This window comes from Neolamprologus multifasciatus, chromosome 5 (genome assembly GCF_963576455.1).
Source record: "Neolamprologus multifasciatus chromosome 5, fNeoMul1.2, whole genome shotgun sequence".
Classification (NCBI taxonomy): Eukaryota; Metazoa; Chordata; class Actinopteri; order Cichliformes; family Cichlidae; genus Neolamprologus; species Neolamprologus multifasciatus.
The window spans coordinates 4,019,390-4,138,046 of record NC_140443.1 but is presented as its reverse complement, the minus strand read 5'-3'; the positions used below and the strand labels follow the sequence as shown (position 1 = coordinate 4,138,046).

Below are 118,657 nucleotides of genomic sequence, written 5' to 3'. Positions count from 1 at the left end.
GTCTTTGGTTACCACGGCGGAGACGTGTGTGCTTGTGTGCGGTGTTTATGTGTACGTGCGCACACCGGGGACCGAGCCCTGTCACGGGAGCACGGGAGCTTCAGTCCCCACGATGAGGAACATTTATGGAGATGAATGTTCATGAATAAACTGCAAAATTATGAACAGAATTAATCTGTACGTGTGAAGGAATATTTTTCTGTGCATTAGACAGAAAAGCGGCCTTCCTTTCTTCCTTCCTTTCCTATTTTCATCACTTTTGTCCACAGAATAGCTACGTATCAGGTGGAAGATTTGCTCATTTTTATTTCATCATGCATCCCATTAAGCACCTACCCGCCTTGTAAGCTTCCTTTTCTATTTTTTTTATTCTTCCTTATACTCGTAAAGATTTAATGGAGATTTTTCTTTGCCTGTGTGGCAGAGTGGCTCCTCTCTCTTCACTCAGTTTTGAAATAAAAGGTTTACAACACACTATAATGCTGCTATAACGGGAGCTAGATGCTGTTTGAAATCACTGGTTTAGGATTTGGCTTGTTTTATGACAAATGTGATCAAAAGAACTTTTAAAAAAATAATCCATAATTCATGGTAGCAGGCAAAGTGCAGGTTGAGCAAACCAGGAGCTAATTTGCTTTTATTTGTATTCTGAAAGATTAATTAAATGTCTGCTAGTGATTCAAAATTCTATATTTGTGTTCGTAATCACACATAAAAACATGCTCTAAGAATGAGTGCTAATACCGTCGTGTCTTTTCTGCATAAGGAAACCTTGCATGCATATGAACTCTTCCCTTTGCACAGCCTATCCTGAGCCCCTGAGGACATGGTGGAAACTCTGGTCCTGATATGAACACTCTCTTGCTGATTGTATTGGTGACGCAAAGCCTCCCCAGCCGAGCGCTGAACACTAGGGGATTACACCCACATACTGTGCACACTGCAAAAATACTGCTTACATACACAGGAGACGTAACAAGGAGCAGCATAGGTAACATAAACTAGTTTGCATCATGACATAATTGCGCATGCTGTATTTACTTACAGAGGTGTAAGCCATTTCATATCTCACTTAAACCAACAAACGGTGCGATCCAGAGGTCATGACACCAACGTGTAAGATACGTGGAGCAGCTGATCGAGATCTCAGCCTTGTGACATCGAGGATAACACAGGGATGGTGAGGCATTTATTTATGTTCTTACCCTATGATCATAATTTCTGTAGATTCTGTGATTCTGTGATTGTGGAGTGCAACGCTGTTGATATGATGTATTTTTTTTAATTTTTATAGTCTATTAATTGACGTTAATTGTCCCAAATTGCCAACCCAAAAATGATTGATTTATTCTGTCAAGTGTATAATTATAGTATAAGTAAAGTATAATTCAGATAGAGTGGAAGCACAGGTCAGGGGAGTAAGCTGTCGTCAGTGTTGGGAAGGTTACTTTTAAAATGTATTCCATTACAGAATACATGCCCCAAAATGTATTCTGTAACGTATTCCGTTACGTTACTCAATGAGAGTAACGTATTCTGAATACTTTGGATTACTTAATATATTATCATGCTGTTTACAACTACATGAATGTACTATTGCTGTGATTTATTACTGTTACTGAAGGTCCGCGGCTCCGAACCGTAGTAAAGGGACCTCTGGCTAATACGGTGGGTTCTGTGTCGGGCTCGTAGCTGAAAACTAGCTTTACTTTGTTGTCTGGGTCAACTTTGCTAGCGAGAGACAGAGAGAGGCGTTGAAAGGCTGCTCCAACGGAACTTATTGTTTCAGAGGAAAACACGAACACAGTGTACAGTCGAGTCTTAATAGCTTACTTACAACTGGGCTCGTCAGGCACTCTTCTTGGCTGCAGTGGTTATTATTATATTTACATGCTTCCAGCTCCCGTTTTTGCTCGATGACAGCTCGTACTTTTCCTTTTTCTCCCTCCCTCGCTCACAGACACATAACGGGTATGGCAGTCCATTCTCCCTGCAGCACGGACTACACTGCCTATGATGCTACATTCTTTAGAGCTATACATGTTAGTGATGGGTCGTTCGCGAACGAAATGGCTCTTAGAGCCGACTCTTTGACGTGAACGACACGAGCCGGCTCCTTATCGCGAGCTGTCACGTGGGTTTTTTTTTTTCTTTCTCTCACCCTCTCTCTCGCACTTTTTTTTCCGCTTCACTCCGCACCCGAGCCTTGTGCTTTACGCTGGGCAGAGGGGGGAGGGGCGGTAGTTACACTCAGTAGCACAGGAACAGAGAGAGAGAAAGAGAGCCAGGGACAACAACGTCACATTAGAAAGGTATAGTAATCATCCACAACTATTTTCGGTTGCAGATGATAAAGGATTCAGAAAGTTTATTCATGCAGGCCCATATGACAGAGAATATGCATCTTTTTTTTGTTTTCATATTTTAATTTATATTTAATTGTGTTGTGGTTTGCAGTGTTTTGTGTTGTTTCACTTTAAATTTGTAAAAGGAAAAAGCTGAAAATTTAAATAGTTAAAATTTGAAATGTGAATAGTTGATTTTTGTATTATATGATTTATTTATTACATTTTATGTGGAGTGAATAAATAAAAGTATATTTACAGCCCCTAGAGACAAAGCACATACAAACTTCAAATCACGTACAAACTCCAAAACACGTAAAAACACATACAAACTCCGAAGCACGTACAAACTTCGAAGCACGTACAAACTCCGAAGCACGTACAAACTCCGAAGCACGTAAAAACGTAAAAACTCCGAAGCACGTAAAAACTCAAAACACATACAAAAGACAACAGAAGTGCTCCAGGATGCTGGGCGCAGTGTTGAGCTTTTATTACCTAGTGGCTACACAAGCCAGCAAGTACCAACGACCCGATTTGGTGTGTGGTAGTAACAGGTAAATGAACTTTTTAAAAAATTATTTGAATATATATGAGTGCAGTGTATAAATACACAAACAATACACACATGCTTTCAATTGTGTAATTTAAGTGATCTAGTAGCTCTGCTTTGGAAGTTCAGTTCATGCTAGAAATGTGTTTTGGAGTTTGTACATGCTTTGTCTCTAGGGGCCACGGCATATATTTATATATAAACATATATAAATAAAACCACTTTTTTTTTTACGTTAGTAATTCCTTTTGTGCAGAATTTTATATTATTGTTAATAATAAATTAATTAAAGCAACAAAACAACCTGAAGAGCCGGTTCGGAGCCGAAAGAGCCGGCTCTTTTTAGTGAGCCGAGCCGAAAGAGCCGGATCTCTAAAAAGAGCTGGAAATCCCATCACTAATACCTGTAGCATTCTGCCTATTAGCTTAGCACAACAACAAGAAAAAGGCCTCTCTCACCCAGGAAACACGCAGAGAGAGAGCGTCACCCTGTAACCATGGCAACCGTAACGCTGCCGCCTGGAACAACAGAACGTAGCTGTCAAACAAAACCCAAACAGTCCTGACCCGCCACAATATGAAACAGGGAAGTACCGCCGTGTAATCCATTTATTTCAACAAAGTAACTGTATTCTAAATACCACCTTTTTAAACGGTAACTGTAACGGCATACAGTTACTCATATTTTGTATTTTAAATATGTAACGGCGGTACATGTATTCCGTTACTCCCCAACACTGCATGTCGTGCACTGTGTTGATCACCTGATCATAAAAATGATTTGTCCCTGTGCCGTGTGGTCAGTCACGTGTCTCTAGTTTCATTTGTCCACGTTGGGCTGACAGTCTGCCTTCCACTGCAGTGGGAGTAATATCTTTATTTATAGTGCTCGCTATATTCATGACATTTATGGAAATCTTGCTAGTTATGCAGGATTTATTCCATGATGGATTTAAACTTCATGGGTGGATCAACATTTTTATAATTCAATTATTATGAATTATAAAACTGTAGTGGTGCAGTGATTAGCACAAGCATCATTCTCGCTTCACAGTAAGGAGATCCTGGGTTGGAATCCATCAACCGGCTCGGGCCGTTCTGTGTGAAGCATGTTCTGTGTGGATTTTCCTGTCTTCCACCCACAGTCCAAACACATGGGCCATAGGTGTGAGTGTGACCTTGAAAGGTTGTCTATGTTAGCTCTGTGATAGACTGGCGCCCCGTGAAAGCTAGAATAAGCTCCTGCAAGGCTGAATTGGATCAGCAGAAGAAAATGGGTGGATTTTGAATGCAATACAAACATGCAAAAAATATGGTTTCAAGATTTCCCTGATTGTGTGCGCAAAAAATTAAACTTAAGCTTTAAGTCTTGGGCTTTTAAGAAATCACATCACTGCTGAATCAAATGACTTGATGTCGAATCAAGACTGTAAAACAAAAAGTAATATGTATAAAACTAAAGATTATGAGGTATAATAAATAATAATAAAAAAAATGTTATTTTTGAGATAAAATATAATAATATTTAAATATATATTAGTGCAAAATGAACCAAAACTTTCTGCAGTGCCTATCACAACTGGAGGAAAGTGAAAAAATATAATAATTCTGTTGTTTGCTTGATTTTGCCCTTTAGTCTTACCCACATTGCCGACTAGGTTTCAGAACTGTATCAGAAACAAGTGAAGCTTGGCGCTAAACCAGATTTTGTGGGTTTGTGTATTCATTTATTCATTAACATTCTGTTGTAAAAACAGACAAAAACACCTCTACGTGATCTCCTGCACGGTCTGTTTCTGCAACATTTAGTTCCTGCAAGAAACGCAATATTTATTCTCCCTCTGAAGCGCAGGAGTCACTGGCTCAGGTCGGTCCACGGAGAGAGAGCAATCGGAAGGTGCGTGTTCGTCATCATCAGAGACAAACAGGAGTGATGAGAGATAAATGGAGGGGAAAACATTAAGATAAAGCAAGAGGCAAGCAACCACACAAAGGAAAATTCTCTTTTCAAAAGGTTATACATAAGAAATACTCCTCTGCAGCCATTAATTTACATAGAACAGCACGAATATGAGCCTCTGGTATTTCCACAAGTTGATTCTTTAATAATCTGAAATTCGATGCTGTTTTCGATGAGGGAATAAATAAATAAAAATGTGACACAGGAGATGGAGAATCATATGACATGATGTTACTTATCTTCATTTCTACAATATGCCATGTCATGTCAAAGAGCATGGGAGCATGAGAGTGAGTCTGACCCAGCAGCCAAAGCAGCACGGCCAAGGAGAGAGAAAAACCGGAGGCAGGGGTTTTCCCAAGCCGCGTTACTGCTCAACTCTCACAATACTCTACTATAAATAAAGGCTGGTAATAGATTTTGGGCCTAGAACTGCAAAAGTGTTTAGAGATGCGCTTTGCTGTCTCCTCTGGTCTTTTGCGCTCTGACCTTTTTAATGTCTCAAAAAACAAAGAATTCCCATTTTAGTGAAGATACAACGCAGTGGTGCATATTTTAGTTAATGTAAGTAAAGCGAAACCAAGAAATCTGTTGTTGAAATGAATTATTAGGATGATTTCACGTGTTTTTGAAGCTTACATTTTGTGCAACAATTGCAAAACAGTAATCAGTTTAATGACATCGCACATTTTTGTGCATAGCTGCACCAATAACAGCAGCGAACCTACTGCGCTTTTGCGGACGGCTTTCAAGGACACGTTTTGTTTATATGTTTTGCTTTGAGTGGCTCTGGTGGGCTTCACTGAAAGACTCTCTGTGCAGTTCTCTGATTTGCGGCCGGTGGAAAATTCTCATTTGGGATTTGAGTACACACTGCTTGAAAGCCTTGCAGTCAACACTTCATCAGCGAGTGAGGTCAACTCTCTCACACCTCACACAACGGGTGTACACATATACACAAACACTCATGGTCTGACAAAGACACTCACAGCGGCTCTCTCTCTCTCTCTCTCTCTTGCACACACGCACACACACATGTGCACACACTGACACGGTTTGGGCCCGCCTAACCAATCAGAGAGAAGTGGAGTAGGTTCCCCCAGAAGTGGGTGGGAGAGCTGTTGAAACAGAAGTCTGTCTCAGGACACATAAAGTTTGCGTTGGTAGTTTGCAGAACTTTTCTGCTTACTAGTTCCCTAAAATACATTTTATTTTTTTATTTTTTTATATTGGCATTGTTTTCTTTCTTTTTCTTTCCTTTTTTTTTTTTTTTTTACTGAACTCTGGGGTCCATCAGAGCACAGCTTGAGCTCGGAATGGCTGAACTGGTTCGAATCCGTAAGAAAAAGCTCCAGATACCCATCTCTAGGTAAGACAATTAACAGACTTTATGTTTAGTTCACTACACACTCCAGCTTCTATTTGATTACATGAACAGGGCAAGAGGACTTTATCAAACATGCTTGCTTTTGTTTGTTTTTCGTTACAATAACGTTCAGCAGCACAGCATTTCTATGCAGGAGATTTTCTGCTTTGCAAAAGTGGAAATATGTGACTCAAAAATACACTCGGAGTTAGAGGGTTATGGTTTGACATGTTTCAGACTTGCTCTAATTAAGTTCAACAAATATTTTGCGTTTAACCTTTTGGTCGTGCAAATATACACAGTGACATGAGAGAAGAAACGTGTTTTACTCCAAGTGTGAACACTTGTCTTGCCCACGCTTTTACTGAAGGAGGTAGCTGTTGCAGAAGCGGTGGGTCATGTGGTTTTGTTTTGGTGAACTTATCTGTTTTTTAGTTTGAGCAGGGTTCACAGCTCCAAACCTTGTGGGGGTTTGAGTGCGGACAGGGTGGGGGTTGGGGTGACGTTGCTTTATTAATTTGTGCTCGCAAATGAGATGCCATTAAGTCCATTCTCTTGTGCTCATCTATACTCGGAGAGGACGACATTCTGCAGTGTGTAGATGTGTAGATTCAACAATGCTTGAGCCAAAGGAGAATTTGTCATCTTTTTCTATAAACACACTTTCACGAGTGCACTTGACAAGTAATTTCCTGTAAACGTCCTGTCAAAGGTTCTTCTGCCGCAAACAGTTGAAACAAAAAAGGCTGCGTTATCATGAAAGATTACTTGAGATAGAAAGTGAGCGGTGGTATTCAGATGCATGCTATTTTTATGACTCGACAGCTTTCAAAAGCCTTTGCCAGCGTGATAAACACTTGAAAAGCTGTGAGCGTCTCATCCACAGGAGTTGGCTCCATTGGCCGGCCTTACGCTGTTTGAACACAGTCTTCTGGTCACCATATGGGCAACGCACTAAGATGTTTTGAAATTATCTGCGGCGCGGATACTGTATTATCACGTCGATATATTTCAGAAATCAAATGAAAACACAATCACAGCAGAAAGATTCCAGTCCTACAAACTAAGGATACAATTTTAATGACAACTGGATCAGACGTGGAGCTTTTGGACTCATTCCCGAGAGGAGGTTACAGTAACGCACGGCAGGTGGGCGACATCGAGCATTTGCTTTCTATTATACTTCAGGGGATGTGCTTCCAGCACGTAATTCGATTAAAAGTTTCGAAATCAAAAAGAGGCAGCGTGTTCTCAGAGAACATTTAGATAAAGCACAAAATTATGATTTCTTTCAGGGAGTATATTTTGATATAATTTGAGTTACATAAGGGCCTAACCATGGGAAGCTTTCCTCTCATGGAAAATTTGGCACTAATGACGCCCTTTTTGGACAGCTTGGCACTTAAATCACTTCCAAATGAGCTTTTTCCGTTCATCAGGATTTCTCAACTGATTGTTAAAACGCTTTGGACGTCATTTCACTGACTCGAGACAACAACAAGTGCAATCGGTCTGCAAAGACCTGTTCACGGAGCTGCAGGTTCAAGCTGTTCCTATTTGTATCCTAAAATAACACCGTAGGCAGAATAAGTTACGGAAAGCACTGATTTTTGTTCCTTAGCTATTGTTTCTGGACCCAAACAGCTCTTTACGTGGACGTGCACGTGGATGCTGAGACGTGCAACAATTTTCAAGCACCAAAAAGGATTCTAATATTTTGTTTCCTTTCAGGCTGAGGAGCATGCTGAAGCAGCTAGACGAGAAAGATGTTGATTTTGAAGAAATCAAAAAGAACCTGGAATACACAGCATCGTTACTAGAGGCAGTGTACCTCGATGGAACAAGGTAAAATAATATAAGAAGAAGAAGAAAAAGAAGATGAAATTGTAGATGAGTTTTGTAGATCAGTGCCGAGCTTTCACATCCTGGGTAAGCAGCGAGGGGAAAGCACTGACCACCACAGTCCTGCCAGAAAAACAATATAAGTGTAAAAGATGTTATCCAAGGAGTACATGGGACACCTACTGTGTGATTAGCTTTTATAACTGAAAAAAGATCAGTTCATGTCTGTTTGATCAGCTTCACTTACATCTTCCTCTGAGTTGTACTTTTAAAGTACTTTTTAATGAGATCATTGATAACACTGTCATGTTGCTACAATATGAAGTTGCAATCAGCAGCAGGTTAGCTTAGCTTAGCTTAGTGCAGAGACTGAAAATTGCAACTCACCTTTGTACATCCCTGAAGTCCCAAATGAGAGCTTAACACCTGTTTTGTTTAGTTATTCCTTTAAACAGTGACTCATCTGGGGCACATTTCACCATTGCGACTAAACTAAATGACCACAGTGTTCTCTAAGAAATATAGCTCGTTTTGAAACTGTTACAAACAGAAACTAAATTCAAATTCAAATTCAAATTTTATTTGTCACACACACACAACCATACACAGTACGACATGGGGGTGAAATGCTTGTAGCTGTACAATGCCCGACCATTAAATGACAGAAAAAAAGTTTTACAGTATTTACAATTTACAGGTTACTACAAAATTTACAAATTAACTTAGAAATTTACAGTAAAAAATGTGCAAATAGCAGAAAGAGATTATCAAGATTATAAATTATAGGAATTATAGGATTATAGGAGGTGTGTGGTGGTGCGTGTGAGAGTCCAGTCCTACACCTGGTTCAAGGCCCGAATAGCCCGGGGGAAGAAGCTCCTCCTCATTCTCTCTGTTTTGGCCTTAAGGAAACGCTTCCCAGACCTCAACAGTGAGAAGTGTCCATTGTTGGGATGGGAGAGGTCCATCATAATCATAACCAGCATGAAACCAGCATGTGTGAGAAAGTGGGATTTTGGGTTAGCTACAGATGGCTGATAGAAGTATTTTAACAATCACATGGTTTAGCAGTGAAAGTCATATGAAAAAGAAAGTTTTCGCCCGATTATATCTAATCCTGTGAAAAAATAAGTACACCCCGTTATGCGGCAGCTTATTGTCTATATGACCTTATCAGTTCTCAAATCATTGTGGAGAATTTTATCTCTTGAGTTGTTTGACAAATGTGTTTATGCAGAGTTCTCAGTTCAGTCAGGTTGAGGTCTGGACTTTGACTGAGCCATTTTATCACCTTCATTATTTTCTTTTTCAGCAATTCTGCTGTAGATTTGTTGGTGTGGTATCAAGGACGTGTTGCATGACCTAATTTCACCCAATTTAGCGGTTGAGCAGATGGCCCCACGTTTGAGTCTAGCATATTGTGGTATATAGAGGAGTTCATGTGTGACAATGAGTGTAAAGAGCCCAGGTTCTGCTAAACTAGTCTGAAAACTATTGTACTGTTTTCAGATTGTTCCAGAAGTCTTGCGGTTTGTTTCGATGCAACTTTACAAACCTAAGTCGTGCTGCCAATTTCTTTTTGGAGAGACAAGGCTTTTTCCTGGCAACCCTTCCAAACAAGCTGGACTTGTTCTGTCTTATTGTACTGTGATGAGCTTTAACATTTAATATGCTAGTTGAGGCCTGTAGAATCTGAGCTGTAGCTCTTGGGTTTTTTGTAATGTGTTCGACCTCATGGCGTGGTCTGACCTTGATGTGAATCTCCTGGAAAGATTGTTTCGTTGCACTCACCTGAATGCTTCACACCAGCAAAACGACAACGCCTGTGCCTTTATAGAAGCGCCCACACCTTCTGACGATCAATTAATCAAGGGGATCTGATTCACTCCTGATAGATACCTACTTTCTTATTTCCTATGGATTCACTAAGGGTGTACTTAGTTTTTCACAGGACTGCATAGAGTCCTATGAAAACTTTCTTTTTCTCCTGACTTCTCAGGACTTCCCCTGCATGTCAGATGAGGAAACTGATAAGAAAAGTTTGGTGTCATCAGCACAGCAGCCATGTATGTGTCTAACAGCAGAAAGTGGTCTTTCAGGACTGGTGGTCTGGTAGCCTGATGTACAAAGCCTGAGGTACACAATCCATGAAGTGTGGAACGGAGGGTTTTATGATCCAGTGTGTCATAGAGAAAACATGTTGCTTTGTGCAATTTTAGGTGCTGTTTCTCCGCTAATATTTGAGTGGAAGCAGTGCGATGGAGTCTCTTTTGGTTGCCTGGTTGAGTAAAAAGTGCCAAAAGTCTTTCTGGGAGTAGTAACTTCTTACTTAGCTTATTTAACAGACATACAACTGAAATTAAATTTTTTAATTAAACTTTTGACTGGACAGTTAATGGAAGTATTTCTAAATAAATCTAACTGTTTAATATAAAATTATCCTTACACCATTAAAAATCTCTGAACCACAGTGATATTGCAGAGGCACATTATTAGTGCTGCTCGTTCATTCTCAGTCTTCCTTTTTACCGTGTCTTAATATTGTCTAACAGTCACTGTTTCTCACAGGCAGTGTCTGGAGTCTGAAGATGACCTCCAGCAACTGCAGTCAGACGGGGTGCCGTCAGAGGTCACCGACTGGCTGGCTTCCACTTTCACCCAGAAGATCCGCCGTCCTACGCAACGCTCCGATGAGAAGCCCAAGTTTCGCAGCATTGTGTATGCAGTGCAAGCTGGGATATTTGTGGAGCGGTATTGCGTTTCATTCATTTCTATTTCAGAGCTGCAAGCATAATGAATGATGTTATGGAAAGGATCCAAATGCAGGACATGTACAGTAGGGACATTATAGAAATAAAAGAAAGACCCAGACATGATTAACTAAAAAAACAGAAAATCCAGACAAAAAAATCTAAAAGGCAAAAATGATGGAAAGACACAGAACATAACCATGGATTAAACAATGAGGCTAAACTATACAGAATATATACACAGAGGAGATTGAGTGGGAAACAGGACAGTTATGAGGGCAGAACACAGCAGGAGCAAGTAAAGGAAGGTAAAAAAGGCTGAAGAGGAGCAGATCATAAAGGAAAGAAAAGACAGAAAGTAAATGAGAAAAGCTGCCATGAAGCTAAAACTGGGACACTGCTACCCAGAAGACCAGGAGAGAGATGCACAGCAGGTAAAAGCAAACACAGGGAACCACAGGGGAACGAGAACTATACGAGAACAGAATAAAATAAAATAAAAACAGGGGCCAAAGACTCAAAACTATAACAGACAATAACAGACATCACTAGAATAACAATGAAATCTCAAGCTCAAAGTGTCATGACCAGAATCGTTATAAAATCAAAATTTCAATGCGAAACTCAAAATGATAAACAAGAACTCAAAACCCTGAAATCGTTTTTTAAAACAGCAATTCATAAAATACTGACTGGAAGACACAGAAGCTGTCATACAGCAGTAACTCTCTTTTATGAAACTTAAATAATAAGAAACAAGGAAACAAGCATCTCATATAATAAAAGTCACATTATAAATCACTGATTTCATTGTCTGTGCAATAAGTCCGATACAAGCTCACACTCTGTTGTTATTATTACGTCCACAGCAAACACATGACTGTGAAACATTATCTCCATTTTCTTGTTAAAACTTCCTTCCAAAGCAGACAGGGACTTTAGAAGATTTATATAAACAGCTCCTAAACCGAGGTCGCTGCACAGCGTCAACATCTGAACTTTAACTGAACTCGCCGTAAACATTCCCCTTATTCCAGGATGTTCAAGAGGGCCTACACAGCAGCCATGCCGGACCAACCTGCAGCGGTCGTAAATTGCCTCAGGGTAAGCCCCCTCTGATCATAACTCTCACAGCGGGTTGGATCTTAGCTAAAAATATGGACATCACATAATCTATCGTATACACACCAAAAGTATACACCGGTGCTTTCCTCTCTTGCTCTTTAGGACGTGGACCGTTGGAGCTTTGATGTGTTTGCTCTGAACTCAGCCAGCTCCGATCACGCACTCCGAACTCTGTTCTTTGAGCTGATCACCAGATATGAGCTCAACAGTCGCTTTAAGGTCTTTTACCTTTGCATTTCATTAGTTTGTATATAGTTCATCGTCTATACAATGACTCATTACAGTCATTGGAGAATTTCAGTGCTTTGGATGGAAGATCTCACTGTAATATAATCAGAGCCACTCTGAAGGAGTATTATTGTGAGAAACTGGTGTTGTCATTTGCAGATATTATCAGGCATATGGGTTTTATTATCCTTTGTGATGTTTGGAGGGCTAATGGGTTAGCAAATTATGTGTGTAAATCACATGCATCATGCCTTATTACAACATCCAGGTTGTTTTAGCTTTGACTGTTGACATAAACTTTGTGAACCTGTGGTATTTTAAACATAGCTTTACTTTTGATGATTATGTAACCATTTTTTGCAGATTCCCATCTCGTGCCTCACAGAATTTCTGTCCGCGCTGGAGAGAGGATACTGCAAATACAACAACCCCTACCACAACCACGTTCACGCTGCTGATGTAACTCAGACTCTGCACTGTCTGCTGCTGCGCTCCGGACTCGTGGTACAAAAGACTAACCTGGATTTTCTATTGAAGGATAAGGCCGGTGTGATCACTTTTCTTTTTAATTTTCTGATACTTCCAAGAAAAAATCAAAAGGAAGAATGTGTAGCGGCCCACCTTTTTAACACTTTCCAAGCTCGCTGGCCTTTCTGTGGCACTGTGTCCCATTTGCTTTGACTGAATAGACAAATAAGTAACAAATATATTTCTTTAGGAGTCACTTTCCTAATTTGCAGTGATTTGTTCTTTTTATAAATGTGGATTACACTGTGTAAAATGTTTTTTTTTTAAAAAAATATATCGGACTAAAATATCCTAACAACTCTTATGGATTGCATTTACATTTTTTTTAAAATACATGTGGCATTCATTATCACCCTGAAGATGAAGGCTAATGACCAGAGTCACTGCCTGACTTTAGCACCACAATAAGGATCTATAGTAGAGCACAAATAACAATCAAATTCCAAAATGACTTTTACTTTCAGAGCCTGCAGCCCTGTGACAATAGAAATGATACTTCCTGTTTTGGTGGCGATGGCGTTGCAGGGAAACAGGATCTGTTCCATTCGAACTTTTCTTTAAGCCACTAAGCACTGCTGTTTCAGAGTGAAAATTATGGAGACTAAATAAAGAGATGATGGCCTTGATGTTTTTCAAGGCCTCCCCCACGTTAGGGAGTTCCCATGTCAGGACTTTCAACTTGTTACATTGTATCTATGCGCTCTATGAGTTGCTGTCTTCATCATCTGACCTTTATGAAGGATGTCTCTGGAAATATTGCACATACAGACTTTTGGCTTGGCAAGTAAAGCATAATTTATGGTCTTGCGAATGTGTCTGTGTACATTTCCGTTGTACATGTTTCCATTTAGACAATGAGCGGAAAGGGGTCTTTACCCACCACCCCGATGTGCTCCAACATCCTAACTGCACATCACTGGATGCACATGACTTATACAAGCGAACCATAAAACATTCCAATATAAATAAAAATGCTGCATTAAAAGCACAGGCAGTGACTGCAGTGGACACTGAATATTTTTAACACTTGTAGGCTCTGTGTGGGCAAGCACCTACACCACTGGACATGAATGTGCAGCTATAAAAAGTGTCATGGGTGAAGCTGCTGCGGTGCGCAAATACAACCACCTTGGTGGGTGGTTGTATTCTGCTACTTCTAAGGCCAGATAAGGACCAGATGACTTTTATTATGTATATATTTAAAACTTTTAACTGAAAGATGGTGTACTTTTTTTTTTACCATTATAGTACTGTTTTTTAATGGTTTTATATTTGTGTCTATCAAGCACTGGCTGACAGAGCTCGAGGTGATGGCATCCCTGTTTGCTGCAGCCATCCATGACTATGAACACACGGGAACTACAAATAACTTTCACATCCACACAAAGTAAGCTCTTTTTCTGCAATATTTTCTCAGCTATATATGAGCCACCTCCTGTTATGAAACTGTAAAATAGTAAGAGATATCAGGAAAAACAGAAATAGTGAGGTACGCTTTCTTAAAGCCTGTATAGTTTTAGTAAGCGAGCGAGTGAGAACCCTCTAAGGCAAACACAACTTCATGGACAGAACATCGTATTTTTAGACTTTCCACTTAGGAGGACTAAAGAACGTAGTCTCTTGGCACCCATCATCATCATGCTTTATTTTGGGAATAAAGTACAAAGATGCCTGCCCACAGTAAAAGCACACATCTGAACAGCAGATCTATCCCAAAGTCAGTAACTCTACTTGGAACATCATCTGACTTTGAGATAGATGTGTAATATATACGATATGGGCTGAAAAATCAATGCAATAAGTTATTATGTAGAGCACCTTTAACAACAGACTTGCCTAACAAGCAAAAGGACACAAAGAGAATAAAACAACAAAAGTAACAGGTGCAATTTATTTAAAGTTGAGACAGATTCAAAAGAAAAAAAGAAAGATTAAAATGTGGGTGCAAAACAAATAATGAAAGGCTAAAAAAGATAATATGCAAGACAAGAGAGATGTTATTCAAACATTAAAAACCTATAAAGGACGACGTCACATGAAATGGCATCACATAAAAGCACGTCTATAAAAATGCATTTTACTTCCTCATTTCAGTCATTTCTCCTCATTTCATAGCTGACAGGCCCTGATGGGAAAGCCATGACTGCATTTGACATTAAGCCTCAACTTTCAGGCAGAAGTGCTGCCTGAATGTGGCACAGGGCCAGACACGAACATGTGTTAAATGTGATTGCACTTAAAATCGATTTTAAAACAGGCAGAGAGCTAGTAGGGGATCAGGATCGGGGTAATGTGTGTCTGCTAATATGAGTAGGAAGCCAAGAAATTAACTTTCCATGTAAACCAGAGGAGAACGTAGTAGCCTGGCGATTACCAAAGGAACAGTACTCTACTGTGCAGTACTGAGCAAAAGTCTTGAGCATCAAGTTCTTGTGCCTTGACCATTTTCAGAGGAATGTTTGGGGGTTTTTTGTTTGATGATCTGCTGCCCACTGAAGCCTCATCAAGAAAAGACACATTTTTTCTCATTTTCCAAGCAGAAATATAAAGAAATGAGACTTTTGCACTGTAATTTGTAAGATTAAGTAACATAATTTCTAATTTTCAGGTATTGAGTTGACGAAAATGTTCCACCCAGTATTTACAAAATATAACTATATAGACTAAATAGTTATAAAGTCATCAGCTAGACTTTTAGGGTCACTAGATTTTTTATTTTTTAAAGTATGTCTCTGTCATCTGCATAGCAATGAAAGGAAAAACATTATGAATAAACGAGCCTGGTTCTGCCGGAGGTTTCTTCCTGTTAAAAGGGAGTTTTTCCTTCCCACTGTCGCCAAAGTGTTTGCTCATAGGGGGTCATGATTGTTGGGTTTTTCTCTGTATGCATTATTGTAGGTTCTACCTTACAAGGTAAAGTGCCTTGAGTCACCTGTTGTTGTGATTTGGTGTATAAATAAAATTCACTTGAATTGAATCATGAATATTAGGAAATTACAGACCCACAGAAGTCTTACCAGTATTTTTCATTTTTTTCCACACACTTTTTACACTCCCCAACAGACCACTTTAACACACACCTTTGTGTTGTCTTGAAAACCATTTCCTTAAGTGTTTTATTCAATGTTTATTTTACTGGTGAAAAGTGGCAGAAGCTTAAAAATAAATACTAACTGGAAAACTGCCCACAGTGGGCTTTATTACCCATTTTAACAGCTGAATGACAATGAGTGGATGCTTGATTGATGAATCCGTTAATTATCTTACTTTAGTGAGTCATTAATACCCACACTGTCATTTTTCATTACATCCCACCTCCTCTTCAGCACTTTAAAATTCATCATTAAAGGCTTGCAGTCACAGTCATTAAATTGTTCCCAGAGGACTCTCCTTTTATCTCAGTCTCACCTCCTTCACTCAGAGCAACTGTCGTATTGAAGTTTTCACTTTAATGCACAGGAACACTTTACAACCTGCCCATCTGTCCGTCGACTGTCTGTAATAATCTCCACTCACCTTCTGTCTCCAAGGTCAGAGTTTGCATTGATCTACAATGACCGGTCTGTACAAGAGAGCCATCACCTGAGCGCAGCCTTTCGCCTACTGCTGGACGACCAAATGAACATCTTTATTAATTTGACACGGGAGGAATGGATGTAAGACCTCAAATAATTAATAATAATTAATTTCTGTGTGTTATAAATCATGACCCATTCTCCCTCCCAAGCAGACAGTCACAGGGAGACATAAATAGGTCATAGAAAAGTTTTCCCTCATCAGTTGCTCACCTGTTGATCTCTTGTTGGAGAAACGTTTTTGCTGTCTGTCTGTATGAACTTCACAAGCCTGTGTAAAAATGTCCCCGTCGATCTGTTGGTGTTAAAGGGCATTCTGAAAAGTCAAAAATCCCCTCCAGAAATAAATGTGTTAACAATGTTATAAATGAGATTTTAACCAACAGCAACATTTAGTTAGAGTCTGGGCAAAGACAGCTGATAAATGTAGATTTGGTTTGCAGTAAGTCCTCATATGCGTGTATATGCATAGGCGTGATACAACATTACAAGAAAAAAAATAAATAATGGAGAATTCATGCTGCAGGAGAATGTAGGAGAGCAAAGCTATAATGTGTTTATCTTAGTGTGTTTCCAATGTGACCTCTAGGAAAAACTAATTGGCCAAAAAGTAACATTTTATTAATTAATACTTTTGTTTTATTTTATTATGGATATATGGAATCAACTGAAACAATTGCAATACATTTATTCACTAGTTTTACATACCAGTTCTGTAGTGTGGAGCTAGTTTGTGGCTTTTGACAACATTTAGATTTTTATCTGTGACGACATTTATAATTATGTCATTATTCTATTTTATTAGCGTTATTTTACATATAAACTGACATCCTGATGCTTTAAGGAAACAGCCCCCAGACCTCAAGTTGGTTAGTGCACTTATGGGAAAGCATACAGTGTCTCTTATAGCCAGTGTTGGGGAGTAACGGAATACATGTACCTCCGTTAGGTATTTAAAATCCAAAATATGAGTGTTACGTTCCCCTGAGGGGTCTAGGCGGTGAGGGGGAAGTAACAAAAAGTGTCCGGGTCAGGAAAAGGAGACAAAAAGGCATGAGGGTTAAATTAAAGAGTTTTATTAAAGTTTCTATTAAAACTAACTAAAAGAGACGGACAAGCCGCTATCACCATTTAAAGAAATAAACAAAACTCAAATGCTAGTCAATAAAGCACAAAGTAAGTCAAAAAGAGTGCAGCTCACTAGCTGCAAACACAGCAACACACTCAGCTCACTAGCTGTAACGACACTAATGGCACTCTGGCCCCGAGCTCACCTTTCCCTGGGCTTAAATCTCCTTGATTACTGATGAGAGTCAGCTGCACAAAAGGGAAAGGTGGCACCTCAGGCAGAAGAGGTGGTGGGACACGCCCACACAGGCACCTTCAGGAGGAGGCCCTGCTAGGGCCGTAACAATGAGTAACTGTATTCCGTTACAGTTACCGTTTAAAAAGGTGGTATTTAGAATACATTTACTTTGTTGAAATAAATGGATTACACGGCGGTACTTCCCTGTTTCATATTGTGGCGGGTCAGGACTGTTCGGGTTTTGTTTGACAGCTACGTTCTGTTGTTCCAGGCGGCAGCGTTACGGTCGCCATGGTTACAGGGTGACGCTCTCTCTCTGCGTGTTTCCTGGGTGAGAGAGCGCCTGTTGTTGTTGTTGTGCTAAGCTAACAGGCAGAATACTACAGGTATAGCTCTAAAGAATGTAGCATCATAGGCAGTGTAGTCCGTGCTGCAGGGAGAATGGACTGCCATACACGTTATGTGTCTGTGAGCGAGGGAGGGAGAAAAAGGAAAAGTACGAGCTGTCATCGAGCAAAAACGGGAGCTGGAAGCATGTAAATATAATAATAACCACTGCAGCCAAGAAGAGAGCCTGACGAGCCCAGTTGTAAGTAAGCTGTTAAGACTCGACTGTACACTGTGTTCGTGTTTTCCTCCAAAAACAATAAGTTCCGTTGGAGCAGCCTTTCAACGCCTCTCTCTGTCTCTGCTAGCAAAGTTGACCCAGACAACAAAGTAAAGCTAGTTTTCGGCTACGAGCCCGACACAGAACCCACCGTATTAGCCAGAGGTCCCTTTACTACGGTTCGGAGTCGCGGACTGTTACTCAGTAACAGTAATAAATCACAGCAATAGTACATTCATGTAGTTGTAAACAGCATGATAATATATTAAGTAATCCAAAGTATTCAGAATACGTTACTCTCATTGAGTAACGTAACGGAATACGTTACAGAATACATTTCGGGGCATGTATTCTGTATTCTGTAATGGAATACATTTTAAAAGTAACCTTCCCAACACTGCGTGTAACTTCACCAAACAGCAGAGGAATAACAAACATAACAAACTCTGACTACAGCGTCTAAACTTGGAAATGTAATAAATAAGTTGCATTTGGTAGATGCTATAGGAATGTTGTGATACATACATTTAAAGTAAAAGTTAGCCGTAGTTGGTCTGCGGTGCAGTCTGCGATAACAACGTATCTATACTCTGCATAGTTTCTGTATTGGCTGCTGCTTCATATATTACTCACAGAATATGCGATTGGGGGAGCTGTGCAGATATCACACAAGATAAACCCCAGCTGCATACTTTAGTGGGCTTTTCTAGCAGTCAGTGTTGCCATGGGAACAAGGAAATCTATTAGGAAATCTAAACAGGTTACAACCCCATCGAGCCTTCCTGTCTGTCATTTTTACTCACTCCTCATCAGCCAAGGTCAACTTGTACACTGTGTGTTTTTGCGTGTGTGCGTTCTCACAGGGAGCTGCGGTCACTCGTTATAGAGATGGTGTTGTCCACGGACATGTCCTCCCACCTTCTCCAGGTCAAAGCGATGAAATCCTGTCTACAACAACAAGAACGGCACTGCTAATAGACTGTGCTGTTGTTTGCACTGTGCCGCATAATCAGCAGGCCATGTAATGGATGCTTGGAGTGCAGTGAGCTGATTAGAATAGCCTGCACATGATGCAGGCAGTTTAGTTTCAGGCCGGCTGCTGTTTAGTCTGCTTTTCAGTCTGGAGACACAACAAAACAACAGTTAAAACAGTGATTGCGTTATGCTCTCTACACCAGGATTGACAAGCCCAAAGCACTGTCTCTGTTACTGCACACGGCTGACATAAGTCATCCATCCAAGCCTTGGGCGCTGCACTCTCGCTGGACCAAAGCCTTGATGGAGGAGTTTTTCAGACAGGTAGGCACTATATATATATATATATATTCTGCTTAACAGGCCTGAGATATTTCCTATTTGTTGTTTGTCATCTCGCTATGCTCTTCTTTTTATTTCACACAAATTCAAGGGCAGAGCTCCTCTCTGAGCCTGTTTTTGCTGCAGATTCTTTCCTGTTATCAAGAATTTTTTTCTACTTTCTAAAAGTGCTTGCTCAGTGGGTCTGTACCCTCCACTTTTAAGCACCATATAACTACTATTTTGACTAGTGATGAGCATGGATTCATGTCAACAAGGATAACTAGAGATGTGAAGGAGAGAGTGCAGGGAGGGCAGAGTGCGTGGAGATGAGTGTCAGCTGTGATTTGATTGGCTATGACATGTGGCTTAGAGTGGCAAAGTCACCAAACGTAGTCCTCTCTGTGTTGGGAGTGACGAGGATGGACACAATTACAAATGAGTCCATCAGTTAGAGTTAGAGAGATGAGCCTGAGATGGTTTAAACATGTGCAGAGGAGGGATCGAGCATAAAGTGGACAAAGCATGTTGAATGGGGACCTTCATGGATATAGTGAGACAGAGGAGGACAGTGTGGCAACACCTAAAGAGAGAAGCTGAAAGAAGATTTGTTCTGGATAAAAGAATAAACTACTTGTTGCCCACAGTTAGATGAGAAGAGGAACAGTAAATAGTGTGTAGTCAATAAAGAGTTTAAGCCAGCAGCTCCCCAGCTCAGCTTAGTGCAAATACAGAAAACAAGGGGAACAACTAGCTTTAATCTCGCCAACCAACAAGAAAATCCGCCTGCTAACTTCCAAACTCACTAATTAAAACAGGACATCTTGTTACTGGATAAAAATAAAGTGTAGCCACTGTGATGCCACCGTTCTTACATCACCGATTCCACGTTGGAGTCCAGATTCAAATTTGTGAGCTTTCTTGTTCACCAAACTCTGCAGATGAATGATGATTGTAGACGATTGTAGAGGAAGTCCAAATCCTCCAATTTGATCCCTCAGTGGTGAAAAAATGTTACACTGGAGCCTGAAGCCATACCTCAGAGAGAGCTTAGTACATAGTATGTTAGGCCTGTCTCTTTATCCTACCATATTAGACATTTACTTCCTCTATAGATCTTATCAGGCTCTATGCCTTCACTTACTTCCCTTATTTGCCAGGCCTCTGTCGTTCGACCTTGCTGATGACTAACATGTTATGCTGTACACTATTGTTGTTTATCTGTTAGGATTGCCATTAGCTGTGCCCTAAACACAAAGCCAACAAAAGGGATGTATATACTTTGTTGCCTGTAGCGGTTAAATCCAGCATTTTATCATTCGGCTTCTTACATGCACTTACATGCACTTACATGCACTGGCTTCCCAGTATATGTGATTTGATTTTCAGGCTTGTTAGTAAGGATGGCGGTCATTTTCTAAAACAAAAGTGCATTAGAGTTTATGTAGCCTGTCTCAAAGGTTGTCCTTGATTGCATGTGGTTTAGATGCCAGCTCATTCGTAGTTCTCGGTGCTCGCAGGCTTTTGCCACACAATAAATGTAAATTCAAAATATAAAAGAACACATTATGTTATATTCTTAGACATCTCCATATCTGCCCTGGTGCTCCTGGTCTCCATCTGACTTATTAGCTCTGTTGTTAACTGCATGATCGATGAGTCAAAGGGCCGTATGCCTAATAAGAGGCAGCAGTTTTTGTAAACTGCTTGTATAGGGAGGGTGGATATTACGTCAGAGCTGAAGAAATCCATAAAAATAGCTCGTTGATATGACGCAGAGGCAGCAGAGAAGGAAAATCTCTACTAACAGGTTATTCTGCATTACTTTGGTACTGAAAAAATTAATCGATCTTAACAGCTCAAGTTTTAACCCTTTAAAGCCTGAACCATGAAATAATTGCTTTAATAATAATTGTTTATTAAAAATTCTGACAAAATAATAAAACATAAATTGAATATCAAAATAAATTTTGCTTTATTTTGTAATTCGTTGCTTAAAAATGTATTTTTTTGTTATAACTTTTTTCAGATCACACTGACTATGTAGTCGCATGTACATGTCATATATAATGTAATGCACTTGGCTTTAAAGGGTTACATATGGGAAATAGAGGACTGCAGAGAATCAGTGTTGTTGTCTTTAAAGCCTCACAAACCCCAATAGAAAGTCAAGCCGTCATGTTTTTGTTGACCTTTGGGGAAAAGTATATAATAAAACAATATAATGAGCCAAGAAGTGGCTTTTGGTCTTCACTTTAAAGCAACAGCTGACGCTATAGCTGCTCTTCAGCTCAGCAGGAGATGCAGTTATCCAATCAGGTGGAAGGACTCTTTCTGTTGATGTCTGAGTTACTATGAGAACATAATTACCCCACAGAGAAAAAGCTTGCTGTGCTGATTGTCTGGCTTTTTGACGATGTTAGCTGGCACGACTGTAGTGAGTGTATTTAAAGTGACTGCTGCACGAAGCTGCTCCCTCTGCTTTTTTTACTACCTGGATCTGAAGGAGATCAGAACAGAAGAGGTGTGGGAGAGCGCTGTTGTCTCAGAAACAAACGTGTGCGTACCTATGAAACACGTTTTTGTTCTGTTTGGCTGTTAATTAAAAAACGTTTGAACAGTCTCACAGTTTCAGGAGGCGACTGTTGGAACAAACTGACCTTTTAAAAGTTATTTTCAGGTGTTGTGTGGGATGCCCTTTAAGTATCTTCTTTCTCTCTTTCTATCTTTGTGAGGGTGATAGAGAGGCAGAGCTCGGCCTCCCCTTCTCTCCACTGTGTGATCGACAAACCACCCTAGTAGCTGAATCCCAGATCGGTACGTCTCATAAATCACACACTCTTTTTTTTAAAACCAGCTTCTTCATCGCTTTTGTCTGTTGCCTTTGTAAGATTTTTAATAAATATCCATCTTTGATACATAAAACAAGTAAAATGTATTCTCTAGTGAAGCTAATCACATTTTTTCTCTTTCCAAAAGTAACAAGCCAGTGGCAGGATTTATGTTAATTTTATTTTGAACAGTTCACAGTGATATTGCAGCATATGCCCTTTGAATTTTAGTGTTTGAATCACTGAAATGCACTCAAATTTCTTTACTGACATTAAAGACATAACGAGGTTTTAGTATTTTTGAGTCACTAACAGTTTACTTCACATGTTGATATGCTGGATTTTGTTCTCGCAGGTTTCATAGACTTCATTGTGTATCCTACATTTTCTCTGCTGACCGATATGGCTGAAAAGATTGTTATTCCTTTGGTGGAAGAGAACCCAGGTCCACCAGACCCCTGCAACAGACATAGGTAAACACAAGGCCTGTGAAACCTGCTGGGAAAATAAACTTTATTGCACTTTTGGTTTTAGATATTAATATGTTAACAAAGTGTTAACACCAAAGCATTTGACACACATTAGAAGTCTGTTTTTACTGTGATATTGAGTGGCACACAGAGTTTGACTAAAACTGATTTTAAAACTCTTGAAAGCCTACTTAGTTAGTTAGTTACTTAGTTTGCTTGTTTTAATCAATTTTAAATCATGCTTTTTTTTGTTTTTGTTTCTAATGTCTCTGTAAAGCACTTTGAATCACTTTGTTGTTGAATTGTGCTATACAAATAAACGTGCCTTGCATTGCCTTGCCTACTTCCTTCGTGTGGCTTAGTACAATTAGTCATTGAATGGCTCCATCTGTCACTCAGATGGACAGACACAGCACTGACACTGCATCATTTTTTAGCTTTAATAGAATTCTACGGAGCCCCGCAGGGGACATGGGAGAAAAAAAATTTAAGACGGACTTTTGCGAGATCTCGCAAAACTAACTCGGGATCTCGCAAAACAAACTCGGAAAGTTTTAGCCACATTCTTCCCGTTAGCTCGAAGCTAACGGGAGGTCGAGACCTACTACAGCCGGGAGGAACACCGCTTTCCCGTCACATCGTGCCTCGATCTCCCGGTCGGCTTCGAGCCAGCGTCCAAAGAATGCGGCTAAAACGTTTGCGAGATCTCGCGAAAGTCCGTCTTAATTTTTTTTCTCCCATGTCCCCTGCGGGGCTCCGTAGAATTCAAACTGGGGACTTATTAAAAAATATATCTATACAGTTGTCCCAAAAGGAGGAAATTAACTTCAAACTTTTTTCAGGCTTTAATTATGCTGTAAAACTGGTCAGTTTAACCTGAAGGTCTACTTGAAATGCTTTTGGAGTCAAGCTCTGGTTTTTCAGGAAACTTCAGTTTCTGGCTCTTTTGCAGTTTTACAGTTGGAGCAGTTTCACTAATTCTTTGCTTTGTACGTATATGTTGATCATGTACACCATGTTTTTTATGTTACTATCATTTGCTGAGTTGGTCAAAAACCTGTAATTATAACATAATAATTTTGAGTGACAAAACATGATCATTATTCAAAGGTGAATTAATCTCCAAATTCGTAGCAGTAACTGCTCATTTTAGACACACCAGAAGGATAACCAAAGTCAGTAGGGACCCAAAAGTGTCAGCGCAAAATCCTGTTTATGTGTTGCTTATTTTCTTTTTAATTTGTTTTCTTTTTATTGAAGATATATTTGAAGATAATTTCATGAAAAAAAAGTGCAATCCTTTACCTTGGTGTAGAAAATCTCAGGTTCAGCTGAGTCATTTGTTTTCATGACTGGAATATGATTTTGCGCACAAACAGCACTGTTTTCTTTCACCAGTAATCTTTGGAAGGAGAGCTCCAGAGGCCTGCAGTGGAGCCTCGCACACATCACAGCTGAGCTGGTGAGCTTCCGCTCCACTTGGACACGGCACACTGAGGACAACAAGCTCAAATGGAAGGAAAGTGGCTCAAATGGTGGGTTTATACGTGCAAAAAATCACAAATATGCATTAAAATATAAAAAATAAACACGATTGAGGCTTTATTTAAATGTCTATACTTAATTTTATATTCTACTTAGTCTCCTTTTCTGCTCGCACATATTTCAACAGCTCAAATTTTAAAAGATCACCTTTAAAAAGCTTGACAGCCTCTTTTAAAGTAGAATAAAAGACCTGTTGCTGATCTGGCTTAGAAAAAGCCTCTTTGTTCTCTAAATGCGCTCAGTACCCTTGATTTGATTTGTTATCTAAATTCATTTTAGAATGATCTCATGTTGAGATGAATTCATACAGATATTATTTTCTATCCAACCTAACTAGATTTTCTGATGTCTTTTCCCAATCTTCTATATCCTCCAGGATTTTCAGACCCCTGCGAGACAAAAGAGCAGCGATCGAGACAAGAAGTGCTGTCAGAAAAATCCCTGCAAGACCCCACTACAGATACAAAATAGCAGACAGCAGTTTATTTGTAATACGTGTTTGCAGAATAGAAAAAAGTAACACTTTTGTAACAAAACTCAGATACCTTTTACTTTAAAAACTGAGAGATCTTACCAAGGTAAGATGTAGCGTAATCACAGAAACTTCCTCATGTCTCATTTTAAATGTAGCATACTACAATAATTTAAACACAAAAGTACACATGCTGGTCATGTTATACAGTCTAGTCCATATCATTAATTTAATTTGTCATCTAAACAGCTGTAAGTTACATTTGAACTTTCAAAGCATAAAACAATCATTTAACCTTAAAATAAACTTTGTGTCATATATGAGTTTTTTGTAGTCTGTTTCTCTGTCTGGGACATATTTATACATGGGCCAGTAATCCAGACATGACAACTCAATATAGGAACTTAAGTTAAATCGGTTATGTTTTGCATTTTCCAAACATACAACAGTTAACTTTTTTTTTTTTTTTTACTTAAAAGCAATATTTTAAATTTCTTTTGAAGAGCCTTTATTGTAGAAGGTAAAATTTGATATTACTCTGTATTAATTATCTTGTATTTAGAAAGCAATCATACCATAGTTCCTTGGTTATTGCACCTCAAAAATAATGATAATGAATTAAAAAGTAATAATGTAACTGAACTAAAGAGGCTCTTAGACTTTAAAAGGGAGAAATACTTTTAGGAATAAGTAGTAATAATAAATAATAAAGAGGTAGAGGCCGATGTTTGGTCAGCCAAAATTATCAAAAAGATGGTTAAGCATGCATTCAAGTGTTCTCTGCTCTCCCAGCAAGAGGAGCTATAGAGCAAAGACTGCAATGGCCCAGGGGTAGTTCAGCTTCACACCCAGCTTCGTATTTTAATGCTCGTCAGTGAAGCAGTTTGGAATTGCACCATCGCTTTCCTTCTTACAACAGATGGGAAAAAATGTTTTTCTAATTTGAATCAGCTGATAGTCTTTAAATGAATAAATGCCACGACAACAACTGAAGACACAGCGCTGCTGCTTGTCAGTATGATTTGCATGATTTGAGCTTCCATCCCAACACCCACTTTGAATATAAAACGAATATAAATCCATCACACAGCAAGACAGTAATGACTGTTACACAAAGAGTCTTGTGTTAAAGAAAAAACTGTTCTGTAAGATATGGATATCCTTTCTATAATTCAGTAAATTTTAGGTGCAACAGCGTAAATGTACATTACAATTTTTTTTTTAAGTCTCTCTAACAGTTAAAGTGCAATTGGGCTTTTATTCTGAAAGGATCCTTCACTTTGTCCACCTCCAATCACAAAGCTGAAACGCTTCAACAGCAAAACCTGTTCACAGCAGTCTGTAAAGATACAGTATCCCACGCAGCTTAAACTGCTGCAATGTTACAAAATGCATTTGTGAAATCTTGTCCTTTTATGAAAAATATATGTGCTTTTAAGCTCCTGCTTCAGACTGCATTAAATTATTTAATAGCAGAGCATCTATTTTTAGAGTAAAGTTAAAATCAACTTTAGCTGAGCGCAGGACCAATGATGCAACGATACATGAAGGCTTTAAGAATTCCTGCTAAAATACATCTGGTTTTCTTTTTTTGACACTTGAATGGGAAAAGCTCTCCTGGTTCTTTGCATGTTCATGCTAACGCTGCTGATGAACTTCATATAATCTTTCCTACAAAAAAAAAGAAAGAAACCAATCACCAATTTAAACATTTTATTGTATCAAACAAATTTAGATTACAGATGTAATCATCAATCAAGTAAAACTAGAACAAAAAAATCCATGTTATTCAAGTAAAGTACACTACTACCATTCAAAAAACAAGTTTACCCATAAATACATTGCAGGAGAAAAACATAAAGCTTGCAGAGGAATGTTTTACTGTTCTTCTTGTTCATCGTGGATAAAGTGACCATCGTTGGCAACTGAGTAACAAACAGCTGTTGCTGTGGCTGATTAATCTCCTAAAGTGACACTGAAACCTCAGATTTAGTTTTGGTCATTTATTCCATTTACACATGTCAAGTATGATGTGAAGGTTATAGAAAGATTGTCACATGATGCCACTTCAGTGATACAAAGACAGATTACATGACAAATATTTAATGTGCTGATGACTTTAAGATGTCTTTGTTACGAACTAGAATACAAATAAAATGCAGCAGTTTAAAAAAAAGTGTTTAAATTTGTTGTTTTTTTGTACAAAATGAAGCACAGTAAGTACCTTGGGCGTAGACAACAAGTCACTGTACATTCAGTGCCATGCAAGAGGGTGTTTCATGACCAGAATTTAAATTCCCAAGAACCATTCATGTGTCAAAAATGAGGGTGCAATTTACTCACTGGGGATGGATTCCTCCTTGTTAATCCTAAATATGCAAATGGAGCTTTAGAGACGATCGCTTGTACCCTGTTTATCAACTAGACATTTACAAGAAGGGTAATAGTCTAGTTATCAGTACATGCATTACTGTAAGCTGACGTAGCTTTCTATTTCTTATTGAGTAACAATTGCTCACACAGGGTTTAAAGACTTAAAGACAGGCTTTCTCCCTCCCTTTATGCTAAAAAGAACTCAAATGACTTTGGGGAAAGGTCAGCAGTGCTTCAGCTGTCGGCATGTGTGTGACTGACTGACAGGAGTTTGAATCTTAGCCACACAAACAACAAACTAAGTAAACATATCTGCCCTGTAGCCTTTAAGCTACAGGCAATCGTTAGCAGTGGCCCTGAAGCGTAACCAGGGGAGTCAGAGTCAGACCAGCAGTTAGATGTGGTTTAATGTGCTGCACTTTAGCTTGCAGGTTGGTTTTTCTGTTTTCTCTCATTCAACAAGCAGTGCCTTCCTATTTGTATCGGGAGTAATTCTCTATTCTGAACAATGAAAACAAAAGCAGAATGACAGCTGTTACAGTTTAATTAGTCTACTTTTCTGATGTCTGGACTGGTTTCTGACTGGATTTCTTTTTACATCTGTTTACAGAGTCAATACCTGCAGGCTTGGGATGATGTTAAGGCTGCAGAAAAATATGTTTTCTGGGATTATTTGTGAATCATTTCATCTAGAAATTATCACATTAAAAATGACATTATACGTTTTGTCTGTTTAGAACTGCAGAGCATGAAACTGCATCTACACAGAGCTCTGTGTGTGTAAAAGTATTGATTTTGAGGTCATTTCGGAAGCTTTCAAAGCCTTGTTGGATGCAATCACTGCAACTGTGAGTGCAGAATGTATTAAAATAGACTTAAAGCATGAAAATAAACTTCTATAGATTGAATTTCATTGAATGCCCAGTGTGATTAACCTATGAGCGACTCTTCTGTCAGACATATGTGGGACAAACGTCTGAAGAAAAGGTCTGAAATGTGCTCTGTGTAGACACAGTTCAAGGCTGTGGTTACCAAACTTTTTCTGGCACGCCCGCCTTCAAAAGTCGAGCAAGGATGACAGCTCAACAAAATACAGATCAACGGTACACCATCATCAGCCTCTTTTTACATTTTAGTTTAGTTTCACCTTATTTTGTAACTTTGGTAATCACAGCCACCCACACACAGTGCTTGTCGGCCCCACCAGGCAGGCTCGACAGTTTGAGGCCCACCGGAGCCAAAGGAAATCATAATCATGATCAAAAATGGCTTTCTAGTTTCTTCCATGTGTTTAATCGACTAATTATTAACAATGTAAATAAAATTGCAGCCGAGTTGTTCAAAAAAATCCAAATATATGTTTACTATAAAATATCAATAAACCCACATTTATTTCTGTCTTTACCGATCGCTCACACGAGACGGCATTTGAATTTAAATTGAAGGTTTTGTCTCTGGTTACTTACAAGATTCTGATGCTATTTTATTGCTACGAGATGGAACAATAAATGTTGAATTCATGGCACGTATAAATTGATTGAAAATGTCTACATTGATTGCAAATAAAATATTTGTTGTCTTTGATAAATCAACGGGACATTAAACCTGTGACAGATTACGATAATATATGTGTGAGTAAGACACTATGAAAGCTTGTCCCATTAACCAGATGTGCCAAATCCCAGTTGGGGGATGCAATAGGCTAGTTTTAATATAGTGCGGGGGGAGCTTTAACAAAAACAAATATCATTATACAACTGTCTCTCTACACAAGATTTGTGACACAAAATAAATGTAAAAACTTTTTTTTTTTTTTTTCTCAAGGTGGTAACTAAGGCCTGGCCGTAGAGGAATATAGAAGCCCTGATGTTTTGGAAAAGTGAATCTGCAGACACAATCTTCTGTCATTGTGTAGGGCTGACTGAGCAGACTGAGCAGCATTGTGTTGCACAGAGGACTGCTCTATTTCTCTGTCTTCAGGCTGCATTTCTTTGTCTTCTCCTCTGCCGGCTGACTCGCTCCTGCTTTTGTTTCTGCAGAAATATAGACAGAGACATAAAAGAGTGAGAGAAGAGGCTGACGCTGGAGATTTTAATGGACTTGTGCAAATAAACAATAAATATTTACAGCTTATTTAGTGTTTCTCCAATTTTTTCTTTTTGCTGCTGTGCTTTTTTTTTGGGGGGGGGGGGGGGTGGTTGCATATGAACAGTAAGGTAAGCGTGTAATCAGCATATTGCTACTTAAACATTACATGCATTTAGCTTTTTATTGAGTACTATGGACACATGAGCACATGTCAGAAGTAGCAGATACCAGTTGAAGCCTGAATTTAAACCTCTGATGTGGGATCAATAAAATCAGGGGTTACCCTGATTCTGTCATATTCTCTATTTGCTGTCATCCCTCTGAACCTCCTGCCTGTTAAAACGAGATGATAAATGAAACAACAAACCCAAATGTTTTGGAAAGCACAGGTGTGTTGATGATGCTCGATTTCCACTTAGGTGAAGTATTCAGCTGAACCAGGATAAAGCCCAGACCTCCATCTCTCTCTCTCACTCTGGCTTTCTGCAGGTATCTGCACACTCATTGCTAATTTAGTATATGGTTGTCAACATTATTTTTTTTGTCATTCTAAAATAAATAGCTAAAAATAACAGTCTCTTTCTCTGAGCTGAGTTCTGCTTTTGTCTGATATTTGAAGACTGAGTAGTGAAAAACTGAAGTGCAGTGTTGGGGAGTAAATGGCCTGTATTTGTGTAGCGCTTTACTAGTCCCCAAGGACCCCAAAGCGCTTTACACATCCAGTCATCCACTCATTCACACACATTGGTGATGGCAGCTACATTGTAGCCACAGCCACCCTGGGGCGCACTGACAGAGGCGAGGCTGCTGGACACTGGCGCCACCGGGCCCTCTGACCACCACCAGTAGGCAATGGGTGTCTTGCCCAAGGACACAACGACCGAGACTGTCCAAGCCGGGGCTCGAACCGGCAAACTTCCGAACTCCCAACTCTTGAGCCACGATCGCCCCACTATATAGCCACTATATAGACTAAATAGTTATAAAGTCATCAGCTAGACTTTTAGGGTGACTAGATTTTTTTTTTTTTTAAAGTATGTCTCTGTCATCTGCATAGCAATGAAAGGAAAAACATTATGAATAAATGAGCTTGGTTCTGTCTGAGGTTTCTTCCTCCTTCCTTAAAAGGGAGTTTTTCCTTCCCACTGTCGCCAAAGTGCTTGCTCATAGGGGGTCATATGATTGTTGGGTTTTTCTCTGTATGCATTATTGTAGGGTCTACCTTACAACGTAAAGTGCCTTGAGTCACCTGTTGTTGTGATTTGGTGTATAAATAAAATTCAATTGAATTGAATCATGAATATTAGGAAATTACAGACCCACAGACCCTGTCCAAGCCAGGACTCGAACTGGCAACCTTCCGATTACAAGGCGAACTCCCAACTCTTGAGCCACGATCGCCCAGTAACAGAGTACACGTACTGGCAATACATATTTAAAATACAAAATATGAGTAACTGCATTTCGTTAAAGTTACCATTTAAATAGGTGATAAATAGAATACAGCTACTTTGTTGAAATAAATGGATTACACAACAGTCATTTCCAGTTTCATATGTTAGGCTATCCACTCTCTAATTTTAGTCATTCCACACATTGCCAGAAACCCAAACAAACGGTTATAATGTAACAACGTCCTGCTAATTTTGGTGGCGTCAGTTAAACAATGGACCCGGAGGCAGCACGACAGAGGCAGCAGCATTTCTTATTTGGCAATTCTGACACCACTTCACATTTAAAGAAGAAAGGGATGGGGGAATATGACTGTGCAATGCCAGCAACCAAGCTACCATACATTACAAATGACATTTTGGCGCATGTAGGAAGTGAGGCATCATTAATTTTACTTGTGCTTTCCTTACTGTGATAAGTCAAAATGTTTGCTGTGAAAGATTTACAAGATGGAAAGCAGAGTGAGGAGAGACTTGTTAACCAGCTGATAGTGGAGCTGGAGCAGGTGTGCTGAATCTCTCTGATGACCCAAGACTTCACACCAGGCATGGATAAATCAGATTGGGTTTTCACGACCCTAAACTGTGCTTCTCCAAACATAGCTCATTAAATGCAACTCTGTAGTTGAGCTAAGATTTGTATTATTCTGCATCCATGAGGCCAAAACAGTCGCTCAAAATCCAAATGTGCGAGAAATTAAGTCAAGTGAGTCACTGCTGTAAATTATCGTGATTTACACAACCAGCCAAGTGGTGTGTTACCTGCAATGGTGAACTTGTAGTCACAGGTTTCCCTTTGCTCACAGGAAACTTACTACAGTTGAAATCAATGAGCAGCATTTGTATCATCCTATCAAACGATCAGCAGCCAGGAGTGAGCTGTGTTTGTCTCAGCATGTGAAATATGATTAAAAGATTTTATATGAATTTTAAAGGCGCAAGACCGGAGAGATGTTGGGCTTATTTCAGCCGTGGGTTCACTAATAAGACCATCGATGCCTCATGAAAGATTTTAGGACTCACAACAAGTCAAAGAAAAGAAATGACACATTTCAGCGAGAAAGAAAGAATGAAATACAGAAAGGGAAAAAAAACAAGCTCTACATGCTCCATTTGCTCCATTTGCTCCATTTGCACCATATGCCAGTATTAGCTCTCCTCCTGCCCCCTTTTCCCAAACCTGATTTTTCCACTCATGTGTGTAGCTTCCTCTCAGAGTATTTCAGCCATGTCGGTGCTCTGTGAAATGGGGATCAAAGCCACTTCGCAGATGTTTGTTGACGAGCCATGATTATATGACAGCAAGCCAAAGCTGTTGCGCAGTTTAACAAATTTAAATAAATCCTGCCGGCTGCGTGGAGGACGAGGAGTCCCCTGAGGAAAAGACCACGTTGGAGACATTTTCTGCAAAAAGCAAGGCTCTGTTGACAGTTATGTACCTGCTTGTGCATTGTTTTGTTGCGATGAGGGATCTGCTACACTGGCAACACTGAAACAATCCTCTTTCTCCTTGGAGAGGGGACACTCGAGCCCACCGGCAGCCTCTAATAGACTCTCCCTCGAGAACTCTGCAGAGGGCAGAAAGACGGAAACAAGATGCAATGGAAGTTCAAACTGAGTTGAAAAGGATGAAGATGTTTTAGTTATTTCAACTAGTCTCATCAACAATTGCACCTGAAGTGTCCAGTTGGTGATCTTTGAGCAAAGCTGCCAACAACTGATGTTAATAATCATTCATTTATTCCCCCTGTCTTACTGTTAACTCCTTTCACCCGGACTGAGGACTGAATCTGCAGCTCATCTATAAGGTGAATAATTCAAAAAGATAAAAAAAAATGTCAGTGTAAAGCTTTTAAGCTTTTACACCACAAACACATCTGTGTTACAGCGAATTTTAAAAAAAAAATGTCCCTGTGCTATTACAGCTTCAGAAAAAAAGGGTCTTGTCCACTCATGATGCATTAGTCCCGGCCAATTACTAAAGTGTACACAGTGTGTGCCGTGACCTTGTATCCACCTTCCATTACACTGAACTGTTATCCCTGACCCGAAAAACTCACCTCTGCTTTTGTCATCAGACGAAAACAGAAGCAAAGCCAGGAGATAGTATCTGTTACAGTGCTGCTTTGATCTAGGAAGTGCTGGTTTTTTTTATTAAAGGAGAGTCAACATTAGTACTGAATATTATAACATCTATAATCTGACAAAATATCAAAACCAAACTACCTGGGTATGGCGAATGGTTTCTGCAGTGAAACCCTGTATTTGGTGAGGTTTCACTGGAGGCTGAAAAGGTTAATTCCTAATGGAGCCTTTGGGAGCGCCCTGACCTATTTAATTTTTTTGGTGCTGTTTGTTTTGGCTCTAAAAAAGGGCCTCAAGGACGGCCGAGCTGCTCTTTGGTGATGCAGAGAAAGTGTTTCCTTATCTGGACAGCAAAGTAACCTCGAGAACAGAGATGGTTATAACTCGTTTTCTTTTTATCAAATCATCTTAAATGATTTGTTGCATGATGTGTCAACATTACAGTATGTCATCAAAATAACATAAAAGTTAAAATATACTAATTATGTTAAGCTAACTATGTTATTTGTATGAGATATTTCCTGTTTTATTCCATCTAGTCTATCATGCTAAACTAAACAAGCAGCTAGCTAAATTTTTATTGATGATACTGAGACAAATATGGTTTCTTCACATCGTGACAAAGAATTCTTTTAAATTCTGACTTTTTTTAAACATATTCTCCCATTTTTATCTGATGCCTTTCTTTCACGTCGACCCTCCCCCTTTTCTCCTGATCCATCATCGATTTACATACATTCCTTCCCAACATCTTAATGTTTCTTGCCTCATTTTCTGCTTTACTTTCATCCCTTTCCCCCTTATCGAACACCCCGGGCTCATATTAATGTGCTGTGTTTGTTATTTCCAGTATTTTCAGCTTTCTGTTTATGATGCCACACATACCACTGGCCTCCTTATCTTCTCCTTCCACTTTAGGACCTTCATACTGCTTCATAACCATCTTTTCATTCGTTTCTATACCCCTTTCCCCCCCGCAGTCACCCCTCAGGCTTTATTCATAAATTAATTTATGTTTTGAAAGCAATATTTATTCCCTCTTATGCTACACTGACTGACTGAGATACAAAAATCAAAAGCAACCAAGCAGATTTACACAAGTATTATATTCATGTCCAAATAAGGGAGAGGAAGTAGAAGTTGAGTTGGCTACAAATAGAAGGTGAGTAGTTTGTTTCCCAGTTCTTCCAGTCTGCATGAAGAAATGTTCAGAACCCCAAATTGTCTCTGTTGCATCCGGCATTTTAACAACAAAACATTGTATGACTGTAAGTGTAAATGTAACATCACAGGGTTTTATAAAATCTTGTTAGATAATTAATTGAAATAATTGCTGAAATCCGAAGAGAACAAATATTTTACAAAAAACAGGAAAAGAGGAGATATTTATGCAAATCTTAGGGCCTCTCAGAAATATGCTCTTGTGCCCTTTGGAGGAGTTTAATTTGCAGGGTTGGGAAGCACAGGATTGAAAAACAGCGAAGGCACTGAGGCCGAGCAATATTCAGCTAACAATCCTCACAGGGTGCATAATTATAGCCGCTTTTCCACGCCTATAGCTGCCACTCGAAGCTGTTTTGCAGAACACGTTTTCATTCTGTCACTTTGTCAATGTCATGTCTGTTGGTATTGGTGCCTTCTTTGTTCTGCAGCTGAGGGATCTCTCTGCGGCTCAGGCTTTTCATGCAGACGGAGGGGGCGGATCATTCTGTCCGATGTAATGATGGAAATGATGATTGCTTGTCGCTAAGCATGACGGCATGTAATGTAGGTAGTATTAGAGGGTATTTTTTACCCGTTATTTGCAAATAACTCCTACCTACTGAAATCCACTATCACTCCAAAATATGATCTGGTAGGTTGTAGAGGTAGATAAATATCCACTCATGACCATATTCACTGAAGATTATCTTAAACACAGAAATACGGTAGGTCTCAGTGGACCAAGTGTTGAGTGTTAGTCTTTGTGTCTAAATTAGTACTGCAGCAGATTTTAAGGATGCATCTGTTGCTGAATAAGCAGCTGCAAGCACACAAATTAAATCCTGCTCGACAGCCTCGGCACATACCCTCCATTTGGCAACGCAGTTTCTCAAAGGCCTCTGCAGTGGCCTCATCGTCGTGGGGGAGCTCCTCTCCCGTGGGCACAGAGTCGGGGCTGGGCCGGTCTGACAGGCAGCTCTCCGAGGAGCATTCGTCCCCAGCTCCCTGCTGCTGCCTGTACAGGTGGTGCTCTACCAGGAACTGTAGCTCTGGGAGGTAACAGAAGAGGTAAAAGAAAAGCAGGGAAGAGAAGAAAATGACAAGAGGTTAGATAAGTGGAAGAGCTACCTTGCGAAGGAAGAGGAGGTGGGTTTGCAGGAATATTGAAGTTAAAGGGTAAATTTAAATGCAAAAAAAATCACTAGGGAGGTGAGAGTAAGGAAAGAAAGAGGAGTGAGATGAAGGCAGCCAATGGGAGAAAAGATGGGTCATGAATAGCACAAAGGTAACAGAGATGAAGGGAAGTGTAGGTGGAAAATATATTGTGGGTTAAGAATCGAATAAACTGGCAACATTTAATTAACCTCCTGCACAGTTTGGAGTGACAGCGCAGGTAAAGACACATCAGAGTTTGTGTATGAATTCGTTAATCGCCGTCTTCGGCCTCCTCCATCTGTGGTTTATTCGTTTTAATCCCCTTGTAGTAGGAAACTAAAGCACACTGATTATCTCCTCTGCAAGATGTGACTCATCACACTCAGAGCATGCAGTTTAGCTGTAAAACTAATTGAAAAGGAAATATCCTAGAGCTTCCTATTTCTTTTATCTCGTCTTTAATGTTCTCTTGATTCACTTTTCGTAAACGCTCCATGTTATTGCACGTGCTTTGCATAAAACCATTTACATGTTGTGTTTGTATGTAAGCTGAATTGGTGTCTTAAAAATGGATTTGCATTACATTGCTGGGTCCAAGTACCCCATAAAAGTAGAAATAAAGATAAATAAATAATTTGCCTGTTTCATGTGGTGCAGGACCTTAATCTCAAAATTAGAGACCCACTTTTTAAACTGAAAACATAAAAACTGGGACAAATTCTCATAAGACAACGGGAAAATGGATGAGTGTTGGATTGAGTGCCGACCGGCTCCAAATATAACACCCAACACCAATAAAAACATGTCATCAACTTAAATGAGAACACCTGGACTTCCACCGGATGTTTTTATTTGGTTAACGTTTGGATTTGATTCCTTTAACAAAAAATACTTCTATAACAATTTTAATGTTGAGAGGTTTAAATGTGGAGTGATCCGGCTGACACTGGCAAGCCACTTTCTTAGCAAATAGAAATCTTTCATTTTGTGCAAAAAATTTACTTTTTTGAACTAATGCACTTACTGTATGTATGAGGCGTCAGCTAGTTAGTTTATTTTATTTATCTTGGTGTTTCATCAGCTTTTTGCTGAGCAATATATAAAAAAAACCTTAATACTGACTGTTGGAGCTATTTGTTCTTATTTTTTCTTATTTTGAAATTAGTTAGTTTGTTGTTAGTTTACTTATATTTTGGGGATTATTTACAAGTTATTTGTCGGTTAATATTTTGTTTCAAAGTTTGTTTGATGTTACTTTGTTAAATTAGTCAGGAAGAGCTGTAGGGCCATTTTGTTTTCTATAAATAAAGCGACTGGTATAGGACCAGCATGCACTGGGGTGGGCCTATGGTTTTTTACCAGCGCAGGAGAAGCAGCAGGAAGTAACAAAAAAATGGATCTTGTTATTGCCAAACTGGATAAATAAACCATAAAAACGCAACTTTCAAGTTTGGACAGTGGACTTCTTTTGCCTGCGTACGAAATAGTATCTCAGTGCAGCAGTGGCTTGTGGACTTTTAATTGTGGGATGTTTGGTTTGTCAAACAAAAGGAATTGCCACTACACTGACTAATACGCTGCAATAGTTTTCGATTTCAATTCAATTCAGTGCTACTTATACAGCACCAAATCACAACAACAGTCACCTCAAGGTGCTTTATATGGTAAGGTAGACCCTACAATAATACATACAGAGAAAAACCCAACAGTCATATGACCCCCTATGAGCAAGCACTGTGGCAACAGTGGGAAGGAAAAACTCCCTTTTAACAGGAAGAAACCTCCGGCACAACCAGGCTGAGGGAGGGGCGGGGCCTGTTGCGACTGGTTGGTGAGAGAAGGAAGACAGGTTTTGGTTGCAACAATATTTTTCTGTGTGGTAATGAGTAGTGTTAGTCATAAAGACTTTATCTATGATCAGTTGGTGTTTTATCAAAAGAGCACACAACAACTTAACAGAGATTACATAGAGGACTGGTTTATGGTACTTATTATCATTTTGACTCGAGCAGCTTACTAACCTTCTTTGTCCCTTCAGTCATTACCACAGTCTTCACTGTCTTACAGTAAAGTAGTGACGGAGTATAAAGCATTGTCTTCCAAAGCCAAATGTGACTTTTGCATTTGTTTCTCAAGCACCAAAAGTGTGCTATAATACCTAAAGTACCAGCATCACACTTACTGTAGTATTGATGGCAATGCTTATAACATAGCTCACCTTTCATCGTAGGCGTTCCCTTTTGCCCTTTTCGCCGTTGCCGAGGGGAGTTCAACAAGGCTGCCTGTGAAATATCAGCGCTGCACGTCAGCTGGGCAGAGAGCTCTTAGATTGAAGATATTACTATAACACAGAACTAGCTTCAAATTGAAACCCAGAAGTCACATAATTTCATTTTCGTAATCTCGTTACAACAAAATCAGACTTTAATAGAGGAGAAACTAGATTACCTTGTACAGCTGATTTGGGAGACGATCTTCATCAATTTCTATGAGAAAGCAAACAGTAGAATAAGTACAGGATTAAATTATGAAAAGGCAGACACACACACACACACACACACACACACACACATGATAACTGCACAGAAAGTTTCCATGTATTTTACAGTGTGGTTTTAACAGCTTATTCTTCAGTGTGACTGCACTGTCGCTGGAGCACTTGTGTGTTTGAACAGTGTGGAGCACAGTGGATATAAGGTGACCTCCAGCCACATGGTTATCTGACACGCTGTAACCACAAGCACTGCAATATGGTTTGCTCCATTTTGATCCAGAATTGTTGGTCATAATGTTTTATTTTTCATCACACGTCTGAAGGATTCTTTTTATGATCCACTTACATCTTTCAAATAGACCCCTGTATATGCTCAACAGCTGTTCTCAGATACACACCTAAGCACGTGCAACACAAAAGGGAAATAAATATACATCATACTGTGGTGCACTCTTCAGCAGAACTTAGTTTGACTGCAATTATTCACATATTATATATATATATGCATAAAATTCTTAAGAATTTAAAAATGTTCATATAAAGTATAAAACTTTTACAGCGAGGGAAAGAATCTAAAGACTAGGCCACAGCTGCCTGAAACACTGAAATATTCTTTATTTGTCGTTAAGCTAATTTAGTTTGATAAAACTTGTGTGCTTGTACTGAAATTACATTTTAAAAGCAAGATTTTTACTTCTAATTAATCACTTACAGAGTTTTATAGCACTGTTTATTTGGATACAGTTTTTACTTAGCAGTAGACAGTGTTGGGAAGGTTACTTTTAAAATGTATTCCATTACAGAATACATGCCCCAAAATGTATTCTGTAACATATTCTGTTACGTTACTCAATGAGAGTAACGTATTCTGAATACTTTGGATTACTTAATATATTATCATGCTGTTTACAACTACATGAATGTACTATTGCTGTGATTTATTACTGTTACTGAAGGTCTGCGGCTCCGAACCGTAGTAAAGGGACCTCTGGCTAATACTAGCCAGAGGTCCCTTTACTACGGTTCGGGTTCGGTGTCGGGCTCGTAGCCAAAAACTAGCTTTACTTTGTTGTCTGGGTCAACCTTGCTAGCGAGAGACAGAGAGAGGCGTTGAAAGGCTGCTCCAACGGAGCTTATTGTTTTTGGAGGAAAACACGAACACGGTGTACAGTCGAGTCTTAATAGCTTACTTACAACTGGGCTCATCAGGCTCTCTTCTTGGCTGCAGTGGTTATTATTATATTTACATGCTTCCAGCTCCCGTTTTTGCTCGATGACAGCTCGTACTTTTCCTTTTTCTCCCTCCCTCGCTCACAGACACATAACGGGTATGGCAGTCCATTCTCCCTGCAGCACGGACTACACTGCCTATGATGCTACATTCTTTAGAGCTATACCTGTAGCATTCTGCCTATTAGCTTAGCACAACAACAACAACAACAGGCGCTCTCTCACCCAGGAAACACGCACACAGAGAGAGCGGCACCCTGTAACCATGGCAACCGTAACGCTGCCGCCTGGAACAACAGAACGTAGCTGTCAAACAAAACCCAAACAGTCCTGACCCGCCACAATATGAAACAGGGAAGTACCGCCGTGTAATCCATTTATTTCAACAAAGTAACTGTATTCTAAATACCACCGTTTTAAACGGTAACTGTAACGGAATACAGTTAGTCATATTTTGTATTTTAAATACGTAACGGCGGTACATGTATTCCGTTACTCCCCAACACTGGCAGTAGAGGACAGGTCCAGCACAATATGAAGTATGACTTCTGAAGCTCACGGGATGAAGAAAAACTCAATAAAAAAATCAATATATGAAACATGGCTCTGTTCGAAACAATGAAGGACCGAGAAGGAAAGAAAATACAGCTCACCAGAGTACAGTGAAACCATTAACCGGGATCAATAGGGAGCGTTTTGAACTTGGATCCAAATCAACGTTTTACAGCTTTAAACTTTTTTTTTCTAGGACACCACCTTGTTGCTTGGCAACCTATGCATCCCCAGGCACTGGGAAGGCACTGTGTGTGCACCAAAATATTCCCACTAAAAAGTACGTGCTAGACTGCTGAAAAATGCCACTGATGTGCTTGTTTCTTTTTTCATCGCTCTCTCTCTGTCTCTCTTCACCACACACATGCTTGGTGGTGTAGGAAAAAAAAAAAAGATTAATAAAAAAAAAAAAAAAAAAAAGATTCATCCCTGTGAAGCCGAATCCTATTAACACAGCATCCCAGGAGTTTTAGAAGGTTCATATGACATTATGGATGTTTTTCATATTAACTTGTGGGCTCTCCTTTACGTCTCCGGATCATGTTTGATAAAACGGTCTGAAATTATCAGTGAAAAAATACGTGTTTCTTGAGCAGCACTAAAACCTCTCACTGTGTTTGCTATGAGAGGCTGCAAATATTATCATTAGAGTAAATATGTCCTGCAATCCTCAATATGATAAACTGAAGAAAGTGGCTGGATGCACGGTTGTGAAAATATATGTTAAAAGGTGGTCTTGTAGAATTTTTCAAGTACTGAGTACAACAAAGTTGCCTCAGTAAGAGGCTATGGCCTTATTTCTAGGTAGAGTGTAAACCATTAACTATCATTAGCCAGAAAAACAACAAAACAATATCCACACTCGCTGTAACACCTGTGGCTCAGGTGGAGTTGGAAGGTGGGTGGATTGAGCCCACAGTGTTATGCAGTCTGAATGCTGAAGTATTCTTAAGATACTGAACCCCATATTGCATCGACTGGAGCATGTATGCGTGTGCAAAATGAAATAGATAAAAGTGCTGCATGAATGTGATTGTGGTTGGGTGAATAAGACTTGCCTGGGTATAAAGAAGGCTAGGGGGAAATGGTCCCCTGCGTCCTTGACCCTAATTAAAAACTTGCTTATGTTTATGTTCAAATTCCTATTACTTACAATATATTGTTTATTTTTTAAAATATGGTCCCCAGAAGGACAGTTAAGCTAATTTTGCTTTAGTGCAAGCCTTACCCGAACAGTGACGCAACCCTCGTCAGATTCATGTGCTCGTAACATCTATAACAATAATGGATTGGATTTATATAGCACTTTTCAAGCTACGGTTGTAGCCACAGCTGCCCTGGGGCAGACTGACAGAAGCGAGGCTGCCATATCGCGCCATTGGCCCCTCGGGCCAACACCTGTAGGCGATAGGTAAAGTGTCTTGCCCAAGGACACAACGACCAGGACAGAGAGCCCGGGGATCGAACCGGCGACCTTCCAGTTACAGATGCGCTTCCCCGATTGCATAACAGCTAAAATAATACATACCAGTCTTATTATCTTGTTGTTTACTCAAATAACAATCATATTTCAGTTTTATGATGTGAAATATAGACATGTTGCAAAATTATTGTGACGTTCAGTAGACGTAAAAAAAGAGATGGTCGCCTGGCAAAATACAACCGCGTCAGTGGACCAAAATTGTGCGTCCAAAAATGAAGTATAAAAGACGTCACTCTGACATCACCTCAAGCAGCAGGTAACTATTTCACATTTTAGACTGCAGCCTAAAATGTATTTGTGGTTATCTTAGTTTTTCTTAGGTTTTATGACGATTTAAGTTAGTATTTGGGATAAGCACAAGTTTTAAAATGTTTAATTAAATCAAACAGCACAACTGTTAAAATGTGTAGCAGTAGAAAAGTTAAAAAATAACTTGGGTAAAACAGAAAAATTGTTCACATGGCTGATATTCAGATTGTTTTGTCTCGTGTTGGGCCCATCTGTGATGCAGAATGAGAGAAAAGGCCAATAAAAAAAAGCCTTTTCAGCACTGATGAGTCTATCACTGCAGCTCCCAGCTGACTGTCTGACACGACGCCAGATGAGAACAGAGAGGGTCTTCTGCCTCCACTTTACTCTGCCAAGCCGCTCCAATTTAGCTATGCACTGCTGGTGTCTGTTTGAAGCTGCCCTGGTATATCTGATAAAGAAAAAGCAGCCTTGCAATAAATGAAAAGGAAACCCTGTTCTCACACTTTGCATCTGAAAGGCTTGTTTTTCTGTGTTCATGCTGCAGTTTGTTACTGTTGGTTACAGAGAAGACGGGAGGTGAAGTCTTTGGTTTGTGCACAAATAATAATTACCTGCTTTTAATTTTAAAGGCAACATTGTTCCTCCTCCTACACTCAATCCCCAACAAACCAGCAGCCACTTAATGCATAAGGCAGATATCAACTGTTTAAACTCAAACAACCGTATAATGTTGAAATGAAAAAAGGCTTAAGGGCTGGAAGTCTGATCAGAAAAGTGTCTTTCCTCTTGCATATAACAGAAAACCCACTTTATTATTAATAGTATGTGCATTTTAATCAGCGCACACACCCACGCGCCATTCTTTTTTGTTTGCTTTGTTTTGTTTTAATATGCTTATTTGTATTCTTGTCAGCAGTCACTTGGCTTAGGTACAAAGATTTTTCAGTCTTGCCTAAAGTTGTTGTTTTTAGTCCTGCACCTAGAAACAGCACAACACAAAGCTTCCTGACGCCTTTTGGATTTAACATAAACACAACGATCACGCTGTTTTTAACATCCTTGAGATTAAAATAGAGTGTAACATAAATACTTTCTTTTACTTTGTGCACAAAGAGAGATTACAAAGTGGTAGGTCTGTGAAGAGTGTGCTATTTAGTTTGTCTTATTCTTAGTGAAACATGGTCTGTATGTGTAATATTCAGAAGACTACACATATATATGATTATATCATATCGTATCATGTTGGAAATTCCTACTAGTTTTAAATGTGCCAAAGTGTGTCAGGTGCCAGGATCCACTCCTACAAAGACAAGCTGCTGCTGCTTGTGCTCATGTTATGTGGTTAAAGTATTTCATATATAAGAGTTCATATATAAGAGTTCCATAAGCAGTGTTGGGAAGGTTACTTTTAAAATGTATTCCATTACAGATTACAGAATACATGCCCCGAAATGTATTCTGTAACGTATTCCGTTACGTTACTCAATGAGAGTAACGTATTCTGAATACTTTGGATTACTTAATATATTATCATGCTGTTTACAACTACATGAATGTACTATTGCTGTGATTTATTACTGTTACTGAAGGTCCGCGACTCCGAACCGTATTAAAGGGACCTCTGGCTAATACGTCGGGTTCGTGTCGGCTGTAGCTGAAAACTAGCTTTACTTTGTTGTCTGGGTCAACTTTGCTAGCGAGAGACAGAGAGAGGCGTTGAAAGGCTGCTCCAACAGAACTTATTGTTTTTGGAGGAAAACACGAACACGGTGTACAGTCGAGTCTTAATAGCTTACTTACAACTGGGCTCGTCAGGCTCTCTTCTTGGCTGCAGTGGTTATTATTATATTTACATGCTTCCAGCTCCCGTTTCTGCTCCATGACAGCTCGTATTTTTCCTTTTTCTCCCTCCCTCGCTCACAGACACATAACGTGTATGGCAGTCCATTCTCCCTGCAGCACGGACTACACTGCCCATGATGCTACATTCTTTAGAGCTATACCTGTAGCATTCTGCCTATTAGCTTAGCACAACAACAACAACAGGCGCTCTCTCACCCAGGAAACACGCAGAGAGAGAGCGTCACCCTGTAACCATGGCAACCGTAACGCTGCCGCCTGGAACAACAGAACGTAGCTGTCAAACAAAACCCAAACAGTCCTGACCCGCCACAATATGAAACAGGGAAGTACCGCCGTGTAATCCATTTATTTCAACAAAGTAACTGTATTCTAAATACCACTTTTTAAAAGGTAACTGTAACGGAATACAGTTACTCATATTTTGTATTTTAAATACGTAACGGCGGTACATGTATTCCGTTACTCCCCAACACTGTCCATAAGTGACGCTGGTCTTTTGCATTTGGAGAAATGTGAACACATTTTTAAAAACTAGTGCAACAAGCAATTAAAACCTTGATTCCTTAATTAAAGAACACTAATATCAGAGCTGCCATAGTCAGTAGATATTTATGGAGCTGTGATGTACCATTTGTGCATACTGCAATATTCAATAAATAATATGTGATGAGATTTTTGGGCCACCACTGGGTTTATAATCAAATTTGAGATACGGTAGAAAAATCTCTCATAGACGTTCAATATGGTAATCAGCATGTAATTTCAGATGCAGCCATTATGGCAAAGTTTAATTTACTGTAACGAATCAAATATTTCTTTTTCATTTCACTCAGCTCTCCTCGTCTCACCCTAAGAGTAAGTAAAGCTCTTCTTCAGAGAAAGCTGTAGTGAAATTCACCACTCGCTTGTAATAAATTCAGTTTCCTCCTTATTTAGCCTGCAGTCTGCGTCCCGGTTTTGTATAGCTGTTCCTCTGATGTGCTTTTGGGGTTCACAGTGCACAGGACAGAGCAATCTGCAGCACATTAAATAATGCAGGAATCTGTGTGATGTGGGGCACAGCAATTCTGCACCAGCACAGCTCCTCTCCCTCGTCGTCATGTGTGCTCCCCATCCCCCTTTCCGTTGCACATCCGTGTTCTGTCTCAGGCTCTGATTACATTTCTGTCTCTGATTTGATGTCAGTCTTTGCCGCTGCTTGTGAGGATCACAGGTAGCATAAAAGACAAAAGTAGCTTGTGGGGCTGGAAAGTAAAGCCAATGGATAAATGCCTTAAGCCTGCCTGATTTTTAACGGCCAGCAGGGGGTGAATCCTTTGGTTACAAAAAAATAAAATAAAATAAAATAAAATTGGAGCGCTTAAAAGTTTATGGGAAAGCAGCCAGCAGCTATGTTATGTTTATAAAATAAAAGCATAAATAGGAGTTCAAAAAGAAGATTATCCAGGGTATTCTAATGCTTTTAAGCCAGTGAGCCTGCTGAGCTCTCAAAGTCACTTCTTGCTCTTTACATGCTGTTTTGAAACATCAAGAGGCCAACAGCTAAAAAAGCTCCAGTCGAGATGTCACGATTCAGTTTCACCAACCAATCGCCGATTTTACGGTGGCTGCTTTTTTACTGCCTGTGGTCAACACTGGTACCCAGTTTTTTCTGCTAAAAAATAATAAAATGTCACTATCTGATTTCTATATTTTTACATTCTAAATAAAGATAAATAGAATACACTTTAAAATTCCCCGAGGCGAAGTTTAAATCTCTCTGCTCAGTTCGATCTCAGTTAATGGTTTTTAAAGAGGTGTGAAAGGATCACTAGTGATCTACAAACCACAGCAAAGAGCCGTGACAATAATTTTCTATAAATTATTATTATAATAAAATCATAGTGTAGAAGTTAAAAGTGTGTACTTATAAATGGGCACCATTGTGACAATAACACTACCTGTATGAGGCATGTAGTGCAACAGTGTCTTAGCAGTGTGCCTCCCAAGATGTGTCTGAGTAAAAAACTGTCAACGTGTATCAGTCAGGAAATCACTCACTTCTCGCTGGTACAAAAACTATTCCTGCAGACCAGCTTAGCAAGCTAACTGTGCTTTACTAAGGGCTATTTGAGTCATTCCTCATTTTAAGTGACTCTAAGGCAAAACAAGGTAAATCCATATTATGGGATAAGTGGAAACTTTCTCCTCTGTAAGATTCTGTGGAACCTAAGAGTCCTTTTGGTCTCTAGTACGTTTAATAAGTTTAGAAAGAAAAAAAATGTTTAAAAGACATTTAAAATCAGAAGCCTGCAGTCAGCATCATCAGCGTCTCATCTGCCTCCAGCTCCACCTCCTGTCTTTTTGTTAGTGCCACCATCTCCAAACCATACATCATAGCACCTCTCTTGTAAACCTTCCCTTTCGCTCTTGCTCCTGTCTTTCTGTCACAAATCACCCCTGACACTCATTTCCACCCACTCCGCCCTTCCTGCACTCCTATCTTCACCTCCGCTGGGCACTGTTCATTGCTTTGGATGGCTGACCCCAGGTGTATCAGCTCACCTTCACTACCTCGAATACCTGCGACCTTTCCACCCGCCTCCCCCTCATTCACACATACATATTCTCTCTTTTTCCTTCGGTCCCTGGAATCGGTATAATAAATATAAATGTAAGTAAATTACACTTTTATGTTTTCCGGTTTTGTCCATACTTATTCATCCTCCTATTCCTTTATTTCTAAAATGACTTTGCCCGCTGCACTCCTCTGCACACCCTCTCGAGTTCCTTAGTTTTCTTTTCTCGTCTCTGATCTATGAAGCTGAGGGGATTGTTGAGGATTCGCTCCGCACTTTTATTCAGAGATCAAGGTTGACTTTGAGACGCTGCACATGCTCAGTGTCCAATTACTGACTCAAATAAATGCAGAGGCACATGCACTTGTGAGCACGCTTTCACAGTGGTTTGCAGACACCAGGCATATCACAGGAAACACTTAATCTGTCCAAATTAGACTGTTGTTCTTTGCAAGATAAAAAAGCAAAGACATGTCATCTTTCTGTGATAAACTGCTTTGATATGAAGAAAATAATAGTTGTGTCCTCAGCGACGCAAAACTTGTTTTTTTCTTACTCAGCAGGGAGTATAACCCTCAGTTTCCTCACCTAAAAACGCCGGTTTCTGCCCCATTCCCTGCTGATCATCTGTTAATTCTGCAGTAGGTCACATTACACACTCACAGAACAAAGTAAAGCAGAGGAAGCGGGGAAGCATGACTCATATAGCAGGATAACTCTCAAGAGGTCCAGTGTTGTGTTTGATCATTAGATCCCATGAGAGGACGCGCACGAGGCTGTTTCATCTCGCTTTGTTGCAGCAGGAAGATTCATTTGGTGCATGATGGAGTTTAGATGCAACGTCACAACAAGCAGGAGAAGATATCAGTGTGAAACATACAGTACTGTAATTGAGGTAATTTGATTGAGAGTGGGCCTGAATTAATTTTGCGTCCAGTGTTGGGAAGGTTACTTTTAAAATATATTCCATTACAGATTACAGAATACATGCCCCAAAATGTATTCTGTAACGTATTCCGTTACGTTACTCAATGAGAGTAACGTATTCTGAATACTTTGGATTACTTAATATATTATCATGCTGTTTACAACTACATGAATGTACTATTGCTGTGATTTATTACTGTTACTGAAGGTCCGCGGCTCCGAACCGTAGTAAAGGGACCTCTGGCTAATACGGTGGGTTCTGTGTCGGGCTCGTAGCTGAAAACTAGCTTTACTTTGTTGTCTGGGTCAACTTTGCTAGCAGAGACAGAGAGAGGCGTTGAAAGGCTGCTCCAACAGAACTTATTGTTTTTGGAGGAAAACACGAACACGGTGTACAGTCGAGTCTTAATAGCTTACTTACAACTGGGCTCATCAGGCTCTCTTCTTGGCTGCAGTGGTTATTATTATATTTACATGCTTCCAGCTCCCGTTTTTGCTCGATGACAGCTCGTACTTTTCCTTTTTCTCCCTCCCTCGCTCACAGACACATAACGTGTATGGCAGTCCATTCTCCCTGCAGCACGGACTACACTGCCCATGATGCTACATTCTTTAGAGCTATACCTGTAGCATTCTGCCTATTAGCTTAGCACAACAACAACAAAAAGGCCTCTCTCACCCAGGAAACACAGAGAGAGAGAGAGCGTCACCCTGTAACCATGGCAACCGTAACGCTGCCGCCTGCAACAACAGAACGTAGCTGTCAAACAAAACCCAAACAGTCCTGACCCGCCACAATATGAAACAGGGAAGTACCGCCGTGTAATCCATTTATTTCAACAAAGTAACTGTATTCTAAATATCACCTTTTTAAACGGTAACTGTAACGGAATACAGTTACTCATATTTTGTATTTTAAATACGTAACGGCGGTACATGTATTCCGTTACTCCCCAACACTGTTTGTGTCTCACAGTAAGATTTTCAGTGAAGAAGTGCTTTAAGGTAAGAATTACAGGTTTGGCTGTGAGCTGTGGGAGGTTAGGCATGTAGTTGTGATATCTGTGAAACTGCACAAACTCTATTTGTGCAGGTTTATTAACTCGTCACTTTTTTGAATAAGGGGACCCTTCATTACCATAACGTCAAAAAACAAAGAGACGAAAGCACCTAAACCACCTTTCTCAAGGTTTCACCCAAAATAATGGAAATGGTACCTGACTGACCTTGAAGCCTTTATGTGCACACACTCGAGCAAAGATGAATGAGTCTGCTTACAAATGACCGAGTGGATCAGCAGTGCTTTTTATTTTTTAATTCTAAAACTGAATTCAGCCTTGAGTAAAAAAATGCAGTTATCTCATAATTTTAAATGAGGTCACTCAAAAGGGTGCAAACAAAGACGACTCCGGCAGGTAAGCCGAGCCTTTCGGCAAAATGCTTAATTCCATTATGCGAATATAGTTGGGCTACTGTGCACACACCTGATAAGAGTCCTCTGTAATGTGAATGACAGCTGCTCACCTGTCATTTAGCACAATAAGGGATAAAATAGTTAGCAACACTTTGCAGGTGTAAAAGCAAAATATCGTCACTCAGCTGCTTAATGCTCAAACCACAGCTCTCAGAACTGTATGCACGTCTCCCCTGTGCTTAAAGAAAGACAAATTCTGCTTTCTTAACAACCTGTCATTATGTCAGCCCACAGATAATGAACACAGAGTAAGTTGATACACAAGTGACAAATATAGTGTGCGTGTTTGGGTTTCCTTACCTGGTGACGATTGATCACTGGATGCCACTAAAGTGGCGGGCGTGGGTCTTCGTCTTCTGATCTGAAAAAGGTTGAGAAATTTAAAGTGAGACTTTAATCTTTACTGGGCTGAAAAAGACCTTGAGATCTTTGATGTTCTCACAAATTTTAAAAATAATTAACTGGTACATAATAACTCAGGCATTTATGTTTCACAGCCATGCCCATCAATTTTTATGCTTTTTTTTCCCTACCTGATCAAAATGCTAAGCAGCACTACAGCAATTTCTCATATTTTTTCAACTAACCAATGAGGAAGAGTCTAGACTTGTTCGCCCGATGATCAATTCAGTATCTCTTTTTCTCTGCATGATGCTGTCAGACCAGCCTGGACCTTTGTGTTTGGTAGTTAAACACTCTGAAGATGCCTGAGCTGAACAACAGCAATCCTGCAGTGCTGAGCATTGAGAGCAGCAGGGCAGCATGCTACTCCACAGCTTCTACCACTGTGGACTGTGCTAGAGACCATTCTGTCTCTAGCACAAAATATTAAAGTACATGCATTTTGTATTTCTGTATGAAACACACTGACTTTACACTTTAAAGTCACCTTAAAAACAATGTGCCTGAAACATTCCTCAGAGATTTTGGTCCATATCGACATGACAGCATCAAACAGTTGCTGCAGATTTGTTGGCTGCACATCCATGATGCCCATCATGTTCCACCACATCCTAAAGGTTCTCTATTGGATTGAAATCTAGTGACTGTGGAGGCACATTGTTGTGGCCATTTTTGTTGAATGTTTATAAAATGCAATTTGTATTCATTTTTGTTTTTTCTTTAAAGTTGTAAGAATATGCTGACCTAGTTTTGTTACGTAAATATGTAATTCATTTTATTGGAAAAGTTTTTTGGAAAGTGATTGGTTTATTGGCTTATGGACCCTCCCATTAATCAGGGGATTAAGAGCACCCTGAAGGGGTGTGGTAAGGATGGTTTTTTGTTGCCAAATGTCTGATGGGAAGACGGGAGGGTTAGAAAATGATTTTTTGACCACTTTTGGAGTTGTTAAAGCAAATTGAGTTAACTTTCATTTAATTTTAAGTTGTAAGAAGTTATTTGGTTGATTTGTTTATAATTTTCCACGAAATAAACGACATGATTTTAAACAATGGAGTCAGAAGTGCGTTCTAAAACAAACCTCCCGTTGCCACCCATGACCTTTTCTTGGACTTTTTTGGTGTTTGGAACATAAAAGGCCGTGACACACATTATCCTAATGAAGGAACCATCAGAACAAGCGGTACTAAGGGCCACTAAATGTGCAAGTTAATATCCTCTATACCAGGGGTGTGCAACTCCAGGCCTTGAGTGCAGGTTTTAGATCTCACCCTGGGTCAGCACACCTGAATCAAATGATTAGTTTATTACCAGGCCTCTGGAGAACTTCACAACATGTTCAGGAGGTCATTTAGCCATTTGAATCAGCTGTATTGGATCAAGGACACATCTAAAACCTCCAGCACATGAGGCCTGGAGTTGCCTACCCCTGCTCTATACTGTCAAAGGAGCTTGCAAAGAAAAGCGTCTGGACTTCTTTAAGTTGCTTGAAGACGTTTCACCTTCATCCGAGAAGCTTCTTCAGTTCTAAGGTCAAAGGGTGGGGAGTCCCAGATTTAAACCTAGTGGGAGTTTCCCCCCACAGAGGGACAAAAGGACCCCCTGATGATCCTCTAATCGCCTGAGCCAAGGTGTGAAAATGGGCGTGGGTCCCAATCAGCCAGGATTTCGGGGGAACTCATTGTGAAACCTGGCCCCACCTTATCATGCGAATTCCTGAGCTCAGATGGCCCAGGATGTGAGTGGGCGTTAAGGCGTCTGGGGAGGGATCTCAAAACCTGCTCTATACTGTTACACCACTACCTGCCTAAACAGGTGATTCCAGCCAAGCTTTCATGTTGTAAATTTGAAACTCATCAGATCAGGAAACGCTTTTCCAGTATTTTATCCTCTAGTTTTGGTGAGCGGGTGAAAAATGTACCATCAGTTTCCTGTTCTTAGCAGGAGTGACAGCAGGTGAGGAACGGTGTTCTGCTGCCCATCTGCTCCACTGTCCAACATGTTGTGCATTCAGAGATGCTCTTCTGCATACTTGGGTTGCAATGAGTGGTTGTTTGAATTAGCGTTGCCTTCCTATCAGCTTAAAGCAGTCTGTTCATTGTCCTACGGCAGGGGTGTCGAACTCCAGGCCTCGAGGGCCGGTGTCCCGCAGGTTTTAGATCTCACCCTGTTTCAACACACCTGAATCAAATGATTAGTTCATTAACAGGCTTCTGGAAAACTTCAAGACATGTTGAAGTGATAATTTAGCCATTTAAATCAGCTGTGTTGGATCAAGGACATATCTAAAACATGCAGGACACCGGCCCTCGAGGCCTGGAGTTCGACACCTGTGTCCTACGGCCTCTGGCATCAACAAGGCTTTTTCTCCCAGGGAGCTGATGCTGTATTTTTTCTCTGACCATATTCTGTAAACCCTAAAAATGGTTGTGCAGGAAAATCCCAACAGATTAGCAGTTTCTGAACTTGCATCAGCCTGTCTGGTATCAAGAACCATGCCACATGTAAAGTCACGTTTCTGCCCCATTCTGATGCACGTTTTGAACTTCAGTAGGTCACCTCAACAGTGTCTACGTGCCTAAAACTTAGTTGCTGGCATGTTATTAGATATTTGAATTAAAATGTGTACCTAACAAACCTGCTATTGAATGCATGAACCACATCAAAAAATGTTAACGACAAAAACGTTACAAACATCAAGACCTTTGTTGGCCGATGATCACATTCAGATATGTTGTGCTTTGTAAAATGACTCAATATGTCTGACACTGAGTATAACGTTTGCGTTTCAATGGGAAAATGTTTCTTCTCAAAGATTTCTACATTTCTGAGCTCATAACACAGACCTGCTGGACTGGTGGCTTTAATCTACCCACAACCTAAACTGCATTTTTTTGCTGCTGATGGATCGTTTTAGACCCAACATGACAGCAAAGACGTGCAATTGTTGAATGAAATGAGTACAGCACCTTTCATAGCTTGCTAATTTCCCTTTGGCTTCAAAATCAAATGATGACATTTCAATTATATTTTGTTCATAAAGAGGCTGCGATATAGTAATTTAAACAGACAGTCAATTATTCACAAACACAGGTGCACACAGAAGCACAGACATAGCAAACGGGGTTGCTGACTAATGCTGCGTGTCATGTCTGCTTCTGTCCTCCGTGCATCTTTCCTAAATGCTGCTTGTGCACTGAAAACAGAGCAGTCTGCCTCAGGCTACACAGTGCAGCATCACGTGGTAATTCTTGTTACAATTTAAATGGGCTGGTAGCAAATGACTTCAGAAGATCCAAATTTGATCAGAAATTGGGAGTTTTAACAATATCTTAAGATGGATCAGAGAAAAACAAATATGTCAGATGAGAATCAGCGATTAAATCAGTGGCACAGGTTTGAGTTCAAGTCTTTGGTGAGGCTGAAAAGTGCACAAAGCTGTTTTAGACTTATTTCTTCTGGATCGTTGCTCTATCTGGTCTCTGCAGACGTTATTATTGCAAAAGTAATATTTCCCTTGAGGTGACTCACATGTAATAAATCAGCAATTGGAGCTGTGCACGGGTATAGACCTAAATTGATTAGCTTCACTCCGTAAAGACGGAATACAGATGTAACCGCGTAACTATGGAAATAATGTGCAGTAATGAAAAATGAGCAGAGTCAGTTGTATCGCTGCAGCAAAGTCTAATTGGGTATTCAGATTTGAAGAGGCTTCGTTGCCTTTGAAATCACTACCGTGGAGCACAAGAAAGCCCTGAATGAGAGGAGACGCCGAGTGTCTGTTCTTTCTGTTAACATACAGGCAGATATTTTACTGCTTTGAACGTTTCACTTTGGAGAAAATTGCTGACCTCATATCCTGAGACGCATGCCAGCTCCCTGTGACTGCAGCCTTCTCTTTAGGCTTGTGATTTTTTTCATCTGTCTTGTGTTGTATAAATGCTCATGGTAGTTTGCTTTCACAGTAATCGCTGTGTCAAAACACAAGCTGGCTCCTCTGCAAGTGATTGTGTGAAAATTGTGTCAATTGGATACAATTTTAGTTGTGTATAAACACTAATAAATCCAAGCAGCCAAATTGCTAATTTTGTGAGAGTCAGTTCATCCATCTGTTGTCACTGATGCTCATCCGAGCTGATATCAGGTGAAGTGCAGTCTGGACAGGTCAGCAGTCCATCACATCACTAATACAGAGAAGAACAACCACTGATCCACACCTTTACTTTAGCTGTTCTGCACAGAACGACCTGAGCTGGCAAACAGGCTCAAAACCAACAACAATGAGCCAACAATGCTCACCACTTTCCCATTGTGCTCTCTGCCACTATGCAGTACAAAATCACATACAAGCATATACAAAATTAACTGCCAAATAGCTAAGACCGAATGAAGCACTGAGCAGGCATCACTGCCCTCTTGTCTGACTGCAGGTTGCCGCTTTTCTTCGATTTCTGTTGAAATCTCACTGAGAAAGCAAAATGTGCACCGATGTGGCCTTACACAGAATGAATGGAAATAAAGCACTCTGGTATACCGTTGGTTTTTAAATGTGCTATATAAATAAAGTTGCATTGTATTGTATATTTCAGTACCGTTTGGTGGTTAGCAGATGAGTGCCAGCAGACTAGTCAGCATCTTCCATGCAAACTAGCAATCAAAGCAATCAAGAGGAGGTTTTGGTCACCTGGTGACCACAAGCAGCTTCCAGAAACGCCTCACCAATCGGTTGGAGAATTCACATTTGTCCTTAGTGATCAGAGGTTGCCAGGTGGTGTTGGGTGGCTGGTCTCTAACTCTGTGTGACTGAAGCCTCCCATATGGAAAAGATATATATAAATCTTATAAAGTTTGTATCTGTCTTGTTTGAAACTTGTATGAAAAGCACAGAAGAGTGAAAACAGATATAAGATCCCTTGAAAATTATATAAATGAACCTTGTATGTTTTGGATACTTACTAAAACATATGAAAGTAATGAGAAAGTGGCCACTTTCATGAGTAAATCATATAAGCCTATGATTCACTATATAAAGCAAGTTTTTCCTGTTTCTTTTGCATATGGCTGCTGATCCGATGTGTAAGGTTTCTGAGGAATAGCACGCAAAACTGCAGCTAATTTTGTGTAATGTCCCTTTAAATGATAATACATTTTACATTCTCAAAGTAATTTAAGTGATTTCTCCCCCTGAAGAATACACATTATCTTAATTGATTTATCTGGTATGTTTGCAGCTTACTTAACCTCATGAGAAGCAGGGCTCAGAATCGAGAAAGCTGCAGTAGAAAAACACTCGTGTATGCTATAAATCTTGCACTAATATTTAAGCCCTGTGTGTGTGTGTGTGTGTGTGTGTGTGTGTGTGTGTGTGTGTTTTGTTACCATTTCAGAAAATCCACCCCGCCAGCTCACATTAAAGCACAAACAGGCATGGCTGTGTAGAAATGATTATTCCCAGAGACATTATTCTTCTTCTCACCCGGCAGCAGAACAAACTCGCTGATCCTTCACTCGCATAAATAACTCAGCTTACTGGACTGCTCACCCCCCTCAAACCGCCGTGCCTGCCTTTCAGCCCACAGTCCATTTGAAATGCACTTTTGCGCTTTTCACAACAACGAACAAAAACAGCCTGTGAAAGTGACGGGTGGGCAGGAAAAGCTGTGCATGCCTGGTATTTCTGATGTGTGGGGAGCGGCCAACAAACCACCTCTGACTGGTAAATGTAGGTCAGGCCACAAGGCGGTAGGGTCAAAGTCTTCTTACAACAATGCCCGCGAGTTGTTTGGATGTACAAAATAAGATTAAAAATGAATAATTACATCCACCTTTAGAATTTTTCTTTTCCTCTTGACTTAATTTTACATGAAAAACAGTGAGACTAATTTTTGTAATGCTGGAACAGCAACAGCTATCGTTCAAGCAATGACTGGAAAATGTCTTTTAAAAAAACAAAACTCAGCTCTGAACGAGTACAATACTTACTTTAAGACTATGGTCCATGTCGTCCCTTTTAAATTACAAGATGAAAGTGATCAAACTAATAATGGAACAAAACACTTCTTTGGACAGTTTTACATGGAGCCTCCTCAAAGAGCGAGACACTTCTGTTCTCACACTTGACCTCTAAAAGCATCTGAGACAATCTATAACAAGATGGAGAACAAGCACTCAGTTATGAGCACGCTAATCTTTGCTACTAACTTGAAAGCTGCAAGTTAAGGAGCCATTTTTATAGAGAGCCTGCAGGCTCCCTACTAATCCCCACTAAGTGTTGTCATGCAGGCCATGTTTGGGTACACTTTGTCAGATGCCATCACCGTCTCTCCGTCACACACATGGTGTCTCTTGGCATTGATGCCTTGACAAATCACCTGCAGCAGCATTAGACAAAGTAATGTCGGCTTATGACCTCGGCTTACGACCTACCAAGTGCATGTTTCAAAGTTGAAGTGATGCTGGTTGCATAACTTGCAGGTTTCAGGCTTGTGAGTGATAGAATTAACTTCCTCTAGATCTGTTTCTTATTTGCTGATAACGTTCATGCACTAAAAATGACCTAAGGTCACTAAAAATATTACATTCGGTTACATTTAAACTTGTTTTTGGTTGAAATCTCTCTGCACACTGACAAATGTTGAGCTCAGAGTGACACCCCTGTCTTAACAATGTGATAATCAGATGCAACATGGCACCTTCTGGATAGATGAATCCCCCGAAAGGCTTTTTAAAAATGTCATTTATTAACACCCAGACAGTCAGTTACCAGTACACTGGTAAGCTAGCTGACTACATGGCATTGCCAGCTTATTCAGGCCAAATTGACAGATAGCATACAACAAATAAAGCTTAGTTTGGTTTAGAAAAGGCTAGAAACATGATTTCAGCTCCTGTGCTCTGTAAAGGAAAGTGTAAATGGGGACGTATCTGTGGCACTTTGTCTACATTTGTTTAGACAAAAATACTCGAAGTTTAAAGATCATCTCAAATCAAAATGTGCATTTATTTTTAAATTGTGCAAATCAGTGGCAAGTATGGCATTCATCTTCATTAAATAATGACCACTGATAATCTGCTGAGGTAATAAAGGAGAGGTGTTTAATAACTATGTTCTCAGTAAAGGACGAAGACCACCTGCATGGGGAACGCGAGGACGGACATTGTCTCAGCACTTAATTGTCCATAATAAAATTATTTCAATATGTCACAATTCATCATCTGAACAGGGAATATATTGCTTTCATTTATGAGCGAAGCTTCTTCAAGCGAGCGCTGCTCATGTAAATGAAAGATGGAGTTTAATATGAGCTCTCTGCAGGACAATGAATAAGATTTGATCCTTATACAACTGAAATAACTCTGTTAATCAGCTTCTAAATAGTCCAATTAATTCCTCGCTAATAATAGCGCTAAAGGAATATGTGAACTTTTTAGATATTTTATTTTCCTCCTGGGGAAAGCCACGAAGTTCATCATTTAAAATGTAGCTGGAAACACTGGGCTTGCTTTTCTTAGCATAAATACTGAAACAAAGTGAGACAGATAATGTTCTTTGCTCATCCACAATCGGCAAACCTACATATCTGAAGGTAATTTCCCTCAACAGTAATCCAACAGCAGAAATCCGTCTGGTGTGACTCGATCAGTGCAGCGGGGGAAGAGGTAAAATAATGAGTTGGACTGATGATGGATCAAGGCTTTTCTGTGAGTCAGGACTGTAGCGTTGTCAGGTTTCCGGTTATTGTCATGGCTGTGTGCAGGCAGACGGAGAGAAAGGACCCAAAATGCAGGACTTGGAGGCAGATAAACTCAAAAGACTCAGCTTTATTGCTGATAGCAACAGAACAGGAACCTCACTAAACTGGGAATACAAAAACCGAACTAGCTAGGCAGGCGAGCAGACAGAACACACAGTTAACATGAGAGCAGAAGCCGTCAACGCGACACTGACACAAAGACACGCTGGGCTTAAATACACTGAGGGAGTCATCAAGGAATTAAGGAACACAGCTGGGAGGAATAAGGCCCAACGAGACAGGGAGAGCAAAGCTGGAACACTGACATCAGACAGGAACAAGAACCTTCAAAGTAAAACAGGAAACAAAACACACTTTACTAAAACACGGACTAGACAGAGAGAGACAGACTTGACACTGACCAAAACCTACTAAATAATAATCATAATCAAAACAGTATCACCGATTAATCAAATCATAAATCATAATCTAGAAAAACACCAAAACACGAGAAACAGAAAGCCGGGTCAACATGACCCAGAACCGTGACAGTTATGTCTTTAGGATAATGAGGTGTTCACAAAGTAGCCCTGTGCTCACAGCTATGACTCACGTGTCCAGGTGCTCGTGTACAGGAGAGCTCCATGGTGGAACTGCCCAGTCTGAGGATGCCAATTATGCGCTCGACATAAAACTCCCGCATGACTTCCATAAAACCTCCAGGAGAGAACAGATGCTATCACCCAATTACCATATCCTGGATTCAATGTGACTGTTGAACTACTACTTTAAACAGCCAATCAGCTGTGAGTATTATTGTTACAATAAATAATAGAATATGTATCTATATAAATGATATGTTAAATAATATAAAAACATTGAAAGAACACCTGCACTGCGACTGAGACGACATTATGAGGTCTGCTTCTACACTTGGCTCAGGGCAGGCACGCTCCACAAAATAAGGAAACTGTGAGTTACTGCTTACATGCAAACGCACAAAAATCATTTTAACATTAGCTGTGTTAGCTAATATTAGAAGAAAGTAAAATGCTACTTTGATTTACTGCAAGAAAATCAAGGTACTACTTTCATCCACACTCACTGAAGCACCATAGAGAGAAAAATCACACAAAGCTGCACTGATTCAGCTCTGCTGCTCCGTCGGGGCCACAGATTTAGCGAGCGGATAGCACATTAAATTCAAACCCCTGTCCTCTCCCCTCGGGCAGGTCGCAGCTGCCGTGCTTAACAACTTTTTATGGTGGAAACCTTGCAACACACAAAAAGCACCAATCTCAAATCCCAGCCCACTCCATCTTCTTGTTGTGGTTGTAGTTGCTGCTGTGCAAGCCCCCAGCTGCCTATTATGTCACAGAAGCATTAGGTGTGCAAATGTCAGGGGAGTGGGATAGTTACCCTTCCCGAGGCCAACGGCTTTTGTTCATGTGACACCATCTGGTCTTGGCCTCTGTCAGGTCCAGTGTCAGATGTACGGCTATAATATGAGATGATTGTGCTGTATTATGGATAAGAGGAGTGCGCGAGCGTTTGGGGTTTTTTGTTTTGTTTTGTGTTTTGGTGATTAAGGGTCAGAGAGGTTCCTCTGTCTGGTGCACAGTTCTCCACGGAGGCTGATTCACTATGCTGGGAGGTGTCAGGTTGCTGGGATTACTGAACCCTGGGTGAAACCTCCCGGTGTGACATTCGTACGAGCTCGTGCAAACACAAACACACATTTCCTTTCTTTTTTTACTATATCTGGAGGTTCCCTTTGTTTATTTTCTTTCTCTTTATATCTGACTGTCTGATTTGTTCATCTGTCTCATATACACCCACACAAAGACAAACACACAAATAAATATATACACTGTATAAAACCACACACTTGGGAGCCAGCTTGCCACACAGGCTGAGGAGGCCACTCGCAGAGGTCTTAGAATAAATTGAAAATGTAAAGTCCCAGTGGCAATCAGGCACGCTTTTGGTCATGCTTATTGAGGCTGTGAGCTAAGAACTCTCTTGAGCCGTTGCAGAAAAAGTAAAGCAAGTTTTGCTCATATAAACCTAGAAGGAGATCTATCTGCTCGTGAAAGAAAGCAAGTAAACACACGGCTGTGAGCCGTTTAAGTCTTAAATTGAACGGCTGCAGCCTGGAATCAGACGTGTAACTGAATAAATACAGACGACACCAACTCCCCAACACTCAGACACAAACAAGACAGACACATGAAATTACGTCTGCATCCTACAGATACCCTTGCAAAGCCGGATGTTGAGAAAAAGAACATGCACTGCAGAAATATTGAGAGCGTGAAGTGTGACCAGACCCCAACAGACTCAGTTTGAGACAAAGATTGTTTGTTTGTTTGTTTACTAATGAAATGTATTCACATATGTTATAAAACTCTGTAATCTCCAATTATCTCTATATTTTATATAGATTACAAGAACCCTGACGTTTGAAGCCCTGTTGCAACCCTAATCTGTTTTCAGTGTTGGGAAGGTTACTTTTAAAATGTATTCCATTACAGATTACAGAATACATGCCCCAAAATGTATTCTGTAACGTATTCCGTTACGTTACTCAATGAGAGTAACGTATTCTGAATACTTTGGATTACTTAATATATTATCATGCTGTTTACAACTACATGAATGTACTATTGCTGTGATTTATTACTGTTACTGAAGGTCCGCGGCTCTGAACCGTAGTAAAGGGACCTCTGGCTAATACGGTGGGTTCTGTGTCGGCTCGTAGCCGAAAACTAGCTTTACTTTGTTGTCTGGGTCAACTTTGCTAGCGAGAGACAGAGAGAGGCCTTGAAAGGCTGCTCCAACGGAACTTATTGTTTCAGAGGAAAACACGAACTCGGTGTACAGTCGAGTCTTAATAGCTTACTTACAACTGGGCTCGTCAGGCTCTCTTCTTGGCTGCAGTGGTTATTATTATATTTACATGCTTCCAGCTCCCGTTTTTGCTCGATGACAGCTCGTACTTTTCCTTTTTCTCCCTCCCTCGCTCACAGACACATAACGTGTATGGCAGTCCATTCTCCCTGCAGCACGGACTACACTGCCTATGATGCTACATTCTTTAGAGCTATACCTGTAGCATTCTGCCTATTAGCTTAGCACAACAACAACAACAGGCGCTCTCTCACCCAGGAAACACGCAGAGAGAGAGCGTCACCCTGTAACCATGGCAACCGTAACGCTGCCGCCTGGAACAACAGAACGTAGCTGTCAAACAAAACCCAAACAGTCCTGACCCGCCACAATATGAAACGGGGAAGTACCGCCATGTAATTCATTTTTTTCCAACAAAGTAACTGTATTCTAAATACCACCTTTTTAAACGGTAACTGTAACAAAATACAGTTACTCATATTTTGTATTTTAAATACGTAACGGCGGTACATGTATTCCGTTACTCCCCAACACTGTCCACTGCAGTATACTGCTAAAGTCAGTTACTAAGAACATTTCTCATATTTTGAAGGTGCTACATTATTTAGCAAAATAACCATTTGAAACTAGTTGGCAGTGTTTGTTATTTGTAAATCGGTTGTCCAGCCTGGGTACAGAGTGAAAGACTAATCAAGCTACCATTTAGTAACTGGCTCCCTCCCAAGTTTCATGGGAAGTCTTCAGGCTGAAATGATCGCAATCTTTTCTCAAATTTGAAAGGGTAAGAGCCCGGCTCGCTGGCTGGGAGCGAACGCAGAACTGGTACTATGAGATGAGCCAAGTGTTTATAAAGAATTACAGAGGACTTCGTATTGATTTATGAGTAGCTGGTGCGACCCAAACTATGATTTAAACTGGAGTAAAATAGCATAACAATACATCCCCAATATGTGTGCATTTAGTGGAGAAATGTTTATCCAAAAGATAACATTAAACATTAACCTCCTGAACAAAAAGTACCACTGACTTTTTATCAAGACATCATGGGTGGTGCTAACTTTTGGTTAGCCTAAAAGTCAGGTTTGTCCTGCTTGACCCTGGTTTATCCAGGTTATTCCAGGTATCCTGTAATTTGTCACCTGCCTGTTGTATAGTTATTCTTAAACATAAGAACAAGAACATGAGGATATGTGGACAGCACTGCCCAGTATATCCAAAATCTCCCACAAAAAAGCTAGCTAAATCTAAGCTAGCTTTAGATTTAGCACATGTTTAATACGTATACATATGAAATCATTCAGCCACTACTGTTGCCCTTTAAATTGGGTATTTTAATCACAGAAGAGACCAACTCTGACAAGGATAATACAGTTTATTAGATAGATCAGTTGTTAAAGCCCAAAATTAAAGCAGTTGTTTGGTGAGTAAAGTCCCAGAGCTTTACCTTGTTCAACTTTACCCACTGAGTTTAATACAGTAAATAAGTAAATACACCACTTCTAAATTTGTGACCTTTTACGTGTTGTTAAGGAGGCGTTTACTCCAAAAGCTCAACATCAAGTCATCAAACACTTTGCAGAAGTGACACTGAGATCATGTGACCAGTGTAGCTTGATCTTTTATTTATGATGGTTTCAATTGCATGTCAAAGATCATAACAGTGGCTTTAATAAGTGAAGATTACCTTCCTGAACAAAAATGGCAATTTTTCTGCAATCATCCAGCAACAATTGATTTTGTTATCGAGGGATCCTGGGAGGAGCTAGGATCTTTTGGGATTGCCTACAGCATTATTACAGCAAATCACTGCAGGGGCCGTGGCTTCAGGTTTGTCCTGTAATTTGCCTTTATGTCAGAGAGTGCTCTTATTCTTAAACATTGCATTTAATTAGTTCTCCTTTATATAAGAAGCACAAATTGTTTTCATGCAGAAGTAGACACCAAACCAGACTGGAAACGGCTCCAGATTTTGTACCGTCTGTCTTATTTTGCTGTATACGACTCTGTGTGTGTGTATGTCAAACTGATGTTACGCTGACTGAAATGCATGTACACACCAGCAGATGCAGCCATATTCAGTTTCTCGTATCCGAGGCTTGTAATCATACATTCTCCACCTGCTACAGTAGCTCTATGTCTTAACTTAACTCTCAAACTGAAATCTCCACACAAGAGCAAACTCCCCCCCTCTCTCTCTCTCTCTCACACACACACACACACACACACACATCCATAACATCTACCTTCCCTTTGGGTCTCATAGTATCAGCTCGGGAAAAACTAGTGAGCTCGGGAAAAGCAGCGAGTGAGACAGAGTGTAGCCAGACTCCTAAATCCTTGCCAGCTTTACTTGAGCTTCATTCATTATGAACGACCTGTCCTGTTCATGTTATATTTATAAAAATGAGAAAACGGGACACCTCTTTTCACTCTATTCCCAACAGAAGGATGGATTGCACTCACTAAGCTCCTTCAGACACTAACAGGAGTGGTGTTTGTCACAAATCAAGTTGTGCAGTTAAATTACCTTAAAAGTCCATTAATGATGAATGAGTTAAATTCATTCACCCTGTCAGCATTTCATTGCTGTAGGATACAAGCAGTCAGTCACTAATGAAAAACAAAACACTGACCTCCTAGAGACATCAATATACTGCGGCACCCCCCTTAACCACCGCTGAGATACTATGCATCTCGGTAAAGCCGCTCACTGCGAGTGCAGATGGAAAAATCAGTTATGAATTCATCATCTTCACATTAGAGCTGTAGTCAAAACATACGTCAGGCTAATTACATGCACAGAAAACTCATCAGTGTAAACTACAGCATTTGGGATGTAGCATGCTCAGCTGCTCAGCTCTGACTACACCTGCTTGCTTTGACAGCTAGACTACATATGCTTTAAATATGTGTTCAGAGATTTTGCAAAGTGTTCCAAGTATAAAGCAATTTTTTTTCTTGCATCTTCACTAGTCATCTTGATTGTTTTTAAAAAAGTGGGAGTAGTACTCTAATCGTGTCTCACTGATGCAAAGAGGAATCCCTTAAAAGTCCCATATCACCCACACCTCCTGCTCCTTCCACCTTTCTTCCTGTCTCCTTTCCCTCCACCTTACCTGTTCAGCTGCCTCTGGGTCCAAGTGGGTGTCCAGTAGAGGGACGGTGAACTGTATCTTCCTCGGGCTTCCAGTTTCCATGGTGGCACTGTCTGTCAGAGAGGAAAACGGGAGGAAGAAGGGGATGATCGAGAAAGGAGAATCCGTACGAAACCAGGAGGATAAAGAGCTGAAAAATAAGTGAGCTCCAGCTTATTAAAAAAGAATCAGATTGTTTGAGTTTCTGTCTGACTCTTTTCTGTTCTTTACTTTTGCCTTTAAACACACTTTCCCCTAATTGCCTTGTTGTTTTGTGCCCCCCGGTCTCTAATGATTTTCCCTATCTTCAACACCTGCTACTGTCTCTATTCTATCTTCCCTCTCTGTCTCTCCAGGCTCTCAATGCTCAAGCAAGGGCATTCTCCGCAAGGAACACCTCTCCTTCACTCTCATTCGCTTTCACATCAAGTCCCACCCTCTTTTCACGTTTCTTTCCGTCTTCATTGGCTGTCTGAGCTCAGGGCTGTTCTGCAGCAGCCCCTGCACAGGCGAGAGAGCGAGGATGACAAAGGCATGCTCTCTCGAAGGGTAGAAACGGGTAGGATTTATCCAGCCTCTTCTTCATGAGTATTTTTAAAATCACCTGCTTACACATGCTTAAAAACAGCCTACGCTGTATTTTAGATACAAGTGGTCTCATTCAGAATGAGGTCAATACAAGCTGACATCTACACATATATAAATGTGTTTGTTGGTTTATTTAACACATGCACAGTTTGCATTACTGAGCAGCTCTGTGCGTAGTCCCTACACAGATGTTACCTGGGAATCATGCAGTGTAATGCAATTCTGAGCCAATATTGACCATGTGAGAGAATAATCTGAGCTTATAAAAATAAAAACATATCGTTGTGCACACTAAGCAGTTCTTTATTTGCTGTGATGTTTTACACAAAAAGGGTTTTTCTCAGACTTCTGCAGTTTTCTGCCTTTTGTTTGATACGTCCTGATGTAGGAACAGTTTGAGGCTGTGATGTGTGTGTGTGTGTGTGTGTTCTGTTTTTGATGATTTCTTTGTTCATCACTGGCCAGGCTTGTCCTGTCTGACGCCTGGCCAGCACAAGCTTTATTGATTGTCTCTTGGCCCCAGTGTCCCCACACCACATGTCCACTGGGCCCCGATACCTGACACCAGCCAAGGAGCATACGGTGTGTCAAATGTGCAGTGCTTTTGGGGAGTGAAATAAATATCAAGCGTGACGCCTAGGGATGGGTACCGGTATCCGGTGCCATGATGGCACCGGTTCTGACATAAACGGTAGTAACCAGACCGAAAAGCAGCGCACATTTCGGTGCTTTATTTCGGTGCTTTTTTTTCCTGAGATGTGATACACTTTAGATTCTAGCCAATCATTTTACGTTTCCGGGGATAGTAGGCGGGTCCAGGTACGTACGTTCTTTTAGAGCAGAGCTACAGATTAAAAATGCCCAAGGCGAAGCGGTCAAAAGTCTTGCTGTACTTCACAGCAAAAGATGCAAACTCAGCAGCCTGCAACAAGTGCTTTAAGGTGATACTGTGGAAAGGAGGTAACACCTGAAATCCGATGAAACACCTGGCGACGCATAGCGTTTTTTTTAAAAGCCGAAAAATGCGCCGTATTTGATAGCTTGCTGCGAGACCTCACACCGAGCGCATCTACTGCAGGTGTGGTGCCTGTTATCGGACGAAGAGTTAGCAACATCCCCCAAAAAGCTGAAGAGTAGAGTCCTGGCCCCTAGCCCTGCCAGTGTAGCAGAAATGATGAGGATGATGATGGCAGCAGCAGCCGTTCTTCTCTGCGTGAGTAGCTTAATGTTGTTCGTGTATAATTTACGTTGAGTAGGCTAACCACGTTATTACATTAATGTATGTAAGGTGAACTAGCAAACACCATCATAGCTACATGCGGCTGTCTTCTTGTTTGATGGCAGATACTCCCTTCACCCTGGCCAAAAAGGCAAAAATGACCAAATAAAAAGTGGGAAACAGTTAAACATGAAGTTTATGTTTGTTTTTTCCATTGTTAAAGCACTGCTTCCAGCCAAGAGTGATACCATATATGCCCTATAGCTGCAGAAAAGGCTACATTGTTATCTTTTTACTAAAAAAACAGCTGAACATGAGAGGTTTTTGGACCAATTTTGTGTTCTCCATTCTTTAAGCACCGGTTCGAGCACCGTTTAAGCACCGGCACCGTTTCAAAAGTACCGGTTTGGCACCGGTATCAGATAAAACCTAAACGATACCCATCCCTAGTGACGCCTTTAAACTCTGCTCTGTTTTAGGATAAATTTCAAGCAGGCGTGAAGAGCAAACTAAACTTTAACTCCACACTAAATATGAAAATTCTTAATATTTCTGAAGTACAGTCTAGTGGAAGAAAGCACTCTCGCTGTTTCAAAAGACCATGCAATATCTTTTTACGCATCTCTATTTCCATTTTAGCGTGAACAGTTCATCCAGAAACAGCAGACAACAAAGGAGCTCAGCAGGAATGAAGCAGCCACACAGGATGCACCATTTGCATCTTTTACATCAACATTTGTATTTTGCTATAATTCCTCATTTTAAATGCTTTAGATTGGATAATAGTCACTCAAAAAAGTCTAAACATTGAGAATATTTTGGTAAATAATCACATCTTTAAAAAAATCATGTAAAAATGAATAAAAACAACAGAATTCTCTGTTTTCTTGCTGTGGTGGGATTGCATATTTTTTGTCTTGTAGCTGGCAGTAAAGGAGTGAGAGCAATAATAAAAAGCTACCAATGTAATTTGAGCTTTTACTGAAAAATGTCTCTGTCATCAAAGCAGAAAACGGTGTTAATAAGGGGCGGCGTGCTCTATGTGAGTGTGTTTGTGAGAGACAACAGCTGGCTGCACGTTCTCCAGAGCAGCCTCTGATGTGAGCAGCGAACGAAGGACAAAAGCTTCGTCTCTGCTGCTCCTTCACATCAGCAGAGTTTTATCTCTCCAACTCTTTTATTGAACTTTCAAAGGGAAAAGGTATTAGCCAATCACATAGTCTAACAGAAACTGGGCAAGTCCTGTTTGGTGATAAACTGTTGGCACTAAACTATAATATACCACATTTATTAACATTTATTCTCTTAAGGTCCTGAAACAGCAAGTCTGGACTTTGGATCACTGCAACACTTTGAATCTTTTCTTTTTCTGTCATTCTGTTTGAGATTTGCTGCTGTGGTTGAGAATCTAAATTACTGAGTGCTTCTAATTGAATCCAAAGTAAGACAGAAAAACGATTCAATCTGCCTACAAACTGAAACCAATTTAAGTCTCAACTTCTTCTTTAAATAAAGTGTAGACCTCCTATAATTTTTTTTAAATGCATGCTGTCACTTTCTATTTTTTTGCTGCATGTAACAGCAATCTTTGGTTTTGTTCAGTAGTTAAAGCTTTGTGTACTTTAATACATATGCAAATTTAAATATGCTTAATTTGACTTAAGTTGACAGTTAGTGGGTAAAACAAGTAAAGAGGTGACAGGGAACACTAATAGTATAGTTCTTTAAGACAGGGCAGGGGCATGGAAAAGAAACTGTTGCCTATTTTTAGTGTTTCCAACATTATTTATTTTGTATATATGGTGAAATTTTAAAGGTGCAGTTCAAAAGTTTCCACTGCGTGCAGCAGAGGGCAGATTCCCGTTTAACCTTAAAGTTACCTTTGCTTTTCTCTCCAAACAAGATCATTTGATCACACTGTAGCCATTAAAGCCTTTTGTGTGTGTGACAAATTGTGCTGTGTCACGGTCATGACCACTAATGGCTGAGACCTCCCTCGTTGCTGTTCAATGTGGCTGCCATCCATGATGATGACCACGAGGGAAAGTGGAAGTGTGGAGGTCAAATAAAGGTCATCAAACAAAAAAAGAAAGGCTTCTCTATGTGTGTGTGTGTGTGTGTGCGTGTGTGTGAGTGAGTGAGTGAGTGAGTGAGAGAGAGAGAGAGAGAGTGTGTGTGTGAGTGTGTGTGTGTGTACCTGTTTAGACATCTTTGTGGGGACCAAAAATAGGCGGACAATTATGTCAATTAGTTGTCGTCACTAAGATATGAAAACAAGAATGTGTGTGTGTGTGTGTTTGTGTGTGTGTGAGAGAGAGAGAGAGAGAGAGAGAGTGTGTGTGTGTGTGTGTGTGTGTGCGCGTGTGTGTTTGTGTGTGTGTGAGAGAGAGAGAGAGTGTGTGTGTGTGTGTGCGTGTGTGTGTGTGTGTGTACCTGTTTAGACATCTTTGTGGGGACCAAAAATAGGCGGACAATTATGTCAATTAGTTGTAGTCACTGAGATATGAAAACAAGAATGTGTGTGTGTGAGAGAGAGAGAGTGTGTGTGTGTGTGTGTGTGTGTGTGTGTGTGTGTGTGTACCTGTTTAGACATCTTTGTGGGGACCAAAAATAGGCGGACAATTATGTCAATTAGTTGTCGTCACTAAGATATGAAAACAAGAATGCGTTTGTGTGTGTGTGTGTGTGTGTGTGTGTGTGTGTGTGTGTGTAAAACAGTGCTGCACACAGGAGCTGCCTAAAGCAGTCTTTATACCCAGTGTATCTGTCAGTCAGTCTGGGTTTTCGATCTCGCTCTCTTTGCAGCTTTCTGGTATAATCACCGCACACACAGATGTTTTGCCTGAACCCCCTGCAGACTCATGAAATTCAGATGAGCCGACTTTCTTCAAGTCAGTTAAGCTGATGAGAGGCTACAGCTGTGTGGACAACAGCACCTGCTCTGCCTCTGTTGTTTTCTTTTGTCTCAATATGCTTCTTGTTATCTCACATTTATGTCTCATTGTCAAAGCTGGTATGTAAGACAGATGTAAGTCAACGCCACACATATCTTCAAGCACAAGTGAAAGCAGCTGAGGGTGTGTGGGGGTGCTCCACGCGCTTAATGTGAACATTTAAGCAATCGCAATTTCCAGTCTACACAGGCCACACCTGAACACTGATGACCAACTTGCTTGAAGATGCTTTGAAACAGCAGCCCTTAACGCAGTGCTGCTCATATTTCATATAGTCTCTGTTTATGTTTGATAAAGTACTCATATTAACAGGTAAATACTGTCATAGATTTGCATTTATTTTCACATTTTATTTCGAATGCACTCAGATTCCAGTCGGCTTGACTTCCAGTCATCATCACCTGTAAGTAATCATCCAATCAGGGCTCTCTGTGTGCAGCACAGGTTCCCTTTGTTCTGTGCCACATTGTCTTGTTACGCTCTGCGGTCAATCTTACCCTTTTTGTTTTGTAACAAGGTTTTCATTTTTATGGTTCTTGTTTGTTTCATTTCTAATTACAACTGTAAACCACAAACAAGAATTTAAAGTTACATTTGATTAAAAATAACCAAAATAATAATAAAATGACTGAATCATTGTTCATTAGTCTTAAAAAAAACCCCAACAACATTACTTTATTTTGTCTTCTGGGGTGTTGCAGCAGAACGAGAGCTTGAGGTTATAAAAGACTCATTTTAAGTGTGATTGACATGCTTTCCTTCCCAGTAATTAGCTGTGGACACCAGTAATGTGTAGAGTAATTGTATGTTGCTGTGTTTTAATTAGTTGCATGCTGCTTCCCCAGGTGGCCTGTAAATAAGCCACAGACAGCAGCACAAGTCTGCAGAGAAGTGCTGACCATCACGGCACACTGAACACAGGATTTCCATCCTTATCTCACTACATTAACTCCCCGCACGGTGCTGTTTGTAGAGAAGTGAAAAATACTTACATTACGATCGTATTTCATTCGTCTCTCTGTGTGTGGTCTCCACTGCATTTACATTCCCCTGATGTTTAAGTGAACCAGCACAGACACATTTCAGTTATGCTCTTGTTTATGGCTGAGCTGATGTGAGTACTGGCTGCAGATCCAGCAGATATAACAACATCCTGCAAACAAACAAAAAATATACCATTTTTCCTCTGATGGGATTTAAAAACAAGGAAGGCTGATATTAGAAAAAATAAACAAAAAAAAAAAAAACGCTAAGTGCTGAAATAAGCTAAATGATTTTAAGCTTTTTAGGCTAAAAAAGCTAATTTATCAGTTTATGAGCTGAAAAAACAGTTACGATAATAATAATAAATGTTGCCTGGTTATAGCTTCTAAAATGCAGAATTCACCATTATCTATTTTATTTATAATCATCTATACAAACCTTTTTATTGTATTTATCATATTATATATTTAAGTGGAAGATTTTGGGGGATTTGAGAGTTTATTTGGACAAACAGGACACTTTAAGATCTCACCTTGGCTTGAGAAAACTTGGATTGGCCATTTTTACACACATTTCACAAACTAAAACATGATTAGCAACAGATTAAATGTCCATATTTAAATAAACTCAACAGCTGGATTTATAAAATTTCAACATCTGTTTGTTCCCACCTTTCTTTAACGGATTACTGTGATATTTGAACACTGATAACACTGAACACAAATACACATGAAATTAGCATTACAAGATTAAAGTTCTTTTATTTGAACGGAAGAACAACAAAAACATAGCAACTAACAATTCACAACAAACATTTTCAGTCCTTAACATGCCGATCCAAACAATCACCAGTCACCGTGCTTCCCAGTGTTGGAAATTCAAAGAAAATAACAACAATCATAATCATGAAAGATTAAGCTAGTGTCATCTTTCACTGGACACCAGGTGTAAGGTCAAGCCTAACAGGCTGGAACTTAGAGCGAAACAAATCTAGTATCTTTATAACTCTCGGCTGCTTGACCTTCCACCAGGGCAACACCGCATGACTGCAACATTACTTCTTGCCAAATCTCTGGGGCACGGCCATACTCCAGATCTGACCGGGGGCAGCCTCCCAGTCACGGGAATGCATCTGATCCTCCAGCACAACCTGCCCTCTGGAGCTGCGGCCAAACCTGTGACGGGAAAAGCATCAGGAGTGGGAATTATTTCAATGAATTCAACTCCAAACTATGATTTTAGATAGATAAACATCTGTAAACACAGACCAGAAAATACAAAAGATTGATGTTGATGTTGTGATCTTAGCTGGGCCTCAGTTACATTTGAGCTTGAAGGGCTGTTACACAGTCCTTTTTGTTGCACTGCCATGGAAATTACATATTACATGACAGGTATTACACTGGTATTTGCTTTCACACAGATCACTCTTTGTGCTGTGCTGTCATGGCATAAATGGTTACCAATACAGAAGAAGTTTGCAATCATTTAACAGTGACCGAGCCTTAAAAAACAGACAGTGTTGGGGAGTAACGGAATACATGTACCGCCGTTACGTATTTAAAATACAAAATATGAGTAACTGTATTCCGTTACAGTTACCGTTTAAAAAGGTGGTATTTAGAATACAGTTACTTTGTTGAAATAAATGGATTACACGGCGGTACTTCCCTGTTTCATATTGTGGCGGGTCAGGACTGTTTGGGTTTTGTTTGACAGCTACGTTCTGTTGTTCCAGGCGGCAGCGTTACGGTTGCCATGGTTACAGGGTGACGCTCTCTCTCTGCGTGTTTCCTGGGTGAGAGAGGCCTTTTTGTTGTTGTTGTGCTAAGCTAACAGGCAGAATGCTACAGGTATAGCTCTAAAGAATGTAGCATCATAGGCAGTGTAGTCCGTGCTGCAGGGAGAATGGACTGCCATACACGTTATGTGTCTGTGAGCGAGGGAGGGAGAAAAAGGAAAAGTACGAGCTGTCATCGAGCAAAAACGGGAGCTGGAAGCATGTAAATATAATAATAACCACTGCAGCCAAGAAGAGAGCCTGACGAGCCCAGTTGTAAGTAAGCTATTAAGACTCGACTGTACACCGTGTTCGTGTTTTCCTCCAAAAACAATAAGTTCCGTTGGAGCAGCCTTTCAATGCCTCTCTCTGTCTCTTGCTAGCAAAGTGACCCAGACAACAAAGTAAAGCTAGTTTTCGGCTACGAGCCGACACAGAACCCACCGTATTAGCCAGAGGTCCCTTTACTACGGTTCGGAGCCGCGGACCTTCAGTAACAGTAATAAATCACAGCAATAGTACATTCATGTAGTTGTAAACAGCATGATAATATATTAAGTAATCCAAAGTATTCAGAATACGTTACTCTCATTGAGTAACGTAACGGAATACGTTACAGAATACATTTTGGGGCATGTATTCTGTAATCTGTAATGGAATACATTTTAAAAGTAACCTTCCCAACACTGCCCTTGAAGATGAGACCAGTTTAATGAACCCAGCTTTGCCAGAAGAATCGTTTTGACTGTGAATGATTTTTACAAACGGACATTTCAAGTACATAATGGCTCATTTTGATCTTTTAAAATTCAGATATGGAAAGTAGTTGCAAATGGCTAAATGGATTTTCCTCTTCCTGTCTCCCAGTACACGGTGCGACCCACTGTATATCATAATCCCTTTAAATAGTTACAAACTACCCACATGGTGTATTTTGGGTAAAAAAGGATTTGGTGACAAGCCCAAACTACGTCAGTGAACTTCCCATATTAGTGTTTTTCTGTAAACACAACTGATAGGAAAACTTGAAATGTAGATTAATACAGGCGCTGTGATGCCACTGACCTCTGTGGCTGATGGAGGACAGACTCCCTGGCTTCTCTCTGGGCTCCGTGCAGCAGGGCTCTCAGCAATGAAGTCAGCACGCGATCATCAGTGTCGCTATCTCTGTTTTCACTCTCCTGGAACACACCAGGACACATTTAAGGCTACACAAGCACACAGCGTCGTGTCAAACTTTCTTCTTCTTTTTTTTTAATAAAACATGAAGTTAAAGGGCGGATGACTCCAACCAGTCTGTCCTACTGTGGCAAAAAGCCTTGAGATTTAGATATTAAGGCACCAAGGCTAAGAGATGTACACGGTGCACACCAAAATATCCATTCGCTTCATTTTATGCAAAGTAAAACCCAGATCTGTCCGTCCCTGCATGTCACAAAGAGAAAATCTAGTGCTCGTGATCTTCTTGTCCTTTATCTGATTCGCTATCCTGCCCCCGACTATCTGCTCACACCAGAATATCTAACAGTGTATTTCACACTGTTGCATGAAGAGGAACACCATCTGAAATCTAAATGGGCTGTGTGATTTATCCTGTCTCATTTGATAAAAGGCTCAAGTCGCATTTACATACAATCCTCTCAGAAAATGTTGGCATGTACCAGAGCAGGCAGTCCATATTTAAATCAGGCACAAAGATGCATATTTTAAAAAATCACCACATGTGTGTTTCAGCGATAGGATTTCAGTTTTAAAGCTTCAAATGATCTTGGACCTGACATAAAATAGACTGTCAACATGTAAGTGAAATGAATATTAACAAGTTTTTCAGTGGTTTGATTGTCTCACCAGCCCCAACAGGCGGTCAGGCGTGTTGTCCTCTGAGCTGCCAGGCAAGATGTCGTTTTTGTCCAGGCCGGCTTGGATGTGAAGAGCGTGACTGACGCCAGCCATCGCCATAATCAGTGCCAGTAGAGTCACCGCTGCAGCTGTGTCCATGTTCTCAGACTCGAGAGGAGGTCAGACAAACACTGATGACAAATATAGAAGAGGAAAGAGAAGAAGATGGCTGTCTAAGCAGACTTGCTAAGAACGAACTTCAGTGCTGGTCACATCCTCAGCGGGTCTTATATACACCTCGTGGTCGCTGGCAGGACGTCTCAGGAGAGCTGACGAAAGACGCTACTGTACAACGGGGAACAGGGGATAGGATGGAGGAAGAGCCTTAACTAGGTCCATTTAGCTCGGATCAGGCATTAGTGATGACTTAGCACCAGAGTGTGTTATTATGTGGCCCCCAGGGTCGTGCAGCACAACTTCCAGTTATTAAACAAATAAATCCGTGCAAATGGACCCCGTCCCACCCATCCCAAGGTAATGCACAGAGCATATACAATATATAACAGATTAGTCATGTGACTTCAGTTATACAGGAAGAAATTCAAAGCACATACTGATTCAGAAGAACTGCAACAATTACCAAAAAATCTAAATAAATAAAATGCATGCGCTCTGGGCCTTGATGTAGCCTCTCAAATCATCTTCTGTATGAAACAAGCTTTCTTTGTAACTACCCGAACTTTAATCCTACTTTCTTCTGATTGGCTGCCCCTGACAAACAGAAGGTTTGAACAGCAGGTGGGCGGAGCTTCTGTGCTCACAGCTAGAGCTGTGGACCTGTGATGACCATATAATGGATCTCCTTTTCATGCACCGTAGATTATTTGCTTTCTCCAAAGCTTTATTGACATGAATGTAAAGTAAACCTTGGGTCAATAATAAGACTCTGGCTCATCAAACCCTTTGCTTACACAGAGTTTCTTTAACAAGCAGATGAAGGGGTTTTAGAAAGAAGCAAACGATGCCTAAAAATGAAACAATTCATCTGTTAAACGTCAGCTCGCTTCCTTCCATTATCTTTCCAAGTAACACCAGCTTTTTTTTATTAGTGACAGTAACACTTGCTTTATTAGGGGTACTTGTTCAGTTTAGTGTTGCCTCAGTGTGTGTGTGTGTGTGTGTGTATAATAATTAGTCACTTCCACATCAACAGATTTGGCTCATCAAAGTGCTTAATGGATGACAATCCGCTTAAGCACGCACGCACATACAGCCTCTTTTAACTACCATGGCAACCAGGATGACATCTAAGGGATTGTGAGAGTATTAGTTTTCATTAATGAGATCAGAAGCTTTTGGATTACAGGAAAATCAAAGTTACTCACTCTGACTCACAAAAGTGAGTTTTATACTGTTTCTAATAAGAGGACAAAAATAAACCCTTGTTTAGTTTTATGTGATCCCATTGCTCAACCATCCGATCATCCATCCATTTCTTACGTCTATCCCAGCTTTCACAGGGCCAGAGAAATGTCTTTTATGCCTTTCTGTCATGCGGTGTAGTAGGACTCAGGCGCAGAGCAGAGTTCAGGAGAAAGCAACGTTTATTTACACAACCACCAGGTGCAGATATATACAGTGAGAGGAACGGGGGTCCTAGGTCCGAAAGGGAGGTCTGGGATTGGAGTCACAAACACGCTGGCTCTTCTTCTTTACAGCAGTAGAAATAACAGGTTAGTCACAGGTCCGGGGAAAAGTGTTTAGCATAATCATCCAGCGGTGAGGCTGTCTGCATCCCGGTGTTGTGCCAAAAAGTGATTGTCTGCCAAAAACTGATTTCCGGTATTTGCCAAAAACTGATTGCTTGTATTTAAACTGCTATAAGTAACTTGTTGGGCTATAATATATGAAACATATGTCAAATGCATCGCTTATGGATGACATAAAGTCATCTTGAGCCACAAACAACATTCGTGTAACAAGGTAGAAGCCGCAATCAGTTTTTGGCAGTGACTTTTATATAACCTTTATTTATGCAGTTAAAAAAATCTAATTAACATTAAAAATGTATTTTGTCAGAGTAAGCTGGCCAAGAGGACAGCAGAAATGGCAGCAAATATGACAATAGTTCTGTAAAAATATTTTAAACGAGGATAAAGGAGCGGATTGGTTATAATGTAAGTACAATAACACAGAGTTGTAAAGATACTTAAAAAAACTTATCATTTTTTAATTCTCTATATAACCCCTTTGTAAACCCTGTTCACCAAAGTGTATTTACGAACATACGTAAAGATATTACACAGAAAAAATACACAGAAACATTGGAAATCAGTTTTTGGCAGACAAACACCGGCCTTAAGAGTCCAACCCGTAATCAGAGCCTGACGAGATGCAGGTGTGTGCCAAGGGCGGGAGCCTGCAGTGAGCTCCGCCCTGGCAGGGGAGAATGTACACAAAACACGTGGCCTTGTGGAGCTGGCCGGGCAGGCACGGGGACCATGACACTTTCACTGGTTTTCCATCAGTGTTTTGGAAACTTTGGGGGGGGTGTTCAGTGTAAAACATGAGAAGGGCAGTATAGGTCTGAGATCTGTTCCCCAGCAGTGTGTTGATTTGTTTTTTTCAGTGTATCTAAAAGCTGCAGAGGTGCAGGGCATGCTGTTTAGCTTAGCATAAATATAAGTAATCAAGCTTCTTCTTCAAGCTAGTAATTAGGCTTCTTTAAGCTTGTTCAGAGCTTATTACTCTGGGTCTAATAATCACAACATAGCATGATAATAAGAAAGGTAGTTTTTTTTAAAGTATATTTACATTTTTTTTTTATAAACTCTGTTTTCACTCTTAATGCTATTAAGCTAAGCTACTGTCCTGCGTCCAGCTCTGTATTTAATTTAGCTCACAGAATTAATACATTTATCTAAATTGATTGTGTTGTACTTGCACAATAAAACTGGCTATTTTTATTAGTAATGCAATTTACTAATTTTATTTCTTACACCAATCCCAGCTGTCATAATGCAGAGTCAGGTTATATGCAGGAGAAATACTCTAAATAGGATATCATGTTTTCCATAATTTATTTTCTATAAATGTAATACCTAAAAAAACAAACAAACAAAAAAACCCTCATATCACTAATGGGTTCGAGTTAAAAATAAACTTGAAAATGATCGTAAGATTTAATGTTCCGTTTTTGACTTTTTTAATTTATCAGCCAGTGTGCAAGCCGACCACAGACCGTGAATATTTATGTCACATAAACAAAACAAGATGCTTTATTTCTTCTTCGAGAAGAGTTACAATCAAACATTAAAGACAAACCCATCTCATCTGCACCCCTTAATTACTGTCCTGTCCTTATGTTAACAAGCACAAATACTCAAGAACATTATGGGCAACATTTCCATGAAAAACAAAATAATTCAGATCTATTCCAGACAAGTAGTCATATTATAGCTTTTACAAAATTTACATGCCTTATGTTTTCGTTTTTCCCTCCTATTTAAAATAACTACAGAAACAATGTTTTATTTCTCAGAGTGCTACCGCCACCTGGTGTTATATAAGTGAATTGCAGCTTTTACACATCCTTGGTTTTTGTCTGTACATCACTGGGTTTAAAATCTCTGCATAATGATCAAATTAAGCGGTCTGTCAGGTTTACCTCATTTTTTAAAATTATTTTTATTTACAACCTTTAAACAGTGCAGCCAATCCAATGAAATCAATAAATAAAACACCGAACAATGACCAACAGAAAATTTGGGAACATCAGAAAAAGGACATGCAGCTAGTATAAGATTGTCCAGCAATACCTAAAAAAATCAAGCTGACCCCTCATGCTTTACATCCACTTCATCAACCCAGATTAGATCCAAAGAGAGTTTGTCTGGTTCTGATACACATTATGTTCGCGCTGCTTTGTTCATGTAAAAAATAACAACAAAGGTTTTTCCCTGTCTTCATGTTGCTTCAGTGCAGGAGGGATGTTTACTTGTCCACCGGTGTCCAACAGATGTTTCAGAGGAGTATGATCTAATTTGCAGTAGCCTTGCGTTTGTAACCAGTGGCACACCATCTGCCACCTTTACAATAAGGCACTTGTATGCAATTAGAAGTGTCAGTAACGAAGTGAAAGGACTGTCATACTGGTACGAGTGGCGTAACAAGAACAGTGTGACAAGCAGGTTAATGCAGTCCAACAAAAAACACAGCTGTTACCTGGTGAAACGTCATTACATTACAACTCATGAGAAAAATATGGCGGCATCACTCAGACGTCACATTGTAACTAATTCACTCATTCGTAGCAGTTTAGGTTTTAAATTGAGGCTACAGTAAGTTTCCATACATATTAGATTTTTTTACACTGTTATGTCATCATAAGACATCCATAAAAAAAAATCTACCAGAAATTTTCATAAACAGATGAACAGCACACGATACCTTAAATATTGCTTTTTTTTAATCTGACACATGCGACAACAGTGCTCTGGTCGTGGCTACGGCATGTTATAGGTTGTATTGTGGTTTCTTGTTCTTATTCAAGTTACTCAGGCAATTGAACAAAGCCCTACAAAAGCTATCAATGAACTTTTTAAATGGCTTCTTGAGCCGACCCAGAGTAATCGTCGAGCCCAGAAGACAACACATTCATCGAAACACGAACATCCACCCACCCAGTGCTTTAACCAGTACTAAAAAAAGTCATTTATATATAGAAAAATGCATTTTCTTTTCATTGCCCATATGAATCTTCAGTCTTACAGTAGTTAAGGCAAAAAGTAGTCTTTGTTATGGGCACTGGCTTCTTTACTATAATGTCCAGTATACCTGTGTGTGTCTGTCAGGATCTGCATGTGGTGCTTTTTCCAGTCCTTCTTTCTGATGTCGGACAGTGAAGCAGCAGTGAGGGCTGGGGAACGTACTCAGCAGCTCGACTGGTTTTAATGTTGTCGTAGGCCTTCAGTACAATACTATGATATTGATTTAGACTAAATAGGCTATGTAAGGCCTTCAGTAGGCTACAGTATTGAGAAAACGCATCAGTATGTAAGCAATGATGAAGTGAAGTGTGCACAACATTTCGTGATCCCAGTCTCTGTGCACTTTTTTAGTCGGTTAAGTCAACAGCAAAGACATAATGAGTGCTGCACATGGTGATTTTTTTCTTTTTTTTAAAGTCAGGGCATCAAAGCAGGTTACGAGGTCCCGTCGCTCCAGTGTGTGGCCCATTCCTTTTTTTGGACGCCGCCTGACTTCTCAGTCTGAAACTGAGGCCGGTCCTCGCGAGGAATCTTCACCGCGTGGTACTGAGGCAGTTTGTCCTTGTAGTGCGCCCGTCGGAAGAAGCCACACTGTTGACCCAGAGAGGAAAGTGGGTCGGAGTGCACACAGAAGAAGGGAAAGATGGATGGAGGAGGCAGAAGGGAAGGAAAAAGAATTAACCAGTGCCACTTTTAAGGGACTGTGATAACTACAGTTGTTAAACTGTTTGAGGAGGTGCTGTGTTACTCAATAGCATGCCTTCTAAGAAAAGTATCCACTCTTATTCGTTGCGTTTAGGTAAAGCTTTATAGTGCATCTCACAGATAAGAAGGCAAAGTGATTACCTGATTACCAGCTGCAAACAAAGTGACTTTTTAATAAAAAATACATTTAAAACAGCACACCAACCAAAAAGCACACTCTCATGCTCAACATTTATAAACTTGCACCAGCCTGAAGTGTCTGCGATTAACACACCAACACACTGAAGTACCGCTAAGCAGATTTACACTCATTAAAAGGAAACAAAGACATCCACTGATCCTAACGACAAGTTCAGTCTGGCACCTGGAAAAGTCGATCAGTTATTGAATGCGTGTCAAATCGTTAATAGATTTTTAGGAAGAGGGGACGGCGTAGAAATGAACAGTCTTCTGAGAATGATGCCAGAATGAACAAGTGCAGATAACTGAAAAGTAAGAGGCACAAAACACAGCACAGCAGGCATGTTAAAGCCTTGAAGGAGAGATGGCTGGATGGTGTTCAACAGGCACAGATTAGGTGAATAGAAAACAAAGGTTTTAAATGATTTTACAGAACATAACACCGAAAACAGTTTCAGTGAACCAACAACTGAGACTAGCAAAGTAGCTGCTCATGGGAGACATTAATATTAAAGGTTGTTGTTAAAATAGGACATTTAGGCTAATACCTAGCATTAGGCTATATGTGCTACTAGCCACCTATGTAGAGATAGCAGATATGTGTTTCTATAATAAAGTGATGATTTCAGAAATTTTAGGGGAATTAAATACAATGAAAATAGCTTTTTTTTTTTTTTTTTTTTTAATTTGGGATCAAATCGTGAATGTAGGCAACACAGTTCATATCCGCTAACTGGCCACTTTATTGGGTACACCTGTACAGATGCTTGTCAGTTGAAAAGTCTTATCAGTCGGTCACATGGCAACATCTCCGTATATTTAGGCTGACAGAAATGGCCACGATGACCTGCTGACATCTATGTCTTTCATAAACTGATGATTTGCTGGGATCTTTCTACACAACCATCTCCAGGGTTTACAGAGACAGTATCCAGTGTCCTGCCTTGTTGGCAGAGGAGAATTGGCCAGCATCCTTTGAGCTGATGCAAGGCAAAATTCAAATAACCCCTTGTTGCATGCAAGCTATTCAGGATAGCATCTCTGAATGCACAACTAGTTGAACTCAAGCAGCAAAAGGCCACATTGGCTGCTGCTGTCAGCTAGGAACAGGAAACTGAGACTGCATTTCACATGGGCTCATCAAAACTGGGCAACAGAAGATTGGAAAAACTGATGAGTCTCAATTTCTGCTGCAACATTCAGATGCTGGAGTCAGGTGACCAAGACAGATGACCAAGTGTAGCCATAATCTGATGGCTGCTTCCAGCAGGATAATGTTCCATGTAACTCAAATAATCTGCAACTGGTTTCTTGAACCTAACAATGAGTTGCCTCAACAAGCAACAATCACCAGATCCCTTTGGGTTGCAATGAAATGGGAAATTAGCATCATGCGTGTATAGCTGACAAATCTGCAAAGTGTGTGATGCTATCACGTAGCGGAACGTTTCCAGGACCTTTTTGAATCTGTGCCATGAAAAAATAAGGCAACTCTGAAGGTGAAAGTGAGCGCAACTAGTGAGGTGTACCAAATAAAGTGGTTGCTTAGAATAAATGTTTTACCTATTTAATAAAGGTTTAATTTAAAAATTAACAGGACACATAAAATATAACCTAGAGAAATAATTTTATACCCCCTTATGGAGCTAATAGCCTCTTATTTTAATTCTCAATCTGCCTGCAAACATTGTCCCGTAAAAATGAGTGATGGCAGAAACTAGAAGCCACCTTTTGTCTATATTGAAGAATAAAGTAGGAAAATGCTAAGAATCTGGTGAATCTGTCTTTTTTTTGTCATTATAATGTTTTTTCTTTCTACTAATAGAAACAGGAACAAAGGTAAAGAAGGCTTTACAAGAGATCAGTTCTCTTGTATCTCACGTGTCACTGCTATGATGCCACCTGAGATCATCTGAGCCTACATTTGCTGTCATGCTGTAATGAACACCACCGGCCTTCGAGTGAATTGAGGAACAAAGGCGACTGCAGGTGAAGATTTTTACCGCTTGGAGTGAGAGGAGGAGGGGAGAGCAGGCCAGAGGGGGGTATACTTTATATTATTGTTCTGTCGCCTGCTTCTCCGCCTCCGAGGGTTGGACCCCCAAATGGGCACGGTAGTACTCCGTCTCATAATGATGGCGTCGCTCGCTGCGTTTGAAGAACCCACACTGGGGCGGGGTAGTGGGGAAAACACAGATATATAACAGAGGGGATTCCCCGATAGAGGTGAGGAGGAAAGAAAAGGGAAGAAAACACAGATTGGAGCGTCACACGGAGGACAAACATGAGGACAGAAGAGGAAAGGCACAGGTGAGAGTGAGCTGGAAGGAATAAAACATTTGCAGGACAGATCAGAGCAAGGCAGACTAATAACGGACGAGTGAAGGCAACTGCAGTGACATCAAAGAAACGTCGCTCAGGATCCTGCAGCTGTTGAACTTTGATGGAAAGGAAAAGAGTGCTTGAGGACTAGTTAACTTACTTTACTAAAATATTCCAATTTATTGCGACTCCTCTTCCACATTTCAGGTGGAACTATTACTGCTTTAAATCCACTGCTATGCAAATGAACCCTGTAAGTCTGTAACATGTTTTTGGACCTCTATATCATCAATTTTTAAATTGTAAAAGTAATTTTTGAGCAATAAACTGCAAAAATGATACACTAAGAATATCATACTCATGTGTTATGCAAACAATAAGTCATAAGTGCATAAATGCAAATTGACTGTACAAATATATATGATTTAATTCTTTGTGCATCTAAATTTTCATGTTTTGGCTTCAGGGTTAACATCTTATATGACCTGCGCTCACTTGCTAGTTAGCTAGCACTACTTTAAACAAATACAGAATAAGAATTTTCTCTAATAAATTGTGTAAATTATTAAATTATAAATTATTAAGAATTATTATTTTTAGTATACCAAAGAAAGTGTTTTTACTCAGTTGCCACCCAAAAGTAAATTGTCAATTTTTAATGTATTTTCTTCTATTTTCTTCTTTGACATCATTTTTCACATAAAACATTACTATATAAACATTTATATGTAAACCTGTCTTATTTTCCTGTTTTATTTTTTTTAATCGTTCCACTACTGTTAATGATAAAGACCTACAGTTGAATAAAAAGACAAAAAACACAGTGAAAAAGTAAAGACAGACCATTTGAGATCTGATGGATTACCTTCCACAGCATGAGGACCAGCAGTGCCAGCAGCAGGACACCTGCCAGGATGGCAATGAGGATGATCCACCAGGGGATCCAGTACTGGTCAGTAACACCGTGCTCGGGATAAATCATCACTGAAACCTGATAAGGAAGAAAAGATATTCAGCTCAAAGCTTGGAAAAATGCACAAACAGCAACTTAACCTTAAAAATGTTTATTTTTTAAATGAATGTGTGTGAAGTACCAGTGCAGCAGCATCCTTAAGGACCAGATGTTTGATGCTGGACTTCACAGTGATGTTGGCTCTGACCAGCAGCTCCAGAGCACTGACTGCTGGGAACTCCTAAGAGACAGAAACAAAGCAAGTCGCAAATTTGTGTTTAAAACAAGGAAAACTGCACCGAGAAACATTAAAATTTTAGCCAAAGCAGCATAATGTTGGCTCCACTAATTACATCATATAAACTATTCACACAGTTTTATAAAACTAGTATTTGAGCCAAAACTATGAAATAGTGAGATTTAAAGAGAAAACAAACTAGACTCTATTTCCTGTAGGTGCTTTGCTGATCCCTTATTTCCTAAGGGATCATTACATGATTAAAGGAGGAGATACAAACAAGGCAAATTTAATGACAAATTCAATTTCAAAATTGTAAATAAATTTCTATTAAAAAGAGTTTCCAGTCAATTTAATTGATGTTTGATGGAAAAGCAAACTAACATATTCACATATTCTTACTCTTTGATCTCAGTGAATATTGAAAATTGAAAGTTCATTTGACTTGGTCGCCAGACATCGTCTGTAACATACGAGCTTCCTGACATCAGTCGTCACTGTGCAAATGCGTTTGCTGCAGTTATCACTCACTCGCTGCAGCAGCTGCGGCAGTTGGACTGAAGCTGAGCTTGAGAGTAATATTCAGAAAGGTGCTGATGTAATATTACCTCTATGAAACTGCTGTTCCACAGTCTGGCGTGGATTTTAAGCACAGCCTGACCGGAGAAGCTGTGGAGAGGACACTGGAACAGCACACAGCGTGCTGACCCCAGCAGGCAATCCTAGAAAACAAAGTCACACCTGAAAGTAAACTGCTGTGGAAATGAAAGAGGACCACGTGTTCACATTTTAAAACCGTTCAGTTGTTTGAGTGCATTGGCAGGAAATCAATAACCCACGTTCTGGTCTTTTCCCTGGCTCTCTGCTTCTCGTCCTTCTTACCAGTTTGAGCGACTTGCGTCTGTCTGAAGCTGCCACAGCAGGCGTGGTCTGTCCCACGCTGCCTTTAGTCATGATCTGACCTTCCTCCTCAGGGTGGGAGCGGCGTTTTCGCCCAACCTGCTGAAATAGATGCATTTATATGCGTGTTTCAAGAAAAGGTTCAAAAAGGTTTTGTCAAAATATAAAGAGACAGCATATAATATAATATAAAGGGTTTTTTTCTTCTCTCCTAAAACAGTGTAAAACACAGAAAAAGAGCAGATTAAATGAACTGCTAACATACGTCATTCAGCACTGACTTCTGGACTGAGTGACTGAGTCCTTATATCTTATTCTTATTATTTCTGTCACTTGTTGTTAAAACATGGACTTGTGAGCCTTTTTCTAATGAAATAAATTGCTCTTTAAAAATATTGTTTGCCCTGACAAATTTTAAAAAATAATTTTGAGAAAAAATGCAACTGAAATATTATTTATTATAATTTATTCAGGGAAACATGACTGGTACAAAATAAATGTATACCAATCAAGTACCTTTCATTTGACCAGATTCCATTAAATGTAATGCTTTATATTTTACTTATGTAACGATATATCATGAAAAATTAACATGTACTCAAATTAGTTAAAGTCAGCATATATATTTTTGTGTTTGTGTGTGTAAACAAATGAGCCAGTTCAAAGTCGGCAGTGATTTGCTCCGCCTACCCCGTGACTGCCCGGCTCTGCAGGCGAGGAGCCCTGCAGCTTCAGAGGATTCAGAGCTGACGTGGGGCTGCACTGTGTTTCCGGGTGGCCTTGAAACGTCAAGCTGGCAGGATACAGGAGCCATTTCTCATTGGCCAGCTCATAGGGCCACATAATGTTGAGGAAGGCGGAGCCAAGTGTCTGGAGAGCTTGACCGGGATTAGCAACCTGACAGAGGGAAAAAAAAAGTATGTTCATAGACGTTTCTGTCTTGGGTCCTTTTTTTTGCTATTATGAAAAGATAAAATGAACGAGACAGACTGAGAGAAGGCAAAGCTCTCTGGGCAGTATTTACTTTTAAGGAGATAGTATTGTATTTTGTAAATATTCATTTTGAGTTCTCTCTTGTTTTTAAAGGTACATTAAGAAGTTGCAGTGCAGTAAAAGCAAGTCCAATGAGCATGCTTTTGTTATTGGCCCCACTGAAACCTATTTTAATATACTTATAATATATCATACAAATCCACTATTCTTAAAATCAAAAATTCTAAAATTCACAGATCTGGTTCATTTTCTCACTGCACAAATTACATATAAAGCAATAAATAACCTGCTTCCTGACAATATTCTAAAAATGTTTGCTAAAAGGGAACGGGGATACAATTTGAGGGGGGAATTAAATTTAAAACATCCTCGTATCCGTACAACATTAAAAAGTTTTTGCATCTCTGTGTGTGGAGTGAAGCTGTGGAACAGACTAAGTAAAGATATAAAGCCGAGCATGGCGCAGTTTAAAAAGCGGTTTAAGGAGATGGTTTTTCCAGGGTACAGGGAAGAGGTAGAGATTTGATAGGATGTTCTTGTCTAGTATTTTCATGTGTGTGTGGGTGCACGGGTATGTTGGTATGGGTATATATATATTTGTAGGTTGTGTATCCTTTGAGGTGTTAATGGGGTTATTGAAAATGTGTATATGTGCGTATGTGTATATACGTATGTATGGATAGATAGAAACATATATGTATATATATATATATATGTATATATATATATATATATATATATATATATATATATATATATATATATATGTATACATATATGTATATACATATACATATATATATATACATATATGTATATATATATACATATATGTATATATATATACATATATGTATATATATATATACATATATGTATATATATATATACATATATGTATATATATATATATATTAGGGGTGCAACGATACACAAAATTCACGGTTCGGTTCGGTTCGATACTTTGGTGTCACGGTTCGATATTTTTTCGATACAAAAAAAATGTTCATGCCTTTTTATTAATTTGTCATTTATTAAATTTTCACGACACATTCTGCACCACATCTCTGTGCGTTCATCATTTGTTTGAAGCCAGCTCACCTCCTGCAACCACTTTTCCGAGAATACGCGCTTCTTTTGTGGTTCGGACTCCTGACATTTCTTTGGAGGTGGAGGAACATCACAGTAATTGCTTAAAGGAGCTTCTTTGACATCTTTAAGAGTTCTAAACAAATGTCTGTCCTCCTCCAGAAAATCTTACGTACGCAAACACACGTTGCAACTTCTTATCTTGTGCACGTTTTTTATTTTGACAGCGAATGCGCACCTGCGGACCACTTATGTGCAGCCCTGGTTATTTAGCTCGTCATATTGCAGCCACAGAAATTCTTTTGTCCATGAAACCATAAAGCTGCACTTTCTTTTTGTCTTATAGTCTGATTTGTCATAACTTTTGCGTTTTGTCACTTCTTCACCCTGACCTGTCTTATTTGGCTCAGCAGAACTAAAATATATATCCTGCTGCTTTTACACACGCACTAACATAACGCTCAGCGATTCTCTGCGCGATCAACCTCTCACATGTTTAAGCTGCGGGAGATTTCACTTGTCATGTTTGCATAGTAAGCTAACGATTGATAAGACGATGTCAGAGGAATTGGTGCGCAAATTATCATCACTCACCAATCAGTACTGTCGCTCTCTATACACAGTTCACGCGATTGCAAAGTGAAAGCAGAAAACAAGCGCAAATTCAAACGTGATTTCAGTATGTCACATATTGACAGTGGCCGATGCCAATGACATAATTACCCAGCTACATTTCCGAAAGAATGCAAAAGCATTGACATATATTTTTCCTTCCTACGATAGGCCGACGGGCAGGGCAGAGATAGATTTTGGTAGCCCGACTGGAAAAAAGCCCCAGGACGTCGGGCTAGCGATTTTGCGAGCCCTGTATCTGATTGAGGAATCACTCATCTTTGGAAAAGAGAGTTTATTATGGAGAAATGTCTCTTTCCAAAATAAAAGCTATACTATACGCTTCTTCTGGGCTTCCCACTAGTGCTGTCAGCGTTAATCTGAAATTACATTAATGTCACAACACGGCAAATCTCCGTTAACGAGCTACCGCGGATCGCCTCAAGAGTGGGGCTGGAAGACGTCAACACATTAACGAGCTAACTGCGCTAACACACTAGTTCCCACCAATTGAGCATTGCTGGCACATCCAACATACTGTTTTACTTTTGTCCATGACACGCTTACCTTCAGGGTCATACGTCACATGAAAACCAAAATAGTTCCAAACGCCAGATGTGAATGAGGGTGGAGGAGGTTCAATTTGCCATGTTGCAACTAGCCTAGCTTCTGTCTCTAGCTTGCCCTGCGCTCAGTGAATCTGTGTTCGACTACTCCGCCTAGGCTGCACTGTCGAGCGCAGATCCACTGAGCGCTCAACACAGACAGCATCGTCAGAAGGAAAGTTGATAAAATAAATTAAAAATGTTGTATCGTTCGATACATATGCGTACCGAACCGAAAGCACTGTATCGAACGGTTCGATATCGATACGAGTATCGTTGCACCCCTAATATATATATATATATATATATACATATATATATATATATATATATATATATATATATATATATATATATATATATATATACATATATGTATATATATATACATATATGTATATATATATACATATATATATACATATATGTATATATATATGTATATATATACACATATATATATATACATATATATGTATATAAAAATGAATAAAAAAAATACACATGACATAAAATGTAATTGCAAGGAGGTATTTCTGTAGTCTATCGATTACTAGATAGTGGAAAAGGGGTGGGATTAAATAAGCTTATGCTTCTTCCTGCTCCTTTTTGAACATGAAAGTTATTTGTAGTTGTGGTTGCTCGTTTTCCTTTTGTCTTGCTTTGTTCATTTGTCTCTTTTAATTCTATGTTGTTGTACTTTTTCAACATGTTCAAAATAAAGATTCAATCAATCAATACTTTTTCTTCTTTTTTTTTTACATGTAGGTGGCAAAACAGCATCCCAGATAGCCACAAACTCTTTTCTCACCACAAACTCAAAATCCACAGCGCTGCCGATGTCGTCCAGACTGCTCATAGCACTCTCGCCCCTCACTGCACCGCTGAAGAACAGCTTGTCGGGATTTACACGCCTAATACAGAAAGTACAGTGACCATCAGTGTGTCAGAACTTAACATTACTGTCATTACATTACTGTCTATTTCCTCACTATTCAACCACTTTTACTGATGAGCAAGACTTAAAGCTTAAAGCGAAGCATTCATAATTGAATTTAAAAACCTTTTAATAAATGAGCTAAATATTATTAAAATACATGTTGTTTCATTTTGAATTCTAATAATAGTTTTCTCACTTCCAAAGGTCATTCTTTGGTTAGAGAGGTATAAAGTGAGCATATTTCCACTTGTTATAATGATGCAGCCATAAACACATGAAGTCCTGGTTTTAAATCTTGAAACTCAGTGTGGAAAAAAACAGCTTCAGCGAAGAGTTGGAACAAGCTGATCAAATTTATGTGACAGATAATGTGGAATGAAATGATTTTACCAACCATAAAGCATGTGAGGGTGTTTTAGTAGACCTACATAAAGCAGCTTTACTGCCACAGACTCCTTTAATAGACTGAAGGTGTTACTCACCCACTGACAGACAGGGGGAGCTCTATCACAACTTTAGCGTAAGCTGTCACAGGGACCAAGTCAGGCTGTTCGCTGATGCTGAGGACAAAACGATGAAAGAACTCAGATGAAAGTGAGAATGTGATCTTTGTTGTCACATATCAGGGAAAATGTAGAAAACTTACGTTTTCAGCGAGAGCTCAGCTGTCAGCTCGGTGGTCTCAATAGTGATGTTAGCTGTGCTCAGACTGATGGAAAATTTCAGCTGAGGGAAAAAACATGAGAATAAAGTTTTTAAAATAAGTTTTTGCTTCTTTTGTTGAGTTTAACCATAAACACACAGTTTTGTCTTACTTTAGAGTTTCGTTTGACGGGGTTTCCCAGGTCGCATTCAACCTGGGAGCCGTTCTGGTTTGCTTGACATCTCATCTGCAGTCAGATCAGACAAATACTATCAGAGGAACACGTCATCGACTCTAAAATGATAGTCTGAGACTATATTTAGCAGATCTCACACCTGCTCTGGGATCCTGGAGCCGGCGTATGACAGTGTGTTTGGCAGGGAGATGATAAGCTGAGCAGCATGAGCATCGTCGCCGTCCTCCTCGGGGTAAAGAGGGTCAGAGGGCATGTTAGTGACGGTGATGTCCAGCACCACCAGCCGCTGATCTGAGAGAGAAAACACCTGCACATCGTCCTCATCTCTGTATGACGGCAAAGGAGGCAAAAAACATTTTTAAAGAGAGGCATTTCAACATGAAGGTTGAGCAGAAATAAGCTGAGTAAGCAATCGTAACATAATTGTAGATTTTTTGTGGTAGGGCTGTAAACTGTAAACTCTTTATTCCAATATGACACTTTGTCTATGCATTCATCTGCAGTGACAGCTACAGAGGAGCTTTTGGGAGATTAGTTAGAAAAGCTTGAACCCTTTCAACATTACTTCAGCGTAAGATTTATTGTTATTTATTTAATAATAAATAATTAAAACAATAACAATTTAGATATGATACCATACTGTTTCCTGAAGATTTGTCATAAATCATCACTATCATCTCAGTCAGACAATAAAAACCTGTTGGGGTGTCGGGCTGCACAGCAGATACTTACTTTGGCAGAGGGATGAAGAGGTCAGAGTTCAGGGGTCGAGTACCAAACTGGTAGCTTAGCTTCAGGTTGCTCTGGCAGATTTTGTCGTTGCCGCATCCTTCTCGCAGAAAGTTCACCTTCAGGGATTAAAAAAGACAAATATTAGGCTGAGATCAGGAATTCAAGAGTTTTTATAGTTTTAAACTTTTGTGGGTTTTTATAATCTTATGCCAAAGAAATTGCTCAAACATTTGATTAACGCTGACAACTAGGGATGCAACGATACCAATTTTTTCAAACCGATACGATACCGATACTTGGATCTGAGTACAGAGTACAAAAACCGATACTTCTACCACACACACACATACAAATACAATGAATTGGAAGACAGGTTTTATTTTATTCTCTGCCGATAAAAAATAAAATCTTAATAAAAATGACCACAAAAAATTTTTAAGTGAAAAAAAAAATATATATATAAGCACTTCTCTTAAATTATTGCAGAGTCTGCAATTGTATTTTGTGATAACCACAAAATATCACTGAACTATTGTCTCGAGCTTTCAGAATAATAAATAAACACTTCTGTTTGGAATAAAATAAAAACAAATTAGGTTTTAAGAATAAAATAAACTTTTAAATTATTGCAGAGTGTCCATATTGTAAACAAACAAACAAAATAACGAAAGTATTCGGCATTGACGAACAAACTCCTCATCTGTCCGTGGATCATCAGTCCACTGTGCCGTTAAACCAAGGACTGACATCGCGCACACACTACTTGTCTTTACCTCTTCAGAAAGTTTTGGCACCATTATCTCCCTGATTTTCCACGACCGGCATTGGCTGGTCATCCAGAGCGATAAAATGAGTCAAGCCTCTGTTATTTTAACTGCCCGTGGATTTTCTCTTGACATTTTTCATCGCTTTTCCAAAACCTGAGTTAAAGTTGGCTGTTCCGGTCCACACTGCTGACATTTTGTTTAGCCTAGCTACAGCAGCCTCCAGTTTCTCTTTTTTATCTGGAGCCGCCAGTCTCACTCGTCTAACCCTGTGCCTGTTTAGCACGGGATGGCCCCCTAGTGGCCAATCTAAAAAAACTACAACAGAAATGACATGCCACCCTCTGATTAATGAAATAAGTTAGTATCGGTTCATGGTATCGGTTAACTTTTACGAGTATGAGTACACACACATTTTACAGTATCGGCCCCGATACCCGATACCAGTATCGGTATCGGTGCATCCCTACTGACAACTCATTTTATGCTTTATGCTTCATTTTATCAGTTCACTAAATACTGCACTGGGTTGAGTTTATTTTATGTGTCACAGATTTGGCTTAAATGATCCTCGCTGAGTCTAAATTAATGACGAAATACAATGTTGATGGAAAGCATTGCATAAAGCTTTGGCTTGTTTATATAGTAAATTATGAGCAGCAGGAGCTCATAAAAATTAAATCATCCTTAAAAATTCTTCTTTTCCTATTTTGCTGCAGACCTCAGAGTGGAGCGTATTGGAAGGGGAGACATTGAGTATCGGCGGCAGCTTCTCCAGCCTTTTTGCAGAGTGTCTGCGTGGCGGCACGGGCTTGATAGTGTGGGTTATGACCAAAGAGATGGGACGCAGTTTGTCACGGATGTTCTCCTGCACAGAGGGAAAATGTAAAATTAAACTTCTGGCCAAAGTTACAGCAGAAAAGAATGAAATAGTTAATTAAAGCAATGTCTATTCAACTCAGCGTCCTTTTCAGACTGGGATACAAATCTGCCTTCCACAGTAAAAGAAAGAAACACATCCATGAAGTTAAGTTACTGACATGCAGCTGGAAGACAGCGTTGGTGCACACAGCGTGACGCTGCCGATTTAGCTGCACTTCCTCTGTCTGTGTGTACTCCGGCTCCAGTAAACTGCGGCCCAGGAAGGTAACGCGATGCGGGAGGCCCACCTTCCTGCGCTCTGTGTCTGCTTCAAAGCGCACCACGAGGGCTTGAATGGAGTAAAATGGGGGAGCACATAGAGGGAGACAGATGGGTTGAAATGCAGAAATGTCAGGACACACACCGAAAGAGCACTTAAAGAAGCCACCGGGGACAGAAGATATACTAAACCCATCTGAGGAGGTACAGTATTACACAGCTGTGATTTAATCATAATAAGATCTAATGTTACCTCACAGATAAGGTTACTTTCTACCGTAAATAGAAATGACTCCTGTCACTGTGGGGAGTGATGTAAAGTCCCGCGAGAGCAAAAGACAGAAACAGTCGTGAAAGCCGATGTGTGACTTACTAATGTGTGGAGAGTAGTGAGTTGGGTACGCTACGAAGGTGAAGCAAGCCTTGACCTCCACACTAAAAACAGAAAACCACAAAGAGGGAAAAAGACATGATCTTTAGGAGCTTTAAATGTTTTTATTATCAGTTTGTTTGGTTATCCTATAAGTTTAGTGCATTATGAGTGAGTACCAGACTCCGTCTCTGCCTCTGCAGTTGGACTGCTCCAAATCTATTTGTGGAGGATCAATAGTTATGTCTCTCTTCACGTGGATGACAGGACGAGATCTTGAGGACACAGGAAAACACAAAAAGACAAGAAAAAAGAAATCTTTTAATAAATTATTGATAATATGTTTTCATCACTTAGATAAATTCAACCAAAATCTTTCCTCACCTGAAGAGAACCACTGAATCGTTCAGCGAGCCCACTGCCACATCTGGGTAGTGATTGTTGTCGATATCCAAACCCCCTGAGATAGAATATCCAAAACGTCTCACATCGAAGTCCCGGCCATCCAGCACCTAATGGGATGAAGAACACTCAGTTTTGCCATCTTTCTCTCATTCACTCCTGATTTTGACCTTTAATATTTATTTTGCAGTCGCTCATATCCAAAGCAAACTTACCTGAGCAGGTTTAGTCTCAATTCCAGATTTTGAGCCTCTATAGATAAAAACTTTTCCATCTCCATCAAACGGTGCTCCCACAGCAATGTCTGTATAGATGTCAGACAAACTGGTTTCCAACCCTTCTTATTGTAATGGTTTAAACCAGCGGTCTCCAACCTTTTTTTGCGCCACCACCGGTTTATGCCCGACAATATTTTCACGGACCGGCCTTTAAAGTGTCGCGGATAAATACAACAAAATAAAACTAGTACCGGTACCGAAAAAAAGAAAATTTATTCATAACACACGTGAAAAGACCCAGGAAAACAGAGTTAACGATAAAAACGATAACAAAATAACGCTGAAAACCCTGAAAACTATACATTTCACACCTGAGCCTCAACTCTCGCGGCCCGGTACCAAACGACTCACGGACCGGTACTGGTCTGAGGCCCAGGGGTTGGGGACCGCTGGTTTAAACCATAAACCACAGTTTGATATAGACAAGAAGACTTTCAACACATTAAACTATTTCACTATTTAAAGAACACTAATTGTATTCTATGTTTTCCCTTATTTTCTAATATTTATATGCTGTTATACATCTATTATATCCTGATGGATGCTCATATTAAACATGACCATTATCATCCAGTCAGTGACTTTTATTTACCATCGCTAAGCAGTCGTTGGGTTTTCCATTCAGCGAATCAAACAGCAGAAGTTACCTTTTAAGATTAAAACATTCTGAATCAATAAAAAAGTTTTTCTTGTACCTCCATATCCGTCCTGGTCCAGATCTCCAACGTTGCTGACTGTCATCCCAAACATGGAGTCGTACGTCCCGTTGAGGCGGATGGGCCGAGCCTGATCGTCCCAGTGACCAAACGGGTTTAGATACACATAAACAGCTCCACCAATCTCTGCTTTACGGTCAAAAAAGTTAGGAGCTCCAACAATCAGGTCCGTCCAGCTAGCAAACAGAGGCGGAAAAGTAGAAATGAACATTTCCTTGAACAAGTCTCTTCTAATCTACATTCACAGTTGCCCTTGAATATGCATTTTACACAGGAAAATGCTGTTGCAGGATTTAGGCGTTAAAAATATGATCTTGTGTTTATAACTTTAAGAAGAATTTGACATTTTTGTGTAGCACATGGCTGTGAATCCCATTTTCTATGGGTTATATGATTTTATGATGGTCATCCTGACTGACTTCCTATTCAGCCTTTGCTCACCCATCACTGTTGAGATCTGTGGTGGCTACTGAATATCCGAATGAAGAGGCCAGCTCCTCCCCCCAGAAGATGTGCTGTGGCACCAACCGGTACACATTGTCTTTCTTCAGCAGCACCACCGCCCCGGTGTGATTGGCTCGGGGAGCACCGGCCACGAAGGTTAGCTCTCCGAGACTCATTATTCCCATGGCAGAGTCAACAGAAAACCCTAGAAGATGAGGAAGAAAAGAAAAGCAGAGGAGGAAGGAAAGAAGGAAGTGTTCTGGGTTAATATCGACCGTGGGGTTCAGAGGATCACCTCCTCTGAGCGTGCCATGTTCTGCTCATCTTCTTACTAATGAAATGTGGACCTTAAGTGACTATTGATTTTGTGCCTAACTCATGATGGGTGTAAATGTCCTGTGTGCTGTGCGTGAAAGGCTGTGTGTCTAGTGGAAGCAAAAAGGCTGGTTGTGATAGTAACATGAGATGTATTGACGTTGGCCTAATGTCTCCTGAGATTCATGATACCAAAGCTCTGCACTGGTTGCCTCTGGTGAAGGCGGTGTGTAAACATGGTGGGTGGACGTTAAGCAGATTTATCGCCCGAAGCCTCTCCTCTTCTCTGCGAGTGCGCTTTGTGAAAAGATCATCTGCATGTGTGTGGAGGAATTTGAGGATGTGCATGCATGTAAATCAGGTAAAGCAATTCAGCGTGTATATAGAGGAGGAAGGATGTTTGCATCATGTGCGGAATATTTCTGATCAAGCTGAGAAAAATGACACAAAACATATGAAACATTTTTCCTGAACGCAGGCGTTTTCTACATGCACTCGCTATGCTAGACTAAAAAGCAGGCAGCTGGTGCGAAAAGTGAGGACAATTTGTCTCCATCGGGACATGAAGGACATTTGTTAGTCCTGAGTAAACATGCAGAAGGAGACAAGACAGAGACAAACAGTGAGCAGCTCCAGGGTGGCAGGTGGGGAATGCAGCACTGCAGCTTCTATAAAACCAGCAGATGTGGGAACAAGCTGCAACATGGTAGAAACTATAAAGCTAATTCAGGAATGAAAGGATAAGTTTTTGCAATGTTAATCTTAATAAATTGCTTAGTTTTTATTTACGTTAGACTGTTAGACAGAAAAAAGTCAATTTGGAGAGCGCAATGGAATTTCCGATATTTATTTTTTATTTCTTTATTTTAAATATTCTCTTACCTACCCGCTAAATATGTCCTAGCCCTGGTTTAGTCAGCAAATACTCGAGGTTGTATCTACTGATTAGTCTCCAATGATGTACTCCTTAGTGTCCTACTCCTACTATATATAATTTATTATCCACATTTTATTTCATTTACATTTATATTTTTCCTCCTTTGGACCAGAGAGACAGTAGCTGACAATAAAGGATGTCAATTAAAAAGCGGTTTTGCTTTATTTTGTTTCATCTATAAAATAAAGGTGCTCACACCTCCTTTGATTTGTAATAACTAACTGCTGTATGATACAATATGAGTGTAAGTAATTTTTTACAGATACTACTTCTGCATTTGGCATAGTTTTTGTTAAATAAATCACCTGGTGTATTATGTCATGTGTGATGTTCATCTTAAGATGTATTTGCTATATTTTATTTATCATAACCAGAGATGGGCAGTAACGCGTAATCTGATTACTTTTTTCAAGTAACGAGTAAAGTAAGGGATTACTATTGCAAAAACGGTAATTAGATTACCGTTACTTTCCCGTAGGAACGCTGCGTTACTGCGTTACTAAAACCGTGATTTTTTTTGCGAGCGTGTCTCATGACAGTGACGTAAGCGAGTGACAACAGCTGTGTGCAGATCAACAATGGATCATATATCGAGTGCAGAGAGAGTATGAGCATGCAGCGTTTAAAGCGTGGAAGTACTGACCTTACTTTGAGTTTGATTCCATAAAAAGTGACAAAAACATTAGTGTCCGTTGTGCGTGGGAAGAAAACTTCTTTTTACAGCGAAAAAAAACCCTAAACTTCCGAGCAAGCACCAAGTGCGCTATGACGTAATGGGAAATTCACAGAGAAACTCGCGGATTCTTCCACTGACCGCTGCACACCTGCACCAAGGTAAACCTCCGCCCACCCTATTCCTGCTTTACAGGTGAAAATAGAGCAACAGGACCGCTAGTCTTTGACTTTATTTATTTTCTGCTGTGTTTTACTTGCATCTATTTGAAAGACTGAGTGTAAACACAAAAAATATTTTATTTTATGTGCTGGAATGTGCAGAAAATAGGTTTAAATATTAAACAAATTTCTTCCAGTCAGAGAATGTTGCATATAATTAAATTTTTGCTTGATGCATAAAGTTAAAAGATTAAAACTAATAAAACAAGTTTTAAAAAGAGACTTTTCCATTTGATTACATTTTGTATGATGGATTATGCAGAAAAAGTAGAATTGGGCTGAAAGATCTATCACTTTATCACCTATTCAGGTTGTAAATCGTGTTTTTAAAAAGTAACTAAGTAATTAATTACTTTTGAAAATAAGTAATCAGTAAAGTAACGGGATTACTTTTTGGGGGAAGTAATCAGTAATTAGTTACTGATTACTTTTTTCAAGTAACTTGACCAACACTGATCATAACTCTTTTTGCCATGGCTATACATTTTAAGTAGAGTTTATTTCTTGACTAAAAGCCTCTTTAAATTAAAATTGAATTTACCTGATAAAGAGCCAAAGATGATACTTGTAAATGTCGATGCTTCTATGTACTCGTTGTTTCGACGCTGACTTTTCTCATTATGGTAACTACTCGGGTGCAGCCTCAGCATTAGTCCCTTTAGCTTGTAATGAAGAGATTCTATGTGTAATGTTGGATTTGGCCTTGATGGAGATAAAAACAAAGCTTTCTTTTCATTCAGCAGGCCGTCACTTCTTTAAATGAATACTTTTACTGTTCCTATTGGACACAATACAGTGATATTTAAGATCCAACAAAAGCTGCAAATTCCTACAACAGTCTCTGTCATTTTAGTAAGCATGCATAGGTGTGTCGCATCATCTGGTTAGGATCAATGGAAGCACGTGGGTTATAAATGAAGGCTAAAAGGTCATGTGGGAATTAGTGTTGTCAAGGAGACGGCTCAATACGGTGAGTAGGAGGGTAAGCAGGATTGGAGGAATGTGAATAAAGAGATTTATAGCAGAGCCACACACTTAGAGGAAAAATAATGACCGGAAACCCAAAATAACAATGAATAGCTCCTGCTCAGCAGACTGTGGATCACCAACAACTGACACTAAATACTGAGAAATTCATCCCAAAGCATCACATCGTTATCTTGATAAAATGGATCTATTGTTTGAATGAAAATATCAGTGTGACAGTGCACCACTATTGATTCGTTTGACCTTAGGCCTGTACTACAAAGTGAGTTCATCATACCCAGGGCATTCACTTATCCAGCCAGGATAAGCAGTCACATGAAGCTAGTTATCAACTTGCTAAACTAAACCAGGATTTTGAACATTCACATGAAAAGGGTGGTGTTAGCGGCATCTTTTAGAGTTAATTTTAAACTTCTTATGTTTGTTTTTAAATGCCTCCACAGTCTTGCCCCGCCTTACCTCTCTGAGCTTCTTCATCCCCACATACCCTGTCGGTCTCTCAGGTCAGCTGACCAGCTGCTCCTGGAGGTACTGAGATCCAGGAGGAAGCTCAGAGGGGGCGGGGCCTTCTCTATTGTGGCTCCAAAATTATGGAATAATTTGCCCATGCACGTTAGAGAGGCCCCTTCACTGTCCACTTTTAAATCACGTCTTAAAACCCACTTTTATTCCTTGGCTTTTAACCTCAGCGAGACTTAGTTTCTCTTTTAATTGAAGTAGTTATTTAATGATTTCACTCTTCTTTTATTTGGTTTTTACTTATATCTTATGTAATTTTATTTTACAGTTCCAATGTACAGCACTTTGTGTCAGCTGTGGTTGTTTTAAAGTGCTTTATAAATAAAGTTGATGATGATCTGACTGATCATAATTATGGATAAATGTATCCACAGTAGACCCGTTCGATTTTTTTCAAAGTGAAATGAAGCTGTACTTTGGAGAAAATATGAAGTTCAAACATGTAATACAGATTTAAGGCAACAAAGCTGCTGCAGATAAAGCAGCAAGAGTATGTGTGAGAGGAAGAGCACTGTAGAGTGATACAGTTTTACTTAAGTATGGGCTTTAAGTGCATTGGTCAGTAAGACGAGAAAGGAGTGACTATTATTATATTAATAAAGTTTAGCCTACTTGAAGCCTGGAAGAAAAGCTGACAAAAAAGCTGACGGTGGAACTCGACAGACTTATCACATCACAACACTCTCATTAAGAATCTGATAGATTACAATCAAGAATCTCATTAAATTAATATGTAAAGCAGCGGTCCCCAACCCCCGGTCCGTGCCGCGAGAGTTGAGGCTCAGGTGTGAAATGTATAGTTTTCAGGGTTTTTATCGGTTTTCAGCGTTATTTTGTTATCGTTTTTATCGTTTACTCTGTTTTCCTGGGTCTTTTCACGTGTGCTATGAATAAATTTTCATTTTTTCGGTACCGGTACTAGTTTTATTTTGTTGTATTTATCCACGACACCTTAAAGACCGGTCCATGAAAATATTGTCGGGCATAAACCGGTCTGTGGCGCAAAAAAGGTTGGGGACCGCTGATGTAAAGGACAGTTTTAGTTTTTAATCTCTCAGCTGCTGCCCCAGTGGTATTCACCCATTAGACTACGTGCAAATTAAGCCCAAAAGTAAGAACAGGTGCCCTATTTTAGGTTCATATGTTAATGCTTATAAAATAATAAAATTGTTGTAAAAGTGTTTGCAGCCAACAGGAAAAGAGTTTAAAGTTACATCGAAGAATCAATATTTATCACTGATACTCATCAAAGACCTATTAAAAAACTTTAGAAACAGAGGATTAAGGGATCTTCAAGAACTGGTAACCTTCTTGGTAACCTGGCAGGTCAATAGGCAGTGATTTTGCACCTGTTGGTCTCTAATCTGGAACTGCTTCACAGCCTAAATTACCATTTTGATATACCCCAGGGAGAAGTGAACCACTTTTGTTGTACAAACAACAACCCTGAAGCATCCGGGGTAAGCAGAAGTCTTTGTAGTACAGGCCTCTTACCATTATATTTGAAATGCTGTACAGACATTTGTGATAACCAGAGTTACTTTTCCTCTTTCACCGCTGTTACACTGGTATTCTTGCTTTTGAATAGACCTTAATGAAACTTAATTGCTAGCCATTCATATTGATGCCAAAAACTCCATCAGCCTTCAGGCCATCATCCAGATTTCAATAGTCAGTAATGAAATACATACCACACATAACAAATATATATAATATTCTCATCCACTTCAATTGCAGTTGGGTTCAATGCTTGTTAGCAACAGTTAGCGTATTAACGTGTTAAAAAAATTGCACTGATTGTAAATATGTTAGCATGCTGACGATGTGCCTCGGTATAGCCTCGCACAGCTGTGGACTCGTATATTAGTCAAACCATTTCAAACAATTCGGTTTAGTATAACTGCAACTACTTAAAGTGAAACCACCACCAAGATACCCTGGAAAGCTTCATCCGGACAGACTCATGCAAACTAACAAAAGAGATCGACAGACAGAACAGACAAACACCTCCTGCTACCCAAAGAGAAGGCCATCTCTTCTGCAACTATATAACTGTGCCAAAAATTAAATTCAATTAAATTTAAAAAATGAAATAAAAATGGAAGTATAACTTTGGATGGCTGTCTCTTTTTAACATAGATTACACACTAAAATCTATATAGACAGACAGACTGTGTAACTGATCAGAAAGGATTAAGACAAAGACGGAGAAAAACAAGATACTATGTCCACTACAAGCCCAGTCCGGTCCAAACGACAGCACCTCAAGCCTACAAACCTAGGTAGCTATTATGAGCTACATCCTCAAACGATGTGGGCCGCCTTGATGGTTCCAGAGTTTTGTACAGCAGCGCATCTTCAACGGGGCTAGCCATGAACAAGAGCCCTACGGCCCAAAACAGGAGGAGAAAACAGAAAGAAGTAGAAAGAGGAGCGTGGGGAGGGTGTGATGGAACGGTGAAATGGTGGTGGGGGTGGAAAGAGGAAGAAAAGGGGAGAGGGAGGTGCAGGTGAGAGGTTGTGATTGATTGCTTTCTGTGTGGTGCTACAGTGGTTTGTCCTGCAAAACCACTGGGCACCTGGTGGAGAGATGACACGTCAGGCTCAGACTGTACACCACTGACATTTTCCGACAATGGGCGGTAGCTGGAATGAGGATGACATCAAGTATTTTCCCTTGTTTTCCCAAGAAAGTGAGCAAATAGTAGCAACATGAGGACTGATCCTGTCAGGCTCCATGTCCACCCACAGTCAAACAAAGGCTGGAAAAATGAGGCGGAGTCCTGTTCGGGGCTTCATGAGTCATAAATTGCTGAGCTAAAAGTCATGTCCAGGAATAGTAGGAACACTACAAGATTTTCTTCAACCAATCAGAGGCAGTTTTGTTGCTACTGTTGCTAATTGCTGTGGTTAAGTCAGCCGTGTTGGGGTACAGTCTAAGTCCTGGTGTCATCCTCCCCCGGCCCTCTCTATCTCTCCTGTGCGCAGGCAGCAGTGAGCAGGGAGGGCAAATCCTACCCAGGTAACTGTGGTAGGGCACAGGGATGAGCTGGGCATTAAGTTGTTTTTCATCTGCCACCTCATAAGGTCCGTCGTCATAGATACCGAGGTCAAGCAGAGTCTGGTTTAGGAGCTGAACACGCATCTCGCCTGGAAAGGAAATAGGTGAGGGCACAGCATGGTGACAAACACAGATTTGCACATTATCTTAAACGACAGGGACAAGGTCATAGATACACATGCTCACATGTTGCTTCCCAAATCCAGCATGTGACAGAATTTAGACATTTTAGATCAGGCGTTGTGTAAATTCAGCTTTTATTCCATAAAGCAGCCTTTTATTAAAATATGAATCATCCAGAAACTGCATCCAATATATCTTAGACCATTTATATTAAATGGATTAAGCTGTGCTGCATAATTTCAGCCTATAAATTAATTGGATTGTCCTGTTAGTAATACTTATTTAATTAGACAGTTTCATTGCATTGCTTTTCTTCTCTAGCATGCATTAGCTGCAACAGGAGTTTCTTCTCATATTTCTTTTACAGTCGTGGTAAATCGTCTTTGCACTGTAATAGAACAACACTCAAGAAGGCATAAGAGAAGGAATCAGTAGATACTAAAGACAACAAACCCCACTGCCAGTTCCTTCTGCTTAGCATTCATCTTTATGAATGAAACGGAGCATGTCAAGAAGGGATCCATCTGAAAGATGATTTCCAGCCCTTCGTCACCCCTTGCCTGCATTTTTGTGAGCAGTACATTCAATCCCAAATCACACTACACAGGTTTTCCTCTGGTCTTGCGATTAGTAAAACATAAAACTCTAAATAAAGGCTTCTATCAGTCGGTCACATTACCTTTCCAGTTGTATGTTCCTGGAGCACCGAACAGAATGAAGTTTTTGTCTGGGGTGAAACTGACAGACAGGCCCTGCTGACAGAAACCGAACTGCTCGTGTCCCTGTGGCCGACCCTCACAAAACTTCCATTCTCCTCCGTCCAGGTCATCTCGATTAGTCAGGTCCTCACTCAGGACATAGCAACGTCCAATGGGATCCCGAGTCTCTGATGACTGGTTTACACGTTGCCTCAGTTCGTACAGATGAGCGCAGGTCTGGTGAGGGGGGAAAACGCATTAGGGTTTCCTGGATATCAGTTAGCTTTTGATTTTTTTAAAGAATATGATAATATGCAACAGCGTAATGACCTTCATCATTATAAACAACAACTTGGCAGATGAACCAAAGCAATGTCTGCTCCTATATCTCTTGATCATCAGCACAATGTGAATTTACCCAATTTGGGCATTTGGTACTCACCACAACCTTCCCTCCAATGCCCTGACTCTTGACTGTAACTCCCAGCCACTGGTTGTCCTTGCTCTCTCTGTCCCACCTCACTGAAAGAGAACACAGAGTGAACTGTCAGTCATGATGGCTTCCATATTGTAAGCCAGGAACATTATGGTTACAAGCAAACAGAACTTCACCTATTAGAAGTGTTATTTCACTTCTCACTTCACAAAAATGAAGCAGGTATCTTTATAAATATGATACAGTAACATCATATATTTCCATGATGCTTGTCAGAGAAACCATTAATATTCTGCCTGGGATAATGTAGTTTATAATAAAGATAATTCTCTTTGACCGACAGAGGTCCAGGTGTTATTTAGATTTCTTAAAGCCCAAGTTGATGTGTTTAAAGTTTTGTCTTTGGTTGAAGTGTTTAATTTCACAGCACAGAGAACAAAGTGAAACACCAAGAATAAAAATCACGTCATAGTTTGGTTGATGAATTGACAAATTAACCGACAAGTTGTTTCTGTTGCACTTGAAACCCACCGTCTCCATCGATGTCAACCCTCTCACAGTCGTACTCCTCTGGTGTGATCGGACACCTGAACAGGGCTCCTGGTCGACTGCCCGTCAACTTACCCTGCCCTGCCGCCCTTGGAGCTCCCACCAGTATCCTAAATAAAGGAAAATGAAAGGAAAGTTAATTGTAAAACCTGGTGTCAAACGTTGATAGTGCATAATACAAATTAAGGTTTCCTCAAAGCTGTTCTTCACCTTAAGTTGCCATTACTGTAAAGACACCCTGAACACGAGGCTACATTCAGTAGAGTATGTTATGTTGCCTGAAATATATTTATGACAGCTCTGGGAAATCTATATCTAGTGTACCTTGTTTGCGCTCATATCCAACAGCTATTATCAGTTGTCCCTAAATAACAAGGCCAGGAAAAGTTTTATTCTCAGTGAGGTGGTTGCTGATATTTTAGGGCCAGTGTCACGGCCCTCTGCCTTATTAGGAGTGGCTGATTCAGGCCAGGATGCTATTTAAAAACCGAATGTTCACATTCCACCCAACACTGTCAGTCATGGCATATGCATGGAAGCGAGACATGGGGAAACACAGGAGACAGCAACAAATAAAGAGCAGAACAGGAAGCCTGAAAAACAGATACCGAGGTCTACCCTGCACTGCCACCGAACTGTGCCTACAGGTCTAATTATGACAGTGATGTTAGCTATGTCAGTGCTACGCTCAGCTGTGCAAATACACCCTGTGCAAAATGCTCCAGCCAACAACTCTCCTCCTATCTACTCCCTAACTATCTACTGTTATGTGCGCACTTAAATTAGAGCTATCACTGTGTGAGGGAAGACTTTAAATAGAGTTTAACAAGCTAGAAGCTTAGCATGGATCAGCCAAGAGTAACTCTATCCTGGTGTCTCAGTGTTTACAACGAGGCAGCTATAACAACAATGCTAGGTGCAGAGCAACCTCTTTACTGGATAGTTCAGATCAAAATATGCTCGATAGCGTACACTGCATACATTTTACTGCACTGCATCCACAAGTAATTGGATCAAAGGTGCATCATTACCAACCTTATCCAGCTTTATCTGTAACACGCGTAAAGCTGGATGTGGCGTCAGGCACACAAGCAAGACATTATTACATAACTGGAATAACATAAAGCCTATCTAGTTATCAAGATCTTTATCTAGTCTTTTTGATATCACAACAGTGTATTTAAATGCATCTCTCTAAGTTTTATGAAGATTTAAGCCTTAATTATACTTTTTGCGTCAGTGAGTCTGATGAGGACCAAGTTGCATGAATTTCGTCATCAGTCAGAAAGCATGGAGGTCTATGCAGATGTCCATGTGCTTGCCAGTGTTTTATGACAATGTGGACCAGCTAACCCAAGACTTTATATTAGAATGCACCACCTGCACATCCTCTCCGGGTGGAAATATAACAGGAATGACCACTTGGTTTTTCCTTGATTGTCTTCTGTGCACAGAAACCGTCTGTCCATAGAAGACAATCCAGAAGAAGCTACAAGCAGCATGGCCTTCTGACAGTTAATCCAGATTTAAATTCTGCTCTGCTGAAATTATTATTTGTGATCCCAGAGGAGCTGAGGATGCATTCACGTCACTAAATTGCTAACAGCAAAAAAGCTAAGGGTTATTTTGTAACTGTAACATGTAAACATGTACGCTATCAACAGACAGTGTTGGGAAGGTTACTTTTAAAATGTATTCCATTACAGAATACAGAATACATGCCCCAAAATGTATTCTGTAACGTATTCCGTTACGTTACTCAATGAGAGTGTTCTGAATACTTTGGATTACTTAATATATTATCATGCTGTTTACAACTACATGAATGTACTATTGCTGTGATTTATTACTGTTACTGAAGGTCCGCGGCTCTGAACCGTAGTAAAGGGACCTCTGGCTAATACGGTGGGTTCGTGTCGGGCTCATAGCCGAAAACTAGCTTTACTTTGTTGTCTGGGTCAACTTTGCTAGCGAGAGACAGAGAGAGGCGTTGAAAGGCTGCTCCAACGGAACTTATTGTTTTTGGAGGAAAACACGAACACGGTGTACAGTCGAGTCTTAATAGCTTACTTACAACTGGGCTCGTCAGGCTCTCTTCTTGGCTGCAGTGGTTATTATTATATTTACATGCTTCCAGCTCCCGTTTTTTCCTTTTCCTCGTACTTTTCCTTTTTCTCCCTCCCTCGCTCACAGACACATAACGTGTATGGCAGTCCATTCTCCCTGCAGCACGGACTACACTGTCCATGATGCTACATTCTTTAGCGCTATACCTGTAGCATTCTGCCTATTAGCTTAGCACAACAACAACAACAGGCGCTCTCTCACCCAGGAAACACACACACAGAGAGCGTCACCCTGTAACCATGGCAACCGTAACGCCGCCTGGAACAACAGCACGTAGCTGTCAAACAAAACCCAAACAGTCCTGACCCACCACAATATGAAACAGGGAAGTACCGCCGTGTAATCCATTTATTTCAACAAAGTAACTGTATTCTAAATACCACCTTTTTAAACGGTAACTGTAACGGAATACAGTTACTCATATTTTGTATTTTAAATACGTAACGGCGGTACATGTATTCCGTTACTCCCCAACACTGTCAACAGAATCTAGATAATGTACCTTGCAAACATTAATACCTGCAGGTATTTATACAGTACATGACTGCGGGCTAATAACAAGTTGTTGCATGTGCCAGTTGTGACTTTGGCTCGATACTCAGACAGGGTGTTCCTGTAACAAAAAGCTGTACTAGCAGGCACACACTAGCAATTAAGGTAAATCAACTGCTGGATAACATAAAATGCTATATTATTTAAGTATCATTTCACCTAAAAGGATATGATCAAATTACAAATGAGTCTTCTGCAGAGCTTTCATGGTCTGCATTCTCCACATCACAGCACTCAACCCGCAACTATCAGTTATGACCACAGTTTGTTTCTTTTAACAATATTTATTTCTGATAGGTGAACAACAATCTAACATCAGGAAGAAAACGGCTGAGCAAACTACAGCTTTTGTAGCGTAGGAGTGAAAGTATGGACAAAACTTTTATTTTTTTATTGAAGAAAAGAGCCAGTTCGCATAGGTAATGTGCAAACAGCATCCAGGGCAGAAACAACTATACACTACTGTTAACAGGACACTGGGTTTTTTGTTTGTTTGTTTATTTGTTGGTTGGTTGTTGTTGTTTTTTTGGCAAGCATCCATAAAGAGAGCACGCTAACACGAAGCTAGTGAGGAAGATCCCAGAGTGATGTTGAAGCTGAGTGTATGCTGACCCGAGTCCAGCAGTCAGAGCCTGATCTTCATCAGGTAACAAAGGCAGTGAGTCAGGTTCAAACATAGCCTCTGTTTTTGCAGTAAAATTAATGGCAAATGCTGTGAAACGAACTTTGGGATGGTTTCCATCTTTGCTGTTGGCTTTGAGTTCATAGTCAAAGCAGCTGTTGCACAGGTGCTCATTAGGACAAGAATTTGTGCAAGTGTGTGAAACTGCAGCCTTAACTTTATCTTTTAAAAGATAAAAGTAATTATATAAATAGGCCATGTTGGGTAATGCAAAAGTAATATAATATGTGGTGTTACAAATTAAGTAACATTATTAATTAAGTAACACAATGCAATAATAGTAGTATTCTGGCTGAGCAAAGCACACATAAGATCCAAAATGTTCAAAATGTTGATCTTAAAATATAAAATGCTGTAAAATTAAATTAAAGTAGCAAAAGCAATAATTAACCAGACACACTCTAATCAAACTGATATATTTAATAATGCATTAGCCTGTGTGGTTGTCATTGTGGCAATTTGGTAACCTACTTTACTAATCCTACTCTGAACTGTCACCTTCTTGTGTTGGAGTAAAGTGGTTTCCCCTTTAAATGCAATGTATAAGAACTAAGTAGACTCAAATGGCAATACTTATGTACAAGTACCTCACAATTTGTACTCACATAAACTACCGCTGACACATCCCAGACTGCCAGACAGCTTAACTTTCTATTTTCTGCTCCCGTCGTCTCTTTCCTGACAAGTACTTCTGGTGAGGTGCAGCTGTGCATGCCTCAGGAGTGATTCCCCTCACCTTAACAACCAGAAACTAAAACAGCCACAGAGCGCAAACATGTGAAATGATGTTTCACATCACCAGTGACGCACATGCGAGAAAAACTAAATCTTCAAGTGATGTTACGCTGATGCAAATACACGTATAACAAAGAGGAATAACATATCACTAAGAAAAACCCCCACAAAACTGATAAGATCCGATCCCTCTCACAGCGCTACATTCCAGGAGGCTCTGCTTTATGTTTAAGAGTTAAGGTGATACCTCACTTCCCCCCACATGCTCAGATACATGGGCAGGTGTGAGGATGTGAAGCTGGAGGCTCTGATTATCTCTTATAGCATTATTATTTGTAAAAAAAAAAAAAAAAGACATTGACGGTTCCCAAGACTTTTTTCCTTCAACTGGAAAGCTGTGCAAGGCAGAAGGAATTATTTCTGCAGAAATGATCTCATAACCTCTTATGTCTCATAAATATAAGCTGAAACAAGTCAGAAAAAAAGTTTATATGACCTAAAAGGTTTATTTATTTAAGTCAAATGGCTGAAGCCTCAAGTTAGAAAACTGTCTACATTAACATTTTCTCAGAGATTCAACATTGTTTTCATTACTTACATGAAATTTGTTTGGAATTACACCTTTGCAAAATTAAGCAAAAAGTGTTGTGACCTTTTCCTGTAAGTGAATTCTGAAGACACATGTACCAAATTTGACACAAATAAATCTTGTTGGATGACTTCAGCTTTCATTTATTTGCCCTTTACTCTGCTTTTAACTCATATCATTGTTTAGGATTGACTCAGACTGATCGTGCGCTTCACTGCCAAGCTCATTCTCTCAGTAAACCCACATTTGGTGTGTGCATGTGTGCCTTTGTGCTTGTGTGTGTGGAGGTGTGTTGTTGCTGACCCTGGGGGAGATATCAGGGTGTTGATGTGATGGTCTAGTAGAAAACCCACATGAACTCAGATTCAGCACCAGCATGCATGTGTATGTATTACATTGCCATGTTGAACACATAGATTAGATAAGGCACCTGGGTTCTGTCTACAGCAGGAGACAGAAAAGACAGAAGCCCCTACCTGTTTATACCCTCATATCCTCATTATTATCAGGATGTCCAAAAAACTCCCTGAAAAGCCTTCAGCTAATCCAAAATGCTGCAGCAAGAGTCCTGACAGGGACTAGAAAGAGAGAGCATATTTCTCCTGTTTTGGCTTCCCTTCATTGGCTTCCTGTTAAATCCAGAATTCAAAATCCTGCTCCTCACATACAAGGTCTTAAATAATCAGGCCCCATCTTATCTTAATGACCTTGTAGTACCATATCACCCTATTAGAGCACTTCACTCTCGCTCTGCAGGCCTACTTGTTGTTCCTAGAGTATTTAAAAGTAGAATGGGAGGCAGAGCCTTCAGTTTTCAGGCCCCTCTTCTGTGGAACCAGCTTCCAGTTTGGATTCAGGAGACAGACACTATCTCTACTTTCAAGATTAGGCTTCAAACTTTCCTTTTTGCTAAAGCATATAGTTAGGGCTGGACCAGGTGACCCTGAATCCTCCCTTAGTTATGCTGCAATAGACGTAGGCTGCCAGGGGATTCCCATGATGCATTGAGTTTTTCCTTTCCAGTCACCTTTCTCACTCACTATGTGTTAACAGACCTCTCTGTATTGAATCATATCTGTTATTAATCTCTGTCTCTCTTCCACAGCATGTCTTTATCCTGTCTTCCTTCTCTCACCCCAACCAATCACAGCAGATGGCCCCGCCCCTCCCTGAGCCTGGTTCTGCCGGAGGTTTCTTCCTGTTAAAAGGGAGTTTTTCCTTCCCACTGTCGCCAAAGTGCTGCTCATAGGGGGTCATATGATTGTTGGGTTTTTCTCTGTATCTATGAAGCGCCTTGAGGCGACTTTTGTTGTGATTTGGCGCTATATAAATAAAATTGAATTGAATTGAATTGAATTAAAGCTTTACTTGAGGATAGCTTTGCTACGTGCCAGTGATCTTCATACTGGTGGGGGACAAACCCCTGCAGGTGGAGAAGGAGGGGGAAAGCACGAAGCAAAAGTAAGTTGAATGAGTTGAATTTTCTTGGTAAAACTAAACAGATAAGAATTTCCTGATACCATTCTGCTGACTGTTACTTACACAAACTCAGGTTGGCTCCTGTTTTATTATTATTGGTTGATTAAAAAAATGTGGGATGTGATTTTTTGTCAGAAAGGTTTGGAGAACCGCTAAACTTTAACAACACATATGCAGTGTTAACTTACAGATGTTAAGTAGAAGACTGTTAGGTTGTTTGTTAGCTGTGTGCATCCAAACGCATCCATTATTTGCTGACATACTTCAATTGGAACAAAGCTGTGCTTCTACCAGTAGTCAGTCAGACCGGCGTGGTTACACCAGCAGGTATGGCACAAGTACAAAAGATGCATTATTGTGAGGTCTTTATCTTACAATATAAAGCGCCTTGAGGCGACTGTTGTTGTGATTTGGTGCTATAACATCTCCCATCACACATATAAAATCCTGAACTGATGATCGAGACGGGCATGAAAACCGTCAGTCATTTTTTAATCAAGTAATTACAGTGCTCGAAGAGAATTACAGATTGCCCATTACAGAAAGCAGGAGGAGGGGCGACTTCACAAGGCTGTATGTAAATTAGTGTGTTCTTCGCACTTGAGAATTTAGAGTATGTACAGAAAAAAAGAAAAAATGTTGTCAACAAAACAAAATACCAATGCACAGTTATTACTGCTCCTTTCCTAAACCTCTTAAATGTCCACACCTCTGCTCTGATTTGTGATTTACAGCCACTCATCATCCCCTTTTTCACTCGCTGATCATCACAAAAACAACACAGACACTCATTATGCTGCGCTCATGTGTTCGCTGAGGGGAGCATGTGCAGTGACCCCAACACTCTCCCCACTATCCCATCCACCCATCCCCCATCCAGGTTGGGTGTCCGCACACACACGGTCTCTTCCTCCCTCACTCCTCCCCCACTTTCAGGAGTCACATCTCTCTGTTTAGCCTCCCATACAGCATCCAGTGAGACCAGCAGGGAACCAGGACAGCAATGTGATCAAGTTGAAAGAAATCCATCACGTATGTAGCAATTTGGACCAATAATCCTGCAGTAAATAACAAAGAAAGAGCACAGAAATGGTATTATATATACAGCAGGGTTGGCCTATCCCACAGACTTGGTCCCCGCGCGCTTGCAGCTTATTAAATTGTTTATACCAATTTTGGTAGTGTCCATCTTCCTCTTGAAGGATCATGTGTTCCTCTGTGGCTTGGCAAAAAAATTCCCCGAACCCTTACAGTGAAATTCATATTCTCATAAATTCACTAGTACTCGTGCTAAAAACAAGGGTGCCTTTTCTTTGTTGTGAAAGAAATACTTGGGATGGAAAGTGTTGACGTGGCAATAGCAAAGTGCCGGTCTGTAAACAAACCAATACAGCAGTGAAGAAGAAGAAGATGCAAACATCTGCAGGGAGCTGAATTCAAAGCCCTGCATTGTTGGCTTAGGAAGAGAAAGCACTGGCACTTTTCACGCTTGTAAATTTAATCATTTTAAAGAGCAACAGCAGATACTTTTATCTGAAGCCCAACCCTTTTCTCTGAATGTTTCAGCCATGGGCTTTAATAGCATAATCACATTTGTGAAATGACTCAAATATGCTGCAGATATTTGCAGTGTTTTGTTTCATTGCATTATCGCTAGTGCTTCTGAATCTGTGTGCTCACACCCTCAAACATCTTTCCACAACAGAGCAGCGTGAGTTTTCTGCTCTATAGACAGAAGCTATAAAAGATCAGCATGGGGCCCAGAGGCTTTTTAGACCTTCTGTTGTTATTTTGGAGTAAGACTGGGACCTCTGACCTGGAAATACACAGACTCACGCATCACACTTGTATACACATTCACAAAATATATGCTATCGTGTGTATAAATGGCTCAAAAATGCATAAATACTCATGCAGATAGACACGCAGACCTACACACAGGCTGTCGACCAAGGTGACGACTCTCGTGAACCTTGAGCCAAATGGCACTTTTTGCGTAAACACCTGACTCCAGTTTCTTGCTGACGAGAAAACAACAGCTGAGAGCGAGGTGACCGAGTTGTGAATCACCCCGTTTTAACATTTCCAGTATGGGCAGACGAGCAGAGAGTTGGGCACTACTTGATAATTTGCAAAAAAAGAGAGAGACAGAAACAGCTGCCAGTTCCTGCAAATCTCCTCTGGGATATTGTGGTCCACTGCCCACGGATGTGACTCAACTTCCTGCCTGTATGTGAACATCACAATCGTGGCGCATTAATGTAAAAAAAATAAGATTTGTTTTTTTTAGCTGACTCTCAGGACAGTAAGAAGAGGCAGAAATGGTTCTTGAAGTACTCGGTAACCCCGTCCTCACTGCACATGCATTTTTAACAACCCCCAAACTCACCACCTGCCCCCCTGATCAATGAATGAAGAGCCATTTCGGGGCATAGATGGGTAAATAATGGCCCTCAGGTACTATACCATCCCTTGTCTGTTCCTTTTAAATTCTCATTTTGTCCCCCATCCCTGCCATTAGCTGGTCATACATGTATTGATCCGTCTCTGTACTTATCTGTTAGGCTTCTCAAATTCCACTGCTAATTTTAAGTGTGTCTTATTTATTTCCCATTGTCATTGTTTTTCTTCAATTCATTAATGAACTGCAGTTTCTTGGTAGTTTGGTGCATAAGCTGTCTGGGCTCTCTGGAAACTCGAATCTACAGAATATAGTGAGCCAAAAGCAGTTAAACAGTCATTTCAATGATAATATCCCAAAAAAGCCCATTAGTCACATGTGTTTATTCATATATGTAACAGCTCATTTATATATTGAAACCTGTTTAATTTTAGTGATGCATAAACTTAGCCAACACACTACATTTCAACTTACATAATAGTGGGGCAATTTCAAAGCACGGTGACTTTTTATTCTGCATTTCATTGTAAGTCAGATTCGTCAGTTCAGCTCATATCTGTTGAAATTACTGACGCAAGTCTCAGTACGACACTGCAACAATTATCTATTAAAGAATAAATAAAACATTCACTTTATATGATCACTGCCATCAAAATTGAAACCCTGAAAAATTTAATTGAAAATCTAGTTTAATAATTCCAAACAAAAAGCATCAACATCTCATCTCATAATTTCCTGCTCTGGTCTGGTTTGCATGGCATGGTGTGTTTCTGGACACAGAAGGTGATTTATTAAACTGCTTCTTTATCAGTCACTCACACACACATACACACACACATTTAATCAAAGAGAAGGCATTCAATGATTTATTCATCCCTGCAGGTCCCGTTACCATCAGACCCTCGACACCTCCCCCACATTCAGATCGTGCCGTTTTCAAAAGTGAGTGCTGGGTCAGCTCAACGTATTGTTAAGATTTTTATCGGAAATCAAGGAAAGCAAAAGGTCAGAGTCAAAAATTACAGATCATTATTTATGCAGTTAATGCTGCAAAATGTTTAAAATTAAAAGCACATATGTGTAACCTCAAGATTTTATCTGTTCACTGTGAAATGCAGATGCAGAAACAGTTTCTGCAGCACTGCCTCCATCAGATCCAAGTTGTATGTTTCAGCCTGACGCTGCAGATTGTGCATCAGCTTTCAGTGTGCACGCAGTCTGCAAAGTAATATTCCTGAAAGCTCTGGACCAGGCAGTGCTGCTTCCCACCGAGCTTTTGTCCAAGCCCAGGCAGTCCAGCAGAGGAACAGAGGAATGCTAAATAGACAGAGAGTGATTGGGAGGTAGAAAAAAAGGGCATTAATCGAGTGTATGTGCACGAGAGGCTGTAAAGCTCGTGCAGCATAGCCTTTGCTTTTTCTGATCCCTCATATAAATAAGCACTGCAACAGTTCTTACATTTATGAGGCTTTCACATGAATGGCCTCTGGGAGATTTAGTGAGAAAGTTACTGTGGGATCAACTTAAAGGGGGGAAGAGAGAGCGGGAAAAGAAATCATGAATTGAATTAGGGAGGGGAAAGTGGGGACGCTTCATTCTAAACTCTTAAGCCAGGGTGAAAAAGCAGCTTTTATCTGCCTGTTGTAATGTAAATGAGCACCCATAAATTCTTCTTTGTATAATAAATGTGTGAAGAAGTTCTGCTGTGTCCTGTTTAAAATCACTTATATATATGTGTGTGTGTGTGTGTGTTATAGGAATGAAACACCACAGGGAGGGATGGAGAATACTGTGAACGAGTCATAATTCATAAAATAAAATCAGGAGTATTGTCCAAAATGTGGAAGACTGATCTTGGCTGTTGAGCTGAAGGTGAGGGACCGCCAAACAATTTTCAGCTAGTAGGAGAAGGACACGTCATCATGTGTTGCTGTTTGAATTGTTGTCTTCACTATAGAAGTTCATCATTTCTGATGAGTGCATAACTTGCAGTGTTCACTAAGGTTTTCACAAGTTTATAGTGTGCACAGTTTAACACATGGAGTACCAGTGTTGGGAAGGTTACTTTTAAAATGTATTCCATTACAGAATACAGATTACATGCCCCAAAATGTATTCTGTAACGTATTCCGTTACGTTACTCAATGAGAGTAACGTATTCTGAATACTTTGGATTACTTAATATATTATCATGCTGTTTACAACTACATGAATGTACTATTGCTGTGATTTATTACTGTTACTGAAGGTCCGCGGCTCCGAACCGTAGTAAAGGGACCTCTGACTAATACGGTGGGTTCTGTGTCGGGCTCGTAGCTGAAAACTAGCTTTACTTTGTTGTCTGGGTCAACTTTGCTAGCAAGAGACAGAGAGAGGCGTTGAAAGGCTGCTCCAACAGAACTTATTGTTTCAGAGGAAAACACGAACACGGTGTACAGTCGAGTCTTAATAGCTTACTTACAACTGGGCTCGTCAGGCTCTCTTCTTGGCTGCAGTGGTTATTATTATATTTACATGCTTCCAGCTCCCGTTTTTGCTCGATGACAGCTCGTACTTTTCCTTTTTCTCCCTCCTCGCTCACAGACACATAACGTGTATGGCAGTCCATTCTCCCTGCAGCACGGACTACACTGCCTATGATGCTACTTTCTTTAGAGCTATACCTGTAGCATTCTGCCTATTAGCTTAGCACAACAACAACAGAAAGGCCTCTCTCACCCAGGAAACACGCAGAGAGAGAGAGCGTTACCCTGTAACCATGGCAACCGTAACGCTGCCGCCTGGAACAACAGAACGTAGCTGTCAAACAAAACCCAAACAGTCCTGACCCGCCACAATATGAAACAGGGAAGTACCGCCGTGTAATCCATTTATTTCAACAAAGTAACTGTATTCTAAATACCACCTTTTTAAACGGTAACTGTAACGGAATACAGTTACTCATATTTTGTATTTTAAATACGTAACGGCGGTACATGTATTCCGTTACTCCCCAACACTGTGGAGTACTAACAGAAGTAACAGAAATGAGGTGACAAACAGTGAAAGACTGAGAAACAATGCACCCCTAGCTTGTCTTGGTTCGAGGTAACAATCTGTCAGTGAACAGCTCATTGAACCCATGAAATGGAAACTCAGTCTTTCTACACAGCTTTTATGACTTTATATGGTGGTAGGTAGCTTTTTCCAGAAAACATCACTGTGACGGTGACATTGTCTCCTTGGCCATAACTTACTGTGGTTTTACAGCAATGAGGCAGATGGCAAGATGGTTACATTGTTCTTGGTCAGATCCTCTCTCAAGCAACATCCAAACAAGCGATTCAGTCGTTGCTCGTTACTAAGACAGTTGGTCATGACCTTCTTGGCTCTTGTTGCCATGGTAATGCTCAAATGTATTTATTACCCTGTTGTATATCAGTTAATGGTATCTTTAGCTTTCGGTGGTAGCTGCTTTAATTAGTTGCCTCAGTGTTGATAACCAACAACTGTCACTAGCATGCATTTCACCCATTATCCCTTAAAGTCAGTGACTTTATACAGTTGCTGATCATCATGTCATTTTGAATCACTTCTTGTGTAGATGCCCCTTAACAAATATAATTACTAATTATATAAAGCAAATTCCTGTGTTGAGTCATTCGTTAAAGACATTGAGCAGATGTGGCGCCAGCCTCGCCTCTGTCAGTGCGTCCCAGGGCAGCTGTGGCTACAATGTAGCTGCCATCGCCAGTGTGTGAATGTGTGTGTGAATGGGTGAATGACTGAATGTAGAGTAAAGCGCTATACAAATGCAGGCCATTTGCCAGATGTTGGCACAAGTTCCACTTTCCACTTAAAAGTTTCACTATGACTTCAATGGATGCGTCACGATTCAGCAGTGTGGCAGGCAGTCACAATACTGTGATATTCTATTAGGTCAGGCACAGACTACCTGTTTCCCCCAGTTTTTAGTGTTTGTTGATCTAATCTGTTGCTCGGTACATTTTCTGTATGGTTCTATGATGTTTTTAGAAATTATGATGTTTTCTCTTCTCCAAAGCAGAACAACAAGGTACATGGGGATGTTTCCCAAAATGTCAAACCCTTCTTCTTTTGCAAACTCTGTATGTCTTTGGAATTCAGCATGTGATCACTCCTATGTCCCAGTCTTCCTTATGGTGTTAATCACTCCTTCGGTTCAAGAGCAGGATTTGTTCGGCCTCAGAAAGCATTGCTTTGGATTCATATTCAGCCAATGAAACCAAACTCCAGACACGATGTCTGTGACTATGTCAGCTACCTGTGGCCCCCCAGGCACTAAGACAGACTGTGCCTACTCTCAGAAGCACCACATGTAAACATGACCCCTACTGCAACCTGAGACTTTATTACTTTTCCTATGAATGCTTTGCAACGCAGTCAATTGTAAATCAACTGTAGGATAAATCACAGTCTAACAGTATTGTCAATGATGTGTGGCTTTGCAGCATGCACTGTATATGGATTTATTATATAGATTTGGACTTTGATATAAACTGATGGAATTTGATAATGCACAAGTGATGTTACAGATATTTCAGTGAAAAAAGCAAGCTAGGATTAGCAAAGACGGACATGTGTTAAGCACTCTGAAACTGAGAAATCTGTACATTATTAATGAATTATGACAATATTAGAGCATATTGTCTTATAGGAATAACTTTTTCTTAATTATTTTGGGCAGACTTACCACAGCGTAAAGATATTTATTATTTAAATTTAGGTAAACAGGCAGTGGGGGGCTCAAGCCCAGGGAGATTCCCGTCTTCACCAGGCAGCACACTAATAGCAGAAGCACTTCTCTTAGCATTAAAAATAGCAGATGTACACATAACTCAGACTCAAATACCCATCACGTCTCATCCTCTGTTTGGCGTCAGCAGCAAAAGATGAAATTCTCTCGTTTAAGCTTCGGCCTGTGCTCAGGAAGAAAAACAAAGGTTTATAAAAGGCTCTAAACTGTGGCCTAGTTTTACTTCAGCCGTGTCAACGACCTACTTGTCCTCACAGTATGTGAGTCAGTATGATAATATTGTGTCACATGGGTTGACCTTTACTGCCATGCTGAAAATAAGCTGCAAGGTTTGATGCTGCAAAACTGAACAAAAAGGCAGTCATTGTGTATGCGGTATCAACTCCAAACAGTCTTGCCTTTTCTGATCTTTGCTCAGCTTCCGATAAACCGTGAAACTCCAAAGCCGCTGGCGGTGAAACTCTTTCAGGGGCGACAGCATGACTACGCTGATCTGTATTAGCACTCGCATTACTTTATAGTATGATTTAATCATGAGTAAGCACAGCACAGGGCATCAAAGCAAAAATATCATTTTCTCAGTCGAATAGAGCAACATAACACACAATGACTGTAAAACATTATGGCCACAGGTGACAGTAACCCAAACCCTCATCATACAAAAAGAAAGTGAGTCAGTAGCATCTGATTACAATACGTTTCAGGCAGACGGCTTCACGAGGGCCGGAGACTAAACTACCAAATAGGAAATGTAATAACACAGAGGGAATTATCATAAGGCTTAATGGAAATGTATTATTCAGACAGGAAGCATAACTATTGTGCTGCTTCTGAATAATACATCTCTGAAGGGGCAATAAAACCTCTAATATTTAGAATTTCCCACCAAGATACATGGAAGAATTATTTTTTCATTATGTTCCTAAAAACAACATGTCAGGATTGTCCAGAGTGTAACACACTGGATGGTTTCCATTTCCCGCTGAAAGACATTTTTATTTTAATAAACATAATTCCAAAAGTCTCATAGCCCCTAAGAGGATTTTTATTTTAATGCAATTTATGATTTTACCTCAAATCTAATTAAAACATGACTTAAAAGCACACGAAATGGCACAGAATGATTTTGTGTTGGTGATCCCAGAACACACTCTGAGAAGGATAAAAAGTATTGGTAGTACTTCTTATTACAGCTCTAAAGTAATATGGTAATAGTGGGGTTATAGTGTGGTTTAAAGACAGAGGCAATAACCATGTCATAACAGTTAATTATCACACAATAATTAAGGTAAAAACAATGTGGAATACATTATTAATATAGGCTTATTAACACATTAATGTCACATTTTATTACATGTAAATTCAAGCGACTACAAAGAAAATGAAATTTTATTGTATTACCAAAATATCTGATTTTGACTCCTGAGCATTTGTTTCTGCAAACCATACCCATCGTTTTTAAGTGCAGTGAGTTTCTGTGCATTTTTAATCTGGCGTCCGCATATGTGGACATCACATCACTACTGGCTGTTGCTCAGGTGGTAGCTCACCTACTAACTGGAAGGTTGGTGGTTTGATCCCAGTCTGCTCCAGTCTGCATATCCAAATATCCAAGATGCTAACCGCATGTTGCTCTCCAATGGATCCATCGGAGTGTGAATGTTAGCTAGGCAGCGCTTATAAACAGCTTAAAAATAAAGTGCTTGTGGGAATAAGTTAATGAACAAGTTGTTTAACCTCCTAGGACCTGGCGTCCACATATGTGGACATCACATTTTGGGTTGTCTAGACCAAAATACTAAATTCTGCTCTATAAGGGCCTGATATCCACTTACGAAGACATTATACTGCCACCGTTGTAGCAAAATTTAAAACGAATGTGGATCTCATTTTTGTCAAAAACAAAAATCTGGTATTTCTTTGTTTTTATATTCATCAGGTCCCAATCAGCCCAAATAGCAAAGAGAAATTAAAAACGCCATGAAAGAGTTAACAGACACAGCTGTAGCTGGTGGACTGAGAGCGGCTAAAGCAGGGGTGTCAAACTCCAGGCCTCGAGGGCCGGTGTCCCGCAGGTTTTAGATATCACCCTGTTTCAACACACCTGAATCAAATTATTAGTTCATTAACAGGCTTCTGGAGAACTTCAAGACATGTTGAGGTGATAATTTAGCCATTTAAATCAGCTGTGTTGGATCAAGGACACATCTAAAACATGCAGGACACCGGCCCTCGAGGCCTGGAGTTCGACACCTGTGGGCTAAAGAGTCGTGTATTTTCTTCAGGAGACGGTAAAAACTAAAAACAGAGTTAAAAGCGTTGCATTTGTCAGTGTGGCCATTTTTAAAACTAATATTTTTTTCTAAAATCGTTTTGCTGAAATGGCAGAATGTTCTCAGACTGCTTCTCCTCCACAAACGTGGGCATAAAATGCTGCTTTACCTTTTGACCTAATGATTTCATTTCTTAAGCTAAACACTTTTAAAGGACATCGGTGTTCATGAAAAAATGTAGAGTAACAAAGTTGAAAGTTGATAAAATTTGTAATACAATACATTTCTTTGTGTATAGTCAAATTATTTTGGGCCCCATTATTCAATATTTCTAAAACCCTGGCTGGCTACACCCTGCAAAGTCATCTGCACAGACCGACTGAGGATGAAATCACCATAAAGTCATCCGAACGCAAAGTACTTTCCCAGCAACATTATTCATGCCACTCTCTTCCAGTAGATGCATCATCACATCAGCACATCAGGTCAGAGTTTTATTGACTGTCTCCTGGCTCTAACATCCCTGATGGGCAGTTTCGCTGGAGTCTTATCCCTTGTTTACTCAGGACACAGCATTCAGTGATACAATGCAGTATTCTGGTAGTTGCTTTTAAAAATAAGTCCCAGGAATGCTGCTGGACAGCACGCTGGTTTTCAGAGGGATGACATGACTGTGTCTGATGTCATTCCCCTGGTCTTACCAGGCGACAGGGTGACTCCAGCCCGGGTAAACTAAGCAGCCAGCAGTTAAATATGGAGCTCCAAAACAGGAGCTTGTAGTAAGTTAATTCCCTCATCCTTAAACATTAATTTTCCTTTATACCAGACATGTGACATGAACATTGCATTTGCTATTTTGGGGTTTGGAGCTAACATTACATTTATAAATCAGTAAATTTCAGAGGGAGATATTACCTCAAACGCTGCTATATTTATTTTACAGCTATAGTTCAACTGTTGGTTAAGATTTAGAATATATGTGTATTAGATCTTATAAAATACAGAGTGCTGTGATATATGTAATTATTTTATATGCATGATTTTTCTTGCAATTCTGCAACTTTACTTAATCTTCTGAATCTCACCAGATAGTGTGCACTGTATTAATCTAAGCAGAGACTGTTTGACAAAAAGCAGCACCAAATTCACGACTAAAAGAAAATACATCACCAAATCCGATGGAACAGATCTCGTCAATATTAACCACAAAGCTTCCAGACAGCTAAACTTAGGCAGCCTCTTATTCGCGGTCCTGTCGTAAACATGTCCGAAGATTTGCACGCAGGCTTGTTGTTATCATTTATTCATGACTTGCTGGAGGATTGGAACAGGACTCGTGAGTGTTCTGGTCACACTGGAAGACTCATCAAAACAGCTGCCGGCAAACAGCAGATCAAAGAGCAAACACACATCAACAGCTTAACTTTGGGTTCATATGCACAACCAGACAGACTGAAGGACTCCTCACTCTATACTTCATGGGACATGAGTTCCTCCAAGAGAATGACTTAAAAACACTCTTCTACCTTTTAGAGAAATCAGATCCTCACTTCAGGAAGCTTGCACTCATCCACTCTCCTCTCAGTGCAGACGCTGCACATAAGCAACTACTGCAGCAAAGCAGTGATTTGACAAATTGATGCAGTGCAGAAATGCTGACTGTGCTGGCATTAGCATTTTAGATCCCTAAGAATGAACTCGTGACGAGCTTTTGTATGAGACGCAGGTGCGCACACAAGACATCACATATTTGACCTGAGTCAGAAACACACAGGACACACAGGACGAGCTCAGTGCCGCATTCACACTCACCAGCTCTGAGGGTCTGGATTACGCTGCTGGTGAAGCGCAAGAGAGAAGCCAAAGAAGGTGCCGGGGTCTCCCAACTTATGCAGTGTGTGAGTAGTATCCAAGTTAAAGCCCCGGACTTGACTCGAAAGGGTCAACACACCCAAAATAAAGGTAGTCCACAGTTTAGAAGAATCAGATGAGAGGGGACAAGGGTTCCCATGTCCCACCAGGGCTGCCATAGTGGGGTGCAGGTCTTCTGGCAAAGCAGGTTCAGCTCAAGAAGAGCACAGAGGAGATTCCTTTTGTGGGTCCCAGAGAGCCAAAGGGCAGTAAGGGGAAACCCTGTGTGAGCCTCCTCTGCTTTGCTCTCCTCTCTGGACGCCTGCCTTGTTTCCCTCGCTCTATTGCGCTGCCTCTCAACTCCGTTTGCTGCTGTCAGTCTGAAGAGCAGCCTGTGAAAATGCGGCTGCTACTACTATGTGTGCAAGTGTGCTTCCCTCAATGCATGTGCGCCTCCCCCTCCTCTGCGCTCAGAGGGAGACAGAGGACAAGTGCCTTGAATAGCCCGCTCACTCCTCCCCCTCCTCTCTCTCTCAGGCCTTCATCCCCTCCTCCCTTCCTCCCTCCCTCCTTTTCTCCCCTCTCTCAGCTGACATCAACACTCAAGGGACTTGTGCCAAAATACCAGGCAAGGTTGTCCGGATACTTGGAGGCCATTGAACAGAGCGAGAGCGGGTGAAAAGACAGCAGACTGTTTTATCTGTTGAGTTCACACGCTCCAAAGTGCCTCCCTCTGCGACCACCTGTTGCTGCAGGTGCATGTACATCGGAGTAACATAAAGGGGGAAATTGGGGTACAATATTGAGACTTGAGAAGTTAATGCATACAAGAAACTCAATGTTCTTTTACCTTTAAAGCCCCGACATCTCTGGAATGTATCTGGAGGACAAAAGGGGCAGAAATGTGCACAGTGACCCAGGAAACTTTATTTCAGGCCTTTAGCTCTCCTGAAAAGACAGAGAGGAATAATGTATGCACTGTGACTAAGCAGTGCCAACAGGGACATAATCAGCAGCAGATACTCCCTCTAACAAAGTGGGACTACACCCACACAAATTTCTGTTTCTCTGAGGTCAAATCTGCGCGCAGCTGTCAGCGTGTCACCTCAACTGTCCACACAATAAACGTCACGCAAACAGTTGCACGTTAAT

At 40.1% G+C, this 118,657-nt stretch overlaps 4 protein-coding genes across 11 annotated transcripts; 1 reads left to right on the top strand and 3 right to left on the bottom strand.

Annotated features, from left to right (window-relative positions):
* The first annotated feature begins 994 nt into the window (after positions 1–994).
* On the top strand, positions 995–28,843 carry LOC146517856 (dual specificity calcium/calmodulin-dependent 3',5'-cyclic nucleotide phosphodiesterase 1B-like). 3 transcript variants are annotated; one of them, XM_085161145.1, is made up of 14 exons: positions 995–1,180; positions 7,956–8,069; positions 10,635–10,817; positions 11,854–11,920; positions 12,044–12,160; positions 12,533–12,673; positions 13,984–14,084; positions 16,228–16,353; positions 19,049–19,150; positions 19,364–19,484; positions 22,217–22,298; positions 22,668–22,785; positions 24,181–24,317; positions 24,704–28,843. In XM_085161145.1, exons 1-14 carry the CDS (start codon positions 1,104–1,106, stop codon positions 24,796–24,798), a joined length of 1,581 nt encoding a protein of 526 aa, XP_085017271.1. In that variant the 5' UTR covers positions 995–1,103; the 3' UTR covers positions 24,799–28,843. The 3 variants fall into 3 exon arrangements, with proteins under 3 accessions (XP_085017271.1, XP_085017273.1, XP_085017274.1); XM_085161147.1 differs by lacking the exon at positions 995–1,180 and adding an exon at positions 4,426–6,227; XM_085161148.1 differs by lacking the exon at positions 995–1,180 and adding an exon at positions 4,426–7,373.
* Positions 27,160–62,623, bottom strand: LOC146517855 (protein phosphatase 1 regulatory subunit 1A-like). 3 transcript variants are annotated; one of them, XM_085161164.1, is made up of 7 exons: positions 62,152–62,623; positions 48,288–48,348; positions 37,603–37,640; positions 37,373–37,436; positions 34,866–35,048; positions 32,151–32,279; positions 27,160–29,205 (listed from the first exon to the last, which is right to left on the bottom strand). In XM_085161164.1, exons 1-7 carry the CDS (start codon positions 62,230–62,232, stop codon positions 29,135–29,137), a joined length of 627 nt encoding a protein of 208 aa, XP_085017290.1. In that variant the 5' UTR covers positions 62,233–62,623; the 3' UTR covers positions 27,160–29,134. The 3 variants fall into 3 exon arrangements, with proteins under 3 accessions (XP_085017290.1, XP_085017292.1, XP_085017291.1); XM_085161166.1 differs by lacking the exon at positions 62,152–62,623 and adding an exon at positions 48,877–50,577; XM_085161165.1 differs by lacking the exons at positions 48,288–48,348; positions 62,152–62,623 and adding an exon at positions 39,532–42,957.
* A 3,875-nt stretch (positions 62,624–66,498) lies between these two features.
* npffl (neuropeptide FF-amide peptide precursor like) lies at positions 66,499–73,075 on the bottom strand. The gene is made up of 3 exons (XM_085161170.1): positions 71,543–73,075; positions 70,760–70,875; positions 66,499–69,089 (listed from the first exon to the last, which is right to left on the bottom strand). Exons 1-3 carry the CDS (start codon positions 71,690–71,692, stop codon positions 68,969–68,971), a joined length of 387 nt encoding a protein of 128 aa, XP_085017296.1. The 5' UTR covers positions 71,693–73,075; the 3' UTR covers positions 66,499–68,968.
* A 1,620-nt stretch (positions 73,076–74,695) lies between these two features.
* On the bottom strand, positions 74,696–118,077 carry itga7 (integrin, alpha 7). Of its 4 annotated transcripts, XR_014874295.1 has the most exons (26): positions 117,467–118,077; positions 100,025–100,152; positions 99,500–99,579; positions 99,039–99,294; positions 98,194–98,325; positions 91,521–91,728; positions 91,059–91,255; positions 90,301–90,389; positions 90,068–90,195; positions 89,863–89,958; positions 89,687–89,748; positions 89,214–89,383; positions 88,895–89,041; positions 87,410–87,525; positions 86,817–87,003; positions 86,654–86,728; positions 86,485–86,564; positions 86,321–86,398; positions 85,710–85,812; positions 82,290–82,496; positions 81,582–81,701; positions 81,308–81,421; positions 80,604–80,702; positions 80,375–80,500; positions 79,191–79,355; positions 76,782–76,893 (listed from the first exon to the last, which is right to left on the bottom strand). XR_014874295.1 is itself a non-coding variant. In XM_085161126.1 (25 exons), exons 1-25 carry the CDS (start codon positions 117,682–117,684, stop codon positions 76,738–76,740), a joined length of 3,372 nt encoding a protein of 1,123 aa, XP_085017252.1. In that variant the 5' UTR covers positions 117,685–118,076; the 3' UTR covers positions 74,696–76,737. The 4 variants fall into 4 exon arrangements, 3 of the variants coding, with proteins under 3 accessions (XP_085017252.1, XP_085017253.1, XP_085017254.1); XM_085161126.1 differs by lacking the exon at positions 79,191–79,355 and having other exon boundaries at positions 74,696–76,893; positions 117,467–118,076; XM_085161127.1 differs by lacking the exon at positions 79,191–79,355 and having other exon boundaries at positions 74,696–76,893; positions 81,582–81,698; positions 117,467–118,076.
* Positions 118,078–118,657: the final 580 nt, after the last annotated feature.

Coding starts and splice junctions, on each gene's coding strand:
- LOC146517855 (XM_085161166.1), bottom strand. CDS start 48,999: ATGTGGTGGAACATGATGGGCATCATGGATGTGCAGCCAACAAATCTG. Junction 48,349..48,876: donor TCAGGCACATTGTTTTTAAG/GTGACTTTAAAG, acceptor AACCTTTTTCAG/ATCAGAAGACGAAGACCCAC. Junction 37,437..37,602: donor TCCCAAATCAGCTGTACAAG/GTAATCTAGTTT, acceptor GATATTTCACAG/GCAGCCTTGTTGAACTCCCC.
- itga7 (XM_085161126.1), bottom strand. CDS start 117,684: ATGGCAGCCCTGGTGGGACATGGGAACCCTTGTCCCCTCTCATCTGAT. Junction 98,326..99,038: donor AGGAACATACAACTGGAAAG/GTAATGTGACCG, acceptor TTTCCTTTCCAG/GCGAGATGCGTGTTCAGCTC. Junction 90,196..90,300: donor TTGAGACTAAACCTGCTCAG/GTAAGTTTGCTT, acceptor TCATCCCATTAG/GTGCTGGATGGCCGGGACTT.
- LOC146517856 (XM_085161145.1), top strand. CDS start 1,104: ATGACACCAACGTGTAAGATACGTGGAGCAGCTGATCGAGATCTCAGC. Junction 12,674..13,983: donor TGCTGCGCTCCGGACTCGTG/GTACAAAAGACT, acceptor GTGTCTATCAAG/CACTGGCTGACAGAGCTCGA. Junction 16,354..19,048: donor TTGACACGGGAGGAATGGAT/GTAAGACCTCAA, acceptor GCGTTCTCACAG/GGAGCTGCGGTCACTCGTTA.
- npffl (XM_085161170.1), bottom strand. CDS start 71,692: ATGGACACAGCTGCAGCGGTGACTCTACTGGCACTGATTATGGCGATG. Junction 70,876..71,542: donor CTGACCGCCTGTTGGGGCTG/GTGAGACAATCA, acceptor GGTGTGTTCCAG/GAGAGTGAAAACAGAGATAG. Junction 69,090..70,759: donor GTCCTCCATCAGCCACAGAG/GTCAGTGGCATC, acceptor TTCCCGTCACAG/GTTTGGCCGCAGCTCCAGAG.